Source organism: Clarias gariepinus, chromosome 7, assembly GCF_024256425.1.
Source record: "Clarias gariepinus isolate MV-2021 ecotype Netherlands chromosome 7, CGAR_prim_01v2, whole genome shotgun sequence".
Classification (NCBI taxonomy): domain Eukaryota; kingdom Metazoa; phylum Chordata; class Actinopteri; order Siluriformes; family Clariidae; genus Clarias; species Clarias gariepinus.
The window spans coordinates 18875138-19017747 of record NC_071106.1 but is presented as its reverse complement, the minus strand read 5'-3'; the positions used below and the strand labels follow the sequence as shown (position 1 = coordinate 19017747).

Genomic DNA, 142610 nt, shown 5'->3' with positions numbered 1-142610 from the left:
GTTATTAGCTTAAACGGGGGAGAAGTTGAGCACATCACACCTGTTCACTAAAGCAATCAGGGACTGACCCTGGCCATCTGATCAGAGCCAATCTACACCATTACTGACAGGTGAAGTGTCACTGCTAACGTTGATTATTTAAAGAGGACTGACAAGAAAAAGCATGGCTTAATAGTAAATGGTTTAATAGTAAGACCCTGTAGCGTTATTGTATAAAGACAATTACCAAAATTAGTTTTTGAAACCCATCATTTTGTTTTTCATAATACTAAAATCTAAGTATAATTCTTTAAACATTTCATGAAGTGTTTTAAAAGCTGCTGTGATGGTGCACATTTCCTTATAAAAGATTTATGAGAAAAACAGCAGTTTGATATACACTGTACAATAGGCTTTACCTCTACTAGTCTATATTAAACTGCTTTTTCATCTAAACACATTTATGGATGGTTATATATCAAGTTTGCAGGTGTGATGTCATGTGAATGTGTAATCAAGACCACATACTATAATGTTACCATCTCTGTCTTTTCTTTTTTGATAAATATACTGTATATGCTTTGTTATTTTTGTTTACATTCCAAAAATGTCAGTGATTGGATCTTGAGAGAGCTTTTGTTTTTGTGTTAATTTGTAACTTATTTGAAAAAGTAGCATTTTTGTTTTTCATAAAAGGTGTAAAGTTTATATAGAAAACAATCTAGCATGAACAACTTATATCCAATGATGCTTAATTCATTTATTGTGACTGTACCACTCATGCACACTAGCGATACACAATGTAAGTTATATTTTGTGTCTAAGTAGATGCATTACAGTGGGCAGTGATAACCTACATATCGTTTGGAGACATTTACTGAATCTTGTTTCATATGAAGTTCAGTTTGATATTCTGCTTGCTTGTTTTGTTTAATGATTTAAATGTGGCCCCATTCTCCCCACTAAAGCAATAACCTGCAGACAATCAAACAGGGACAAAAGTGCAGTTTATCCACCTATACACAGCAGGAAACTCTGCTTTAAGCCTGTGTGTAAAGCAAAACTGATTTGATCTGTGTGTCATTTCATGCAAAATAAAGCTTACAGACTATAGGTTTAAGTTAACAGTAGCCCCTTACATCCAAGACATGTTGTAAATGAGCTACTTTTCTTTACCTGAGGGATTTAAAGACAGCTGTGTATTTTCATGATTAGAGACATGACTACTTAATATTAGGGAAATTGATCAGTAAATGGCTAAATGATTTAACCAAAACACTGTGATGAAGGAGCATGACAAAGGCACTTGCTACAAAAACAAACTACAAATATGAAGGTTACTTAACATAATTTAGAACATCACAAAACATTTATCACACATTTCCTAAATTACTCACTTAACTGGAATTTTATTTTTCACTTTAAAATTTTAATTACAGTGGATAGAGTAATAGAATAATGATTAAAATAAAATAAAAAAAAAATCACAGTACAGCACAGACAAACAAATGTTTTTGAGGCAATATGTGAAAGATAACTGACATAACATCAATATCCAGATAAACATAAAACACTAGCTATGTGCAGTGCTTAGGTTGGGCATAACTGTGCCATCTGTACCCATACATCATTGGCACTGCCCTTTAGGCCTCTACCAGTCAGGTACATGATTGGTTTCAGGCTCCCAAGTGCCAATTAGGAGAACGGCCCGATATCAGTCACGAAATGCATAGAGAAAGACATAGTGCCCAACTTGACAGGTATATAATTTTCTTAACAACTATTCTATTTTGCTTCAGACTGCCATATAGCAATGTTCATACTGATTTCACCATGACTGACTTTGCTTCAAACCTACATTATAATTTTAGCTGTAGAGATTCTCCTCTTTTTAACATTTAAGTGTAATAGAGAGCATGTAGGGTTATAAGTATATACCAGAACAGATCATGCATATTGTCCTCACTACCATTTCTATTGTACACACAATACTATCCCTTAGGCAGCCTTGGTGCGAAAATGATTTGCAGTTTATAATGTTCCCCACATCTGCTGAATCATAGGAATGCTTGTTTTTACAATCACAACATGATTATACTGGGCTACAATACATCATACATTCGTAATTCATTTTGATCAGAAACATAGTACTGTCCGTAAATGTCAAGAATCTTACATAATAGGCACAAAACAATAAATCAGCTGGCTACTATAGAATAAATACTAAAGAATTAAACTGTAGTGTGGATTAGATATGGAAAGAAATAGTGTGGTTGGTGCAAAAACATTGAAAAGCTCCAGCCTACAATAATCAAATATGTCTTATGTGCAACGGTCTGGCTATTCTTTCTATTGACTAAGGAATGTGGTACACTAAATGGGAAGTTTGTTCAACATTTTTATAGTCCAAGATCTCGGTCCTCATTTACTACACTACATAAATCTTAGTGTTGCACTGCTGTTAAAACATATACCTACACTGCCATCAAAATCTAAGTTTAGATGTTTTTCTATTAAAATGTTTCCTACATGATTTAATCTCGCTGTTAATAATCTAGCTAAAAAAGCTGAGGTGACATCAGAGGGCAGGTACCTGGGTGAAACATGGCAGTAGTCATAATGATGCTACCATGTGATGAAGACTTTCCAGCAGAGCTTTAAAAAGCAGGAGGGAAAAAGCCAACAATGTGAGCACATGGACAAAAATGGAAGCTTCCCTGTGTGACATTCCACTAAGAAAGGCACTAAAACCACTACTCTTCAAGAAATGCACAGGATGAATGGAACCAGCAGCAGCATGAGGAGCTCTCAGTCAGTGTAAGGAGTCATGTCTCATGTCACATGCACCAAAGAACATCTTCCCACTCCTCTTTCCAGAATGCTGATTTAAAGCATGCAAGCATATTCTACATTACAGACCACAGGAGCAACAGCAATCATGACTGACGTGTTACACTATCTGTTCAGATACTGTCAAAAATACAATTACAGGAGTGCTCCTAAGATGGAATTTAAGTTTACATGCAAAGAGAAGCATTGGCATACACGCAGCCATATCCAAAATTGATGATCTCTGGGGCCCAATGCTAGTCTTAGCATTTAGTATCCAAGTTCTCTACAGCATACAGCAACCCCTCCTTAATGTCAGTGTCTAATCTCAAGACAGTCTCAGGCACAGACCTGGGCCAGCTGCACAAGACATTGACATGAACAAACCTCACACTGTTCTTAAACGAAAGAGTATACTAAGACGTTTCAGTGAAGATCGGCACAACTGATTATTAAAATTTTGCAATTAAAAAAAGCCTACCATAGCAAAAAAATAAACAAACAAAAAACTAAATGTTAGTTCAGAGCGCAGGTGGTAACCCTTTTGAAATCTGAGGTTTGGAAACACAGCTTCTGTGCTCTAGCCCAAGCGTGCAGCTGCGCCTCTGAACCAAAGCAGTCTTTAAGAAGTGGTGGGGAAGGAGGGGAAGGGGTTCCCAATAGGAGGAGAGGGAGGGATGAGGGTTTTTCTGCAGGTGGGCTTTACAGGAAAAGGAGGTCATAGAGGGGGCTAGATGTTCTGGCAACACTGCATTTTTGGCTTGTTCTCAGTGGGCTGCACCTGGATGGACACCACGTTGTTGCTGGGCGATATGTCGTTGTCTCGGCGGTCTGACATCTGTTTCTGGGACACGATGCGGTAGATTTCTGTAAAATAACAATCAGCATGTAAGGTACAGGATCACAATGCCTGTCAACGAATGTAATTATTTTAGTACAACAACTAGAATTGTTTTGGGGAAATTTTATTTGTTTAACTTATAGAGGTTCAACTCATTGTGTGCAAGGAGACAGTGGCTCTAAAATAGCACTTGTATGATGAGATGCCTCTAAAATAATCTGAATTCATTATACCTTCTTTATACAGCCTTAGCCATAAACATTGCGGTATGCCTGAGGTAATGTAATTACCATGTTATATCTGATGGCCTTTAAAAATTTAAACTCCTTTCAGCTTACATTGCAAAAAGGAAATAAGGCTCGGCTGACAAACAAAGCAGCAACAGAGGCAGGAAGCTTTTTTTATTACAGTCACGTCAAGCTGGAGGAACTCAATGGACCCACCCCAGCAAGGTCAGTCCTTTGATTAGTCATTCATAAGGGAATGGCCTTCGACCAAAAACCAATCAGCCTTTAGCCTACACACACACATTTTCTCAAGCTCATTTGCATGAAGTTCTTCTCCTCGACTTTTTCCCCTACTCTAGTTTCTGGCCACATATGATTTGGCATATCTGACAGCATATAAGTAACCAGACAAATCAGTTCCTGAACTCAGAGACAACTCACCAGTCAGGATGGTCTGGAAGGCTGTCTCCACATTAGTGGAATCCAAAGCTGATGTCTCTAGGAAAGACAATCCATTCTTCTCTGCAGAGACAAGGAACAATTTTAGTGAGATAGCATAATTTACCCAAATTTATTCACTTAAAAACACAAGACTCCTGGACATACAACTTTTACTACTGCCTTATTAACAACAATAATAATAAGCAGAAGAATCATTATTCTGAATAGAAAGGTTATATCCAATTGTGGTTCTGACCTGCAAATGCACGTGCCTCATCAGTGGGCACAGCCCGGAGATGGCGCAGGTCACTTTTGTTACCAACCAGCATTATAACAATGTTACTGTCTGCGTGGTCCCTTAGCTCCTTTAGCCAGCGCTCCACATTCTCATAGGTCAGATGCTTGGCAATGTCATACACCAGCAAAGCCCCCACAGCACCACGGTAATACCTTCAAACCAAAATAAAGAGCAATCTCTTAGCCAGAGATCTTCTTGGATCAGATCTCTTAGATCAGGATCTTAGCCAGTAGTAGTTCAGGGGTTTAAAGTGGACCACAACAATTTCAAAACACAGATTCTATAAAGGGTGTTCAAGGTGAAAAATATAAAGGTAAACAGTAGCAAAACCCGAGAGCTTGCAAATTTGAATGTGAGAAATTTTCATTGGTGAGGCATCGACCAATAAAATGACTTCATTTCCACCCCAGCCCCGCCCCTTACCCTCAAGTTCGCGTTTACAAGTGCACAAGTGAGTTTTGCTACAGCAATATCGCAAAATGAGTAGCAAAAGTCAGAGCGCTGGGATTTGAGGTTGTACTGTCAGATCTGAGAGGTTGTGAGTGCCGACTTGTGGTTGTACAGCGAAACTGAAGTAAAGCGCAAAAATAAATGTGTAGTACACAATTGTGCCTGTCATTTTGTTTATGTGAATGACACTTTACACATTTGTCACTATCAATCTGCAACTTCGAATTCAAAACACAGGTGTTCTGAATATTGTCTATGTGTGCAAATCGATAGATGCAGCTTTTCACATCAGAGCTGTGAGTATAAATTTCAACTTACAAATACAAATATTAATTTTACAAGTTCTCACATTCAAATTTGCAAGCTCTCGGGTTTTGCTACTGTTTTACCTTCATAAAAAAACTTGGATTTGTAATAAAATTGCTGGTGAATAAAGATGTAAAACTGATTGACATTTACAGAAGATTAAAGGCCATTAAAGGAGCTCCTGGGAGGCCAGTGTTTCAGACATGAAGGAGACAGGTGTCATCGGCATACTGAGAAGACCTTCTACTTTGCTGGTATCAATGCACTAGTAAAATGTTGGGATAAGTGCATTATTGTAGCATGGGATTATATATAAAAAATAATAATTTAAAAAAGGGTTTTTTTTTTTGTTTTGTTTTTTTCCCATAAATGTATCCCAACATTCTGAACAATCAAAAATCCGGTTTGACCCATAAATTAATTTGTTTTTTTATGACGGAATTTCCATATATATCACAAAAAAAAGTCAGGCAAAAAAAAAAAAAAAAGACAAAAATCTACTTCGCACTGTAACAATGTACTAATTAGTGGTCCAACAGTACTTAAAACACTATAGCTGCTTCCTAAACATGAAGTCATCTGCCATGATAGAGGCTTTATAGCCATCACTATAAACTATTGATCAGTAGTCTAGACTAGTCTAGACAGTTGGGTCTGTCTAAGTATTGTTTTTCAGGAAAGCCCTGAACACTCAAGTACATGTACAGTATTTGCACTGCATTATAAGTAACTTTCAGATAAATACAGATTATGCTCATACCTAATACTCAGCTGATTAAAACATAATGACACAAATATTCTTATATGACTAAGTCAATGTCTAAGAACTAAAATAATAATCTGATGAAGCATCTGAGATGTAATAGTTGACATTTGCAGCTTATTCTGTAATGTGACATTGCCCTGAGCTTTCACAATGGCGGCGGTGTTTTCTTACGCTGAAGTGATGGCTCTGTAGCGCTCCTGCCCAGCCGTGTCCCATATCTGGGCTTTTACAGTCTTCCCATCCACCTGAATGCTGCGAGTAGCAAACTCCACTCCAATGGTGCTTTTGCTTTCCAGGTTAAACTCGTTGCGGGTAAAGCGGGACAGGAGGTTACTCTTCCCCACACCAGAATCTCCAATTAGAACCACTTCAAAGAAGAAGAAAAAATCAACTCCAGTCAACTCCAGATTAGCTATCACAATACCCCGTGCTGATTCAACTAAAATTGCGATTCTATAAGTATCACAATTTTAGAAATATCCAGATTCTATATTACATTTTTCCTAATTTTTAATACATAAAATCTGTATTACAGTAATCTGCTAGTGTGAAATAGTTTAAACCATTACGAGAGGCTGGGAGAAGTTGACTTAGGTGGCGGTTATACAACTTACTGGATGACAACAGCTATACAAGAAAGTAACAGAAGAATAAAAAGAAAAGCAAGGGAGAACAGTAGTTATAAAAAAAAAATATTAGATGTAAAATGTTAAATTACAAGATTGGGGTATTGGTGGAAGTTCAATGCTTAGTTATTGGAATAATAAAAAGTGCTGGAGACTCCCACTGTAACATCAAAACAGTAAAAAAAAAAAAAAAAAAAAGTACTACAGTAAAATAAAATGTGTTAATGTGTAATATGTAAAGCAGACTGTTGGATGTGACATGTGAGTGGTATTTAATGATTAACACTTCTCTAACCTTACTCTTTACTCAATCAAAATTTAAAATGGAAACAAATCGCCCCCCTGTTAAGGGACACAAGAATGACAATAATAAATTTTTATAGGAGACCTTTAATTATATAATATAGTGTATAATAAGAAGGTAAAACACGATACCAATGGCTAAAGTGTGAAAACACAAAGAAGTGAAACCTTGCAATAACTTCCCCCGGTATTAGGTTGAAGCAGCAGTCGGGCTGTTTATCTCTCTTCCTTGACTTTGTACTGACCGGGGCTTTGGCAAGTCAGATTAGCGTTAACTAGTTAGTAAATAAACACTGTCTTCCTGGTTAAAAAAAAAATCTGGTTGTGCGATTAAAAAAAACGTTTTCATTATTACGTTTTACACATTATTTGGTGTCATTATAATGTTCTTAACTGTGACTGACTGACTGGGTTTAACCGCGGCCTCGAAATCCTGTGTAAGGTATAAGGTGTGGTGCTCGGGACAGAAGTATCTAGATAAAACCTAAACACATTCGATGCTTTTTCACAGCGTCGCTAATGTGCATAGCGTTAGCTAACCAGAGTAATAAAATACACGTAGGTCTTTTTTTCTCTCTCTATTCATCACTCTAACGGTCACAGCCATTAGTGATTTGCGTGACGTATAACGTTTTTCGCTAACAATAAACAACATTTCTCGCTAATCCTGGCCTGTTAGCTAGCCAGCATAGGTGGAGACAACTAGCATGCTAAGCCCTATCTTATACTTCATGTCTCATCCAACATTAGCTTTTCCTTGTCTTGCTAACATTAGAAGAAGAAAAAAATCAAGACGACACCAACTAAAGCGGTTTTAATTAATATTCACCTTTAAACAGGTAGTCGTACTCGTCGTCTCTTGTTCCCATCTTGCTAGAAATGAAGGTTAATAAACAGTGGCAGGTAAACCCTTATCGAGCTCAACTGGAAACAGCCCACTCGGTCCTTTCCGCTGCTGCTGCACTGCAGTCAGACTGGGTGTAAATCGGAAGCCATGCTAACTATTTAGCAAGCGAGCGGCCTTCATTCGAGGGTTCAAAACAATTGATACGATTTCAGAATAAAAGTCACATTTTTCACAAGTTTTTTCCCTGCTTTTGACAAATGATGTGAGGAAGGCGTTGAAATACTGAATTAATTTATTTATATGTATCATTATTATACAATAGTTGGTACACTCTTACTTGCAGCAACTTATGTTGTAAAATACCTGTGTTGTAAAATCACCCGCTTTAGATACCGATTTTTTAAATATATATTTATATATGTTTTTATTTATTATTTGTGGGGAAATATCTTGTGGATTACCACAACAGAAAACATTCTATCATGAATGTTTATTTTAATAGGCAATGTTGGAAATGATAAAATGCTAGTTATTATGCTGTTAGGTTCAGCGTTTATCTCTCAGTGACAACTCAGTAGTAAAGGTAATGCAAATATATCTTAGCGTCGTTTTTATTAAATGATTTATTTAAGTATAATTTCTAGCCTTACGCTAACACTACTGTTGTCTCCATGTTTAATAGCTAAAAGTGGAGCACTTCTAGACAACTGGTTCCATGGTGTAATGGTTAGCACTCTGGACTCTGAATCCAGCGATCCGAGTTCAAATCTCGGTGGAACCTGAGAATAAGTTTTTTTTTTAATATATTAACATATATATATTTTTTTACTCATTAAGTTGTTGATTAAACTGTAAACTATCAACGATTAATAAATAACGGCTCAATCCAAAACACGCAACTGACACAATAGTAACACACAATTAGTGTAACAGATTAGTGTACTGTGTAGTTTGAAGGTTCTTCCCGTGCTTTATGGGTTTCTTAATGGGACTCCGGTTTCCTCTTCAGTCCATTTACCCTGAGACACCCCCCCCCGCCCTCCACGCAGGACATGGAAAACCAAGCAATAATGTAAATTAATTAATGTCTAATTTTGATATATCCGGTATGTAAAGTAGTGCACTGCTCATGACTTACCACAGGAGGACAGTATTTTTCAACTTTTTAAGAAAACACAGGGCCACCAACCAGGTATGCAGCCATATTGTTAAATATTAATTAAAAAAATATGTCACGCTCTAATATTCATTTGATCGCCTTTAGCTTTGATTACGGCCCACATTGTAGTGGTCAGTTCATGTGTGGGAATAATCCCCCAGAATTTCTCCAGAACCACTCTTTCACAATTTGAGTCTTGGAATATGGTTTTGACATCAGGGAGAAGTAAAACAATAGATGAGATAACCTGGCCATTCAGTACATTCAAAACATCAGCTGACTTAATTTTATTGCCACATAACGTTGCTGAGCCTAGACCTGACCAAGTGAAGCAACCCCAGATCATAACACTGCTTCTGCAAGGCCACTATACAGGGTGATTCTTACCCTGAAGTGCCCATCGCTCTGGATTAGTTTCTGATTAGTCTCCTTAACAAATGGTTTTCTATGGCCACACAGCTGTTTAATCCCAATCCTGTGAGGTTTTGCCAAATGCCTAAATATAAATGTAAATGTAGGTCTTGTTACATTGTGTGCATGGAAATGCTCTTATTTTTTTTATTTTTTTCACCATGCAACGTCACCAAGTGAAGGAAAATGTTTTTATTGTTTTTATTTTAATTAAATTGAATTTTAACAAACTATACAAACATCACTAAGCACAAATTTTTTAAATGGTTCATTCAGAATTGTGCTGCTTGAGTTTTAATTATTAAATGAAATTAAACTACGTAGATTAAAGTAATAGAAACACATACAGTACTGTGACAGGCTGGAAATTGCCTAAACATAATAACTGAAAAATTGGTTGTTTATGTAACAACCTCAGCAGAAACTTTATTTGGAGATCAATTCCTGAAGACCATTCCTACAAATACATAAAAATACAAGAAAGTCTGTCTCTTTATAAACAAAATATGAACAAATTACTATAACCTATTAACACTTCTTCATTTATATACTTACTTTACAAATTTTTTTTACACAAGAATTTGGCGCATTACAATAGCATGAGCGAATCTAAGAAGAAAATCCATAAAGTTATAATAAAGATACGTGAACGCTGGGTCTTTAGCGGGCGGCAGGTCGCGTGGACGTAGGGCTCGGGCTCGCGCTGCTCTTCCTCAGAGCCAGATGAGGTGTGACGTACACGCAGTTTTCTGGCAGTCACGTGATCGGCGCCAGCAGGTCCTGATAAGCGCGTGCGCGAGGCTCCAGCCCAGCGCATCCCAAAGCGGGCAGTGAGCGAGGATACGGAGACTGGCGTGTCGCAAAACACAGAGCTGGATACATAAATATACAAGGATTTGTTTTGTTTTGTTAGTAAGATGGAAGATAACAGATATATATCAACGTGAATAAAAGACGCGGCTGGGTTTCCACTGACTGACCATCAAAGCACAGCTCTGCTGAAAACGTAAGTGGACTCAGATGAGAAATATTTTTTTCTTTATTTGTCGTTGCATATAGGTGACATGTTTCCCAGGTTTACCCAGGTTTAATGATCGTAGCGGTTAAATGCCCGCGATATATGGCGGTCAGTGATGTGACACCCGTCCATGATGCGTGGATTTCGCTCGTGTATTGTGTTGACGTTCAGGTCAGACATCAGCCTTGAAGTCCCCTTTAACACTGGTGTGTGGATATTCTGTTTAAACTGGTGATCATAAAGCCTTTCCATTATTATGTAAGATCATATCTAAAACTATGGTCGATAGAAGCATGAATGTTGTGGCATTATGTAGATAAAATTATGAATACTATATTCATAATATATATATTCTTGAATTGTGAAATCGGAAGAAAAGTTATGCCATCTCCTGTCTCACCTGGCCCTCGTTATCGGTGACTGTAAGAGCACTGTGTTTATACTGTATTTGTTTTTTGGTCTCTTTTTTGGCCAGGAAGGCTTTAGTCCATTAGCCCTGGGGTATGTAAACATTCCCTTTGCTCTTTAAATGGCTGATTTTATGCACAGCCTGTTACTTTCTTATTGAACTGTAGTCTAACTAAACAAGATTTTTATTTATTTACATAACAATGGGATTAGAAGTTTCTAAATGTAATGATGTTGAAAAGACCACTTAGAAGGTTAAAATTTAAGTCTGATTTCTGATTAATTAGTTACGTGCGTAAACAGTACACAGGTTTTCATATGTATTGTTAAATGCATCAGTTATGATTATGCTCATTGAATACAGTCAGCTGTATTATTTTCAAGTTACTCCAATTCCCCTATACCCCTAACTCACCAGACACCCCACCCAGTGGAGTACAGTCATGCTACATAGCTTACATTGTTTTTCATTCAAGCTGATGAGATTTTTGTGTTCAAAGTGCCAGTGCACTGGAGTTGCATGAAGGCTGGTCTGAATCTTTGCCCTGCGCTTTCAATAATGTGTAGTCTAAAACCTTATCACATGCCTTGTTTGTGGTATGTTCACTTAAGGCATTTGCCCCAGCCCCCCCTCCCCCACGCCTATTTAAGACCAGCAGATGTGAGCGCCGAACTTTAAATCAGGTGTAAAACTGATGCTTTTTTAGTAGAAACACATTTTATTGTCATCCCTGTAACCCAGATCTGCCAGACAAAACATGTTTGGTTGGAAATAGCTCGGCTGCTTTCTTTCCTAAGTATGCAGATGTCTGCTTGTGTCTCTTAATGGTGCCGTGGAGTCAGATGTCCACCTCCGTAGCTTAAGCAGGACCAGATGCTTGGCCAAATGTGCTGTATGAGTTCCCGCTTCCTGCATTCTCCCCTTGGCCTCCCTATTTCTCCAAAGCTGTGTATTAGTAGGAACCTCCCTAGTGCAGGAGGCGCTGGCCCTGGGCCAGCAAACCCAGCTTTGAAACAGCTGTATGACATCAAGTTCATTGTTTTTGACAGTGTCTTGATTCGGCTCGTCCGTATTCTTCTCCGACTTTCAGGTTAGTGTAAAGATAAACAATAGTGGAAGATGGCATGTTATGTTATTCTTTGGCAGCTCCTTTATCTCCATCTTTTTTCATGATGCCATAATTTAAGGCCAATAAAGCTGGAGTGTCATTAATGTGCACTCCAATACTGTTCATATTGTGGTCTGAGTGTGCTTAAAAAGGTAGTATTACTCTTATTTGCCCCAAAATGACCATTTCACCTAGTTTACTGCTGTAAACTTGAACATTGTACAGTATTGTGATCCTAAACTGGTTTCCAAGGCTTTGTCAAAATTCAGTAGCGTGACTCATCCTAACCAAGTCAGTTTAAAGAGAAAAGAGAACTAAGTAATAGCTAGGGTCAGCTCTCCTGCTACACAGTTTTCTTAGAGGAAATCAGTCATCATTTGAGCAGACCAGTTCCCTGTTCTTTAAAAAGCTCCCCAAGACGGCAGATTGCACTTACGCATTCAGTGTTGTAGTTACGCAGGTTCTCCTTGGCAGGATTTCCGCCGTGTAGGAGTTTGTGATGAAACGCTCAGCTTCCAGTATGCTTCCGGACATTCCTCCAACTCAATGCCTCTGTGTGATGCTGCTGTGGTGTATCTCAATCGGGCAGCAACTTCCTGTCTGTACTTGCCCATTTTTGTCACAGCATGAGTCATTCGCAGGAATTTCTGGTACTTAAATGACATAAATACTGTTTACCTGAAGGTTTTTCTGGGCTTCCCTTTTTTCATGTCATTCACTTCTTTATATTACCATAACTGACACTGTCTTATAATTGGTTTCAAATTTAAACTAGATTTGATGTAAAATTATGCATTTACTTATTATGCTTTTTTAGAGGTAAAGCTTGTAATTGTCTTTGGACTTAAAATATAAATTATAAAGAATGCATTCTCCTACCATCAGTTCACATATAAGGTTAATTTCCTTTTTTAAATGTTGTATATAATTTATTTCTATTGACTTAACCTAAAACAATAAACATTTGCAGATTTTTTTTAACTATTTATTTTTTCCACCATTGTTGCCATGGTGAGGATTATGATTCTTCAGTTCAGACACCCAGTCCTGACGGATGGCATGGTTTTCGGTCCAAGACATTATGTCTCTATATGTAAACCAAAATCTCTCGCTTAACGTAACTGCTATATTTTTAACCTCACTATTTGCAGCGGAGTTTGCCGCATTCTGTGGTCTGAGATGTGCACGGATGTAGGTGGATCTGGGAACAGAGAGTTTTGTGAGTGGGTGGCTTCGTGTCGGTTTGCTCAGAGAGAACGTCAGAAATGCTGTTGCTTTGCTGTTGCGGATTTAACTCAGAGCAATTTGGTTTAAAGATTCACAATAGAACAGGATCAAAATAAATTGGAACGCACATTGATTGCTAAACGAGGCAGCGGGAGCACGTGTTCTAGACATGTCTTTAGCCTTGAGCTAGATTAGGGTTATATAGGGTACATGTTTAATCCCTGAGTCTTATTCTGCTCATTTTATTTAGTTATTGTCGTACAAATCCTCAAAATTGCATGGAAGGAGATGCTTCTGCACCCTCTTCAGCTAACCAGTTTAATAAAACAAAGTATTGGAAGCAGAACTTTTTCTTTTATTATTTTTACAGAGGGCCTAGTCAATAGGTCAGGTTTTTTCCTGAGCTCTTAAGCTCTGTCCCGTGACACTGCTGGCCCATAATGCAAACCACAAAGCCATTACCTCCAAAGCTCTTGACTGACTGACACCCTACAGAGAGCAAGAGAAAGTGCTCATCTGCAGTGTCAGTGCTGATGATGATGCTCAGCAGCCTGTAAACTGAGCCTGCACAAAGCCCTGACTATAACCTATTACTGTTACCATATGAAGTCAGAGACATTAAGATGTATTGGATATCATGAGACAGCACTGCAGCTAAAAACCCTCTTATTTCTGGCTCGTGACAGAGTGAAATATTATTCGTAAGGGTATTTGTAATAGGTACTCTACTCAACAGCCTGTAGAAACAAGACCCGGAATTTAATGTGTGTAATAACATTAGTATTATGGCAATTAAAATTAATGATGTTTAGGGATCTTTAGGGATGACGATAGGTCTTTGTGGAATGCCCTGGTCACACCCGCTCATGATCCATGATTATTCGCCAAGCAAGCAGAGACTACAAAATGTATGACTATAGTTCTAAACATCTGTGAGTTGTGTGTGTGTGTCGAGCCACACATAGTGCCTGGGTACACTCTCATCGCTATTTATGGCAACATGAAACAGCGATAGAGAGAATCAGTCACACTCAGCCAGCTTCACAGGGCTGTTCTCTGCACGAGTGAAGGCACTTGCACATGTGTGCTGTAAATTCCTCTCTCTTGCCCAATTTTTGCGAAGTCCAGAGGTGCATGTGGCATCCTTAATAGAAATGTTTGTAGTTGTTTCGGAGTTCCAGTGTCCCAACAAAGCAGTTTCATGCACGATATTTATACGTGTGACACATTCATTTAATATCTCCTTGAACAAACGCCTTTAAAGAGGTGCAGCTTATACAGTCAAAAATATGCTGTTATGCACAGCAGGAATGACTGGTAATTATAACCATATGGTCTCTGGCGTATTTATTACAAAGATTGTGGCATATGAAACAGCTTGTGTGTGTGTGTCTGAGTGTAACAGAATGGTATGTTAGATGTTTGAATCCTTTTCCAAGCTTGACGATGACAGTCATGGATGCAGATCAGAGAAAGTTGCTGCGTGAGTTCTGTGACTTCATTCTAAATGTGTTTTTTTTTTATGTGCAAAACATTATTTGCCTCTGTAAAACCCACAGGTCAGCTTTTTTTAAATGCCTTCCAGTGAAACATAGGTGATCTCCTGGAACGCATTTTGTACGGTAAATCCTGCTCAGTATGGATTGACCGCTTAGTCATTCTTAGTCATAGTTTTGCGCAAAAACATCACATTTGTTACGAAAGTCTGCAGTGTTGAGGCACTGTCTGCTGCTGTAATGTTTTATTTCTCCATCTGGCATATGTAGTTCCTGCTAGTTAAGTTTCACATAACTTTCTGAAGTAAGCAACATCCTGTAACGTAGTCCCTGCCTGCCCTACTTTTTCTCATGTGTGTGGTTACCCCATCTCTCACTGTCTCCCTCTCTCCCCTCTCAACTCTTTCCAGCTGTACTATTCTCTCTCTATGGGGAAGCTAGAAGATGGAGGACAAAAGCCCACGTGTAGCGGACTACTTTGTAGTGGCAGGTCTCACTGATTCCTCTGAGCCTTTCGAAGAGGATATAGCATGCGATGAAAGCTGCCAGAGAAGCTCAGGCCAAGCCGAGGCACCAATCACAGATGTAGCGGTGGTGTTTCGCTCTCAGGGCGAGGAGGTGCCACAGGGTTACACCTGCATCGAGTGCACTCCCTCGGGCCTTCCTGCTGAACTGAATGGAGGCAGCATCATGGGCCCACAGATTTTCCTGTGCTACAGGCGAGGACGAGACAAGCCGCCTCTCACTGACCTTGGGTGAGTCACATCTGTTTACCCTTTCCCATTACAATGAGCTCCAAATTACAGGAGTCGATCGTAATAGGCATATTATAGGAGTCAGGGAAATGGATAATAACAGCGTCTTAGTACAGAAATGTTTCCTTCGGCAATTACTGCTAGGGTAAATAACTATTAGGCCTGTCCTGAAATCTCTGACAATCTCAATATTTTGGAAATAAGAGCTTAGTCATTTATACAGTCAAAGAATGGTTCTTTGTACCACTGAATAGGCATTATGTGATTTATCTGTTTAGCATTGAACAACATGATAAAATAATAAAACACACTGGGTGCATTGCTTTTATAAGGCTTCAGTAAATTAACAAAAGCATGAAAAAAGTGAAAAGTTTAGTGAACACTTACACAGGAAAAATCCCCAGTGTTGAAATAGCATCCATTATGTTAAGTTAACACCGTACAGTATTTATATTGGTCAAGATGGAGTCCACTTTACACTGAAAGTATTGAATCAACACTGGAGGTTTTATTGTGTAGCTGCCTTTTTGCTTTTTTTTTTTTTATTTACCCTAAACAGTTTACTCAAATTCCTTAAGTAAGTATTGGGAAGGGTTCACATGACAATTTCCCAAGTTTCCACATAGCTTTTATACTGTAAAATCCCACAAAAGTAAAAGCATAATTTAGATAATCTGCACCTCATAAGGATTATTTTCTCATAATCTCCCTAGCGTCCTCTATGAGTGGAGGGAGAAGTTGAAGCCGGGATGTCACATCATCCAAACCACACCTTTCGGTCGCCCTGCCAACATCAGCAGCTCTTCCTCACAGAGAATCTACATCACATACCGCCGTGCGCCTGAATGCCATTCTCATGCCACGTTGGCCGTCACAGACATTTGTCTTGTTGTTCCTGGCAAAGGAGAAACACCACCTTACGCCTTCTGCAAAGTGGACAAAAACCTAAACAGCAGCATGGTTAGTGGCCTCACCTTTATCCCTGAGTGTGTGATTGGATACACACAAATATGTGTACAGCTTGACTGGGTTGTGTTGTAGACTAAGTTAATGCCGTTAAAGCTGCTGCAGGATTAGCTCTCTGCACCTTTAGTAGTTCTTCAGTATTGTTAATTCCTACACACAGTAACGTATTGGTTTTTTTTTATCTGTTCTGTTTGCCTTTTCAGTGGGGCTCCTCTATGTACCTGTGCTACAAAAAGTCTTTGGCCAAAACAAACACTATTGCATTCAAAGCAGGTTTGTTGTACAAAATGTTCTCAATTCATCTGTTGTGTTTAGCAATAGTTTAGCGCCAGATGAGGGGAAAAAATATTTTGTTTAGTAAGCATCAGTCAAAAACAGCACAGTGCAGCAGTTTGATATGATATCTTTGGAAAGATGGAGGAGGCTGGGGTGGTGTACATGATGTAAGTGATAGTCTTCCAGGGGGCAATGGGGATATGAACTCATAAAGCTGTTTTATGCCAGAACATGTTCTGCTCATGGGGATAGTGTTGTTGTGTTATAGTTGGACAACACGGCGCAGTAGGATGGGAATCAGTTTCTAGTTCCAACCCATTGGCTTTAATAAGTCTTCCACATGGAAGACAAGACTAGACACTTCCAGCCTGGGTGGTATTGATCATTTGTGCTTGGGGAAGCAGACTTTTCGTTAGACGAGCTGAGACTGATCCTTGTTTTTTGTTTAGGCCTGCTGTCACGGTACCCAGAAGAGGACTATGAGTCGTTCCCTTTGCCCGAGTCAGTGCCCCTCTTCTGTCTGCCAATGGGAGCATCCATAGAGTGCTGGCCCTCCCGGACGAAATACTCTCTCCCTGTATTCTCAACATTCGTTCTCACTGGATCTTCTGGAGAGAAGGTGAATGCACAAATATATAAAACTACATGTATATGCTGTTCTGTACTAAAAAATAGTAAAGATAGCAAAAAAATAGTAAAGATAACTTGCTTGTAAGGGAATTTGATGAGTAACAGACTGATGTTAGGAGCAATCAGGAAAATTAACATCTCAAAATTGAGCTAGTCAATAGAATGAATACTCTTTTCAAACTTTGTTTAGGCTGTAGTGTTTGCATGATTAGTATAGGAAAATATTTTAATACATTATCCTTTTTTAAGAAAGAAAAATTAATATTTTATATTATGGGAAATATTAGTGTGCAATGTTTTAATCAATTTCTCAGTCCAAGGTATTTCTCAATTAGGCTTGAAATCTGTAAACTTTGTTTTTACATAACATACGTCTTAGACTTCCTTAATGAATTGGTAAATAGGTTTATTGTTAATTTTTCAGTAAATTGAAACTATCAAGATTATTTTCGATTGATTATCTCTCTTTTCCACACATGCTACGGATGTTGTAGATAAATGTTGAGTTGAAAAGTTTTTTGGCAACATTGTATGCAAAAGTGAATTTGGAGCAGTTAGTACTTCAGTAAACTCCTCTTGCTCCTTTTACATGCACACTAGTCCCTAGCCTATTCATGTTTCTCTATTCTGTAATTTATTCATTTAGGTGGCAACTTCAAAGAAGCAAAACTACCCCCGTTATTGGGAGCTTCTATGAATAGAAAAACAAAAAAGAGAGAGAGAAAAAAAGAAACAAAAAAATCAAAGTTCCATTTCTCAAGTGACCGAGACTAAGTTTTGAATTTTCATGCCTTAAACATCATTTTGGAGTCAGTAGAAATAGATTAAAACCCTTCATCTCATGCACTCATTAATTTGGTGTGACATTTGGCCCAGAGGAGATAGCTGTGCACTTGGTCTACTCAGTAAAGCGCACAGTTTGGTAAGCTAACTTAATTGGCATTGCAGGTTTATGGTGCAGCGATCCAGTTTTACGAGGTATACCCAGAAGAGCGTTTGACTGACAGACAACGCACACAACTGGGCTTACAAGCCAGTGGTCCAAGTGCTGAGGACTCAATGATGGTCCACACCAACAAAAGCATCTGCCTTCTTTCTCGCTGGCCCTTTTTTGACGCTTTCCGCACATTCCTCACCTTCCTCTACCGCTACTCAATTTCTGGGCCACACACATTGCCTATTGAGAAGTGAGTATATTGCCAAATTTTTCCATATGTGGTCTGTTTTTGTTTCATTCATTACAGTGATATTGTTTGTGAAACTTGACATAATTAATATAAATAGGAGTCAATCATTTTGTTTGAGGTATTATTACTTAGTCATTTCATCAGTTTTGAGCTCTGCCACCCAGTGAGTCTAACATTATCATTGGGTAATATTTTAAGGTACATTTTGGTTCATAATCAAACTGTTTAACTGAAACTGATCTACATAATAATCATTAGTCCATGATTTTATTGGCCCATATAATGTTATTTTTCACCATATTGGTTTTCCCCTCCATTTTGAGAAAACCTTTTAACCTTCAACAAATTTAGCTCTGATGATATGCAGACTTATCTCACCAAAAGTTATTGGAGCGTTTTATAATATTCAAATGCGTCAGTTTCTAATTAACTTTGATGGTTGAAAATGTCCTTGAAAATGTTCAAATTGTGTTTATTGAGGCATAAAAACACAAAATAAATTATTATTTTACTGCACTTTACCAAAAAATAAGAAAATAAGAAATAAAAAATAGAGGTAAACAGCAGTCCTGATCGAATGTAACGTAGTAATACTACTCCAAATGGTGAAAAGGGGGAAAAAAAGTCATCATATCTCTGCATATCCCTTTTGCTGTATGGACACAAAATTTGAAAGCCATGTTAAAGGCCATGTCCTGAGGGAGGACAAAACTTTCAAACTGGTCATTTGACCAGTGATTTAGTGATTTATATTTATTTATTTATTATGCTTAGTAGCTCATTATATTTCTCCCAATCCTTATTGCAGGCATATCTCTCATTTTATGCACAAAGTTCCTTTCCCATCTTCTCAAAGACCACGAATTCTGGTCCAGGTGAGTTTAATTTGGGTTTCTATATGATGCTTCCTGACTTATATGTTTGTATGTATCTACAGTTTCTCAGAAGTGATGGTTAATCGAACTTCAACAGTATTTATATAAGAATGTGTGTTTGCTTGTTCCATAGTTATCTCCACATGATAGTCTCATGCTGAGCCAGCCTGTCTCCTCCCCTCTGTCTCTGAGGTAGCTCACACACACGCGGTCTCCTGGGGTCACTGGAATTGATTTTATTTTAACTTGAATTCTAATAGAATTCCACAAGATGTATAATTTTTAAACACTTTAGATAAATTGTTAGAATTAGGAAACATATAAGTATTACATATAAGTACTTTTAAATGGCATCATATTAGGCATCATATTAGGCATCATATTAGGCATGTAGTCACTAGACTAGACTAGAATTTCTGTCTTGTCACGATTAAGCAGTAGGAACTCAATTAGCATCCAGTCTCTTATGTCTTTCACACATTGAAGTCATCTTTATTAAGCTATTTTTATATAAAAGTGTGTCATCAGCATAACAGTAAAAACTAATACCATACAAATTATGTTGCCCATGTAAAGAAAACAAAGCAGTGGGCCTAAAACCGAACACTGTGGAACACCAATCTTCACTTGAGAACATGCAGAATAGTCACCCTCTAAATCTACGAACTGGTTGATATGGTTGATATTGGCCTGTAATTGGATCTGTCAGGGGTTGAGGTCATTTTCTGTTTTTGTGGTTTATATCATACAATGGACAGCTCCTTTGAGTATTTGACTTGTCTTGTGGCCTGTATAAACCAATTAATCATTACATTAACACCATGTAACAATAACACATTGTCATTGTTCATCATTCATCATTATCAGTTATATACCAGTAAAGTGGTGACAGGATCATGTAAAATATGATATATGTCACTTGATATGTGCTCTAGATAAACTAATCCAAGGCTCACCGATTCCAGCATGTGCCAAAAGTCAGCTAGTCGATTCCAATGCCACAGAGATCCAATATAGTACAAATCTTATTGCTGGCCAAAATAGAAAGGCACCACTCAATGCACCACAGCCTCCGAAAATGGGGCCCAGCAGGTAAAGAGGCCAAGACTGCCAACCTATCTTCCAAACTCCCCAGATTCCAATCCAGATAAACACCCATGGTATTGTGGACAAGCAAGCACCCGAAGGCTTCACTGCAAACGTCCCGATGCCATACACAACAGCACCCCACCAGAGGTCTTGTGAAATCATGCCCCAAGTGGTCAGAGCTACCCAGGCAGGGAACCTATACAATGCTGGGCATAATATTTTGTGTTGTAATGTTATGGCTGATCGGTGTAAAGTTATAGGCTAACTGATATATTTGCACTCAGATACCACCAATATTAAAGTAAATTTAACACACAAATGCTGATCGGTGAAGGCAAGGTCATGTGTAACTGACAAGCTGAAGCATATTTCTTGGCACATGAATCTGTTCTTCCCTTTTTGTGTTTTCCATCAGTGGTGGAAGTCTCTCCACATTGCTGCTAAACCTGGGTCCTAAAAATGCAGTGAGTCTGCTGGTTCTAGCTGTAACTGAACACAAGATTTTGGTGCATTCGTTGCGGCCAGCTGTTCTAACCAGTGTTACTGAGGCCCTGGTGTCGGTGAGTGCTGCCTGAAAGGCTTCTTCAGTCATTATACAAAGTTATAAAATTTTGCCTGTACATATACATTTGCCATTGATTACTCTCTGTTAACCACTTAACAATTCACTGAAACTGTTTTACTTGCAGATGATCTTTCCCTTCCACTGGCCATGCCCATACATTCCCCTGTGCCCGCTGGCACTTGCCGATGTACTCAGTGCTCCATGCCCCTTCATAGTTGGTGTGGACTCACGCTATTTTGACTTGTATGAGCCACCGGCTGACATTAGCTGTGTGGACCTGGACACCAACACCATCTCGCAGTGAGTGACCTTTTGACATGTGCATAGTTTTGAACCCCTTAGAGAGCTTCTCTTAAAGAATTATCTGTTAAGCTCAACTGACCTCCTCAACTCTTCTATAAAAATACCAGTCCTGTTTTTTCCCTCATAATATTACGTTTGCTGGCTTTCATTTATGACAAGGAGTTCTTGAGGAGATTTTTAAAAATGATAATGCAAGACACTGCTGGTCATTACATTAGTGTTCACTGAGCAGCATTCTTTAAAAGATAAGACATCCAGTCGCACATCTGGTAACCACATGTTCCTGTTTGTGAGCCAGGTGGAGAATGCTGAAGAGTTTAAGGAGATCATGGAGGTCATGTAGCTGTCAGATATATTTCTTAACTCTCCTGTCTGTAGATTTGGCTCTATCTTCTGCTTTTTGTATGGTTTACCTGTTTTGTCCTCCCTTTAATGATAAACTTCTGTGTTTGTTGTTTCAGCAAAGAAGATCGCCGAGCCCTGACATGGAAGATCCTGCCAAGGAAAGCTTGCAAACGTCTAATCAACACCCTCAGCAATCTCCATCAGCAGCTCGTGCAGGGTGAGTCCTGAGTCAGTGTGGTGTCTGCAAAGTGAAGATTTTTTTTTTTTTTTTTTTTCCTTTTCTCTCAGTTTCCATTCAGGGACATTTTTACTGTACTTAAACAGCCTGTCTGAGTGGGTATAGCAGGTTATGCCATGTCCTTTTTCAAGTGTCACTAAATCATCCGGTTCTTCATTAACAGATGACAAGAAAAAAGGGTAACAGTACTGATCCTTAAAAAGCTTTGAGTTTTAGAGTCAGAGTTCAGTGCTTTGTACCAACAGGGTAAATATGTGTATATCTGTTTAGAGTTTTGATGGTGGTAACTGATAGTTCTGTTAAGGTTATTAGTCTTAAGTCTTTTCACTAATATACAGTACATTATGTGAAGTATGATATATGTCACTTGATATGTGTTCTAGATAAACTAATCCATGCTTTGATGACCTTAAAGACTATAGTAAAAACAATAAATGTTTAGTTATACAAGGAATGACATGTACTTTTTAAAGTTCTGATATGACTGGAATTAAGTAAATCTTGTTTTATGTGTAAAATATTAATGTTTAAAGCTACTGTATCTTTATTCAAGCAAATGCCCCTTACATTATCACTAAATATTAAAACATGAGATGGAAATGGAGCCTATTTGACCTTTTTTATGTAAACTGTGTATATTTTCTGCAGATTATATGATGAGTCGTGAGGAAGGCCAGATAGACGTGACCATGAGCGAGCGTGACCCTGGCAGCGGGGGGAAGAGTCTCCAGTCACTGGAGCTAGAGATCCAAGAAGCCTTCCTGCGTTTCATGGCAGCCATTCTTAAGGGTTACCGCTCCTACTTGCTGCCTATTACTCAGGCTCCTTCGGAAAAAGCGACTGACGCCAGCTCTCTCTTTGACCTGCAAGGTAGGCATCTCATCCAACCAATAATTAGATTTGGTTAAACACCCAACGCCACAGATCAGGGTGAAATAAATCCGGTAACAGATGAACTGTTCACTAATAGAACTCTTGAGCTGTACAGCTCCACTGAATTTTGAAATGTTGAACTGTTAAAACTTGCTTCGAAAGGTCAAGCCTGAAACAAGACTTTGGATCACGTGTTCATATACATAGTGTGTATATTGTGCAACCCCATGATTTGTTCACAAAAAGAGGAAAAAGTCTCTATTTTACAAATTATTTATAAAAATCTGTGTAGAAGCAGTGGTAAAAATTAACTGCTACTTGTCCTTTAACAAGAGAACACTCTGTGACATCGTACAGCGTCAGGCTTTACCATGACCATCCTGGCCCCCAGACCATTTTTAAAGCATGTATGTATTGTGACACATGACCTCCATCACTTATTTGGATTAACTTCCATGCACACACATTCACCTGCCATCAGTATGATCAAACATGGTCTAACGTGGGAGAGGTTTTGCATGTATTCTTACATACAGTGTAAGAGACAGTGAGGAGAGAGGCCTGTAATTTTCATCATAGGTATACCTTTACTATGTGAGACAAAAGAAAAAAAAAATCCAGAAAATCACATTGTAGGATTTGTTACAATGCAAATTATGATGGAAAATTAGTATTTGGTCAATAACAAAATTTCATCTCAATACTTTATGTACTCTTTGAGTTGGCAATGACAGAGGTGAAACGTTTTCTGTAAGTTTTCGGGGTTTTCACACACTGTTGCTGGTGTTTTGGCCCATTCCTTCATGCAGATCTCCTCTGGAGTAGTGATGTTTTGGGGCTGTCGCTGGGGAACACAAACTTTCAACTCCCTCCTAAGGTTTTTTATAGGGTTGAGATCTGGAGACTGGCTAGGCCATTCCAGGACCTTGAAATGCTCCTTATGAAGCCACTCATTTATTGCCTGTGTGGTGTGTTAGGGATCAGTGTCATGCTGAATTACCCAGCCACGTTTCTTTAATGCCCTTTCTGATGGAAGGAGGTTTTCATTTTAAATCTCACGATACATGGCCCCATTCATTCATTCCTTTACACGGATGAGTCGTCCTGGTCCCTTTGCAGAAAAACAGCCCCAAGGCATGATGTTTCCACACCCATGCTCCACAGTAGGTATGGTGTTCTTTGAATGCATTCTTCTCCTCCAAACACGACAAGTTGAGTTTTAACCAAAAAGTTCTATTTTGGTTTCATCTGACTATATGACTTCAGACGGGCCTGAACATGTATTGGCTTAAGCAATGGGACACATCTGGCACTACAGGATTTGTGTGTTACTGGTGGTAGCTTTTGTTACTTTGGTCCCAGCTCTCTGCATGTCATTTACTAGGTCCCCCATGTGGTTCTGGGATTTTTGCTCACAGTTCTTCTGATCATTTTGACCCCCCCGGGGGTGAGATCTTGCATGGAGCCCCAGATCGAGAGAGATTATCAGTGGACTTGTATGTCTTCCATTTTCTAATAATTGCTCTTACAGTTGATTTCTTCACCAAGCTGCTTACCTATTGCAGATTCAGTCTTCTCAGCCAGTCTTCTCTACAATTTTGTTTCTGGTGTCCTTTGATAGCTCTTTGGTTTTGGCCATAGTGGAGTTTGGAGTGTGACTGTTTGAGGTTGTGGACAGGTGTCTTTTATACTGATAACGAGTTCAAACAGATGCCATTAATACAGGTAACGAGTGGAGAACAGAGGAGCCTCTTAAAGAAGACGTTACAGGTCTGTGAGAGCCAGAAATCTTGCTTGTTTTTAGGTGACAAAATACTTATTTTACAGAGGAATTTACCAATAAATTCATTAAAAATCCTACAATGTGATTTTCTGGATTTTTTCTGGTTTCTCTTATTTTGTCTCTTATAGTTGAGGTATACCTACAGTATGATGAAAATTACAGGCCTCTCTCATCTTTTTAAGTGAATGGCTGACTAAATACTTTTTTGCCCCACTGTATACTGTAAAAATGCAAAAATTTGAGATGATAACCAAACAGTTATACAGTATGATAGGTGGATTTTTATATCACAATAAAATCAAAAGGGGTAAGCAGTACATTTATTGCTATGCCTATAAGTGCAAAAGGTTTAATGGTTCCTTTTCTCTGCAGGGTTCCTGAAGAGTCGTGATCGCTCCCATCAAAAGTTTTACTCTCTCATGACCAAGACTCAGATGTTCATCCGCTTTATTGAGGAGTGCTCCTTTGTCAGCGATAAGGATGCAAGCTTGGCGTTTTTTGATGACTGTGTAGACAAGGTAAAAAAATATCCTAAATTCATACTTTTTGCATTAGCTTTTTTACACTAAAAAATAAAAACTTCCATGTTTGCTGTTAAGGGGAAAAGTGACTAGATTTCGGCTAGCTCTTCTTTTGCTTCTATCAAGTGTTTAAAGAGTATTTTAGAGAACATTCCAGGCATTATTCCAGGGATTAAGAGTTTAAAAAAGTAAACCTGTTTATAAAAAAAAATAAACTATATATATATATATATATATATATATATATATATATAGATTTGCAAGAACATTAAGGTTAACATCTCATCAGGAATTAGGCCAATTTGCCCAGTAATTCGAGAGCAATATTCTCTGTAACTCATGGAGTTTTCCTTTTTTCTCTAATCATTCTGCCCCTGTGCCTATTTTTCTTTCTCTTTCTTTTATCTCAATCCTGCCTTTATTGCTTGCATGGAAAGCTCTTTGGCACAGAAAAGGGAGGAAAGGTAAGCAGCTAGCTTTTTTATAGTTTTTCATGAAGAGTAAAAAGTGTTTTTACTTCCTGAGAATTGTATTCTACTATTCTGTACATTGCATTTTTTCATTTCATTTATTAGCTCTGGCTAATCTTCAATAGAATCGATGTCTTTAAGTAGAAAGAATTTGGACAAAATATAACAGTCCTCAAATACAGATCTTACAATGATATACATATAAAGATAGTCAAAGTCTCACACAAAGTCAACAGAAAAGAGCCTGGATGAATGCCACACTCGATCCCTGAGAGATGGTGGGATGAGGTGAGCAGTGCTATATATATATATATATATATATATATATATATATATATATATACACAGTGGAACCTTGGATTACGAGCATAATTCATTTCGGAAGCGGGCTCGTATTACAGAACACTCATAAACCAAATATCTCTAATGACACTTGATTGAGCAACACACTAACGGAATCACTGTAAAAATAAAACAAATTAACCTGCACTTTACCTTTGAATGAAAAGAATAGCGACAGAGCAGTGTTTCTGTGTAGATCAGAGAGAAAGAGTGTGTGTGTGTCTGTGAAGGCGAAAGAAGGAGGGGTCTGTGTGTGTGTGTGTGTGTGTGTGTGTGTGTGTGTGTGTGTGTGTGTTGATTATACCAGTAAGAGAGGCGCACAAAGACTCAGCAGGGGAGATGATTACCCGCAATTCCGCAGCACATGAGAGAGAAAAAACGTTGACTCAGTTGTAATCACGTGACGCTCAGCGTCAGAACAAGAAGCACATGCGTGACACATGGTACTCGGTACTCGTAAACCAAGACATGTTCGTTTTTCAAGTCAAAATTTATTAAAAGTCATTACTCGTCTTGCGGAACGCTCGCAAATCGCATTACTCGCAATCCGAGGTTTCACTGTATATATAGACCATGTAGTTAGGAGAAAATGTCATTTACTCATATGAGGATGTTTAGCTCGAGATTAATATAATACCCATTTTATTAACTTACATTGGACTTGGAGCAGCAAGAATCTTTCTTCAGAGATATATATAAGCATATTTGGCAATATCCTTTCCTTAATTTGTTAGTCAGCGCAGACAGATTTTTAGTCCGAGTCTGTTATTCGTGTATGACTTTGTGCTAATGGCATGTGTTATTCAAGCCCCATTAGGGTGCAGTACATCACAGATTAGTTTCTGTGTTATTGCCAAGACACTACGAATCTGCCTCATATGCTTCATCATCTCCACCCATTTCTCCCGATCCCATATAGTCGTGTTTTAATGACGTGTTGTGTCTTACCAAATCTCCCTTCATGAAAAACACAGACTTTTAAATGGTTTTTTAATATGTGCTCTGATTGGCGTGAGAAGAGCTATACAACTTATTTGTCATTCACAGTGAAGCTTGAGTTTTTCTTTTTTGTTCTCCATCATCCAATAAAGAGCTGGTGGAGGCTTCGCTCCAGATCACACTGTTCATTAGAGCCATAAACAGTGGAAGTCATTCCCTGCCATGTCTCGTCCTTTGCCATTTAAAGCCTGCCAAGGACAGTGCTTTAGCGCTGCACTGATAATGGAAGTGACCGTGTGAGCTGATTTTAAAGTGGGGCGAATGCGGCTTGAGAACATTGTCTGGTGTTGCATGGAGAACAGAATGCTAGTTGAGCACTGTTTAAATCGAATTACTGAGGCGGAATACAGATTCCTAGAGGGAGCTTGTAGAGCCCAGCACATACAAATAATACTGCTAAAGCCTGGGCAGATGTCATAATGACCTTCTATGATTGTAGAGGTTCAAAAATAATCTCTGTTCTGCAAGCAAACTCAATCAGTGCTATGGGGTGTCAGCTCTTCCTGCCAAGAAACAGTACTTACTTTTGTTCCCTTGCTGTTGTAACCCGAGTAGCTGATTTTTTTTTTCTCTCACTAATTGACAAAATGAGTGCCTCAGCTCTCTTTCTGTGGGTGTTGCTTCTAGATGGATGTAGGTCAGTGCTTTATGTATGGTGGGGTCTGCATGGGCATGCAGAAAGAGATGCCTGGAAGTAAAAATGTGCCATGGCACTTCTGAGCTCCTGGAGCTCAATGCCAGTCCACTGCACAGTAATGTCCATGTACCCCCTGAGCAACAGCATTTAGTCCAGGTCACTGCACTCAAGGTGTGTGTGTGCGCGCGCGTGCGCACGTGTGTGTGTGTGTGTAGTGGCAATTGATATGAGCCAAAAGGCCTAAAGCGGCCTTGGTGCAGAAAAGAAACCAGTGTTAAATACAAGTATTAAGCTTATTTGAAACTGGAAGTCTCCCTTTTAGTTGTATGTTCAATGCTCTATCCTTCGGTTCTCAAAATGGAGGAAATCCCTTGCCTCGACACTAGTGTTGTTTACAGTGAGTTTATAATGAGTGTGCTTTAATCCCAGGTGGACAGTGAGAGACTGGAAGACAGCAGGCTTATTGAGCTGGACAAATCACAACGGAGTGAGCACACAGTATTCATCACACCTCCAGAGCTTCCACCTGTGCCTGAGGGAGAGGAGCCCTCCATACTTTATAGGTACCCCACAAAACACACACACATACACACACACCATGTATTGACATCATTACAAAATAAAGTCATGATGACTAGTTCCCAGCAACAGAAGGAAAAAAACAGTACTCCTTAGCTATTTAAAAGGGGATGTAAAGCCCACATTACAAATCTCCGTGGATTCCAATGTCTACAAATCTCCTCATGCACCATACAGAATTCTAGATTGCTAGCAAAGCATATGATCAAATCAACAGCTTTAGAGGTTTATGTATTAAATGTGCCGGTTTTCAGCCTCTCGTTTCGAGCTTCTGCATATTCAGTCTGAAATATTTCTCTTGCACTGTGGCAAATGCCATGTTTTGCAATTAGTCTGTGCTTGCTTAGTGCGTTTGTGCATACGTGCCAAGAATTCGGAGTCAGAATAATTGAAATACAAACGCTCCCCTGCACTGCTGCACCAGCCGAATCTAATAAATCCGCTGTAATCAGTGTAAGACTAAACACGGATGAAAGTGCTGCACTACAGACTCATTACCTGTGTGTGTTTTTTTTTTCTAGCTACAGTGGCTTTCCCGTGCTGAACGCTGAACTCTGTGAACCCCAGGAGGGCCCTGGCATCCCTATGGTAACCACAAACTCCAGACACACCAGCCCTGGAAGCCCAGCCGCCATTTTCCGTCGATCCAAACAAGTAATTGTCACTTATCCATCTCATTCTTTCCAGATCAAAAAGCATGGTTGTTGCTGCCACTTTTTTTTTTTTTTACTTTTAGTCGCCCAGTCACACACTCTCTCACTCTCTGATCCTTTTCCTTTTATCAGGAGATTAAATCAGCCCAGCGCATGGCCAAGACCTATTCATCCATACCTCACATGTGGTCCAAGTGTCTGCTGCGCCACTGTCATGGCCTGTGGTTCATCTGCCTGCCAGCCTATGTAGCAGCATGCCACTCTAAGGTGCGGGCACTCCGAGCTGCTTACGATGTCCTTAGGATGATGCAGGACAAGAAGCTGCAGCCACCTGATGAGGTAGACAGAAAGGATAGACACAGTCATTTCTGGCAAAGATTATGGTTATTTCTATGTTTATAACAGCATGACTCATAAATCAAAATCACCCCTGTAATGCAAAGATACCAGACTTGGATATTTCACTTGTTTTCTTCTGCTGTTCTTATGGCAGGCTGACATATAAGACAGATTTGTATACACCAAATAAACAAGCAAATAATATGTATATTGCAATGTGTAATGTACAGTATAATGTGCTATATACACTGACCGGATGAATATATAAGAGTGATGACAAGATCATGGGAGACCAAAGACTAGACTGTCTGGACCGATCCTACAGAAAAGCCAATATAGGACAAATAGCTCAATTCTGGTCATGAACACCCAGTGTGTTACAGCCTGCCACGTGTGGGGCTTAGTAGGAAAAGTGTTCAAGTTTGTTGATCCGGTCTCCAAATTTCCCAGACCTCAATCTGACCGAGCATCCATGAACAAACAAGTCCAATCAATGACGCCCCATCTCGCAATCCACAGCACCCAAGGCGTCCGCTGTTAATGGCTAACGTCCCAATACCAGACATGACAGCACTTCCCCAGAGGTCTTTTGCAGAGACATGCCCTGAGGGGTACAAGGGAGACCTACACAATACTGCACACAATGTTTTGAATTTTAATGTTATGGCCGATTGGTGTATATAGCACATAAACTTACGTTTGTACAACACATAAACCAAACAAAATAAAGTACACATGGGGCAAAAATACACAAAAGAGTACTCCTATGCATTATGCATAATTTGTTTGCTATTATTCCCCTTTTCACTTTTGTGGGATAACCAGATATTAAAATGTTAAAATCTTATATAAACACACACATATATATATATATATATATATATATATATATATATATGTGTGTGTGTGTGTGTGTGTGTGTGTGTGTGCGCATGGTGTGAAAGCCAGGAAGAGATGGATGCCATGTAACCTCCAGTAACATGTTTTCTAACATCTGTCTGGCTTAAAATCTTTCCCTTTTTTTTACATAGTTTCTGTAAAAGAATTATTTAAGTTTTATTTAAATGTTTTGTTAAATGGTAAGTTACAGGTCAGGAACTTGCTTTGTACTGACCTGCTGTTGTCATGCGCTTCATAGTTTGTTCTTGTTTTTAGGTGTGTTACCGGATCCTGATGCAGCTCTGCGGGCAGTACGGGCAGCCGGTCCTGGCTGTTCGGGTGCTGTTCGAGATGAAGAAGGCCGGAGTTCAGCCCAATGCCATAACGTACGGATACTATAACAGAGTGAGTATTACATCTATACTTACTGAAAACAACTTGCAGTGAACAATGTAGTAGGAAGCATCCTGTTTAGAAAATGGATATAATCACTCTAGTTGTTTTCCTCATTATAAGAGATGTCTATTCTGCACAATATAGAAGATGTATATACAGATTATAGTGGGTTTCGGAGCACTCGTACTCAATTTTAATACCTAATCTAATTTCAGAGTTGGCATATAGTGCAAGACTGGTTGTTTGTTTCAGGTGCTTGTGTTTCATAAGATAAATGATCTTGCGGGTGGATACGTTCCCATGGGACAGCAAGCATTTCTGTGCACTGAAAAAACAAAAAGTCCCCAAAATATCCAGAAAATACATAAATAGACTCAAGTCTGGACAGCTAAGATTTTTTTGTTGTTGTTCTTTCACAGTAATTACAGCCAGTTGTTAAGAGAGAACACAATCTTCTTAACATAATGAAGGGGGTTACAAAGAAGAATTACTTCCTTAATCTTCTTGAGTTTGTGTATGTGTGTGTGAGTGTGTTAGTTTGTCCTTGTGAACGCTTTTGCTCATCTTCTCTCTCTAATTGTGTTCTTGCTTGCTCAGGCAGTGTTGGAGAGCACATGGCCTTCCTCCACTAGAGGGGGCTATTTCCTGTGGGGTAAACTGCGCAATGTTGTTCGGGGAGTGGTGCAGTTCAAACAAGTGTGGAGGAGACAGGCTAGTCATGCCAAAGATCCACATCTCTCAGGTACAATTAATTAATTATGATGCAATGTTTATAATCTTTGACGAATTAATATTTGCACATGTTAAAAAATTTAACTGTGTTCCATAAAGATAAAAAGATTTTTTTAATAATACAAACTCATATTTATATATACACACAGAGTTCATTAGTATGAAGTGCTAAATAAGGACAAATAAACTTTTTTTAAGTGGCATGAAGTGTGAGCTAGGACTGCGTTTCTTCATTATTGGCCTAAAGCATCATTTTCTGAGATGTGCGGCTAGATCAGGGATTTTCTCTACACTTCATGAATCATCCTGATGCTTACTGTACTTTACTTCTAGAAAGTTGTCTTGGGTAAAGACCCAGTGAATAGATAGATCCATATGTCTTAGTAAATTGTTGCTTTTGTTTTTGTGTTGTTCTTTTTCGAACCAGATCAAATAATATGAGTTGACAACATAGACAACCTTTAAAAACACTGCTCAGGACTGTTGGAGTTTTTAAACTTGATTACAACTAAACTATTGTTTTATTCCTTACTTAACAAATGTCCATTAAACCCCTTCAATCATTCCTTACAGAAATAAACTGGTTAACCTTTACAGTTATAGAATTATAAGTCATTTTAGGGCATAACTTTAATTATTTTAAATAATAAGTTATTTTAAAAGCATTTCCATGCATTCATAATGTTCGCCACTCTTGATTTCGGGTTGAGTTTGAAACGGAGAGCATTAAACAACATCGAGGCTGAAGCTTGTTAGATAAAACACACCACAGTGTCAGTGAATTAGCAGGGCACTTGAATTCAATCTAATTCCTCAAGAAACCCATATTTTTTTCCACAGACTCTACTAAGCTGCCAGTCCATGCAGCGAGGCATTAATGAGTCCAATTAAGATAGAACAGATAGAAGCTTCCCTCGCTGTCACACTTCAGCCTGCTCTTGATCTGATCCCCAACATTCTTACAGTGTCACCTGCACCAGCTCATTACCACAGATGTAGTAATAGATCCGAATTCAAATGTATCCAATTAGAGGTCTCATCATCCATGTGATTCAGCTCCGTCTCCAGGGATTAAAGATCAGGCAGCCGCACTCGGCTACATAAGATGCTGTAATTGATTATACTGTTAATGATCTTTGTATTTCTGTGGGTTTGTATGTCTGACCAAAATGTTGCCTGTTGCTTTGGTGTGCAGACGCCAGTGATCTGGACAGCGTAAGCCACGGCAGTCTGGACAGCACTAATGACTCAGCAGAGCGTGCCTCTATCGATACTGACTTCACCAAAATGGATTCCAGTGACGATGGATCCAGCACAGGTGCCCTGTCTGCCCTCACTCTGGGTCATACTGTACATTGTGTTTTGTCTTTTCCGTAGGTCCTTTTTAATCCTAGTGCAAAAAATTCACACTCGTTCATCAGAGTCCTCTCTCTCATTTGATCCACTGCAAAAGAGATTAATTCTCACTGTGGAAATAAAGAGAGCACTTTTCTATTTTCACTCTCTTATTACTCCTGGAATGTGGCAAAAATGTTGTAACACTCAGCATGAGATGTCATCACACGAGGAAAGAGAAAAAAGGGAAAAGGAGAGGCATAGCTGAATGGTAAAAGAATATTTTAGATGTAAATATGGTAATGCTGCTCACAGGGGGTGAGACTTTGTATGCAGTCTCTTAGCAAAAATCTGGCAAAAAAAAAGTAATAGTAACTAAAATAATGCAAGGTAAATAGCTGTGCATGTTTTATATTCTTCATGGATAGGAGATAGTGATTCTGTAGCTCTGTTGTAGGTGTGCTTGTAGTACAGTTCTGTGGCGCAGTAGCTGTGTTGTGATGTCTTGCCTGTGTCGAGGCTGGATATAGCTCAGGAGCTGCAGTGTTCAGCAGTGTAGGTGCACACTAAGTCACAGTGGCTTGCATAACCTACTAAATCAGTCATTTTAAAACTCTGCCATGTTTGTCTTTTTTCACTTTGAGTTATTTACAAGTAGCTGGAAATTTGAGAACACCCTGATTGATAAACCTGTGCAGCGTTAGTTGGCATTAAATTTCCTTTTCTACCTCTCTTTAACCGGAACGTGACAGTGGTGTAATAAATAAGCCTGTAGGGTGTAGCCGAAAATTACATTTGTGTTCAACAACAACAAAATCCTTTTTGTCTTCCACTGAGTGCTTCACAGCGCCTCTTATGTCCTGTATACACTCTGTTGCAGGTGGACAATCAGATCAAGGTTATGACTCTGCGGGACGGATGGGGGGAGGAGAAGAGCAGGACGGCTCTCCTCACATGAAGGAGAGAGACATCATTCCTCGTGAGTCGTGGCTTATGTTTTTTCTGTAGTGCATTTGTCAGCTATAAGACTCCACCAAGTGGTGTAATGGGACATTGCAAGTTATTATATAACAATAAAAATGCTCTCATGTTGAAGGTCAAAGCTGGCACCATAATGAGGCACAAATATGAGTTGTCTTTCTGGTGGCATGCTCATTGTTAGTGTGTTTTATTTTTGTTCATACTTTTGTTGTTGTTGTTTTTTTCAGTGTCCAAGACAGGAACATCTATCAAAAAGGACTCATCTGCTGCACTGAGAACCCTTCATCCCTCAGATGTAAGAGATGCTGCAGCTGTACCTAAACGTCCCAACTCATTGGACATCTTTGGAAAAAATCCTGTGAGGCCCTGTACGTTACAGCTGACTTCTGATCAGCCTCTGACCAACTCGAAAGATTGTAAACCTAAGCAAGATTATCTGGATGAAGAGGAGGTAGACGAAGCAAAAGGCACAACATACCCACTCAAAGCTGCTGCAGAGAGGAGCACAAGTTGCACAGTTGCCCTGGAGACAAGCATAAGCAATGCACGCTGCAGTGTGGCACGTAGTGTGAGCTTTAGCAGCACTCAAGGCCGTATGCCACCACGAACAGGGATCGAGTCTGGCTTTGATCCGTTGTCCCTTATGGCAGCTGAGAGCCAGGACGGCAAGTCGGGTGAGCCAGGAGAGATGGACGATGCCCCTGGAACACGGCGTCACCTGGCTAAGGAGATCCAGCTACACATGGAGAACCTTAGCAGCCCTGTGAGTCAGCGTTCTCTCAGCACAGATCTACGCAGCATTCAGAGCCCCTCACCGCAGAGCTCACCCCGGCAGACTGCTATGCCAGGTTCACCAAGCACCCCGTTGCAGCCCCAGCCCCGGAGCAGATTATTCTCTTCACCCTCACTACCACTGGGATGCCCACGGAAAGGCAAGGAAGCACGGCCCACCTCATTAGTATCACCCTCCTCTCCCACCCCTTCTGCCTCCTCTTTCTCCATGGAATCTCTGCTCACACCCACACTAGACATCTTTAGGAGCAGCTTCATGTCAGCAGGCAAGGGCGTGGCTGAGAAAGCCAGTCGTCTCTATTCGAGGCTCTCCTCTCAAACTTCTATTGCACAAGTGAGTTCAAATGTTAATGCAGTTTCCTTCTATTCAACACTTTTGCTGTAAAACCTTGGTGCAGAAAGTACTCATGCCGATTTAGGACTGATATTTAGGACTACAGGCTGTTGGCACCCATAAATAATAATACAAAATAACTAGAAACAGCTATTGCTTGTTTGTTTTAATTAGCACAAGTAAAGAAAAGTGAAAAGTGACTATTTCCTGACCATCCTAATGATTCTTGTGCTTTTATTCTAGGACCTGAACTCTGATCGGGTCAGCGTGTCTTCACTGGGCTCAGGAGAGCCTGACTGCTCCTCTCTGTTCGAGGGTGAACTTTGTCCTGACCCAGAAGGTCTTTCCTCCCCCCAGAGAGACTCCTCTCTCAGCGTCACTCCCTTTAAGAGGAGTCCAAACAGGAACAGTCGCTGCTTAGAGAGTCCTTCGGCCCCTCCAAGGCTTTTCCGCCAGGCCTCTCTCCTTGGTGAGTGAGCATGTGCGAGTGTGTGTGTGTGTGTGCATGTGAAAATCTAATACATTCCCCTCAACCAGAATCCCTATTTATGGCTTTTTGCAGTGTGTATTTACAAATTCAAATAAAACATGGGTGCAAATGTATTGCTGGAAACAGCACCAGCGACAGATTCTAGGAAACAGGACCATCCGGAGTGCAACAGGATGATTCCTTTATTTCAAAAATACATTAACAGGCATTTTAATGTGGCAAATAAAAATTTTAATTAGGATCACTGGGTACGCAAACAAGTCTAAGCTAGGAACTGTTTAATTTAAAACCACTAGTACAATGCTGGTAAAATCAGCTCGACACAGCACTGATTTTAAGCGCAAAACTTTGGGTCTGACAGCAATATCAATTTTTGAGTAAAAAAAAATTTTTTTTTTAAACTTTACATAATGCAATAACCCCATTTTCACTTAGTCTGCATACAGTCATACATATATAATATCCACCCTCTCTGACATGGCTTCCAAATTTGCTTCCAATAAGCACCACAAGTAATAAAGAAAACTGTTTTATGACACAATTTCCAAAATGTAAAATATTAAAGAATCAGTCATATCATTAAAGTACACTTTATGGGAAATAGCTTGGATACAACTTATCACAAAATAAGAATGTTGATTTCATTTAGCCTAATAAAGCCACGTCCAAACCCCTGGACCATTCCACCTCTTCCCAATCCCTCTGCTCTTCTAAATTGGTTAATGATTTAAATATAAAATATGTATTCCCACCATTTTGAAACAAAAATTTATAACTTAATTGCACTTTGTTTTAATTTTATTTATCATAATACAAATTACTCAATGGCATTGACAGAAAGCAGCCTCTCGGAATCTCCGCATGTGGAACTTGAGTTCACCTAAAATTCTCATGAAATATTCATTACTACCCGTATGTATGATGAGTCTACAGACAGGCATCTGATGACTCAGTGAGTGAAATATAGTTGATCAAGCATACAGGTCCTTGAGTTTGCATATGCCTCAAACAATATTAAATACATTTATGCATGTCTTCTGTTTGGCACATTGAGCATCATGTTTAGCTAGCCTCTTTGCTGTTTTGTTCTTGTAGAGTGTAAGTGCGGCAAGATAAATGATTTGTTTCTGCCCCAGTGGCTGCTGAATTAGGTCAGCAGACAAGCCTCTCAGTGTCTCTGGCACAGAGTGGAGACCTTGATTGGAACTCTTCAATCAGGCAACTGGCCTAAAGTGCTCCCTAATCATCACGCAGATGTGACACGCACATACCCTACGCCTCTGTAGAACCTTTCTGCCTATTATCAGCTCAAGGGAGTGTGCTTATCTAGTGCCAAGCCCTATCAGATTCAGCATTCATAAAGCCAGTTATCAGCATTCATCACTATACCTCATTGGATAGTTCTCTCAGAACATGCTGAAAGAGATGTCATTTTTTTCGGACTGAATCTTTTTACACCTCACTGATTAATGTGTGTCTCTTTTATGACTAGGATCATCACTGGCAGTGGTGAAAGCCCCACAAATCCCAGATGTATGTCCTGATGCCAACCTCACACCATCCCAGCAGAATTATGACATAGAGGTAAGATCTGTTGTATTGTCATTTATTTGATTGGTGGCCTGGAAAATCCTCCAACATGATCAGATATTTGCTGTTTTCCAGAATTTAGTTATTGTGACAGCTGATATGTTGTTCTGCCTCACATTTAATGATGATCTTAGAACTTATCGATTGGTTTATCATATAGACTGGCGAATGTATCAAACCATTAAATGGAACTATTCCTCAAAAATAGATTAACCAAAATATTGAGCGTCATTAACAGCAGGGCTGCATGTTTTAAACTATATACTTAAGTAAAATATTTCATGCTAATATACATGGATGAGTTGGTACCCTTCTATTAAAATAAACACAAAACCCACAAACTACTTGTTAACAGTTTAACTGTAATTTATTATTATTATTATTCTGTTGAATCACAATTTGAATGAAATGTTTTTTGTTTTTTTTTAGATTTTGTTTCTTTTACTATTATTGCTTTTTACTTTTGTCAGTTTCAAGGTATTTAAATGACCATAGTGAGTTTTTATTTCTTTAATGGAACAATCAAGTTGCTATTGTTGAATTTCAAGAACTTTAGATATGAGTGTGATTTATGTTAATGAGCTTTTTGTTATTAGATAGATGACATTATAAATGATGGAATTTATGGTTCATGTGCTTGCAGTTGCGCATGTCCAGTTGCTCACGCTGCAACACTTGCGAGTGTCTGGCATATGATGAGGAGATCATGGCTGGCTGGACAGCTGATGATTCCAATTTGAATAGCACTTGCCCTTTCTGTGGCTCAGCCTTCTTGCCCTTGCTTAATGTCGACATCCAAGACCTGACGAGGCAGGACAGGTAAGCAACTCTCACCCTGTGCTTTTCACCAATTCGTTCGGTGCTATTGTGTATCACATGTATCAGGTAATATAGGCTGTTCCCTGTATTCATGTAAGCACATGGGAAAAGTCATAAACAGAGGTTTGTATGCTTGTGTACTGTTTTCAGAATTCCTTTTCAAGACCTTCCTAGTTCTTATACGGAAACAAAAGATGCTTCATGTATGGATGAAGAGCCAAGCAGTAAATCATCAGATAATGCCTCCAACACTGCTAGCAGTAGCACAGTAAGTTCCTCATTGGATTCATCTTCCTTTGTCACGAATGTTTATTCAATCTTGATCATGTTCAAAAAGTTTAAATATTTCTCTGGTGCTTTCTCCCTGCCTGTGCCATAGGCACCAATCACCGTTCCCTACTTGAGTCCTCTGGTGCTGTGGAAGGAGCTGGAGAGCCTCTTGGAGAACGAAGGCGAACATGTTATCTCCTCACCAGCCATTGTGGACCACCACCCCATTGTCTTCTGGAATCTGGTTTGGTTTTTCCGCAGGCTGGAGCTGCCCAGCAGCCTGCCAGCCCTCATCCTTAGCTCCAAGCACTGCAGCCAGAGCATGCAGGTATGCAATTTGTTTCCATTTCATTTTATCGGTGTCCAAGTTTGTAAGGACATGCTCATATTAACTAGTGTAACATTTCATAATCTATTTATTCAGAAAAGCTTTTATTTACACTGTCTGGCCAAAAAAAACATCACACCTCCAATATTCATTTCATCATCTTTAGCTTTGATTAGAGCACACAATGTGGTGGCCAGTTCATGTATAAAAATGCTTCCTCGTCCTTCCACAACCACTTTTTCACACTTTAAGGTCTGGAATATGTCTGTACCATCAGGGAGGAAAAACGTGATAACTTGGTCATTCAGTACATTCTGGACATTAGCTGACATAATTTTATTGCCACACAACATTGCTGAACCTGACCTGAAGCAACCTCACATCATAACACTGTCTCCAGAGGCTTATACACTGGGTGCTTTGCTTCCCTGCGCCCATCAATCTGGAATAGGGTAAATCTGGATGCATCAGGCCACATGACCTTTTCCATTGCTCCAAAGTCCACACTTTTTGCTCCCTAGCAAGTTAGTTTTTTTTTTTATTATTAGTCTCATTAGCAAGTGGTTTTCTTATGGCCGCACAGCTGTTTAGTTCTCAGCACATTATGTGTGTGAAAATGCTTTGATTTTCGATACTAAATATAGCTTTATTTTTACTGTTGATTTTTTCCCCCATACAACTTTATGAAGTGTTTAAGTGATCTTTTTTTTTTTTACCCTACATTACTTTTACAAAGTCGATGGTTTAGCGCTGTTCCGGGTTTTCATAATGTTTTGAAGGATTCTTAACTAAGATCCAGTCTTTTTTTTTTTTTTTAATAGTTGTTTTCTTTGCTTGATGCAGCCCAGTAAAAAAGTAACTTTTCTCTAATTGTGACTTTTTTTGGACAGGTAGTGTATCTAAACAAATCTGTCATACTATTGTTTTGTAGACTGATCCACAGCCTCTCCAGAGCAACTCCTCAGAGGACAGTAAGAATGTGTTAGTCCAGATTTTGTGGGACAATCCCAAACTGCACCAGGACCCCATCCCTCCCTGCTATGTGCTGTGGAAGACATACTGTAAGAACTTTTTCTTTTACATCTCAGATTAATATGTGTTTGTAATGGACCCATGTCTAATGTCAGGTTGGCAAGGTGGCATGTGAAAGCTGCACTATATGTCCATATGGTCTTATTCTCTCTAATCCTAGTTTTACTTGTGCAGGTTCAAACTCTAATGCTTGCGTCCCCACTATGCTGGAGGAGGAACAGCCTGTGACCCTGGAGCTTGTCCAAAGTGTTGTCAGGAGCATTCAGAAGAACGATGTCTTCCAGCCAATGAGCCAAATACTTCAGCTGCTTGGTACCAGGCTGGGATTCATCAGGCAGCGGTAATTATTAAAAAGCATGGTTTCCATTGCCTACCACTCAGGTTGTAATACAATATGCCTAATCCTGCATCATTCTGGTTTACAGGAGCCTGTATAGAGATATCTTATTCTTGACATTGGTAGCACTGGGCAAGAACAATATCAACATTGGTAAGTCATACGATTCATACTATATGATTAAAATAGTTTGGTGCCCTTGTTGTTGCATGATACTTCTTGTTCCACTTTGTACTTTTTTTGAGTTTTCAATCAGAGAATCTTACCATCCTGTGCTGTTTGCCTTCTCAGACGCTTTTGACCGTGAGTATAAGTTGGCGTATGATCGACTGACCCCCAGCCAGGTCAAACTGACACACAACTGTGACCGGCCACCTGGCGCTGGAGTCATGGAGTGTAGGAGGACTTTTGGGCTGCCGAGTCTGTGATTTCTCTCATCCTGCGGTTTTCCCACTACTTCTATCTTTCCGTCCTTCACTTGGTGGAAGAGATGTGAAGTCTGAGACAGCCAAAGAAGAAGAATTCACCACTACCAAAGCTACCTCTGGCTCTGAGCAGGGCCATGTAGACACTTAGAGGCATTTCCAAGCTCTCTGGTAAATCCAATGTGTGTGGCCTGTTCCCATTCAATGTATACCACCATTTAAACACTATGTTATATATTGTAAATGCTTCTGTTTACATCATGTTATCTCCTAAACTTCAACATCCTGCACATTTAATTTTGGATTCTCAAGACTCATTTAAACATTTAGCCTCACTCAGGTAATATTTACTACAGAGGCCATTGTAGATTAGGCGCAATATCATCTAGTGCTCAGGTCATAACATCACTCATCACCATTAAATGACATAGAGGGGATTGCAGAGTGGTTTTGGGACCAGTAGCAGTATGTATTGTATTGTCTTGTTTAGGACCCTTAGTAGAAAAGCACAATGAACAAACCCCGATGAGACTTTGAAGTTTTCTCACATTCCTCTCAGTATTCTAGAGGCACTTGTAAATGAACACAAAAGAAAGTCACCTTTTTGTACATAGCTAATTATTCTATTATTTAGAATATTTGTATTATAAAGGTATATTTTAAGACTTGTATTTGCTATGACTAAGTTGTCTTCATATGAAAAGACTGTATCAAACAGTGTATTCGTTTTAATTTGCAAGCGTGTTGTTTATGAACATGGTCCTGGAGACCATTATGGTGATATCTGTGAAGCGTGTTGTCTTTTTGAATAGGTGAGGTACAGAACTGGACCAAATTGGATGTTAAATCATGAATTACATGACTGTTTATGAGAAGTGACAAAAATGTGACTGTGACAAAGCCTTTATCAAAGGTCAAATAAGCTGCAGAACTGGATAAAGACCAACTAAAAATGCCTAGAATACATTTAAACTTTCCTCTTAGATGTTAGGGACGTACCAACACTATAAATACAGGTTGAAATGAACAATTTCTTTGCCCCATAAACTGATGATTTTTTATTTATTTTTTTGCTTTTAATTAAAAGATAATATGAACAGTTTGTTAGTTCAGGTCCTATCAGTCGGGTTCTGTGTTTTCAATGTTTGTTTTCTTTTTTTTTTTATGTCTTTATGTAAAATATGAACTTACACGAACGTTCAATCCACATGTACAAATTTTGAAAAATGTTTACAAAAGCACAGTGTTCTGCTCTTTGAGTGTTTTAGTTTAATATTTTAACATTTACTTAATATATTAACTATTGATGGTACAGTTTGAAATGGTATATTATTATGGTACTTGGGATGAAATTTACAGATCTAAAGAGCACATGAGCATTTAAGTCTGTTATATCTGAGTGAATTTTAATGAAAACTGCAGTAAATATATAGGAACATAGCTTAATCTTACTTAATTTGCTTTGGTAATACTAATTGGGGATTACAGTTTAAGGTACAACAACAGTACAGCAACAGCTGCATGGTGGTGTAGTGGTTAGCACTGTCACCTTGCACCTCCAGGGTCCGGGTTCGATTCCCGGCCAGGCTCGATTCCCTTCTCTGTGCGCATGGAGTTTGCATGTTCTCCCCGTGTTTGGTGGGTTTCTTCCCACAGTCCAAAGATATGCAGGTTAGGCTAATTGGCATTCCATAGTGTGTGTGTGTGCCCTGCGATGGATTGGCATCCTGTCCAGGGTGTACCCTGCCTTGTGCCCTAAGCTTCCTGGGATAGGCTCCAGGCCCCTGCGACCCTGAATACAGGATAAAGTGGTATAAAAAAAGAGGGAGTGAGAGTTTAAGGTACACTTTGCATTTCATTGTATACCCACACAGTATGAACTGTAACATATTATGTATGCATTACAAATGATGTGCGATGATTATGGCTCTAGCTATATTGAACAGTAACATTCCAAAGAATTATAGTCTACTCATTTTGACCAGATGCTGTGCAAATTTATTTATAAAAAGTTGATGCCCTGACACTGCCATTTATTTAGCCTGTTTTGTATATCCTAAATCCTTATCTGACTGCATCACTAAACTCTAAACTGGTGTTTTGAGTGGCAAGCTAATAAATTATATTTCAGTTTATGTAATAATTTTAACATTGTTGCAAGTTGGTTTATGAAATGATTTTTTTTTTGTAAGCTAAAGTACTGTTGTGGCCCAATGCGTTTTACACATATCATTTCTTGTGTCTATTCCTGTTTATATTGTATAGTCATTATTTCGCTAGATCTTGTTTGGATCTGCAAAAGTTGTTTATTATCTGTAAATAAACTCACTCAAATGGTCAGTTTTGACTTTGAAATATATTTATTAGAAATGGAGAGAGCTGAACACTGAGGAAGAAAGTGATGAATGTGATACTTCTTGAACACTGTTTATCAGTGTTAATCCAAACATCTTTTATGACAAAAAAAAAAAGAACAAAGAAAAATGCACCATTTTTTAAAAATGTAAGTTTTACTCCCATAGCAGAATATTGGGTGGTTTCTCCTCACTTATTTATACAAAGACTAATACACAATACTATTTTTTGCACATAGCTATTTTAAACATGAAAAATGGGAAAAAGTACAAATGATGATGTTACCGTTTTACAAAAATAATTTAATTGCAGGATGAGTGTAAATGATGTACTTTAAACAATATGTTGAATTTCATTATTTTTTCCAAAGCAGTACTGCATTTGGAAATGTGTATTTGCATGGTACTAAAATAACAAAGACATGAGATATGGGAAGTCAATGCAAAAATAAATAAATAAATAAATAAATAAATAAATAAATCCAGGACTGCTAGTTTTCACAGGTGCTTCTAAAGGGTCTGAGACAAATGTGTCTGCATACATATACTACACAAAATCATGTGAACACATTGCTTGTCAGCTAGGGATGAGCATGATGTGGCAAATACTTCAATTTCATTCTGCATACTTAAACACATAATCCAAAAACCAAACCGCTTCTTAATTACATTTGAAGATCAGTATGACTATATGCTTTGGTATAAAATAATAAAGGACATTTGACTGTTTACAATATATTTTACTGTAGGCTGGCTTATGGAACAAAAAATATACATGACTATTGTACATTACAGACATCTTCACTGGAAATTGTGTACAGAAAATTTAGAGAGCATGACTGAAAGGGGTAAACCAGCTACTATAAAAATGCATAAAATGCCACCATGTGGTGAATTGCACAGTGGCTTACCATAGGCATCTTACTAGTTTCTGAGTAAAAATCATACATTCAACTATGAATGTCTTTGAGTTAGTTGTACTGCTGATGTGAATGTATTGTTAGTTTCCAGAGAGCAATAATACAAAGATGGCTAAAGCAGTTTTACCTAAGGAGCGGTGTTAAAAAAAGAGATATGCATGTACAGTAACTGTGTTATAAACCCCTGATAACCAAAGAATAACACTGGTCTCAAATTGATGTATGAAACAATATTTGGAATAGGAAATCCTACAGTTGTCTTTCCCTAAAACAGTCTTGCTGAGTTTGCCTCTAAATAATGAAAAGAAAAAATCACTGAGTATGGGAAGCCATCCCATTGCAGGACACCAGCACACACAAATAATAACACACCAAATCACACATTGTGGGCAACATGCAAACTCCACACAAGGTGTCCAAGCAGTTCCCATCTTTTCAGGTGGTTAGTAGGGAGAGATGAAATAAAACAGGAAAAAATGACTGATTATACCCTGGAATGTTTAACAATTTAGTAGACACTAGGAATTTAAGGTGTTGCTCAAATTGACACGGGACAGACAATAATGCGGTCCTCCAGCATTACACTGAGCACAAGGAACACAAAGTAGAGCATGAACATGGTGAAGCCCAGCATTTTATTCATCCTCCATTTACAGACTGCGATGGAGATGATGACAAAAAGGAGCATGAGGATGAGCAGCACGATGGCGCAGAAAAGTCCATTGCTGCTGACAGCCACAGGTGCCAGCCCATGGACGAATGAATACATTAACCAGGGCACAGGCAGCCTGCAGAGACATTAAAATGAAATTCAAATATGCATAAAAAAAAAAAAAAATCTACATTTAAATTCTGTTGGTAAACTTCCACATCAAAAGAGCAGAATGATGGATCTTATGACATTATTCATATAGTTTCTTCTGTCACACTGACATTTTACTTGTTACTGAAGTCACTATTTTCATTGTTCTTGTCCAATTTTAAATAACAAGCCACAAATGCATTATTGGTATCATGAAGTTGATCAATTTACTGTCCTATATGACCAAGATGTAGCAATATGTCACCAGCTTAACCACAAGGTCTTGTTGAAGAAAAAAGATTTGTCTTTGTTTTGATCTTACAGCATACAGTACTGCTAATTAAGGTCTATAGAGATAATGAGCTGTCCATGGGGCTTTGCTTGTCAGGATGATGAGCTGTCCAGCTCAAAGACAGCTGAAGGGAAAAAGATTTATCTCTCTTCTGGTGGCTGTGGCTCTGACTTAACTCATAACCTAGAAATTAAGGAATGGCTCTTTCTTTAGTCGTAACTATTTTCAGGCACAATATTAAGTCCGTGTTGTGATTTTAATGCGCCAGGTCTGACTGTGAATTACTATTAAAGATCATTATATTAAAACATTGCATTGTTGTTGCACTCTATAGTTTTAAATATGTTCCACTTATATAAGGTCTGCAAATTAGTATTAAAATATAAAACATTTAGAAGATAATTTTAGTTGTACTTGGGTTTCTATTTGTCTTGTTTCAGTAAAACTGTTAACTAATATAATAGAAACTTTTTTTTGCCACCGTGTTGTAAGTGTTATTTCTATTCGAGATTGGGATTTAAACTCACTGAGCACTTCATTAAGTACACCTGTTCAACTGCTTGTTAATGCAAATATATAAAAAGCCAATTACATGGCAGAGAAGTGAATTCATGCATGTAGACATGGTCAAGATAACTGAAATTCAAACCGAGCATCAGAATGTATTGTTGCTCACCATGTCCGTACCTTCATTATTTTGTTGGTGACAAACACCATGGTCAGATGTGCACTGTCTAAGCACTGAACAAATATGATGGCATGCTAGGAAAATCTTAAAATATTATACTGCATACAGTATGTCAACATTTTAGCTGCTCTACTGATTGATCTACTGAGCATTGGATTAATAAAAATGTTGATGTTGATTCTTCTGTGAAGGAGCTGCTTATCACATTTCAACCTGGTAAGGGACATGCTGTGCCAAACCTACTAATGTTAGCACATCTGCCTTACTGATTGGCTGCAAATGAACCTTCAAAATTTATCCTGTGTACCATGGATGCTCTTTGAACCTGGTGCCCAAGATACCATGGAAAGGTATGAAACTAGCATAAAAGTGAAAGGTCCAACTAACATGATGCATTTATATCACTACAGCCCACTTAACCAATGGCAAAAATCTTTTTTTTTTTGGTAATTTCTTAATGCATCCATAGGTAACCACGTCAGTGAGTAATTTGAAATAGCATTTTCTCAAAAGGGCAAGAAACTGACCCATTGTTTAGATATTTTAAAGACCTAATATTCATGTCTTCTAAACCAAATTTTTACTATTATATTACCTTTTCCACCATATGCAATGGATTTAGTGACTTACCCCACAGTAATGTCAAATATGTTGCTGCCTACAGAGCTGGAAACTGCCATGTCTCCCAGGCCTTTGCGAGCTACAATCACACTAGTGATTAGGTCAGGAATGGATGTACCCGCTGCCAGAATGGTGAGACCCATTATCTCTTCTGAAATGCCAATGGTTTCACCTACCTTTGAAAAAAAAAAGAAAACACTTTACCATGATGGATTCTTCATTATGGTTGATCCATGAGGTTACATCTGTCCTAAAAGGCAAATGTGTATAAACTGACCTGATGCGCCCACCACACCATGAGGTAGGAGAAAATAGCAATCCACACTATGGAACCCAGGAAGGTGATGGCAAAGTACTTCCTGGATGCCTGTAAAAACAATGAAACAAACTGATGAGAAAACAGGCCTATTGTGAAGGAGGTCTCAGTCCACTCTAAGATATTACTTGATTAATACTTGTCATTAATAGTTCATACGTTCATTAATATGAAAGGGCCTACATACTGAAAGGGCCTGCTTCTAGTATAAATTTGGTTTACTAATACTCATTAATTTCGCCATTCATTGACAAATTTGTCAATAATTGCTTTAACCTGTTCACGGTCACTGTGCTTTAAGTTGTTAATTTGCTTATGAATGATAAGCCCTTATTAGAAAATATCATGAATGCTTACAAACAAACCTTGTGTGAGCAGGATTGGTCAGTATTCTTTAAAAGTGAGAAAGTAGGATAAAAATTTTTCCACACAGCTCTAATTTTAAACTCTAACCAGGGACTGTTAACAAAGCTTCACAGAGTGTAAGACATTATATGGATTTACTGGATTTCTGACATCCGGTATGGTGAGCCACAGAAGAAATACAATGGGCAGAAGAAACAGGTACGTGGCTTGTTTCCTTCTGGTGTCTGGCCAGTCCAAGGACAGAGGCTCCTCATTTTCCTCTCCATCATCATCCTCTAAGCCATCTTCATCCTGATCTTCATCACTGTGCTCATCACTGTCCTCATCACTGTCCTCATCACTGTCCTCATCACTATCATCAGAGCCTTCTGATCCTTCTGAGCCCCCTCCCTCTCCTGCTACTGCCTCTTCTTCCTCCTACAGAAAGAAAAAGAGAGGAAACAGTACTGAAAGATTAGACGGCTAATACACACTCACCGTCCACTTTAAGATAGACATTGCTCATTTATGCAATCATCCGATTATTCAATACTGTGGCAACTGTACAATGCAGAAAAGCATGAAATTACTGTACAGGTCAAGAGCAACGTCAAATGTCAGAACGAAAAAAAGGGATCTCTGCGACCTTAAACTTGACAAGGCTTTTGGAATTAGATGGGCTGTTTTGAGTATTTTGGAAATAGGGGATCTGTGATTTCCATACATAACAGTCTCTTAAAGTTTAAGTCTGATAAAACTTTAGTGGTGTAGTGGATAGTGCTAGCACTAGGTTAGCACTGTCGCCTTGCACCTCCAGGGTCCGGGTTCGATTCCTGGCCAGGCTCAATCCCCGTCTCTGTGTGCATGGAGTTTGCATGCTATCCCCGAGCTTGGTGGGTTTCCTCCGGGTTCTCCGGTTTCCTCCCACAGTCCCATATGCAGTTTAGGCTAATTGGCATTTCCAAAATGCCCGTAGTGTATGAATGAGAGTGTGAGTATGTGTATGTGTGTGTGCCCTGCGATGGATTGGCACCCTGCCCAGAGTGTACCCCGCCTCGTGCCCTAAGTCTCCTGGTATGGGCTCCAGGCCCCCTGTGAACCTGAATCATTTTGATTCACACACATTTTTCACATTTCAGACACAATTTTCTTTTAAATCTATAGCTATAGCTTCTAAAAGCGCTATACAAATAAAAATGAATTGAATTGAATTGAATTGAATTGAATTGAATTAAATTAAATTGATATAGCTCAAACCCAACTGGTCATTCTTCTCTGATATGTCTCATCAACAAGGTGTTTCACAGTGATTGCAGACGCATTGTTCTGTTTTTCTACATCATCCAGTGTAAACTCTATAGACGGTTTTGTGTAAAAATACCTGGGGGTCTGCAATTTCTCAAATACTCAAAATAGTCCGTCTGCCACCAACAACCATGCACATAAGATCACAAAGATTTTTTCCTATTCTTACATTTGATTTGATCCACAGCTGAAGCTCTTGATCTTTATCTGCATAATTTTGTGCATTGTGATGCTGCCACATGCTTTAATTATTAGATAACTGCATAAATCTGCCCAGGTGTACAGATGTTTCTATTAAACTGGATGGTGAGTGCATATTATTTAATATCTTTGCTTCCTCCTAGTTGGTTTGCCCACCTTCTGTCCCTCTGGCTTTTCCTTGGTGTCTGCCTTTTTAGAAGAAGGTGCACCTGCTGGCTCTTTGGATTCCTCTCGTTCCTCTATCTTACAATCTTCACCTGTAAAATATTAATTTAACATAAATCAATTAAAACAAGCAGCCTGTGATTAATACATTTAACTTATGACAGAACTGAATGACTCACAAGTCTAGTTATGTTTTTAAAATAAGCAATAAAAATAAAATAACATCATTTTATTTGGCACTTTAAATAATTTGCTGTGCACCTTATAACTTAAGTCTTGAAAAAATATCATTAACTATGATTTATAAGATCTATAACTAATGTGTAAAGATCTTCTGTGTTCGTATCAAACAGACAAGGATGACAAAACCGAAGCTACTGTCTGAATCCTCCCTGGCCACCTTTCATCCGGGACCCAGCTGGTGTGCTGCTGTTTCTGCAAATGCCACATTAATCAGCAGTGTAAATAAGCAGCTGAGCTCTCGTGCTAGATGAGCCAATGAAATTCAAACCTGTAAGTAAACCTCTTTGCAACCATGATAACACACTGTGTACTAAGACACTGGGATGACATGATGGAATACCGGAGCTCACCTTTGCCTGATTTTTCCTTCTCTTTGCCCTCTACTCTCCCCCTGGCCATGCTGTTCAAAATCTGAGCCTTGTCTTTAAACTTCACTGCAAACCAAAAGAAGTAAAATATACAGTCAGGTCTAGACATAAAGTCACCCTTTAGTAAAGTTATACAAAAAAGCTGATTGAAACAGCATCGATAATGTTATGCGTAACCTTTCTGTTCTGTTCCAATTTGTACTAATCTACAGCAGAATATTAACCCAGGATTTTTATGTTTTATCGTAATACAATTGTAATTAATTTATCTCAGTAATGTCTAAATGAACAGAAATGTATAAATAGAGATAAAAGGGAGGGAAACGTAACAGCAAATATATACATAAATGCTACATGTTCGGATTTGAACACAATCGCACAAACAATACAGCAAAATTCAGTGCTTTATTTCACCTTGTCATTAATTAAACATAATGTCCGTAATATAAATATGATTGTTCATATCTTAGACTTTGGTATTGTCATTTATAACTAAACAATAGTTTATGAGCAAGAGAGCTGTAATAGCAAATATCAGCAAGCATGTGAATCTGCCATTGGCCAGCTAGGCATTGAGTGTTGTCATGCAGAACAGAGACTGACTGACATGCTGTAGCCACTGGCTAAATTAGTTTAATGTAATGAACTACTGCTAAAGTTGGACTTTTTTGTAGCAAACAAAGATAAGCAGAGTAATAAAAACAGTGAATGACACCTAAAGATCAACAATCTTGGAACACTTGTCTAATCAATGTAATGGTCCAGAACTAACTGCTTTATAATTGGTAAGTTGTGGCTGAACAGAACATATAGGGAAAGCATACTTTCATAGAAATTAGAAAATAATAATATTCCAATCAATTCAATGTTATTTATATAGCATGTTTAATAATGTTCATTGTCACAATGCAGATTGACAGAATCAAAAAAGATATTAGGTAAATGAGTATGAATTGTTTGAGGATGTATAAATAATATGTATAAATCGAAATTATCAGATTGTCCCAGACTGTAATACAGCAACTACAGTACAGTGAATATAAAAACCCAACATACCCTTTTAATATTATATGCTTTTGTGTTTTTTAAAAAAGAATCATGCTTAACAAACGTGACAAGTTCCCAAAAAAAGAAACATTTTAGCAAAAATAAGGGGGAAAAAATTTTTACTAACCTGGTTACAAAACCTTAACTTATACTTTGTTAAAGCACTTTTTACTTGTAATTCATCACTTCACTATTTAGTCTTTAAACATCTTTATTTCGCAAATGTATTCCACTCTTGCTTGCAAATATTACTAGATCTCGCTAGAATCAAGTTGTTAGATCTTATGTGCACAGTCCACTTCAAGTCATACCACATGTTTTGATCTACCGATTTAGATCTTTACGCTTTGAGTGGGCTATTTCAAAATGTTTATGTCCTTCTTCTAAAGCCATTGGATCTATGTTTTGGGTCATTTTGGTGCAGGAAGGTGACATTTTTACTGTATTACCTTAAGTTGTCTCAAAGAGCCCTGCAGATATTGTGCCAAAATAGAGGGGCCAACAGGCTCTACCTGCGTCTCATCAGATAATAATACCAATGGATGGGATAATTTAACTGCACTGGGATATTTTTCCATAAGAAACGGGTTCTGACTAGCCACCTTTGCTCATAGCCAAGACTAAAAAAAAGAGAGAACCTGTCAGATGCATGGAATGAGCAGCATGTGTCAGATATAAATGCAACTCCTTTTATGTTGCTGTAGGTCTTTTGTCAGCCTCTCTCTAAGAAGTTATTATCTTACCTTTATCTCTTGTTCTTGGTTATGTTGTGATACTTGCTCTTGATAGCCTTTACAGTGTTTTATGAAAATCCAACAAAAACAGCTAATCTTTACTTGGGGTTAATCAGAATCACTTTATTTACAACAGATTTATGATAATTATGTGTTTACACAAGTTTTAATGTGGGTGATTACTACTGAGCACAGTCACATTCACATTATAAAAAGGTGTACACACATTTGCAACCAGGATAGTATATGTTATTTCTTTTTCCCCTAAAAACTTTAATGTTCTTTTTTTTTTTATCAAAAAAGCCTATAATTAAAAAGGGATGAGTAGACTTTGTATATTTCCTGTATCTGTTTAAAACATACTGTATGTGTCAAAATTATTGGTGCATTATTTCCTTCTTACATAATATTTAAATAAGAAATAACATGATTGTTAACATGAATAAGATGTTAAAAAAATTAAAGGATTCTACCCATTTCCTTTGTTAAATCGCAACATGATTTTGAATTACAGTACGTTGTTAAGTCCTTGATTTGATTATGTGGAGCATCCACCTACAAGTTGAAGTGATGACCAATCGGATTTAAAACTTCAGCAGTGCTGGTCTATTAAATGTTAAACCTCTGTGATAGATTAATATGCAGTAAATGTTAATATTAGTATATAAGGAATAAAAGAAAACTAACTTGGTCTGTGAGTGTTTTGCAAGACGAGCAAAAATTTTAAATGAATTTTAACTTAAAAACGATTGAGGCTTCACACACATACACATACACACACACATGCACACATGCGCACAAACACAGACTAATGGAAACACTGCTTCTAACGGATTGCAGGAATTATTTCAAAGGAAAAGTGCAGGTTCATTGGTTTATTTTTACTTTATATTTTGTATGCATTAATTTTGTATGAATTTTTAGGCAGTAGAATGAATCTTCTGAGTTTCCATTATTTTTATGGGGGAAATTATTTTGATATACAAGCCGGAACTAACCATGCTCGCAATCCAAGGTTTAACTGTATATGGACGTTAAATACAGCTAGAAATTAAGTGAAACCATAAATTTCATTTGGCAAAGATGCAAAGATGAAGTTAATTAGAAGAATAAAGAGAGACACCCATCTTTACCCCTTGTTCAATGAGTCACCTGTTTACTTCATTATATACAGTACTTCCCGAAAGAGCTGTTTTTCTTTAAGTATTTCTTTAATTCTAAATTGTGTTTCACATTGCCCAATTTGAAAATAGTATGGGTTTGATAAATGCATTTGCTATGAAGTCTGAATAACCCTCATACTATTGAATATTTTTTAGAACTGGATTAGAGAAATTACTGACTGCAATTTGGAGTTTGTCTAATGTTTTCTAATGCAAAACCAGTAAATCACTAACTTAGGACATTTCAGGACCCTTTGCATAAATATGTTTGCCTAACAAGAGACTACATTATAATTTTTGCACTGTACATTTTACACAACATTTTATAAATGTAATAATACAAACAACAACAAAAACAAAACCAATGCATTGTTATGACTATTTTTAAACAATGAATGTCGGTGTAAAATAGAATATGTAGGCTGAAGAGAATTTAAGCAGAAAACCAAGAGCAACAAATAAATTAGAAGGATCCATTTGGAAAACTTGTAAACATATCTTGCAGTTCCAACAAAATTGTCCATGGGTAGCCAAACAGCAGCGATACGATTTTCTGAAAGCTGGAATTAAAATAATATAGTACGCTGCATCACCAGAAAAAGCATCAGGAAGGCTGCACCAGTAATTTTAACTTATAAACACATTGTCACTATAATAAAAGCATGCATCATTGCCTAATGTGTCTTTGATCAGATTATCTATGTTGTTTATTTTTAAAAAGACTTTTTGTTCATTTTGTAAAATATATCTGGACCTGACTGTAGAAGGCAGATATTTGAAAAATACTTCTTTTATGTATGCTGTGAAATGTAAACTATCTGGCTCTATTACAATGAATATCCAACTCACATATAAACTCATAAGCAGAAGTGCAATTAAAATACATTATTATTTCATTGTAACACCAACATAGGCACCACAGAACAAACATGCACAATAAAATGGGCATTGCAGCACACCCCAACAGCTTACCTTTACTTCCCAAAGAGCTGCTTGGCTTTGTACCCCCATTTATCACTGAGTCTAATAAGCAGAGATTCATATGAACGCTTTCAAAAAGAACACAACAGCACCTTTTAACAAATTTAAAAACCTTCCCAGCTACACATACAGTATAGTATGCAATGTCTGAATCAACTCACGTCTACCTATTTAAATCGGATAACATCTATTTCTGTTATTTTTTATTTCACGATGGTGCAATACTTGGAGAATTAAGAGCACACATGCATGAAAATATAACAAATGCATAAACCATGTGAGATAAAGCCCAACCTCTCATCTCTGAATAGGAGAAAGGATTATGAATGAATTATTCATCATTTCAAAATGATTATAACAGTGGTATTATTGCTTAACAATGCAGAAGTGTTCTCTAAATTAAGATTCAGGTTTAGTTATCCATGCTGGTCAGTGTTGTTATATAAATCTGATCAACGATACAGTACATGCCTTGCCTTTCCCCAGAACGGCCAAGAGAGACAAATGCTTCAGTACAAACCACATACTGTATGCATTAACAGAGATAACAATTACACAAAGTGGGTCATGTGAAGTGCTATGTAGCAGGTGTGCTGTATCTGTTGTGTATGAATAAGGGAGAGCACTGATAAGATAAAGGGATTGCGCTACTGGAGGCTGGCTCTCAGCCAGCTTTTATGAGCTCTATCAAAAGCAGCTTAATATGCTGGAGCAGCCCAGTGCTGGTAGCTTGAACAAGGAGGACCAATGAGACTGCAGCTGCAACACTACTCCGTGAGGATGAGGTTAAGGTCATCGGATACAAAAGACTTTTAACGCCTCCTCTTCCCTTACCACTGACCCCTAGACATGCTTTTACTGAGATCAGCTGAAACGCACGCTGGATATTATATGCATAAAATTCCCCCAAATCCCCACATATAAGGGCAAGAGAAAGGTATATTGTATAACTACTTCCTTTAACCTCCATGTGCAGTGTTTTCTGTTATCACTTGTGAAGCATCTTCAATTTCAATGGTGGCTACTGCAGTGTAAACTTACAAGAATTGAGAAAAAAAACTACTGTGCTGCTGCTTTGAAAAGCTATGGGATATTTATGCAAAATTAAATGTCTAACCCTTGTGAAATTACTTCGCACTTTTTTAAGATTTCTGATTATTTTTACTCATAAACTTGCCTAATTAGTATATAAAATGACACATAAATAAGCAATGACGAGCACATTTAGGCATCTCTGTTTAATGTTATGACAAGATAAAATGCCACCAAACAACGACTATTCTTAGGAGTCATTTCCATCCTTGCCTACCTACCCGAAACACTCTTCATTTCAAAGACTGAGAGAGGCATTTACCTGCTTAGTCTCAATCTGGACTTAGTGCTGCCTTCATTTGAATGCTTTGCTAATCCCTTTTCCTCAGTGAAGGACACAGGAACTCCCTTGTATATTCTACTCCCTTAGCATAATTTACCGTTCCTCTACAGAAATAGTTACTGTGATCAAAAATCCTTTTAGTTATTTTATTAGAGATTTAATTGCTAAATGTACAGCAAGCGAACAAAATCCGAAAATAAATGTAATCATCAGTTGCTGATTTCCAACAATTCTTCTCTTGATTGAACAATGTTAAAAAGACTGATATTTCTTACCAATGAATTTGCTCATTAACTCAGAACCACATTCTTTACATTATATATAAATGACCTCAGCTCTGGTACTTTTTGAAAATCTATTTTTTTAAATCTAAAAGACTATTTTAATAGGCTTGAAATTTACATTTATATCTTGATTTTTCCAAAATCCTCTCCTATCTGTCCTCTTAAAAACCTCACATGACCATGAATCATGATTCGCAGCTTTACTGGCTACACTGTTATTTAAAAGGCCACATGACTTCAACAATTTATGCAAAGTGGCTTCCTTTTATAAAGGGATGTATCACTGAAGTGCTCTTACCCTCACCCAAAGGGTCCAGTGTGTGAATCATGAGCTGGAAAATGGTGTTCCTCATGGTGCTGTTATGCAAAGATGCTGAACTACCCCCTCGTTGTAGTGTGGGCCTCAGCTGAAGGTAAGCATATAGACATACATTTAATTTCACACAGACAGATAAGGGTAAAGACAGGTTACCACTTATTCTCATAATGTCAAGATTTTTGTTTTTTAAAAAAGCATACTTAAAAAGCACTGTTGGAAAACAGTTGGAGAGCATGCTTAAAAATCCCTTGTTTACATGAAAAAATTATGTGAAACTCATATCTAACATAGATTATCCATCCATCCATCCATCTAGGAACCTCTGTAGTCCAACTAGGGACAGTGTAGGCCAAGGGTGAACATTGTATTTATCTCTTTTTTACAACTGTGGCAGGACCTGGGGTCAAAGATTACTCTTATTCTGTGCATTCTTCCCAATTAAAAATTATGTTTCTTTTGAATATGGAAATCTATTTTGCTTTTATTCATTTTTGAAATTGTTTAATTACCTTTAATAGATTCTTGTCTTCAGGCTCAGGAGTAGAATTAGTTTCAACTGGTGTCCCATTTTCCTGTAAAATCCAACAATTTAAAGCATTACAGAAGTCCAATATCAAAGAAATAGAATAATTTCTTCTTTTACATTTACATTCATATTTTAAAAAAATATGTTTGTAATAAAATTAAATGATAATGAACGGTTACGTTCACAAGTCCTAATATGCTGAATTAAGCTTAGAAGAGAAATTGGTAATGTGATTTAAACTCCTAAAATTCAAGAGAGCATAATTTACTGCTAACCCTGCATTAACAGGGTTAACAGGTACAATATCATTATTGCCAGAAAAAAATGAAGAGAATCTCAAATATTTCCTAGTATGTGATCAAGGTCAACCCCTTCTGTATCATCTAATTTAGTGGACTCATGTATTAATATAATCACAATAACAAATCTAAAAAAAATATGGAACTGTCCAAACATAAGTTCAGATCCTCAAAAAAATGAATCCAGTGTTGAAACAGATATACACTAATATTAGCCATGCAACTTGGCAGTCCCTCCTGATCATTTTGCTTTAGTGCTTCACTACCCTTTGACCTCAATTATAGTTATAGTTGAGGTTCCCTGTCTGCAAAGTCTTAATTATGTTTACAAGCAGTTTTCAGCTCCTTGGTGGCCCCCTACATCCTGTGCCCTATTCCCTGGACTATCCATATTATGCAAAATTAAGATTGGATTATTCATATTAACAATTTGTCTGCATGTAGTACAGATTTTCCAAAATATGCTCCCAAATACCACATGAACGTTTAATAATAATTTAATGAAACATTTGATTAAGGTACCGTATTAAAGATGCATTAGGAATAGTTAGTCTTTTTGATATTAAGTTTTAATCATTTAAATGTTTAGGTTCTTTTTACTCCTAAAGCCCACTGTCACCCATGATCACTAAACTCTGCCCTCTAAGCATCTAGTGTGATGAAAAACCATTACTTTTATATATTGTAGGATATATTTGTCGTGAGCAAATTACAATACTTTTACAAAACATACTATTAAGAAAAGCCTTTATATCTTTAGGTGCTAGCCAGTATTTGTCATATATACACTTAACAGTAATACACTTTACATTAACCCAGCACCTTATCCATTGATGCACCTTGGCCCCTGTATTTAAAATACATTTCGTTATCAGATTTTTATATTGTACTTTAGCTGATACTTATGAAATACAAAAAAATATTTTAGTCATGAATATAAAATAATAATAAAATAAAATGGAATTACTATAACTATTACTATAGGTAAAGTATAAATATTACTATAATTATTATAATTTTATAGTACATGCTTTCTATTCCTTAACTGTTGTTATTATTACATTGTTGATACTGTTAGTAGTGCATCCACTAACAATCATCCTGACCGGAGCTTTAAAATTATAAGCATACTAGCTGTGCCCACCGACTTCATTCGCATGAAAAAAAGCCAAATCACAAGCCGAAATAGGTACTCAAAATCCGGAATTGCAAGCCAAGTCAAATAATAAGTAGGTATAAAGGCAGCTATTAAAAAATTTACAGCACCATTGAGATGAACTATGATTTTTTAATGGCATTTTCCATTTAAATTTAAAGTAGCATAAATTCTATTCTCATGGCCCAATTGTGATTAAACAAAGCCTCTATGTTACTTCAAGCTCAGCCAAATACACCTCTGAAACCCCATTAAAAGTAGTTTTGACGTGATGCGTAATTATCAGGTTCTTTGTTGTTATTTGAACAAAGAAAAAAGCATGATCACTGTTATGGTAAAGCTTTTTGTGAAGAGTCATTGTATCAGAGTTTATTTAAGAAGTCTCAAGTGCCTGCACTTTTAAGCCTCAGGCAATTATACAGTACATAATAGCTTGTATTTTGCATTTTTGTGTGTGTTAATATAGACAATGACATCTATCTGTGTAGGAAATAATGCACAATGTGATTTGCTGTTATGAGAAATTAATACACGCCTGGGTGGTGTGCTCTGTCGGTCCAGACATGTAAAACAAAAATGTAAAGTTTAACCAAATCAAGAATTATATCTTGAATTTTGTTAAATAGCAACAGTTTTAATCCATTCACTATTACTCTTAGATGCAAAGTGATCTCCAAGTTCCTGTAAATGAGTTCTTACTATTAGAAATATTGTGTGTTAGATTGAACACATTAATATAAATCCAATGTTCGACCTACAACTGGCAATACTACCCAAGCTGTGTTTCAGAAAATTAATCAACATATTCCATCAAATATTTAGCAGTGCTTTGTATAAAGTAATAACAATTAATAATTATTCATGGTTGAACATTAACTTTCGATTTGTAGAAGACTGCTGGACGTGGCATGAAATCAGCCCATGGTAATTATTTTCCTATAACAGCATGCCCTGCAGTGTTATCTCCCTTAATTAATTATCAGTATTAAATGTGTGCCACTGGGTGGAGTTCTACTCAGATACAAGAGGCTGACAAACTTCTTAAGCCTTCTTAGATCCTTTTAACTCTATATCAGCTCCAATCACACTTAACTAATTTAAACATGCTATATGTTACACAGTTTGGGCAGCAGACCACAGCCTGATAGGATTAGGGTTAACAGTGAGAATGTCTTTATTTCAGCTAGCAGAGGAAAATACTTAAAAAGGATGAAAGAATTGACACCCAGGATGCACCACTGGTTTTCATTTATCGGGTCTAATTAACTAAATATACTTTATGGGCATGTGAATGTGCAGCTATCGTAGCAAAGACTCTACTCAAATAACTCCAAAAAGTTCTGAAGAAAATTGAGTACGATAAATATTTAAAACTCAAACAAAAGGTATTAAGCCGTATGCTGCTTTGAAATAAACATTGTTAAGTTTAAGTTTGAACATTATTTAAGGTGAATCTTTTCTGTACACCTTCTAACCCTCATCTCAGGTGTGTATATGTGTGTGTATGTAAAAACATTATGGTAGATTAGTGTGAGTGCTGATCTCTTCTAAGAGAAACCACCAATAATCACATTGTCTAAGCTGGGAGAGAAAGTAAGGTTGGAGGAGAGGAGCTTGTAAAAATATATCTATTATACATTTGAACTAACATTATTTGATTAATATTTATTGAACTGTCACTGTTAATCTGTGTGAGCTACATCACAAATGGCAGGACAGCTCATTAGTAAGGTTTCGCTTACACAGGAGATCCTTTTTTGTCTCATCAAAGGCTGTCGAATGTGTGTGTGTGTGTGTGTGTGTGTGTGTGTGTGTGCGTGTGTGTGTGTGTGTGTGTGTGTGAGATGAATAAACATAGGACAATCAAATTCTACTGTTGTCTGTGCATGACAATGTTATAATACCCTCTCATAATACCTATGATACAGAATTAAGCAAAAAGATGTTTGCATATCTTTGGAATGCATTTAGAATGTCTCGCTCGGTGTTAATAAAGGCCCTTAAGGTAAGCTCATGTGTGTGGCATAAAACAAACCTAATCCTGTTTTATGGCTCACTGACTCTAACTAGATTAGATCACTCGAATACACCGACTAAGCAGGCCTGTCTAATGATATTCTAAAGTATAAAGTGACTGTCTTAATGTACCCCCAAAAACAACGAACACACACCTTCTCAGGCTCCTCTACTGGGATGACTTTGACGATGTTCTTGTGCCTGAGGAGCTGCGACTTGAATGCTCGCTCAATCTGAACGTTGTATTTCATGAAGTAGACATAGATTGCATAACTAGCCACCAGCATTACGCTCTCCCACCACACGATGGTATTGTCCAAGAAAAAGATGATGAGCATGATCAGATCTAAGATGTAAAAGGACACGTCTCTGAAGAGAGGCCACCAGGTGAGGTAGAGCATCTCCCGTGAGAACAAAGCACACATTCCGATTACAAAAAGGATGTTAAATACAGCTGAGCCTACGATAGTTCCTATGCCCACATTGCTGTGTGAGATAAAGACACCAATCAGGGAAGTAAAGAGTTCAGGAGCAGAGCCACCAGCCGCCATGAATGTTGCACCCGCAACGTCATCTGAAATCTCCAGCTTTTTAGTGATGACACCAAGAGTAGGGACAAAGAACTCATCACACACAATGGCCAAAGAAACAAACATGTATATCATCCCAAAGACGTGCAGTAACACCCAGCCTCTCCGTCGTTCTTCAATTGAGAAGATGTCCTGAGGATATTCACCCTTTACGGGAGGGGGCTCTGCAGGGCCAGGGATGCTGATTGTAGGTGTAGGGTGAGTGGGTTCAGGTGCTGGTGTAGGAACTGGAGTGGGCTTCGGAAGGTCTGGATCTACATAGACGCAGCGGACAATTGTCTTGTTTGTGGTGGTCGCTGGGCGTACCGCTGTTGTTTCTGTTTTCTCTGGTCTCAGAGGGGTGGCGGATGCAGTTGTGTCTGACTTATGCTCTGTTTGCAACGATATACCTTCTCCCACAGCAGTGGTGGTCAGCTTAGCTGGTGCTACGGCTTTCCCTGCTAGTCCTTTAGTAGCATTTTCAAGGTCAACTTTGGGATTTTCTCCAATCTGAGGTTCGGTCCAGGGTCCTGGTAATCTGGTTCTAACTGTTAGTTGGTATATACAACAAAGCAAAACCCCAGACAGAAGAAATATAATACGGGTCAACTGAAGTCTCTTTCTCCGAGTTAGATACATTTTGCACTGGTTTTTCTAATGGAGGTGCTCTTGTCCTATATAGTATATCCCAGAGTGTCCCACCAGGTTATGATGGGGTGTAAAGGGAACAGTCACGATGTGAAGCATCTCATTGTCTCAGGATTGGAGGATTCATCTCCCAGGTCTCTTGCTGCAAACAACAGACATAAACTTTAAGCAACAGGTTTTAAATTAAAATTTTATTTGTCATGTACACAAAAATAAACACTATCATATGCAGTAAAATGTTTAAACTGCTGTTCATGACCTAAAAAAGGGAAGGAAAAATAAGATACATTTTTATAATAATGCAATATTCTGTTTACTATAGTTTTGCTTGCATGTCTGTTAGTATTTTACCCCAGTCACAAACAGTCTAGGAATGCAACATTACTCGCTCACTCATTGTCTATGCCGATTTATCCTGTATAAAGTGCAAGGGAGAGGGCACGAGGTGGGGTTCACCCTGGGAGGGCGCCAATCCATCACAGGGCACACATACACACTCCAGGCAATTTGGGAATAGTAATTATCCTAATCTACATGTCTTTGGATTGTGGAAGAAAAATGGAGTACACCCAGCAAGCAGAATGGAGAACATGCAAACTGCATGCACACAAAGACAAGAGGTGGGAATCGACCCCAGAACCTGGAGGTGCAAGGCAACATGGATAACTAAAAAGCCATTGTGATATGACAAAAGAATTAACTAAAGCAATAATGTCTGCAACAATTTATAAAGGAAACAAGACGAAGGTAACCATAAAACAGAATTTTCCTCTATTAAGCGAGTGAAGTGACCTCTAAAGTGACAAATCTAAATCAAGTTCAATGATGATCCTCAGGTAGGAGGATCTCTACCGTATAGGATCTCGATCACATATCCCCTGTTGTTGTTGTTGTTGTTTTTATTTGTTTCTTTTATATGTTACTCGGAGTCTCAGGTTGTCGGTGATGTTAGAGAGGTGTGTGTGTGTGTGTGTGAGAGAGAGAGAGAGGTGTGTGTGAGAGAGAGGTGTACTTACGGAGCCGCGCGCGGTGCTGCTGATGGACAGACAGCTGGGCTGAACGCAGAGCTCCGGCTCCGCTCACACACTCGCACAGTGCGCACAGCAGCTCAGGTCAACTGGGACACACACACACACACACACACACACAGCAGGACAGCTCACCACCGTGGATCAGCATAATACCTAATACCTGAAGTCTTTTTAAGAAGATTATATGCACTGTCTCTCTACACTCTCATTACTCCACGTCTTCAAACCGTTTTTATCCCAATTATTCCGATCCCTTTTCTCTATTAAATAAACAACTGTTGGAAACAAACAAAAGAGACTGGGAAAAAGAAAAAAAAAAACAATAAAGAAAGCTGTTTACATTTTGTGGAATTAAATACCAATTAATGCTATAGTTTCGTTATTAAAAGAGGACTGACATTTTGGTCAGTAATAGAGACTGTGTAGGTGGGTTTTCCCTTCAGCTGCAACAAGTGCTTCATCTCTCTCTCTCTCTGTCTCTCTCTGTCTGTCTCGCTCTGTCTCTCTCTCTCGCTCTGTCTCTGTCCGTCCTCGGAACGGAATGTCAGCTTGCCCTTGTCCCTACCCGGTCCCATTAAGCGGTGCACTCTCATTCTCTTAGCTGCTTTTGTTTTTCTGGTTTCAGAATGGGTAAAGTTTCTTTTTAATCATATTTATTATTTATTTTATTGCCAAAATAGTTGTATTAAGTGTTAAAATTATTTCATTTCGATTGTTCTTAGATTCGAGCACGGTTTCCTCGCAGTAAATGCTCAGGCGTCGTAATGTTGCTTGCTAGCTAGATAGCTCGTTGATGTATTTAACCGACTAATACTATGACATTGGACAATTCTTCGTATTTAATAACAAAGCGGATTATATTCTATGTTTAGTGTGGTAGAGATGCGTTGTGAATATGCATTGAATTAATATGAGTTTAATCTGAGACAGTAGTGTTGAGTTCGAAGTCAAAGCAGCCTATTTGCCTCATCTGTGTGCTGCTGTATTTACTGTAGTGATGCAAAGTAAGTTGATGATGAAAACCTGATAAATAAAGTATCTAAAATTCTCTGTGAGAATAAAAGGGAAGCGTAACGCCATGTATTGTACTGTAATATATTTATTCCAATAAAAAAATGTTACATTTCCTTTAGTGTAATTTTTCTTTTGCAGTAAAATCATTCTTTCTGTCTTTCTATTCTATACCATTCTTTTCTTTAGGTCATGCACTATCGTATAAGAATTTTAATGCATATCATACTGTGTATGGTCGTGTATGTGACAAATAAAATTTTAATTTAACAGGACATAAGAGATACACGTTAGACATAATCAGTTTCTGATTTAAATTCTCACAGGTAAGATGTGGGAGCTTCCAGAACGTCTTTAGAGAGTGAATAAAGATACCTTTGCCATCATGCCAACTGTGGTTCTTATGGACGCTTCACTGTCCATGACACGGCCTGTGTCACTGGAAGGCAGTGAGGAGTTTCAGAGGAAGAATTTGGCTGTCCATGGACTAACCATGCTATTTGAACACATGGCCACAAATTACAAGTTGGAGTTCACTGCACTTGTTGCCTTTTCATCTCTTTGGGAGCTTATGGTGCCATTCACCAGGGACTACAACACTCTACAGGTATGGACTATTCTGGTGCAACATGATTACTGCTGATATCATTTTTATTTAAGCAATTTGAAATATTGAGTGTTTCATTTTTAGATTGAAAGTAGTTATTTTTTAAACTAAAAAAAAATAGCAAACTTACATGTTCATAAGATTTTTGTTGTTAAACATTTCACTAATTTTGCACTTTGCACAGGAGGCCTTGAACAATCTGGAGGACTATGATAAAACCTGCCTGGAGTCAGCGCTGCAAGGAGTCAGTAACATTGTGCAGCAGGAGTGGGGCTACACCTGTCCCTGCCAGGTACTGTGTTCCGTATTCTGTTATGCACAGGCGTAAGCACCATTTTCCCAAAAATATTCTCAATAATATGTGGTGTTTGAGGATGGAGGTGAAGACCACTTTCTAATAACGCAATACAATATAAAAATCTGCCTTTAGTGTTCATATGGGCTGAAATCAGAATAGAAATGTTTCATGCTCCGTGGGATATGGATGATCAGTCAAAATAATTTGATATTGATTTGCAACGACACTTTTATTATCGGCTAGCAGCAAGGTGCCTTACTGTTGTAGATTTGTGTTCGACTCTGCTGAGTAGTTCTCTAATATTTTCTTTTGTTTACTTCAGAGGTTTTTGACATGTCTTGATATGATGCATAATATATTTCAGATTGACATTACTACTCAAGAAACTTGCTGTTAATGGTGTTTTGCTGGTTGTTTTGCTGATTTTTCTGTCGGCCTGTAGGTGGTGTTGGTGACAGATGGAGCGCTGGGTATCGGTCGTGGTTCTCTGCGCCACTCGCTGGCCACACTGAAGCATCGGGGAGAGGAAAAGAAATTTCCATTACCTTTCCCTTTCCCCTCCAAACTGTACATTGTGTGTATCGCCAGTGCAGAGGAGGTACTGTTTTAAGAATGAGGGAAAAAATGCTCTATACTAACCCTAATCTTAAGCCTAATCCTAACTACTAATCGTTAATTAGTATATAGTATAAAATGATGTATTTGAAGTCTGACAGTTTTACATTTAAAATCTTTACTGACATTAATCACGGTCACAGCTTCTCTGTGCTTTATTTACACACACTTAACAGCAGAAGCATCCAGCATTTGAAAGGGTTTTGCTTGTCCATTTTCAACTATTTTTACTATCGCTACCTTGGACTTTAATTACCTTTCTAAAAGATCCAAGAACACACCAGTATATGAAATCCTCATATAACAATAATTTGGCCATAATTCTATTGCAGCTCCAAGCCACTGATGCCATGGACAATATGGAGCAGCTTCTCACGTTAAGTGGTGGAGAAGGACAGATTTTTACTATGGATGGACCACTTTGTCTGAAAAGTGTTCAAACAATGTTTGGGTGGGTATAAATACTGCTCCATCCATATAACTGCTATACTATGTGCTTTTTTGCACGTCATGTACCAGAGACCGAATAGGAATACCATGTTCTAAGTCTGGAAACATGTTATTGGCAGGAAGTTGATTGACCAGGCATACATCCCTTTTCATGCTGTGTTGCGCTGTGGAAACCTAGCTTCTGATGTGCAGGTGTTTCCAAGGCCAGAGCCTGTGCTGTTGGATGAGGAGCTTGACCCGATACCAAAAACAGTGCAAACAGGTACCGTTTGCAATTTTCTGCAATCTTATATACATATACATGGACATTGGAAATGTAACACTGGTTTTGTGATGTGAAGGATTACTAGGGGAGGGTTTTTTGGAACTAGGAGAGGTTCCCCATGTATTTCTTCTAGTAGAAAAGTTGTCACCTTCATGGTTGACCTACAGAAATTAGGTAATAGCTGACTTGTGCTAAAGGAGGCTTCACTACACATTGTGGCACTGGCGATCATTTTAAAATTAGTGTTTTTATTTAACTTTAAAAAAATGTTTTCTTGCAAAATTCTAAAATACACATGTTGGATGGATAAATAGATTGATCAAAGCAGGTTAAGTTGAACTGTGCATAACACCAATTAACCTTTATATAGGAATATTTTTGCAGTGCTATCCTGCACACATACATTATACACGGGCTAAGTTTAAATTAATAAGAATGTTAAATTACATGTATGGTTTGTGTTCCAGAATTGGAGATTATAGGTTTTATTGAGATTGGTGATATTGCGAGTCCTCCAGTCCTGTCCAGACACCTGGTCCTACCCATAGCTGTTAACAAAGGTTCCCACTCCACATCTGATTCTTTGTTATTCACGCTCATTGTATTTTATGGCAAAATGCTGATTTCTGCTTTTGTGTTTGCTCTCAGAGGCGGATGAAGTGGGGGCGGGGGCCGCTGATGAAATAGAAGAGGATGCATCAACCAATCAGATGGCAGGAAAGAGCCCGAATTTTTGTGTCCTTCTGCATGGTAGTCTAAAAGTGGAAGGCATGGTGGCCCTTGTACAGCTGGGGTAAGAAGCTGTTGAATAAGATAATCAAGCCATGGTTTAGCATATTTTATGTATACTATTGTATAGTCCCTTGTGTCCATCTCTAATCATGAAACTCCTCTGTTAGGCCTGATTGGTTTGGGATGCTCTACTCACAGGCAGATAGTAAGAAAAAGTCAAATCTGATGATGTCGATTTTCGAGCCTGGCCCAGAGCCTCTACCGTGGCTAGGGAAAATCTCTCAGCTTGGACCCATTTCAGGTAGAATACAGATATTCTGAATTTAATATTTAACCAAACAAAAGTTTTAATTCAAGGTAGATACACAGGGAAGAAGGAAAAATTTGTTGGATTTTAATGTCTATTACAAAATAATTAGTTTTTGTTATTATTGTCTTGTATAATTGCACAACAGTGAATATGATTGTTACTAACTATAGTCTACTATAAAATACAAGGGCTATACTGAAAGTAATGCTTAAGTGGCCATAACATTTTAGTAACTGAAATGTAGGTTGTTCAAATTGCACATGCTGGTAGAGTAATTTATATTACTTTCGGTACAGCCCTAACATAATGACCATTTATAGATTTCAATATGCTTGTTTTCCAAACTATAAATGTCACTGTTATGTTTTAAATTAAAATCCTTTGACTGTGTAGATGCACCAGAAAATCCTTATGGGGAGGATGACAGCAAAAGCCCTTTTCCTGTCTTACCAAAAAACAAACGCAGTTATGCCCAAAATGTCACAGTCTGGATCAAAGCCAGTGGACTGCAGGTATGATATTCAACCCATGAGTCCTGTCAAGATAATGTTACTGGTGACTGGTATGGCACAAGCCTTATGGAGTAGGGACATGTGATTTAGGGGCCCAGTTCACAACACCTGACTAGAGAATATAGCTCACAATTTAAAAGTAAATGTATTTTCCTTACAGACAGATGTACAGAAAATACTTCGAAATGCAAGAAAGCTTCCAGAGAAAACTCAGACCTTCTACAAGGTAACATACTGTTTTGGGAACCATGCTTTAACTGTTTAGGCTAAATACTGGAAAGTCTTATTTTGTAATAAGTAGTTTTATAATTTAATAACAAAGCTTTTCTGTGTGTTTAAGGAGCTAAACCGACTGCGAAAAGCTGCACTAGGATTTGGTTTCTGGGACCTGTTAAAAGGTGTGGCGGAGCTGTTAGAAAGGGAGTGCACCTTACTGCCTGACTCCGCCCATCCGGATGCTGCCTTCCAACTGTCCTATGCTGCTCAACAACTCAAATTGGCTAGTAGTGGAGACCCCAAATATGCAGCTTTTGATCATGTAATAACACCCATGCTCACTGACTTCTCCGGGGGAGGAAGTGGGACTGACAGGATGTAGGCGAAAAAAAACAATAGCTCCTGCATAAAACCCCTTAACTTTGTCACTGGAACCTGCTTTGCTCCTTGCTGTGTTTCCACCTATGAAGAGGTAAACAATATTGGAGTATGGTCCTGGATTGCTTGATTTTAACAAGTTGAATCTTCAGAATGGATAAGGAGCTATGAATTTTGTACCACAGGAAATGCTCATTAAAGGCCTGCCCTTTTTTTTTTTTTTACATGGATGTATCCTTGAAAGAAACCTGTTCATCAAGAACCCATTCTCAATAAGTATTTGGTTTTTGTGTACATAGCATTTTCTATAATTGACACAAAAGAAATAAAAGTGCATCACACATTTGTAATGTAGTTGATCATAATCATTCATCTGATAGTTTAGCATAATTTTAAACAATCATTCGTTGCCTGGTATTCAGTGTTTTCATGAAGTAACATAACAGATTTTTGCCCACTTTGTGGGTTTCTACTGCTTTGTTAAACTTTTACAGTCCCTGAGGTTGTTGGTCCCTATAACAGGTTGTCTGCTATTCTGCAGAGATAAACATACATAACCGTTCCAGGAAATGACTGATGGGGGAGTGTTATTACATTTTCAACCCCAAAATTCACTAAACATACATAACTAAACAAAATGGAAATAACGGCTAGATTTTTTAAATACTTTGATCCTTATTAAATAAACCGATTTGTTACATAGTTGGGTCAAGTTCTGATTGATTTTGAAAGTTACTCTGTAAATTATTTCTTTTTAATTCAGCAGAGGAATAGACAATTCTGCTTCTAGATATAGCCTTCTCTAGATAGAGAGCAGAAAACAATAGACTGATGTGGTCCTGCTAAAGGCAGCACATTTCATTTCTTCCATGAGCATCTCAATTGGCTTTTCTCTTTTTCATTCGGAAACGTCTTCTCCTCTGCTTGTAAAGATGACGGAAGTTGCTGAAAAGTCCTGTAAAGCATGCAATAGTAGATTACAGGTCAGTGCTTGTGCACAGAAATAAGACCATGTTGCAGTTAACTGCACAAGAATGGCACATGTCAAAGCAGTGCAATTCTCAAAGTGGAAAGACTCACCCAAAAACATGACTAGCAAGTAGAGCTGCAGGATGTAGGAGAAGCTGAGGGAGGAGCCAAGGACCTCAGGCAGAGGGATGCTTAGGAATTTTGTGTCATTGAAGATGGGGATAGACTGGATGACTGCCACAGCTGATGGACAAACAAGACACAAACAAAACCTTACACAAGTCTGAAACATACTGCCTGATCAGATTGTTAGCGAACACTTTAAACATCAACATATCTTATCTAGAATAAAGTGATTAAAGAAAAAGTAAAGTAACTATTACTATTCTCACCTTCAGCAAGAACACCAAGTGGGTACAGTGGAATCCAAATAGTATACCGTAGCCAAGTCAGTATTTCCCATTCAGTGTCAATGCATGTCAACATATAAAAGGGGTACCTAAAGTAAAAAAAAAAAAGTATTTCAAAAGAAGTATATATCTGCATTTTCACTAGAATCACTTTCAGAACTTCCGTATTCTATTTTCAAAAGATAAATTGTTTCTAACACCACTGTATTTATGGCCTTTTTTTCTACAGATTAAAAATATATGCTAATATTGGTACTGAGCTGTCAGAGCCACAGAGTTTCATGTGACTTCCTTAAAACTAGCAGCTTGGTTAAGCTGAAAAATTTCATCACATGCTTCAACATTGGTAAATACACTATATAGTGAAAAGTATGTGGACACTTGACTATCACACCGATATGTGCTTTTGAACATATCATTCCCTCTTTGCTGGACAACCTCCACTTGTCTGTGCAGGCTTTTTAATAGGTTTTGAAATGTTAGGATTTTCCTTTTCAGACATGACCATTAGTAAGGTCACGCCTTGGGTGTAATCGCCATTCCCGCTCATCCCAAACATGTTCAGTGTGTGGTTGAGGTCAAGGCTCTGGGTAGGACATTAAAGTTCTTCTACTCAACATTGGCAACCACGTCTTTATAGACCTTGCTTTGTGCACAGAGACACTGTTATGCTGGAACAGGTTTGGGCACCTTAGTTCTAGTGAAGACAACTGTAATGCTACAGGATACAAAAACAACCTGACAGTTGTGTATTTTCATTTTCCAATATGTTGGGGGAAGACCCACATATGAATGTGATGGTTGTTGTCCATAAACTTTTGGCTATATAGTGTATTCCTTTGCAAGTGGGTAATTCATTAGGTAAGCTCACCTAAATATCTCAATAGCACTCCAAAGATAGAAGACAAAGAAAACAACAGGTTTGTTCTGCATTTCCTCAAGGCTCCCGAAGATGACAAATAGAACAAAGTTCCTCCCCATCACCTTTAAAAGTTTAGGAAGACAAATTAAAACTGTTCGATTTTTCAGGTAACTTTAACATTGCATATTTGCTGAACACATCCTTATTTGTACTCGAATCATATGATTGGATACTCAAAATAGGAAAAAAAAATACATGGAGAAACAATTATTTGAAAGAAAAGCAATAAAAATTCATAACTTGCATTATGGCCCTATACCATCACAAAATTCTGTCATGAAAACAATGTCACAATCAAGTGATGAGCATATAAACATATTTGCCTGTTTTATAGATCATAAAACATGAGCAAGCTGAGAGTGAATTACAAAATGAGCCAAAAGGCCAGATAATATTAAAGTATTAAACTAAACTGTATTATTAACTTTAAAATGGCACAAGTGAATCATTGTTCTGTCTTGCTCAAAAGCTGACAGTGACGCATTTCACATAGTGCACTTTTATTTATTTAAATGTGCAAAAAAAACAATGCTGGTACCATTGCTGGTTTCATTTGGTGAGCCAATGTGATTAAAGTTTTATACAAAATAACTTTGTGTTCAAGATTATCAAAATGGATCCACCACAGTCTGGTACAGTAGAGTAACAAATATTGAATAGAAAGTTCCCCTTTTTTTTTTTATTAAGAAACATGCAGAATGTCAGGCATGCTGCAAAAACAGAACTTGTACAAAGTGTAAGCACAGGGACTCTTATCAGTCATTATTTAAATTTGGGTGTAAATGTTGCATATGCAAACTGTCTGTGCGCGTGCAAGTGTGTGAGTGACAATCATCACACGCACTCACTCATAAATTGCCAGATGTTTACACATCACAGTCACAATCACAAAATTAACAGATTGATTAACACAGAAGCAAACAGACGTGGCCTTTACCATGTTTGGTATTATTACCATGTCATTGGCTGGCTAGTAAAATTTGCTGTGAATAACAGAAGCAGGCGAGCTAAACACTTCCTGCTTACCCAGCTCAGTTGCGAAAGGGAACTTTAATCAAGATGAAAGACACCACAGTTTGCAGGAAATTCTGAATGTGATAAAATTCTATTTTAAAAATCTCTCTGTCACTTGCTTAATCACAGTACGTTTGACAGGATCTACACCTCTCACCTGAATAAAGGCAGGCATCACACCAGTCCTGACTAACCCCAAAGCAGGGTTAATAACCTCAGCAATGGCTAGCATCTGACAGAAGTACATCACATCAGCAATGGTGTGAAAGGTATCATAGAAAGAATCTATATAAAAAAAACAACAACAATGTAACTAATTAGACCATCATTAGAAAAAGAAAATCCTCTATTATGCCTCCATACCTACAAACATTTCATTATACTGTATCTAGTCAAAACATTGTCAAAATACAAGTTTACAGCAAACACCGTGATAAGTATGGCTACTGTATTTTGCATGACAGAAGGCTCATAGCCTTAACAAAAGCTGACATATGGGACAAATACAACCTCTGGCTTTAATTCAATTTCTTCCTCTACAGGAACTGGGAAAAATATGATACTGATTTAAATGTTACAATGTAATTGTTTGAATGTTTGTTGTATTTTTTACAAATCCAAAATGACCAATTAAACAAAAATGATTTGTATTATATCTTTCATTTTTTAATTTGCTACAAAGTAAAATATTAAAATTAAATCTTGATGAACGGCATCCAAGTGTGGTGATTCCATACATTTTGGAGTAGACAGAGTAGAGTTGTCTACAATAGATATGGATAGTGTAGCCTCTGTTTACTTAAATAAATAATTCCTCACCTTCTCTAAGTATAAATAGGCGAACAGTCATGTTAACAAAGATCCAAGAGAATCCAAGGAACTGGACCAGGTTGTACATGAAAAGATATCCTTTTTTCAGGCCTAAGTAAGCTGTTTGAAACCAAAAAAAAGTTTAAATAATTCATTATCTGGTTTTCACTTTTTCTTTTTCACCCGCTTTATTTTTGAAAAATTTAAAATCTTCAGCACTCAAAGTTCACTTACGGTCCTTTGGAATCCTGGACTCAATGGTTACCTTATTTATTTTTTCTTCCTGTGCAAGGTAGATGCAAACAAAGAGGTAAACAAGGGTCAGTGAGAGCCACAATGTCTTTATGTCATGGGTGACAGAAACAGGTGAATATATTTTTTTTTATGAATTTCCAGTCATAAGAAACACTTCCTATAATTTAGAAGTCCCACTTACCTTTTGCCTCAACTCCATCTCAGCATCAGACTCATCCAACCAGCGGTCAAAGTCAGGGGCTAAAAACACTGGCTTCTTCTCCTGCATCGTGAGCCGATCCCACCAGCAGTGCTTCTGCTTTCTCACCGTGATATTTACCTGACGCTGGGTGGATTTGTGTTTTATCTACACAAATGTGCATAAAAAAATTAAACAACATAAGAAAGAGAAAAAAGTTATTCTTCAGAAAAGCCTTCAGAAATCACTAAAAGCAGGTGCGTGGCAAATCTCACTGATATAAATGAGCAAGCACATAATTCTTATCCTGTATATGTACAAGCAATAAAACACTATAAATCTTCTGAAGATGAAAAAGTTTCATCACTGACTGTATGATCTAAAAGCCTCACCTTTAGTAAAGTCATCTTCAACACATACATACGATGAGAGTTTACAAGCATTTAAACCTAGTCGAACATTTCTTTGATCAGTAACATTGAAAAACATTTAAAGAACAGGCATCCAACATCAGCATACCTCAGCTTTCACTGGTTTTAAGAATTCCAAGCTGAATTCATATTCATTTTCTCCCTTTGCTCCATGACCCTGACCTGGTAAAAAATAATAAAGTGAGACAGTTTAAAAGAACGCTGCATTAAGTATTAATAGCCACTGCAGATGGTTAAAAGACCTACCTCTGAACTGAAGGGTGTTCCCTTGTACACTTATGTCAAGGTTCTGCAAAAACCACACACAAACAATTTTTTCATTTCCTAAAAATAAACCAGATATGACATTTGTGCTATGGAAAATAAAATAAAACTAATATACATTGTTTTAACATATGACCAGTGTTTGAAGAACGGCAGCCAACCCTGGAAACAAATGATCTGTTGTGAGAACTAAAGGTAGTGTAGCATCAAATGACAGGCAGTTGACATGAACGATTTGCATCAAAGTGGTATTCACAACAGGTTACTACCAGTTTCATGGAAACACAACAATTGCACTACTGTGTTAAAGTCGTCCATGCCTACGTTTATAGGGCAATGACCATGCATGAGCAGAGTGTAAAAATGTTTGTCAGACATACAATCCATTCTTAGAACTGAGCAACAGTAATGGGGGAAGAGTGGAAGTAACGAAAGGAAACACCTAGCTGTGTACAAGCCACATGTTGTGTCATCCAGTACCTGAGTAAAAGGTTTGTAAATAAAACATGAGGGGTACAGATGGCTCTGGAGGAGGAAGTCATGGATCTATATGTACAAATATAAACTCCACCTTAATATCATATGGTTATGTTCTGTGTGCTAACAGATAGACAAATACCTTCAAGTTCAAAAGTTAGGAGTCTCTCTTTTAATTCTATGTTTTGTTGTGTAAAAACTTATTTAAAAAAATAGTAGCAGGTCTCAGTATTAGGCAAATACATCCTCAGATGAACAAACTTTTTCACCGTGCTATAATTTAGCTAACTAATATGAAGTCAAAAAGAAAGAAATGTGGACATGATTCAATAGCTTGTAGATCAATCTTTAGCAGCAATAACTTAAAGTAATCCTTTTCTTTGTGACTATCAGTTCCTTACATCATTGTAAAAGAACTTTGACTAAGTTTTAGCTGTTGTACAGATGGCTTGACATTTGCCTCTATAGTCTGGTATACAGAGGAGTTCATAGTCAACTCAATGGTCGACTCACAGGTCTTGTGGCTGCAAAACAAGCGCAAATCATCACCCGTCCACCTCCATGATTGACAGTGGGTATGAGGTGTTTCTGCTGAAATGCTGTTTGGGTTTCGCCGAACATGGTGCTGGACATTAAGAACAAGCAATTCCACTTTTGTCTCATTTGACCATAGGACATTGTTTCAGAAGTCTTGTGGTTTGTTCAGATGCAAATTTGCAATCCACAGTCATACTTCCAGGTCCTTTCAGACAGGAGAGACTTTTTCCTAGCAATTGTTCCAAACAAGCTGTACTTGTTCAGTCTTCTTCTAATTGTGCTGTCATGGCCATCAGCATTTTATAGAGGTCTGCACACCTGCCGATGATCAATTAATCATGGGCTGATGCAGCACCTGGCTGCAACTTACATTCTTAAATCTTGTGTAAGCAGAAAGGGTTAGTATTAAGCAGTAACGTTTCTTTTTGGGTTCATTTTTTTTTTTGTTAATACTGTAACGGGACAGTGAAAAAGTTATTTGTTGCTCGTTTGAGGTTGTATTTGTCTAATACTAAAACCCGCTACGATCAGATGGTTTTTAATCGTGGTTTAACACTCACACAAAAAAGGAATTAAAAGGGAATAACAGCTTTTAAACATGACTGCAGACAGATAAATTTCTTTGTCTGGATCTCAGACAGGTGTGATCCTTTTGAAACCTTTTGGTTTGTTTTTTGTATGCAGCCTTTAATCTTCAATTCCAGAGTCAGGTTTCAATTCGACAGGTGCTCATTAGTAACCTGATCATTACATTTGTTTGCATTTTCCGGTGTGTATTGTGCTTATATTAAACAGTATATAATGACTGCTGGCAGAAATGCTAGCTCGTTTAGCTTACCAGCTAATTGTCAAAAAGACCTGTCAGATATAGAGTACAACGTTACTAGCATGACAAAAAAGGTGCCTGCCTAAAAACTACACAAATATCAAAAACACGTTTATCTTCTGCAAGTTTAGGGGAAATGTAACATAGGATTGTTAACAAACAATTAAGCATGCTGCTACAAGATCGACAAGTAAAGCAGGAGCTAGCTCTCTGTTGAAACGACAGCTAGCTACTGCTATTTCGCGCTAATTAATTGAAGAAGCACTGTTACCTTTGCATCGCTTATCTCCACCCGCAGGTAAATTTCGCCGTGCCTCTGGGCCCAAAACACGTGCGGTGTGAGAGTCTGCATCGTGAGATGTTTTGTCACTTCTGCTGCTGAAACATGGGCTGAACAAATGCAGCCCCCCAACACATCAGGAACAGACTGGCGGAACGCGCATAATCAGTTTCGCCCAGAATATTCGGCGGCGAGTGGTGCGCGTGCGCGCGGCTATACAGTACGGCCGCGGGGGCGCGCTTTTTCAACGTCTAGGTAGAAAGGAAATAAAATGTACTATAGACTACCACTCACCTTGAACAGTTTCCTTAAAGCTATTTAGTTGTTTGTATGAATATGCACAGGTGGTATGGAAAATATATATGGCAGGACATTAGCACCGATGAGTATTTAAAAAATATATATATAAAGAGAGAAATGTGTCCTAATTTACATTAATGCACCATCCTGCCAATAGGGGCGCTGTTACCAATGCAGTTACTGCTGTTACCAATGTCACTGAACTGCAGTGTTGACGGAAGTGAAAGAAAGAGAGCAACAGAATTTCGAAAAACCCTTTCCAGCATGAATCTAGTTTTTAATTTGACTTAAAGCGCCACACGTTGACAAACAAATCGCCCGCCTATGACGTTGAGAGAAAATCTGTTATTTTAAAACAAATTTCGGGTAACTAGCTCGTGCAATGCAGCCCACCTGTGAGTGCGCTAGCGGTAGCACAGCGCAGAATCTGAGTTCTACTGGTTCCAGATTTCGCGTTCTCCTGGGTGTAACCGGTAGTGTTGCAGCACTAAAGGTCCCTTTGTTAGTATCTCAACTTCTTGAAATCCGGGGGGTAAGTTGTTAAGTCAGTATTTTTAGTATTAAAGACACGTCTGGGCTTTTAGGTTGAGCGTAGAAATGAGGGTTGTCTCTGTTGTCATTGTGTTGTACTGAGTTGTCCAGCAGATGGCAGTCTTTCTGTTCTGTTAGGTTTTAGTGTTGCTAGGACGCTGCACTGAGCATGTAGAGAACTATAGAGATTCACATCCAGTCCAGAGCGACTTACATTTTTATCTCATTATACATCTAAGCAGTTGAGGGTTAAGGGCCTTGCTCAAGGGCCCAGCAGTGGCAAAATCATGGTCATAGGGATTGAACCTGGGACCTTCTGAACCGTAGTCCAACTCCTTGATGAGATTGTACACAAGTCATAATTTCAAGCCCAAATTTTATTCCTTACTAACGGATGTTTACTAGAAGATAAATGATTGGTGACTGTAAATTTCCCCTGATCGCAATTAACACAATTTTAAACCAACAGGTGAGGCCTGTCCTGGCATTGCTTAAATACAGGAATGCAGCCAGGATGGGACACCAGTACCAAAACAACGTGCATGTGCACACACTCTCACACACAGATTTACACACACACAGAAGGAATTTAGCATAACTAATTACCCAGCTTGTTTTTTTGGAGATCCTAGATCACCCTAGACCTGTTTTTTCTTTTCTTTTTTTTAGAGTCCAAGCACTATGACATCCACCCTATGTCGTCATAGTGTGTAAGGGGCCCTCTTGTTCTTCTAAGGATTTTTTTCAGCATTCTAGGCTTTTTGAGGGTTTTAACATGCTTAAAAATTCATGAAAATCGACACAGGTTGGAATCTGCTGGCATTAGATCTGCCACCTGATGCCTGAGAGTTTGGGTCCCAAGATTTTACTGCAAAATTTTATCTCACACAGAATTTTGCTGCATAGCTCATACACACTTGCACATATGCACATAGAACCTGGTACGCATTTAGATCTCATTTAGCTAAAGAACTTTCACATTGCATGTCATGGGATCTACTCAACAGGAAGTTAGTTATTTTAGGTCATTCGCAAAATACACCCAATGGATTTTAATGTACCCCTCCTAGGGAATTTATACGATTGCCATCAAACCAGGTCTATGTGATCTCAATACATTGAGGATGCAAAATTGCAGAGGGATTCTTGATATCTCTTAACAGGTCAGCCATGACGATGCCTTATGCTGAAAAGTGGTTAATAACTTTCTGTGCTACATTATTTTGAGTGACATTATAGTGTGATACTTTTTCCAGCATCTGGGGCCTTTTGGAGGTCTAAACATCAAATTCCTCCTTTTCTAAAATTTGTCATAATAGTGTTGGTATGTCCCCTCTAAATGCATGTTCCCAGTGTGCCCACTGTCTTTCTGGTGCACCTGGGTGGCGATGGCACCGAGTCTTGGGCCCACTTATCACTGCTTGCAACTATGTTTTTCAGTTGAAATTAAGTCAAAAGCTATACTAAATATCTATACAAATCTACAAACCCGATTTCAAAAAAGTTGGAACACCGTACAAAGCTGACATATAAAATGTTTAAACTGAGAAAATGTATAATTTTAAGGAAAAAATAAGTTGATTTTAAATTTCATGGCATCAACACATCTCAAAAAAGTTGGGACAAGGTCATGTTTACCACTGTGTGGAATCCTCTCTTCTTTTTATAACAGTCTGCAAACGCCTAGGGGAATAGGTATGTTGTCCCATTCTGGTCTAATACTGCCTTCTAGTTGTTCAACTGTCTTAGGTCTTCTTTGTCGCATCTTCCTCTTTATGATGAACCAAATGTTTTCTATGGATGAAAGATCTGGACTGTAAGCCGGCCATTTCAGTATCCGGATCCTTCTCCTACACAGCCATGATGTTTTAATTGATGCAGTATGTGGTCTGGCATTGTCATGTTGGAAAATACAAGGTCTTCCCTAAAAGAGACGACCTCTGGATGGCAGCACATGTTGTTCTAAAACTTGGATAAATCTTTCAGCATCGATTGTGCCTTTCCAGATGTGTAAGCTGCCCATGCCACACACACTCATGTAACTCCATACCATCAGAGATGCAGGCTTCAGAACTTAGCACTGATAACAACTTGGGTGGTCCTTGTCCTCTTTAGTCCAAGTGACATGGCGTCCCAGTTTCCCAAAAGGAACTTCAAATTTTGATTCGCCTGACCACAGAACAGTTTTTCACTTTGCCACAGTCCATTTTAAATTAGCCTTGGCCCAGAAAAAAACGCCTGCGCTTCTGGATCATGTTTAGATACAATATGGAGTGTTTTTTGACCTATAGAGTTTTAGCAATGGCGAATGGCACAGCGGATTGTGTTCACCGACAATTTTTTTTGTGCCAAGTATTCATGACAAGTATTCCTGATCCCATGTTGTGATTTCCATTACAGTAGCATTCCTGTATGTGATGCAATGCCGTCTAACGGCCCGAAGATCACAGGCATCCAGTATGGTCTTCCGGCCTTGACCCACAGAGATTGTTCCAGATTCTCAGAATCTTTGGATGATATTATGCACTGTAGATGATGACTTTAAATTTTTTCTCTGACAAACTCCTTTCTGATATTGTGCCAATATTTTTAGCCACAGCATTGGGGAAATTGGTGATCCACTGCCCATCTTGACTTCTGAGAGACACTGCCACTCTGAGAGGCTCTTTTTATACCCAATCATGTTGATAATTGCCAATTGATCCAAAATGAGCCAATGTTTGACATGACATTTTAAAATGTCTCATTTTCAACACTTAGTATGTTATCTATATTCTATTCTGAATAAAATATTGAAATTTGTAACTTCCATTTCATTGCATTCTGTTTTTATTTACAATTTGTACAGTGTCCCAACTTTTTTGGAATCGGGTTTGTATATTTTTTATTATTGAAAAAAGTTATATACTGTACTTTTAAATAATATTTAAAACTACCCCTTCTCCTTAAAGATTGATGTACGGGTAGTCACCACCCAACACGCCACCCATTTTTATAAAGTGGATGAGATTCCTGTCCATGTCTACACAGACAAGGATGAGTGGGAGGTAAGAACGCTTGGTACTCTTATAAGCATTACTGCAAATCATAAATAGATAACAGTGCATTCAATTTTACCATATTTTTTTAGATGTGGAAAACACGCACTGACCCTGTGCTACACATAGAGCTGAGACGGTGGGCCGACCTGCTAGTCATTGCACCATTAGATGCAAACACACTTGGCAAGATAGCCAGTGGGATTTGTGACAATCTTCTGGTGAGACTATGTTTTTTAATATGTAGAAATATACAGTACATCCATAATTTTTGTCAAATATTAAAAAAAAAAACCTAAGTATTGGTAGTTGATCTAGTGTGTAGTGACAAGCTTTGAAAATCTGTGAGCTTTTTGTTCTGAATCCACAATGGTTTGGTTATTTTGCGCTTTGCAGGTTTTTTTTTTAAGATGTTTGTGGCATTCTAGATCATTAGAACCCAACTTACTCAAGTCTAGAATTACTCTAATACTGTAAAAATAAATGAATTAATTACTTCTTCAAACATTACATTGCAAAATAATTGTCATTCATAATATATTTTTAAATTTCATGTCATTGGTCCTACTCTACAGCCCTGTTGTTGCCTTTCAACTATATCGTATTATTGAGGGATGTACACATGAGATTTTGTTGACCTGCATAAGTTGGGTAAAAATGAGTAAATTTCCATGTTAAATATCAAAAGACAACACGTTTGGCAGAAAGTGGACACAGAAGCATACGATACACACAATCTTCACCTAACTGAAATTACAGAAATATATATTTCACCATCAGAACATCACTTATTGAGGAATGCTCATTACTTAAATAAATCATTGATGTTTTGGATTAAAGTTTCTGCCAAATTAATATGTATATGTTTGTCTCTGTCAGACATGCATTGTAAGAGCGTGGGATATGAGTCGTCCTCTACTCTTTTGTCCTGCCATGAACACGGCCATGTGGCAGCATCCGATCACGGCCCAGCAAGTAGCTACACTTCAGGGCTTTGGCTATGTGGAGATTCCCTGCATTTCTAAGAAGTTGGTCTGTGGAGATGAAGGTATGACAGCATTACATGACTACACTTTATTTATGTTTAAAGAGTATTCCTTAATTAATTCCATGCTCATTTCTTTGTACCTTAGACTAAAGTTTGTGTCCAATTGCAGGCAAAGGTGCAATGGCAGAGGTGTCAACTATTGTGGATGCAATTCAACAGTATCTTCCAAGACCATCTATTTAAATCATGAAAAATTTTACATATATTAATATAAATCAAATTGCAGATATAATGTTAAAACAAGCAAGGAAAGTTTGTAATTTTACTGATGAAAGATGTAATAATTGTTTCCATAACTTCCATATTTTATATACATAACTTTCCTTGGAATGTTTTGTATTGTTGTATATTGTTGGAATGCAATGTATTGTTTTCTTTTCCCCAAACTTATTACCCATCTCTATTTTTATTTTCTAGTCATGTCCTTAGGTTAAGTGTATGTTTTTGATTTCTTCCCTTTTCCCACACATTCATACCATGCGGGCAGTACTAAGTACCCCTTTTTGCTTTAATAGGATATAAGAATGTAAGTTGCAGCCAGGTGCTGCTAATCTTCAACTTCATCATCAGCAGGTGTGCAGACATCTATAAAAACAGATATTTGGGCAGCCTGGTGCAGTCAGGTGTGTGTTAAGTCAATGCCAAGAGGAAAAGGCATAAGCGATGGTCTTAAAGAAGCTGTTGCTGCACATCAACCTGGAAAGGGTTGTAAACCAATTTCCAAACAATTTGGAGTTTAACATTCTACGGTGAAAAAGATTATTCAGAAGTGAAAAGCATTCAGGACAGTTGCCAATTTTCCCAAGACAGAACAAATAGAAGAAGACTTTACCGCTTGTCTGGAAAACTCTTCTGTCAAAAACAAGCAAACAAGACTGATGTTCACACTGAACAAACAACAAGAACTGCGTCTAAACAAACCACAAGGTGTCTGGAACAATGTCCTATGGACAGATGAGACCAAAGTGGAGGTGTTTGGCCTTAATGCCTAGTGCAAGTTTAGTAAAAAGGAAACTGCATTTCAGCGGAAACACCTCATACCCACTGGCACCAATGGCGGCGGAGTGGTGATGGTGCGGGTTTGTTTGTTGCAAAGACAAATGAATTAAAACGATGTAAGAGACTGATGACGTCATACAGGAAACAATTACTTCAAGTTATTGCAGCTAAAGGTGGATCTACAAGCTACTGAATGGAATTATACATTTACATTTAGGCATTTGGCAGACGCTCTTATCCAGAGCGACTTACAAAAAGTGCTTTAATGTTTACATCATTGGATACATACTTACACTGGGTTAACTAGGTTAATAACTAAGTGCCATTAGTCCAACACAACTGGGAAGAGGGTTTTTTTTTTGGGTGGGGGGGTGGAAAACAGATGCGTCTTGAGTCGTCATTTAAAGATAGTAGAATAGAATTATAGTTGAATAAATATTGCCACACTAAAAAAAAAGTTATATATTGTTTGTCTGAGGTTGCATTTTGCCTATACATGTATTAGCCTTTATTAGCCTAATACTAAGACCCGCAACTGATTTTTTGCAGATGATTATTTTTTTAAGCAAAAAAATTTGCTCTGTTGCAAAGCCACAAAATGTAATGAAAAAACAAATCCTCTTCTTTAAATTGAGAATGAATTTACACAAATTGGGTAAAGAACTTATCTTATAGTTATTAAAGTTGTTTAAAAACTCCCATGTTATACTGAATGCTTCGTTTTCATCCTGGCTCCGTTGAGAGTATATGTGCGTATTTGCAGTATCATACCTTCAGTTCTCTTCTTTTTGAAATATGTCAAAAGCTGTGCTTGAACTGTTCTCTTATATATTGCAAAAATGTGAACAGGGCAAAAAATATAGATTGATATTTATAAAATATATATAAATTATATAGAGTTTTAACATTTCATTTTTATAACAAATATTACATTAAACAGCAATATTAATCTGACGGAGATGGTAAGGGGGATGGTGGTTTTACAGAGGGATGTTTCTTGTAATTTTTTTTCTACATGGGGGATGCCATCCTCCCTCAAATCGAGCCCTGTTTGTACAGTAAGTCAAAGCAAATATTTTGTCCATGAAATTTCTGTGTTGGAAGGAGGAAAAAATGGGCAAGCGTAAGGATGTGAGTGACATTAACAAGCACCACATTGTGATATCAAGACTACTGGATCAGAGCAACTCCAAAACTGCACCTCTTGTGGGATGTTTCTGGCAAAAGTAGTCCAAGGACAGAGTGTCAGTAAAACGGTGAATGGGTGATGGGCAGCCAAGGCTCATTGATGTACTTTGGGAGTGAAGGCTGGCCCATATAGTCTGATTCAATAGAAGAGTTACACATCTCACACTGTGAGATGTGTAACTCTTCTATTGAACTTAAACATCTCACACTGTTCTACTGGAACCAGCATTGAATTTTTCAAAACACACAAAGCATCACTGTGTGTTCACACCCTCAAAGGTCTAGTGGAGTCCATGCCTCGACAGGTTAGGTTTTGGGCAGCAAAAGAGGCAGCTACTTAATATCAGGTGGGTGGTCATAATGTTATGGCTGATTAGTGTGTATGTATGTATGTATGTATGTGTGTGTGTGTGTGTATATATATATATATATATATATATAGAGAGAGAGAGAGAGAGAGAGAAAAGAAAATACTTCATTTAAATCTGCTAAATAAATGCAAAACAGTGTACAATATATTACATAGGTGTACAACAAGACCAAGCCAATCTCAAGATCCAACTGACCAACAGTTTCATTTCCACATATAATTTATACCCTCCTGTTATCGTTGGCTGAACCACTAGTCAATACCATTACTGTATTTCTTATGTCACAGCTGCAAGTAAAAATAAATATAATGAAATGATTGTATAAAATACACATCACATATGTGATTATAGTCCACCAATAGTAATCAAATAGAAGTTTTGTTTAGTAGCTACAGTACATTGTGTATGTTTCATATTTATTTGTATTCATTCTATTTCACTCTGGTATCTGACTTGTGTCATCAAATGTAAATGATTCATTGAACTTATGACCCGTTGCATCTGGCTACTTTTCATTACGACAGCTATAACATATCCACTATTTTATTTATTTGCTCCTTACACCATAAATCAATGTCTGTGATTAAAGAAACCTTGTTTTAGTTGGAGAGAAATGTTTAAAAGTAAATATAAACTGCCATTAAAAATGAATGTCTGAGTACAAATGCCATGATTTTATGTGCACGAAAGACAATAATTTATGTGTAAATAATTATTTCCACACTTTCATTTTGTTTCATTATTACATTTATTTTACTCAGTGCATAATATTTGAATGTTAAATGCTTCCAGTTGGAAAGACTTTTTAAGGCAAGTAGAGTTTAATTCAGAACACAGTGTGTGAGGGAGGACTAAACTGATTCCCTGTACTAAAAAATATTTACTTGATGAATAACACAATGACAGATAAGTATTTCTCAACAACAATATGCCGATATGATAAATGTTTTTCATAAAAATATGGCCAAAGGCAGAGGAGGTTGGATATTACTTTACAGACACAGATGACTATGTCTGTAGGATTAACACAAGACATTCCATAAAATATATTGGGAAAAGCATGAGCAAAAGAAAAAAAATACACTGCATATGTTGCAGGCAGAACTGCCCAATATCATATTTACAGTAGTTTTAAAAAATAAATCAGGTTCATTTGGAATAAAACTATAATATGCATTTATAGATTTGGGACAAAAATTTAAAACAAATGTATGTATATTTAGCAACAACTCAAATAAGAGCTGCAACTATTACCCAAACACCACAAATTTTGTCATTCACACACAAATGTCACTACTGAATGCGCTGCTTGATATGAAAGTGAAATGTGCTGTAAAAATGTGTTCTCCATAATATAGTAAGTAATTGCATCAGATATGTTCTCCTTTTCTTGATTTCCCATATTTTTGTCATGCTTTGGACACCTTCCTCAGTTATTTCGCTTCAACCCTTCCCGAAAGCAGCTCAAAAGGATTTAAGGTCGTGTAAGTGCACTGGTCATTCCAGTACAAACAGCACCGCAATCTTCCTCTCCAAATATCTCTTGCGCAGTTTTGAGGTGTGTTTGGGATCGTTGAAAAATCAAATATTAGCTAGAGGGCCTTTAATAAGTGAAGGTGCATCCAAAATGTCCACAGTTAGTGTACAAAGCCTGTTCAAATGTGTGGGTTACACAAAGAGATCATTTAATGGCACAAATACAAATATTACATATACATTGTCAAATATTGGACGTATTTTGTATTTCAAATTTTTATTTATTGACCTGTAAATAGAGAGTATAATAAACCTGTGTTTAAATATTATAACTCTAACAGTAGTACCAGTGGCAGATGTCTGTTGAATAACCTGATTTTACCTTTTAGTGAACATGAATGCCACTGAACTTTTTGTGAAGCTGCTTTGAATTCCGTTTGCATCTTAGGCTGTGAGTGCTTAGATTTATCCAGAACTATTCTTGAAATTGTATCAGTTTCCACGTAGATAACCTTTTGCATAGGAACTTTGATACCTAAACTGATTTGTTTAAATAGTCTATCTTTTATGCTTACTTATCTGTACATAAGTCATCTTTGAAAACATTGTAAATGGCAGAATTTTTAAAAGCTCACCTTTTCCCTGATTGACGAATTACAAATCTGTACCCCAACAATTTAGTATTATAATATGTAAAAATGAATGGTAAGATAATCTTTTAAATGATCTTTTATTATATAATCACCGAAAACAAGGACTTCAAACTTACTCAAAAGTACTTAAAAACTTCTGGATAAAAATCCTGTTAAATGTACATTCTCAATTTCTTACTAAAGCTAAAGTACACAAACATTCCAAGGAATACAAACAAATATCACCAACGTTTCTGCATGTTAAATCATTATTTGCTTTTATCTGCTGACACTGTTTTAGTCAGCCACTGCTGGGCCAGGGAATTTTGAGCAAACATTAACTAAAGCTAACTAACAACATCTATAATCTATGATAATCTTAGACAGACTGATAACTAGTGGTATAAACTAGTCTGCATGCTATTCTAATGCAAATGGGTAAGGTACAGAAAATATATTAAAATACAAAAATATATTGAAAAAAATATTGCAGTTACAGTATTTGAAGCAAAACATAGGCCTCATTTGTTTTAGTATTTCATTTTCTTTAATAAAACATTTTACAAATAAATACAAGACTCATTCAGACAGTTTTTTTTTATCATATACACTTTATGGAGTTAAAAATCTGAATTAAAAACTGAAGTAAGATTGTAATTTTCAATTTTTCTATTACTTTACACATAAAGAAAAAAGAAAGAAATGTATCTTTTTTTTTTATGTGATTAAAAAAAATATATTCTGAGTATATTATTATTTTAAAAATAAATATTTCAACATACAATTTAGGATTAAACAGCTACATATAACCACATTGTATTTAATGCTTAACCAAAGACCCACAAGAACAACTACAAAAGTCAGCCCACAGCATCACACCCATACATTAAAGCAAATGAATGCAAATAAATGATATCTACTTAAATAAATGAGCTGTATTTTTAAGTCTGAAAGATCTAAAGTAATACTCGCTGTGCTCTATCTCCTTTGGGTTTGGCTCTATTAGCTCTTTTTGTTGACTGTTGTAATAACGTGATGTTTTTCAATTTTATATGTCTTGATCTTTCAGGTGGATATGTTCATTTGCCACACATTTTAAGTATCGTCTTTTTGGCACTTTGTGTTGATTCAAGCTATGCTTTCGCTGATAATCATCATTCAGTAAACAATGACCATGGAGTTTTACAATGATCTTATTACTTAAATGATATCACTAAAGCATTGTATCCCATAATTTTACAACTGGTGCCTGGCCATAAAAAACCCATGGATGTATTATTGTTGGGTGTGGATGTCCATTGCTTTTGTAGAACAGTTGGGATAGAATGGACTGGACTGGAATTTGGCTGGAATATCTAATAAAAATCCTTTAGGGGTAATCCTTAAGATTTTATGTGTGGGACTATCAAAATAAAGCTTTGTATCTCCAGAAAAAGATAATTTCACACCAAACCTATTCTTGTGGAAATAACTTCTTGAGTTATGGTCCTGAGTGATCTCATTGCGAGACTAGATAAGCTGCACATTGTTGCTTATTTCCTTTTTATGATGAAAAGGAAGTGTGAGTTGGAGGCTCGCAGGCTTTCAGTTCTGCTTGAGTGATGTGAAGTGTGAATGCTTGATCTGAGGTGTGAATGGCAACTTGACCAGTCAGGCTTGCACCAAGACTACTAGAGGTGTTACACTCCTTCAGTCATGCAGCATATTTATAACTGTTCTCTATTGTGTTGTACAAAAACAGTACAAAAGACTGGAGGTGAATTTGACTCTGCTGTTTCCTTCCACCTCCCATTAGACCAAGTTTGTCACATCTGATTTGTTTAGCAAAGCAGCTGTGATGTTTTTATTAGATGAAGGTACGTGCTGTCTTGTGTATGGTTGCCTTGTCTAAGAGTGCAACTTGTTCTCTTGCTATTGGCTGCTGAGCAGTTAGTCTGGAAAAGAGACTCTCAAGCAGGGAGGGAAACATTAATCAAGCAGAGGGAGTGACATCACAGGACCAGAGAGAGTATGTAGGGATGCAGGTTTATATATATATATATATATATATATATATATATATATATATATATATATATATATATATATATATATATAAAAGAGTATTTAGAGATGCAGGTGTATATATATATATATATATATATATATATATATATATATATATATATATATTACCTCTATATATTTATTTTATTTATTTATTTATTATTATTTTTTTTTTGGGGAAGGGGGGTGACTATTGACTGGTGAGTATTCTTTAACAGTCAGCTGTACAAAGAATTGCACAATGGTGCAATCCCTCAGATTCTTTTGAGAACATGGGAAAATTGCAACTTAATCAACCCAATGATAAAAAAAAAAAAAAAAGAAACACTAAAGCTATAGTGGATATAGCGCTATATCGTTTTTCATTCATGAAGGGAGTCCAAGTGATTGGTCCCCATCAGATTCTGAGGTTTTTGAGGTACCACCATGGTTGAGTGAACACTTCTGATATTTCCTTTTGTTGTCCTTTGGGGATATAGGGAGCTCCCCTCACAACACCCTCCCCACACCTGTGCTGTTCCCCAAAGTAGATTACAGGTATCACTGACTTGGCTGATGTAACTCTGTGTCTTAGTGAACTCAGCAAACACTGACACTGGCACATGTACTGTTGAGGTTTTATTAAATAGAACTGTACCAGTATAGTGGGATGCAGAAGAAGGGAGATGGGCATTACAAGCAAGAACATTTGAATTTAAAGTATGCCACCATTTCAAACATCAACACTGATGGTAGGAATTTCAATGATGTTTCACTTTAAAATGAGTCTACTTATACATATAATCAGTAGCTTCCGTTTGAATTACAAATACATTGCCTGTTGCTTTGAAGATGGTTATTGGTGTGAACATGCATACAATTTTTTTTTTTTACTATAAATGAGTTTTTTTTACATTTCCAATTATCACATCGCTCCAAATCTACTGTCTAAAGACTTGTTAACCACATACAGGGCTGAGTATGTACTGTAAATAACAAGCACTCAAGCCCACTTTAACCCCCTAATGCTGCTAAAGGTACTGTACACTTTTACAGCTTAGTAGTATAATTAAGACTGATACAGTGTTCAGTGGAAGGTTGCACTGTTTACTGCTTCATGTTTGAACCCTCAAATTTATTTTTGTTGCACTTTTTTTTAAATTATACTTGTTTTTATAATTTACTATATAATAACCGAGTTGCCTAAGCATGAAACTTAGCACTGCAGACTTTGTGCAAGAATAGATTTATCCTCTGTATTCAATAATCCAGTACATAAACCATATTTTGTACATGTACTTTACCTCCAGACATGTTATGCAATTCATGCAGTTCTGGACTGATCAGGTTGGCTTATATACCGAAATGTTAAGTATTTCTTTTTATACAGTAAACAGGTTAAATGCAGTTGTTTATTTGAGTGTCTGTTGTTGGCACTTAATGACTGGCTGTAATATTCTGATGCCATGGCAACAAACAGTGTAAGGTGGCATGTTTTCTTCCTATGAGAGATCATTTTCTGAAACTCAGATTAGGAGCAAAAAACAAAAACCCAGGGGGTGACATGGACGCCAACAGCTTGTCTAGACCGTGCAGGAGTAATCTCAAAGGATGAACAATTAGGCAGTGCTAACACATGCACTTCCACCTGAGGCAATGCCTGCAAAAATGGAGGCATATATACAGTAAGAACCTGCTTTTACATAAACATTTGATGATATTAGGGTATTTTATTTAGTAGACTCTTGGCGACCGGGTAGTTTTTTTTAATTTATTTAACATTATAACACTTATCAAAGCAGCTTACAATTAGTTAGCATTTTTTGATATAATAGTCCACAACACATGATTTGACTCTCTCTCTCTCTCTCTCTCTCATAAACACACACCAATAAATTTCGTATTTACCTTTGTGTATAGGCAAACCTTACAAGGCTTTTATGTGACATAAAATGTTGATGGCAGACATTAAACCCCATATAGGGGCTGGGATTGCAACAGAGTCTGCTAATATATTATCTATTTCTGACTACACTGACTATTTGTAGTCAACCATCAACTAGGACAGGGTGTCAGAATTTGATAAACAGAAGACAATATTTTAATTTAAAAAGCATTACGGTTAAATCTGTTACAGTTTTACAGAAATGCTCTACAGTTGTAGTACTGGCCTGGTGATATTGATAGTAATGAGCAGAATAATACTCCATTTTTAGGTATTTCTGGGTAAAGTGATTTGATAAGTAATTGCTATTGCCTACATTGTATTATTTGATTTTTTTTTTTTTTTTTTTTTTTTACTCAAATACGCTAAAAAACAAAGATGACACAGACACTCAGGTATTTCTTGCATGAATTAATCTTGCCAAAGGTTCAGATCTGTAGACTTGCATATAACACTCATAAGAATCCAGACTGTTTAGAAAACGGACATGCTCAATAGTGTCTCTTAAATCCTTTTAAATGACTCTGTCATGCCCATAAACAACTACTTCTCGAAAAACACATACCCCAACCTTCCCAAATTCCTGGACATAGAACGAATAGAAGAAGAGTCTGTGGAGTTTGAGTGGATAATACATTTATAATTTTGGTTTCATGAGGAAACTACACGGTTCTGTTGAAATAAAATGGTATGAAATGGTCGGAAATGTTTCTTCCTTCTTTCAGCTAAACTGATCCAAAATTGCTGAAACTTTGTAAGAAATGAAAGATTCAATTCAAACGGGAAGGACTATTGCAAAATTAGGTTTATTGCATGCAAAACAGAGAAAACTGAGCTGAGCTGTTCTTGAGATTCGAATGAACTCATTTTCATTTTATTGCCCTAATATTTATACTTTCCTTACTGCCTTCAGAACGCCCAGCAACCAGCTGGTTCCATCCACACCCATAATATCTGACTTTAGTTTCCCATTATCATACCCCTTATTGTTTTTGTTATAAAGAGAGATTTTAGGTGGTTACTCGTGGCCCTTAGACAGAAATTATGTCATCCCTTTTTTCAACCCCATTCCATAGCACAAATTGGAACTATTATCTTCCATCTCACACATATATGTAAAATAAAATAAAAAAAATTATACTGTAGTTGCAAGCAACGATGAACGGGACCAACCACCTTGGGCCCATCATCGCCCCCAGGCACACTAGAAAGACAATGGGCACAGTGGGCACATCCATTTAAAGGGGACATACCAATACCATTTATGACATAATTTATGACATTCTCTTGAGATCACATAGGCACCCTTTGGTGGCAAACGGTCAAATTTCACTGGGTGCGTTTGTTCACAACCCAAAATAACTGACTTCCTGTTGAGTTAAGCCCAAGACATGCAATGCAGAATTTGTTTAGCTCAATGAGCTCTAAATGTCTACCGGATTTCGCATGTGTACCTGCAAATGTGTTTGAGCTTTGCAGCAAAATCTCATGTGAGGGCCACGTGCCACACCTGGGGCCCAGCTGCTCAGCCATCCAAATTCAATTCACTTGTATTTGAATAGCGCTTTTAACCATGGTCACTGTCGCAAAGCACCTTTACAGAAACAGAAGAAAATTATGGAAATGTGTATGAAATGTGAGAAAAGGTGTATGAATCAAAAAGATCAGATTGTCCCTGATGTGCAAGCTGAGAGAGATGGTGGCGAGGAAAAACTCCCAGACATGGCAATTTGAAGAAACCTTGAGAGAAACCAGACTTAACAGGGAACCCATCCTCATTTGAGTGATAACGGATTGCAGGAATTGTTGTGCAGTCATACTGTGTGTTAGGCAGCTGGAGGTTCAACATAACAGATGATGTCTTAAAGTTAATATGGAGTCTAGTTCATTTTTAGGAGGCTCAGGTAGACTGTAGAAAACTCCAGTCCTAAACATTTGAGCGATTGCAGAATCTAGTGAGGGCAGGACTGCCTTCAGGGTAAAGTGGAACCGTCCCCAGACATGAGGGCTCCCTGGGATGTGAAGCAACCAGTCACTTCACCGTTAATAAAATGAAAGCAAATTCCAACCTGTCTTCCAATTTTTATAATTTTTTGGGCATCTTACAACCCTCTAAAAGCCCTGGATGCAAGGAAAAAGAAAATCCTTAGAATAACATTAGGGGTTCTTTACACACTAAGACATCAACAATATCGGGCCTTAGCACTATTATTATTACATTATAGTGGTGGCAATGTCATAATAGCCACCACCTGTCATAGTGCTTGGGCCCTAATAATGAAATGCATGCAATACATGGAACGGATGTCACACACACACATGATTATATTTTCCCCAGAGGTAACTGTAACTTGGATATATCTCTTACCTAGAAAGGTACCTTGAAAGCTCATCTCGGAAAGGTAGTTATGGTCCAATCTTAAATATTTGTAATGGTAAACTAGATGTACATTTCTTTGCAAAAATATAAATAAAAAGGTATACACAATCAGTACAGTTTATGTTACCTTTTCTGCATAGTCCTAGATAGCATAAGCTATTTTTTACATTTTAGACGAATGAGGTTCAACTTATATATATATAAGTAATAAAAGGTGAACCTCATTCATGTTGTAAAAAACATATATATATATATATATATATATATATATATATATATATATGTGTGTGTGTGTGTGTGTGTGTGTGTGTGTGTTTATATGTTACTGTTGGGGAAAAAAAAAAATATATATATATATATATATATATATATATATATATATAAATTTCAACAGTTAGCAGTAAATCTATGACCTCATTAAAGTAAAATGAATTTGCAAACACTCGGGAATGTAAATAAGCGCTTTATATGTTTTTGTCTGTTAATATTTAAAAGACACACAAATACACATACACACACACACACACACACACAGACTCGTCGTTTGCTGCTCATTGCAATCAGTGCATTACTGCGCCAGTAACCTTTAGATCCTCCCCTCTTTTTCTGTCGTGCTGTAATTGGTTAACCGTGTGACAACAGCGTACATACTTTTGGACTGACGCCTAACATTACAAACTCTTGAGAAAAATAAGTCTGTGCGGTCTGAGCAGCCTCCAGCGTCTCTCCATCCGTCCCTTCGTGGTGTTCGAGCGCTTGGTGTGGACTCGCTGATGGCTAACCTCGGCTTTGGGCATGGCTAGTGTGACTGAACCGGGCGAGTAGGAGTTTCTCACCTCGGTGAGTTCTTGTTGATGGAGTGTGTTGTTTATGAGCACTTTGTACGGAGGATCGCGGAGAAAGCCTCGCAGTCATGTCGGTAAGTTTGTGTGTTTTGTGTTTTGTGTTGTGTGTTTGGGTTCTTGTTGGTTTGAGCTGCGCGTGAGGCTTTACCTGGACTCCGAGAGCACGTGAGGCTGCGCGTGAAGGCGAGACCACACTTCTATTCGACACACGGATGGAAATCTCACCAGTCTGAAGATGTTCAAGTTTTGGCGAGTGAAACAAAGAGGAGTCTGTGATTAATGTCACGGTGCAGGCTGAGAAGGGTTAAGGCGGCTTTTCGATGTTGACGGAAGTTTCCTTAGAGACTCGAGAATGAACTCGTGGGTTTGTACTGCGTGCTGCTGGCGCGTGCATGCAAACAGTCTACGCGTAAACATTAACGGGTATCATAGGTAACAGTTTTCTCCAGCGATGGGTGTAAACAGATCAACTAAAATGTTTTTCCCCCTCACATTCGCACGGTTTTCCATGATGAAAGTCTTAAAGGTTTCATCATGACTCTGGACTACCACCCTCATCACTGAGTGAAATACAGTGAAATACATTCACTACACACTGTGTTATTTATCACTTCAAATCAATAAACTCAAACATTTCACACAATAAAGCCTGTATCTACTCCTTTTCCTTAAATAAATAAGCAGATGTATTCATAATCGCCTCTTATAAATGATGAAACCTAATCTTTGAATCCAGGTATTGTACAGTATAGTCCTTTCTCTTAATTAATTAGATGCGTCCCATATAGGATTTATAAAAACACAATATAGCAGCAATGTGTCGACCATCAGGCAGTTTCAATAAGCGCATGAGCTGAATTTTTAGCTGATTGACTTACTTTAGGTCATCTCAAGCACAGACCTATTGATTGTATGTACCAGATTTACAATTTATCATGCAACCAAAAATATGCTTCTTGGAGGACCATAATTGTGAAACCATGCTGACAAAAAAAAAGAAAGAGTCTGAGTTTGGTTATTCTCGCTTTTCGTTGCATAAATATAAACTGGGGTGTTTGAGTGTTCATTTACTATTTGACGACGATGTGGGGAATCTTTGATGTTAACAGGGTGCCGCCCAGGGAGAGCCTGGTGAAACAGGTTTTAGCGACTGACACGTAGAGTCATATACCAGTGCGGTGTAAAAAGGGTGTTTCTCACAGTTTCTTAATGATGCCTCAAAACTGTAGCAATGAATATATTCGACTGCATTTGGGTAATAGACTATGTCAGGTTTTAGAGAACTATAACAGCTAAAATGACATATTTTGTACATGACTGCAAGTTATTTGCAAGCAATTTGATATGTGTATTAGGAAAAATATTCCAATGACTGATGTAATCCTGGTAGAGTCATGGGGCAGTTTGTAATATTACTGACTTGCTATGCATGCATATGATTGTGCCTCATAATAGGGTTTTATCTTATTTCCAAAAAATACTGGAGCTTTTTATTTTGAAGAACACTGAAGTCATTGTAATAATTGTGCATGTAAGAAATAGACACTGACCTTGACAAAGGCTAAATGTTTTTGATAAAGTCTTGAGTATTTAAAAAGTTTCTTTTTTTCCCCCTTTCAGTTTCCTTACTTTCATATTCTATTTTAATGTACCAATCATAGTTGTTTTTTGCCTTGTCAATTACATATTTATTCGTGTGAAAATGTAATATAATGGGATGTGATTTTAAGTTATGATTTAAGAAAGCATCTAAATTGTTTTTGTCTTTTATCAGATGTCATTTGGAACAAATATATAGCCTCAAAGACAGGAGAGGAGGATGAACAGTAAGGGGGTGCAGCCTTTCATGGATCCTTTACCTCAAGGCAAGAGAATAAGACTAGAGGGTACTATGAGTACTGTGGGGACGTCAGGGCTTTCAAAAGCCAACAACCCTCCCCATTATTCCCAAGACAAATCTTTACCCTACAGACACACCTATATGTCTTGCTCTCTCAGTGGACAAGAGCCTTTAGATCTTCTCTCGCAATGGAGTCCCCCTAGAATGTTTGTGAGAAATGGAGGGAGCCCTGTGGTTCCTTCTTCAGCCACAGAGGGGTCAATTACAAATCCAGTCATTTACAGGCCTGAAAATGTGAGCTTCCCTGAGGACACTGGTTCTCCAACTGTAGCAGAGCAAGTAGCTGTTAAGCAGAAGCTTGCCTTCTGTACTAGAAGTCCAAGTAAGCACAGCCCTAGTAGTGCAGGGTTAATATCCCCTGTTCCTTTGAGGAAAATCCCTATAGGATGCACAAGCTTATCCCCCTCAACAGCAGAAAAATCTGGTGGACTTGCTATTCCAAAACCTGTGTATGGACATAGTCCTTGCTGTGCTGGACAAAGGTGCACAATAGGTCACAGTTATACTATAGACCAAGGGCTGCAAAGGAGGCCCCCACAAATGTTTGAGGACGATCGGATGGCTTGTTATGGTTACTGGCCATGCATGCGTAAAAATGGGTCAGAAGCCTTGATGCCGCAAGGATTATTGCCATTTGAGCACTGCGGAGAAAGGATGCCATTAAAAGGCGTAACCACAGATGGCTGTCCTGGTCTTACCCCAAGCAAACCTCAACGAGTCTCTGCTTTTTCTGACCCACGCCAGAGCAATTATATGTATAAACATCTTCACCCGTTTGTTCCCTCTTCACCAGATCACTGTCAACGATTTCAGATGCCCAGACAGGCACATAAGGATCTGGTACCCGTATATGATCAAGTACCTGGGATGCAATATGAAACACACATGCAAATTTTTCCAGACTGTCCTCACACATCTAAGTATAGAGAGATACCTCAACACTCATTGCTTTATTGTCCAAAGAATAACATGGATGATTACAGAACTGAAAAACATCAGCCAACATCTGGGCAGCGCCCAATTCCTCAGCCTTTTTTTAAGGATTTCAGAAATCCTTTTACCATGGCCCCTTCTGCCCACCCATCTGCCAGGAATGTACCTGCCTATCCTGCTTATAGAACACACTTAAATACTAGACACATTAACCTGTTCAATAAGAGACCACTTTGTCCTCCTGTTATGCAGCACTTGGAACAACCACTGGATTTTTCCATGCGGCGAGAGCAGAGTACAAGCTCCAACCAGGAAGAAACTCCTCAAAGACAGTTTGGAATTAAAAGGACTTTCCATCAAACTGAACCACAATCCCACTACAGGGTTTTAAGTAATTTTCATCAGGAAAATCCATCCCTGGACATTGCATGTCAGGGACAAGACAGTGGTCATGTTAATAGTCATACTTATACGGGCTCTTCTACGTGCACTGGTGATATGTTTAATAAAAAGCAGAGTCTTTGTTTTTCAGACCAAACAAATAATGTTTCTGTCGTATCTAAAAAGCACAGGGTGGAAACTGACAATAGCTGTAAAAATGATTCTTTGGTTAAACATCAAATGATACACCAGCTAAAAGCAATTGAGTCTAAGCACCCTCCTTCTCCTCCACTGCCAATAATTAACAAAGTCTTTAGTCTGGCCCCTTACAAAGCCTACTTAGAAGCTACAGGTTCATTGACATCTGCACGAGATCCCAGTTGTCCAATAACGACACAAGACTCAGAGCCACCAAAAGATGAACCAAAAGCACAGAATGCAGATCCAAAAACTATCTTAGACAAAGTTGTCTTAAAATTGAAAGTAAAAACTGAGAAAATAGAGTCTGATGAAAGGGCAGATCAGTCAGAAAAAGAGAGCAACAGTCCTAGGATTAATCAGAACAACCATAATGTAAATGTTAAAAACGAACAAGGAAATTTAGAATCAACAGAGGGTGACACCAAATGCAACTTGGTTACAAAAAGTGGCTTTTATTCAAGTTCTAAGTTAGTCACACCTGAAATGCCAGAACACCCCATTGGATGCAGTAATGCGAATAAAGTGAAGGATGGACCTGCTATATCAGCTCAAAACGTTGATGAAAAATTTGTTTTTTCAGCCAGTTTGTCTGGCAAACGCTCATTTTCAACTGAGCCAAATCAAGCTCAATTTTCCCTTAATAAAATTCCTCCTCATTGCCTTAAACTAACTAGCTTTAAAATAAATTTGCCAGAAGCCTTTAAAACACCTGTGTCTTCAAGCCCTGAGGTTCTCCAGTCCTCTGTTGAGAATAAAACAGGCATAAGCAGCAGGCAAGCTCGGTATCAGTTCATGGAGCTTCACCAGTCACTCTGCCAACTTGTATCAGGCTGCATTTCTCAAACCTCACATTGTGAGCTCAGGAACTGGTTGTCCAGGTTGGATCTGGATGAGTCTGCTTCTCCTCCAGCTAAAACACAAAAAGTCTCATGTCTTCTGGGCTCCAAAGCTAGGGAGGTATGGATGAAAGATGAAGGCATGGTGAGGGCACTCCAGAAAGTCCTTTGTCACCTTGAGAACTATGTAAAAATTCAAGAGTGCCCATTTCCTCATGTCATCAGAGCAGGGGCAGTGTTCATCCCCATGCTGGTAGTTAAGGAGGTGCTATTTCCTCAGGTCCAGGGCACATTTATAGACCAGGTTCTACAAGAGCATCGAGTTGAGTTGCGGCCAACCACACTGTCAGAGGAGAGACAGCTGACTCAACTGCACAAGCGGGCTTTTTCTTCTAAACTACGGAGGCTCCTGTCCCTTAAACACCTGCCATGTATATATCCAGATGTCCTCAGTCTTCTCTACTATGCTGGTGTCTGTGAAGTTCTTGGTAAGTTAACAATCACTTTTTTTTTAAATAGTTCTGTTGGATTTGTACTTTTTAAAGGACTGCAGAGTTGTATGCATTTTACACCGATCTGAAAGATACAAATATAAGTCGAAGGCAGAGGGCGGGACTGCTGTTATAATTTCCCTTTTGTTTTTTTGACATGATAAATTAAGATTTCTTTAGACCTTTTAGAAATTTTTCCATCATGTATTTAGGGATTTTGTTTTTGTTAATTTCTCACGGGCAACACATGGCTTAGTGGTTAAGCTTTCCACCTTGATTCCTGGCCAGGTTAGAGTCCCGCCTCAGTGTATGGCGTTTGGTGGGGTTTCCTCTCCCAGTCTAAAGACATGCATATTAGGCTAATTGGCGTTCCCTAAATTGCCTGTTGCGTGTGAATGAGTGTGTGGGTGCCCTGTGATGGATTGGCAACCTGTCCAGGGTGTACCCTGCCTTGTGCCCAAAGTCTCCTGGGATAGAGACTGATGTTGGTGACCCGGAACAAAAATGTACAGTCTGCTATAGTCTAATAGAAATTCTGTGAATGGAAATGGTAATGAAAGCAACATTTTTAAGTTTATCAGTAACTCTGTTTTCAAGCTCTTATCTTTTCAACTTTGGTTAAAGATGACCTTGAGTTCCTGACCTGTCATTTGCATGCAGGTCAGTTATACACAGTGAGGTGACCTGAAAGATTGCTTTTAAAAAAGTTTTGCATTTGGTTACATCTTTTGTTTGAAATCTGTGGAACAAAGAGGATTATTCTACTGAGAGAGTCAGTTTCCTCATGCAGATCCAGGCGTATTTCGAATAAAAGAGGTTTCCACAGCCAAAAAAGTCATGAGTTTTTAATTTTTAAGTAAGTAATTAAGGAAATAAGTTTCATCACAAGACATTGTAATATGAATATCAGTGCAATTAAATATCTATCCAATAAGCTATGTATAGAGCTGGTGTCTGATAGGGAGTCGGAAAGACTGAGCAGACATGTACAAAGCAGCACCCTGTGGTTTAAAATCAGAACATCTTCAGTGGGACTGATGGTTTTGACAGTGATAGTCGAGAGTATTACAACATCATTCCAAAATAACTAATGAGTTAAAACACTTTTCCCCCAATTATGTACTGTGAAGACAATAGCATAGAATTAACATAGCCTTCATACTCATCAAGCCATGCAGCAAGTTTTTATGCTATGTGGGTGGGGAAATTGTCATCTCGTCATCAGGATGGAACGATTTCTTAACAGTATTCTAGTGATCAGTCAGAATGTGTTTGTATTGATTTGCATATCTTGAATCTAGAATCTATACTCATCCTTCTGTGGGCAGAAGTAGACCAAAACGCTGATGAGATAAGATGTAATATCAGATCAAATTGTATTTGTCACATACAGTCATACACAGTATGATATGAAGTGAAATGCTTAAATGACTGCCAGTGACCTTAAAATTTAAAAAAAGTAAAGGTTTATTATGAAATAAGTGAATTTTTCACAAATTAGAAATGTACAAAAATATGGAAAAAAAAACTTAAGCTGTAAAAAGAATAAGAATTTCACGTTATGTACAAATAATAGAATAGGAATAAGAATAAAATAGGAATATAAAAAAATATAATAAAATATAATAAAATCCAGAAGGGTTGAAGTGGAACCATGTCTAGTTATGGGCAAGACAACGTGCAGAATAACATGCAAAGGTCGCAGTTCAAAGGTCGCAGTTCTGTGGCGTGCAAAATGTTCAAGTCTGTCATATGTAGTGTGTGATGAGCAACGTGGTGGGTAGTGAGATTGTTTGTGAAAAAGCAGATCAGAGTGTTAAGTCCTCTGTGGTGTTGTAATTGAGAGACCGTATAGCCTTGAGGACTAAGCTCCTTCTCATGTCTCTCTGTGTTGGCCTTCAGGCAGCGGAAGCACTTTCTTGACTGCAACAGAGAGAACAGTCCATTTTTGGTGTGGCTGAGGTCCTTCACAATCTTCCTGGCCTTGATCCAGCACCACATGTTTTAGATTAAGTGTAGTTCAGGGAGCTTGTGGGAATGATGCGTTTAGCTAATTGCACCACCCTCTGTAGAGCTCAGCTGTCCTGCATGGTGCTCTTTTCGAACCAGGTTGTAATGTTTCCCGGGACCATGACGGGTACTGCGTGCTGTGAACATCGAAGTATCTGAAGCTGTCCACTCTATCCACTGGGCTCTATCCTTTGTCTTCCCGCTGTTCAGGAGGGGGTTGTTACTCTGCAAACAGTTCCCCAGATTCACAATCTCCTCCAGGTAGGTCGTCTCGTCGTTGTCAGAGATCAGGCCCACCACAACAATGTCGTCACAGCAAACTTGGTGGTGGAGTTGGTAGTAGCTACGCAGTCATACTTACGTGTACAAAGAGTACAGCAGGGGGCTTAGAACACAACCCAGGGGTACCGCCTGTGGTCTGCCAGTTAGGAATTTGGAGAACCACTGACATATGGATGGGCTGTCTCAGGTGCTCTAGCTTGGTGGTGGGTGTGGAGGGAATTATAGTGTTAAACGCTGAGCTGTAGTCGACAAAGAGCATTTCAACATAATTCCTCTTTTTTGTGCCCAAGTGAGTGATAGATGTATGAAGCTGCTGAGAGATGACATCGTATGTAAAGAGGTTCGGGCAGTATGCAAACTTCAGTGCCTTAATATTTCTGCATTAATTAGTGCCCTCCCAGTTTGTGAAAATGTCTTAAACTTGTGCCATATCCAGTGACCTCGGTGTCCGTGGCTGCTCAAATGACACACAGGTTGTGCGGTGCACCAGGGTAGCGTTGTCTTTTTGGAGCTTTTAACATGCTCAAAAAGGCACACAGGTTGTGTGGGGCAGCAAGGTGGCGATGGCACAGGTGCTTGGGCCCACTCATCGTTGCTTGCAACTATATTTATTCTTGTATTTTTGCCATAATTGTATAGGATTCTAGAACACATCTGGCTTATAAGGAGGTATTTGGGATTGTAGCAAATCCGTTTTTAAGCTGTGAAGATAGCTGATGAACAAATTTCTTCATATTTACCCATACAAATAACACCAGTTCTATAATGAACTCTCTGGTTCTGATGTTACTGCAGCTTCTTGATCGACCAAACCATAATTTTATAAACAATAAACATGCACATCTGTAAACCTTGGAGATTAAGCTCCCTACTCACTCTGGAACATTCCACCAAAATAGGCAACAAATTAAATATTTATTCAAAGTATGTTATATTACGATCATTTATAGTTATGCGAGCTTTTCTAATTAATACGTGTTCATCCTGTTGGATTTGTGTACACTAGCAATACCTGCTTACAAAGCAGTTAGAACCAGTTATACCAGAGTGTGTTTGAATCAATCAAGCAGATGTGAATGGTCAGAGAGGTTTTGTTCGGATTGTATGTGATATTTCCTAATTTGCTTATGTTGTTTAATTGTTAATTTATTATAGGAAATTACCATTATTCTCTTCAAACTTTGCTTTTGTAACAATGGATAATAAAATTTCGATTTTTTTTCTGTCAGGAGAAATGTAAATGAAGTTAATCACTGGAAATCGATCTATTTATTCTAAAGTGATCCAAAATAAGATTTGTGACACTGACATGTATTAGCCCCGAAATATAGTCTCCCATCATGTTTTTGTTGCACATTCCTTTGGTAGCGGCGTTTAATCCAGTATGCCGAAATATGCCACATATTGACACATTTTATCACATGATGCCTCAGTTTACCATTTTTCATTCTTGTCTTGATGCATTGTCCTTTTACATAGCAGAATGTGTCAGGAGAATGCAGTGCCTTGATGTTTTTCACTTGGGCAGAAAAGATAAAAATAGGTATTTTCCATTTACTTTAGGCATAAGCAATGCGGAATTAACAGTAAGTAAAAGCGTTTGTTAGAAATTTTTATTGTTGCATAGCTGCATGATTCAAGACAGTAGTTGAGGCTGAAACGTGAACGGAGGTTTATGTGCTTGGTATATGTTACTTTTTTTTTTTTTACAGTAAAATATAAACAGCCTTTGAACTGGGACTTGTAGGACATATGTGCAATGTTACATAAGACAAGTAATATATAGACTTAATAAACATGTCCTTTAACAAAGTAAATACTACAGTGTTTATGTGTTGAGGGTTTTTTTTACGAGATATTTATTTAACATTTAAGGAAGCGATAGAAAGAAAAGCAGATGTTGGTGAGGGAATGACTTTTTATAGCAGCTATGATGAAAGTAATATGCTAACAAAAAAGTCACCGTATCAATAAAAGTTTTAGTTTTCTTGTTTATTTATTAGGTTTTTTTTTTTTACAAAACCATGAGGACTGGCTAATAATGTTTGTTAAAAAAGGTTCCTAAATAAAATAGGCTAAATGACTTGAATTACTTATTTTTATCTTTTATTATTATTATTATTATTGTTATAATTATAATTTTTTTTAACTTTAATTTAAATGTTTCTTTTTTTTATTTCACATTTTATTTAGTTGTAAACCCTTTTTTTATTTTGCAGATTCTACTCCTACAGATGATGCACAAAAGGTACTTCTTTCTCTGTTGCCCCACTTTTCTTTCTGTTCACTCTTTTCTGTTCGTGAAGCTAAGCTTTTATTTCTTTGTCTCTCTTATCTCCGTGCTCTTGGCTGTCAGCACAGCTTTGAGTTCATTCTTTAAATGTCGAGGAGGCTGCAGGAAAGACAGGATCCCACTCGTGCACTGTTGCAGGTAGAGCCAGCGTCTGCGTAATGTTATATCGGATGCTGCGGCAAACTGCAGGAAATGATGTGGTTTGGGATCCCTGTCAAAACTGTTGCACACATCCCCTTAGCAAAGAAGCGTCTCGGGCATCCGTTGATAAAACAGCGCAGGTGTTTACTCAGCCTAGTTATCATGTACAGCTTCCTCCACCTTTTCACCTTTTTGAAATTTTTGTATAATATACAAAGTATAAATGTATTTGATTTTTCAGAAAGATGTTTTTGCCAGCTCTTTATACCATCAAAACTTTATACATATATACCATATTAGCCAGATTTTCTCTCATTGCATAAGTTTGTGGGGTTTTTTTTTCCTGACAAACAAAATTGCTCTTCAATTGCTTCAATTGCTCTTTTACTTGCTCATGTCTGTTTTCCACCTTTCTTTATTGTCATGCAATTATATTCTTAATCTTAAGACTCCATATTAGCCAAGCTGTGTCTACTTAGTTCCATACGGCCAAAACACAGTAGTGGTGCTGATTTTATTTCATTTTAATGTTATACAAATAATACAGAAAATGTATGTGCAAACTTAAGAAGCTACTTCTAAAGTTTATGCAACGAAAAAGTGACCAATCTTGCTTCCCTAAACATTTAAAGTTTCTAATTTCAGCCGTTTCCCCTAAAATGTCAATTTTCAGTGTTGTACTGTAATGCTTCAAACAATAATATTTATATTTCTTTGGGTATCGATACTAAAATTGATGTAAGCTTCTAGAGGTGTATGAAATATAAAAATTGTTGCATAAATTAAAGAATTCCAGGTAAAATTAAGGATTTTTTTTCCCCAAAAAAATCTGTAGTGTCTGTTACCATGTCACATTCATGTTGCAACATCTTAACAATTTAGCATTTTAGAATAATACACTTTTTCAAGTTTGTCTTTCCCTGTGAAATCTATATGGCCGAGTTTCATCCAAATGACAATTAAGGCCATTGAACAAATTGAAAAAAGATTCAAAAACGTTACGGACACTACATAAAAGGACATGAAATTGTATCTGATAAACATATATATACATATTTATAAAACAAAAAACACTTTTTGACCTAGGTGAGACACTTGCACCACACTTACACCACCAGTATAATTGATGTGCTCTTAAGAGCCTTAAGTGACAAAGAAGGTTGACTTGATTGCTAAGAGCATAAGATGATGGCCTGCTGTTTTGCTTGAGTGAAGAAAAATGACGCATTGTCCTTGTCTCTCTGTAGGAATAGAAGTGAACGCCACTTTTAAAAAAGAATGCTCTGATGAAGCTGAAAGTTCGTTTAACATGTTTGAGGTGCACTGCATGTCGCCAAAGCCACACACGCCAGATGCTGCGCCGTGCGTTGAGAATCCAAGGCGACCCTCTTACCAGAAAAGTCTTAGGAGCAAAGGGAGGGTTAAGGGGACCTGCAAGAGAAGGTTTTTAGGGGACAACACTTCCTCTGAAGGGGAACAACCTGCTGAGGAATCGGAAAGCTGGACTTTTACCAACTGTTTGGAGGAAGAAAGATGGGAAAATGTACCGGCAGCCTGCACCGACGTAGACGCTCACGTTGAAGTGAAGATTGAATCGGATGCCGAGCAAGAGCCCGACAATTCCTGGGGACGGCCCTTGACGTCAGACGATCTCTCATCGGAAAGCACGGACGAGGATACAGAGATGAGCTCGTTGTCATCGTATGCGAGGCACAGGCCCGGTAGCTCTAAGAAGCGCTCGGACATGGTTCTAAAGCTCAGGAAAGTCTATTACACCAAAGGCCGACAAGGCCAAGTGTCTCACTACCAGAGAGTTCCGAACCAGCCTGAGAAACACAGAGGGAGACACAGACACCGAAAAAAGAAACGTAGAAGCTCCAAGGCTGGTATTCGCTACAGAGTGAGGGGGTTCTCCTCAGAATCCCAGCACCGCGCTTATCTCTCTACTCAGCGTACTTCACATCATAGAATGAGATGGGTTCTGCGCTCGGCAGCACAGAACACTCAACAGGCCATGAGGAACAGCTACCCGGATCTAGTGGGCAAAAGGATCCGCCATCTGTATGAAGAAAACGATAAGACGGAGGTGTGGTACAAGGGGGTAGTGCTGCGAATCCACGAGTCTCACCCCAACCCGCTAAAGACTGTGTTTGAGGTCAAATATGACAGCGAGCCCGAGTGGCAATACTACCTGGAGCTGCTACTCGACTACAAGAAAGGGTGGCTTCAAATTGAGGACTGAAGCGACTGAAGTGTAAAGGGCTTTTCTTTCAACTGTGAACTTTTTCATTCTCGTTGCATTTGTACATTTTAAAATGTGAATATTTCAAGCATGCTTTTTAAAATTCTGAAAATCAGGTTTAAAGAAGGATAAAAAATATTTATAAAGAGTTGTGTAAAGTTTTAACAGCTGCTGTACCAGTTTTGGTCGTATATCTGTTTGAGATATTCCTAAACCCAAACATTTCAGGTGCTCCACATTCCAGGACTGTGAACTAGTACCAAATGTCTTCTGTGTTTACATTTTTTTAAATTGCGGTTCACTTTTCGTACTGTGTTTAAACCAGCCGTAGCTTGTGACAATCTAAGTGCCTTTCTGTTTATTGAACCTGCTGTTAAAAAACCAGATTCTTTCAATATTTGGAGAAACGAGGAATTAACAGCCGGGGTGGAAAGCAGCAGTAACTAGCAGTTTTTTAAACTAAACCTAGACCTGTGTTTTGATAATATTGGATCACCCCCCCCCCCCCCCCAACCGTCTATTAAAACTTCACTTTGCCTGTGAAATTGCTGCTGAAAAAAATGTCTTGTGTTTACTTTTTTACAATATTTACATGTAGCAATTTTTTTTTTTCTAAAACTTTATTTTTGTTCTTGAGGTTTCTGCATACATCTTAAATACCTGCTTTTGTGTTAATAACCTCCTTCATTGTATTTGCTAAGTAGTATATATATTGTTACAGCCCCCTCTAATGGTTAAATTAAAATCAGAAGTGTAAGCTACTGTATTATCTATGGTCATGTATCATCTTGAAGAAAACCCAGTAAAGCAGAACACCACCCAGAAAAAAAAAAAAAAAAACACATTTTGCAACATTTGCACTTTAATATTCATTTTCTCCAAAACAGACAACTAATTTATTTCACATTTTACACTATGTATTTAAGAAACCAAACATTTGAATAGCATAAAGATATGTAGAAAAGTATTAAAACTTTCTCTTTTTTTTGATGTCTGAACCAAATAAAAGTAGCTGCTTGTTTTGTTACTGTGGATATTACACCGGGATCTTGGCAGACGACGAGACGAGACTGAATATACCGAGATCGTTGAGACGCAACCGGTCTGACTGAAGCAGAAACGTTCATGGTGATGTGCAGGAAAGAAGCAGCCTTGAGACCACTGGATTTTTTTTTTTTTTTTTTTTTTTTTTTACAAACTCCACTTCCAAATATGAACGGAACCACAGGGACTGAGAAAAGCCGTGACTAAAAAGAAAAAACAAAAACTGTCAAGTAGTTAAATTAATGTTGATGTGGAAGACCCCTCATGGTTCTCGGCCATTTGTGTATTTCAGAAACACATGGAACACCTCTGCGAAGGAGTGCTTTACCAACACCACACACACTCTCATAGCCACACACAATTAGAGAATGCAGTCAGTTTTAATAACATTGTAATGCACTCCTCTTTAGTTCAGGCCATTTCTTAGATGAACTCTGAGCATGAGCCTCCACATCAGCTCACCTGCACTGGTGATGTGTCTGAATCCACCTGACCACCAGCTAGACACAGAACCAACCCTCAACAGCGCGCGCACACACACACAAAGCAACCAACACTGGCATGTCATTCTCATTGTAATCCTTAGATGTTAATCCAAACATACAACTCCAACTAGGACGACATGTAGGCTCAACCAGAATGCTCTGCTACCGAACTACCAAAGCTCTTAATAATGAAACTCATTTTAAAATGCATCTCAGGGTTTCAAAATGTAAAAAAGAAAAATGGCGCAACTTGTTAAGGGAAAAATTCAGCACTTGTACAATGAGAATCTTTTAACACACATGACCCCTGAGCTAAACGTGGTTAAAAGCACATGAAATTTCACAGCAAAACTAGAGATGACCAACTACCAGATCTGCACGGTTCAACACACACACACGCTTGACGTTAGCTCAATGCAGACAGCTTGTTTTCACTAATGCTATAAACTGAACTGTTTCATTCATACGTCAATGTGTTCAAATCTGCCTCATAAGTGCACCAAAGAGTTTTTATTTTTTGGGGGGGAAGAATAGGAACCTAACGAAAGAGATGCAGAGCATTTAAAAGGTTACATTCATGCAAACGTTTTATATATATATATATATATAGTTTGTGTGCATGTAACCTTATATACGTGTATATAAATATAATATATAAGGAGTGAATGTCACTCAGTTTGGCTCCCAAAAGTTATCACTTTAAAATGCGATCACAGTTCAAAATTTATTTATTGGGGGAGAAGAAAAAAGAAGAAAAACACAACAGGAAGAGCCCGGTTGAGCGCCATATTCTTTGTGGCTGGCATGTATTCCTACAGGTACTGTGTCTTACACCTCTCCATAAGAATTGTGTGAAAACCATAGCGTTCTACTTCTCATGCTCTTCATGACAGAGCACTCATGTTGCTTTTAGCTAGTTAGATTTGCAGCAAACTAAATGTTCCTCCTTGGCATACTGCTTTTTTTATTTTCATATTTTTTTTGGCAGAGTTCAGTCTTCAGTCTCCTACAGCCGCGCTCCGGTTTGACGGAGTGAAAACAAAGATGTAGAGATTTGGACTCCTGTTTTGGGTTAAGCATCCGACGTCTGAAACTCTTCGGAAGAGGAACAAACAAGGGTGGGAGAGTTACTCAATCTACACAGCAAATATACATCTGTTCTTTTTCTTAATTATTGAAAAGAATAAATATTTCCTTAAATTTAAAAAGTATGCAAACACGTGCCACTCCTGCTCTTTAACTCCCATGCATATGCGTTATGTACAAATTGAAAAATACCAATTTGATTTTTTTTTTTGTGTGTGTGTGTTTTTTTTTTGTTTGTTTTGTTTTCAGCAAACATTCAGCAACCCAGACATGGACCTGATCATGCAAGAGAACATGATCAGGACAATTAAAGCCATTATGGAAAGGGGAAAAAAAAAAAAAAGTCCACTGCCCTCACACAAACAAACAGGCCAAAGGAAAATAAAATAAACTGAAAACATCGATGATAAAGGAAATACATGATTGGGAAAAAGTGTTACAACACCAGCCTGGAGTTATGTTTTTTTTTTTTTGTTTGTTTTTTTTAAACCATCCACTTGCTTTTCTTGAATCTCAGTCTTCACGCTTGTTCACCGCTAACAATACTGCTGTATATCGTTTTATTTTGAATATTCCTTTTTCATTTAAATAGAATTTACGGTCAGTAATAAAACTGAAAAGCCACCAGGGGAGGGGAAAAAAAAAGAAAAAGAAAAAAAGCAAGATGGGCAGGATGGTGGGATGGCGGCAGGGAAACAGGGCAGCAGCTTGAGGCTTGTGCTGCCCTGTTTCAGTTGCATCAGCGCTCTAGTTGGTGGAGGCATTCTCCAAGAGTCTGTAGTAGGAGGACACGGCCTCAATCCTCGATGTACTCCCACAGGTCTTTTTCATAGCCTTCGTGCACATGCTGCAGCAGAACTCTTCGTCGGCTCTCACAGTATCTGCACACAAGAGATAAAAGTTACGTAGAACACGGTGTGATGCACCATCATTCCATTTTAAAACATTTTTGCTCCACTGCCATTTAGTTCCCTACCATGGAGACAGAAGTCTTACTCGTGAGATGACTAACAGCCTGAAATTAGAACATCTATGAGTCTTCCAAAGAAGACATGTGTTGTCTGCGCACTGAACAAGCTACTTCTAAAAATGAAATGGCTAGAGCACATTTGCTTATCATATTAACGTTCCTGTGAAGGTTTGGTTAAATTCCCATGAATGGTTTAGGAGAAACTGCAGAAAAGAAGAAGAGCGTGATGACAACCGATGACGCAAGATGACAGATCCCTATGTATCGCCTGTGCAACACAAGCAAGTGACAGCCACTAACCACTTTTGGATTCACCTTATTGCAACTGGTACCTGTCTGGATACAACCCACATGTTACATTATCTGATGTGTTTTTTTTAAAGCATGTAAAATCAACAGGATATTTTAGGCCTATTCCAAATCCACTGTCAGTATATATAAAACTTTTGTGTTTAAATGATCCAATATTGACACAAATGTTTGCCAATATTACATCGATTTAAGGCATTTTTTTCCTGCTTAGGTATGTTCAAACTTTGGATTGTATGATATATAGTCATGCGTTAAAATTAATATTTAAATAAGGGATACTATGTTTTTTTTGTGTAAAAAAAAATGTCTGATCGTTGTGGGTCTCAATATTAGTACAACATCAGAAGAAAAACATCATAACATTTTTTATCCATGCCATTTATTTATTTAACAAATGTGAAGCCAAAATGGAAAAAAACAAAACCAAAAAAAAAAAAAAAAAAAAACATATAGGCAATGGCAAGTACCCCCCCTACTAGAGCTAGTTAGGGCTAATCATCAGCCCTTGATTAACTGATCATCAGCAGGTGTGCAGACCTCTATAACAGCAAAGGTTTTGTCAGTTTGCTGGTCTGGAGCATTCAGATGTGTATCAAGAGTGCAAGACCAAAGCAATGGTCTTAGAGAAGCAATTACTGCTGCACTTTAATCTGTAAAGGGTTATGAAACAATTTACAAACAATTTGAAGTTCAACATGTAACAGTGAGAAAGATTATTAACAAGTGAAAAGCATTCAAAACAGTTGCCAAGCTTCCCAGGAGTGGACGTTCCAGCACATTTACCTAAAGGTCAGCCCGTGCAATGCTACATCTCAGACCCTACAGGCCTCACTGAGCATGTTAAATGTTAATTTCCATGAGAGCACAATTAGAGGAAGACTGAACAAACAGCTTGTTTGAAAAGATTGACAGAAGGCTTCGTCAATTTAAAAAGAACAGGGAAGTATGATTGTGGTTCGCAAAACTGTATCTGAACAAACCACAAGACATCTGGAACAATGTCCTATGGACATACGAAAACCAAAGTGAAAATGTTTGCCCTTAATGGCCAATGCCATGTTTGGTGAAAACCAAACATCAATTCAGCAGAAACGCCTATAGCATGAAGGTGGGGAGGTAATTATTTAAATCTACATCAGATTACCTGTAAAATAAAACAATCAAGGGTTTAGAAAGTCCAGACCTCAACTCAACTGAAATGCTGTGCCTTAAGAGAGCGAGTGCCCAAAACCTCAATGAATTGAAGTAATGTTGTAAAGAAGAATGGGACAACATCCACAACAAGTGAGAGACTGCCTAAAGTCTAAAAAAAAAAAAAAGTATTACTTTAGGTTATTGCTAATAACTTTGCTAATAAAAGGTCTATCTACAAGCGAATGAATCATAGGGGGACTTTGTATTCCCCACTTTATTTAAGTTTTGTTAAATAAATAACAGCACAGTGTAAACAGTGTAAACAGTGATACACTTGTATACAAGGTTGGGTTTGCCTAAGACTAAAATAATATATACACAAATATTTTATAAACTTATATTAGGGGACAGTAAGAAAAAAACTAAAAATCTTAAATTTTAAGCAACAGTGGACAAGCTAGAGTGGGTGGGTCACAAACCAGGTCCATCAATCTTCTGAATACAGCTAACAATAGCTTTTCAAGTCTAACTGGACGTTGCATTTTAGTCACTTAATAGAACAATTGTGCCATTTAAAAAAAAAAAGTGCAGAACATGTTATTTCAAAAAGGGTAAAAAATATAATCACTTTCTTTTGCTTTAATTGTGCACAAAATAATTTCAGAAAAAACACAAAAGGTTCAACCTACTCCAGGGCTACCGCACTTGTGCACTCAGAAAACCATTAATGCATCGAGTTCCAGCAAAAAGGGTACATGTGACAAATCAAGAAAATGCCAAATTTATGTAAAATTTTTATGAAGCAATGACGCAACAATGCAAATACCTCCCTTTCTAAATCAGAACAAATCACACAATGCCAGTTGTCATAAATCCAAGGTTTCTGTGCCTAGCTTTTTAACAGAACATTTTTTAATATGGTTTGGATTCCATAAAATCAGCTGTATTATTAGACTTGCCTGTATTTGTCCTGTACTTTCTGCTTGATATCCTGCAGTGAATCTTGGGAAATGTCTCGCTCTAGGTATCCAGACAACACCTCGGTGGCATTCTCTAGATCAGCCTGGTTGTTCTAATAATACAAAACAAACAAAAAAAAAAAAGTACAGATCACACACTCATACACACTTCTTTCTATCAGCTGTGTTGCTGCTCAGTTAGAAAAAAAATCAAGGCAGTATGTCACAACCTCATAAGATCTTGGATTTACCTCAAAAATAATGGACTGGTTGTTCTTTTTGAGGTAGAAGGCGAAGACGTAGGTGAACATGAGCGTGGAGCGGCACTGGCACAGCACATCCACAGCCTTCTTTAGGAATTGCACCTCAATCCATGACATGTTATGCTGCTGCATTTCTTCCATCTTCTGCTTGACCTGTGCGTACAGCTTGTGCTCGAAGCGCAGGCTCTGCATGTGGTTCATGTAGCGGTTGCAGTAGAAGAGGTACCTCTGCAGGGCTGCCCTGGAGCGCTGAAAAGTGCACATAACATGTAAAGTTGTACACATTACCAGAATGGGGTTAGATGCAAAAGCACTGACACAAAAACTGTGCATTAGGTCTGCAAGGGTGGCTTACTAAAAGATTTGCTCCAACTGTAACTGTATCCCTTGGTACAACTTTCCCTACCTCTTGTGCATCCCTTGCTGCCCTGGCATCATCTTCATTGTAGCGATTGCAATTGTACCTGGAATGACAGCAAATGTGTTTTTCCTGTATCAGGACCTTTGTTTGTTTGTACTACTGAAAAGAGTGTTTAATAAATTATTTACACAGATCGAGTATTCTGGGTAACGTAATTCTCAAGAGCTGCAAGTCCATACAATAATAGCGAACTTACCAGGCTGATCCGTGGGGTTCCCATGGGCCTAAGCATACCCAGCAGAACTCGGCTTTGCAGTTCTGGTTCCGGCACACCATGTGGTTGCAGCCGCCATCCTTCTCTATGGTCACATGGCATTTAGGACATTCCTGCAGCACAAGAGAAACATTATCTGATATATCCGCAGTGCAATGAAGAGACTAAAAACTTCAAAAGCATCATTCCACACCACTGACCTTAGTGTTTGCTGCAATCCAATTAGACGTTTCACTGTCGTCGTCACACTTTTTAATCCATTTTCTCAACCACTGAAAGGGTTTTTAAAAAAATAGTCATTATGCGATACATGTATTAACAAATAACTAATCCATACAAATGCAACAAAGATCTAGTAAACAGGTGCTACATAGAAGGAGTTAATCATGATCTCATGCAAAGAAGTGAAAAATCTACGTCAAAAAGACGCAAAGGGACAAGATGCTTTCCTTTGTTTTTTGCCAAGGTTCCCCCTGCAATAACAAAGCATGTCTCTAGAGATGCTCATAGCACAGACAGAGAGGTAGTGCCTGCTTTGCCATTCTTCTCTAAAGGAAAAGCAAAGCTTTACACATCTAGATCAGCATTTTCTATTCTTGCAACATATGCAGTTTTTCAAGATCCTTAAAACCACCTTCAGGATCAAAGAAGTGAACAATAAGATGACCATTCAGTTCGATTATATGGCCAGCTTGTTGCACGCATGACAAACTATCAGTGAGAAATATTTAGATAGAAAATATACAGTATGATACAGATGTAATTACACCCCAGTGCGATATGTCAATTGATTCAAAACTGTATCAACTCTCAACAACAGCATTATTTATAAGCTGATAAGTAGGGATGCACCGAAATTTCGGCCGCCGAAAATTTTCGGCCGAAATAGCATTATCGGTTTCGGCCGAAACGTTAGAAAGCGCCGAAAATAAAAGCCGAAATTGTCGCCACGCCTCTCCCATCCTCCCGCCTCGTTCGCGCTGTCATTACGCATCAAACACGGAGTATGTCGGCGGTTTGGAAGCACTTCAAAGTTTCAGATGAGGACAGCAAAGTTGCAATATGCAACATTTTTTTTATACAAACAAAAAGAAAATATTTTAAACATGTTTTTTAATGAAGCCATTTTCGGTTTCGGTATCGGTTTTCGGCCAAGTGCATCCAAAAATTTCGGTTTCGTTTTCGGCCCAGAATTTTCATTTCGGTGCATCCCTACTGATAAGAATAAATAATTAAGAACAAATACTACTTCAGCAAGTCTATATTGAAAGAACAAGACATTACAAGTAATCTAAGCGGTTTCTTTTTAATTATACCAATTACCCTATTAGTTAGGTTAGAAGTAATGCAATTACAGTAAGGTGATAGCATTTTGAATCATTTAAGTGGTATTACACAGGGGTGTACATACTTCTGTTGATACTGTATAATAGTAAAATTACAGCAAATAGTAAAAGTCACATAATAAAACACCTTAAAAATGAAAAATCTGATATGTATAATTTAAGATATCATTATTTAATATTTAATATTGTGGTTATGTCTTGGTGTACCTTTAAGCAATAGAAAGAGTTCTGGGATTTTGTCATACCTTACACTTTACTGGGTCATGCCAGTTCTCTCCACAGTTGAAGCTGCATTAGGAAACAAAGTAAAAACACATTAGAAGGACTAGTCATAATACAGCACAGTCTTCATTACCACCTCATCGTTCATAATTAAACATATCCTTTGCAGACTGAGTTCCAATCTCAGACTTAATCTTATATATGCATTTCTAGGGTATAATGTAGAAATTTGCATCTAAAGCATTTAATAGCTAGCACAATTTAGTAATTTAATTTTTTTTTTTATGTAAATCCATCTGTATGTTTGCATGCACAAAAATGTAGCATATTGTGCTATGCTGGTTTGGGCCTCTTTTATTTTAATCATTTTTGCCTCAATGATACTAGTGTACATTAACAAATTAAACACACACACTTAGATGGTCTTAGATGTGATTCACACACCATGATGTTAGCTTGCCCTACCCTACGTGCCCAGGTAATTCATTTCCCACTGTTATCTTTCTGATAATCTTTCTGACATAAACAAGCATGTCAATTTTAGGCTGATTGAAAACAACAACTAAAAGGCCTCATGAAGTGGTGAGAGCTGAACCAGTTTTTGATAAATAAATAAAAAACTTAAAACAACGAGTATTCTTCTGCATTGAATGTTAAACGATACTCCTTCAAACAACTGTCCAACTCAAACAGTGAAAATTAATCTTTTTAGAAATCAAGCCAAGCTTTTCAATTCATCTTGCTTGGGACTTATTGATTATTTATCATCATTTCAGGAAACTAATCTACAGATTGCATAACTTTTTGCTCAATTTACACTAATTAGGTGATATTTGCAAATAAGTTGTGTCTTTTCTTTCTGAATGTTAAGAAAAGATTCTTGGATAGGAGCTTTGTTCTTTCTTCTTTTGTAAATGTAAGCAATGTCACTACCCTTGCAGTGTAATTTAATCAAAATGCTTTCATGGAAATCTCTTTTCAACTCTGGGGCTGGTGAGATGCAAAATTGACTCTGGGCTATGCGTATGAGACAGCATAATAAACAGATTTTATATAACACTGTACAAAGCAATGTTATTTTGTTAATTAGAAAGTAGAGTATGATTACCTAAAACAATTCCAGCCACAACTAAGCAAAGATAAATAATTAAAATAATGAAAGGATGGTCAGGTTAATTACAAATTACAAAAAGCAACAATAAAACAAAGGCATTTCATGGACATTTTTGATGAACAGAGCAAAATGGTCTGATTTGATGAAAAGAGATAGAATTCTTATTATGAGCACTACCACTACAAAAGTTTAAACAAGCATAAAAAATAAACTTAGCGCTTGTGGCAAGTGCGGGGCTTAAATGAGTGTTCCACAAGTGCTGCACGCAATCACCTCCTATTTAAAGATATGCAGAGCAAAAAAGGAAGATGCAAGAAAGATTGTAGGCATACAGAACAGACAAAGACTTACTGCTAAGTTTCGCATTTGACCTGAACGCAATTGCGTTATCGTTCGCAGCAATTTAAAGACTCAGTGATTTTGTTTGTCAAAGTAATTGAACTTAAATTGACTGCAAGATACTTTTATATAGCATCTCCCACCAAACAGGCCAAATGAATGCGTCACTGTACTGCAGACAACGATACAGATGGTGTTCAAATACAGGACCAACGAAATGTGCCAGTAAATGACTACTAAAGTTAAGAAAGAATCCTCTTTGTATCCGCACTATTACACAATATGCAAATCTGTAAAACATAAAAAGGCAACTTAAATCAGTGATGTCAGCAGTAATCTGTGAAGAAGTGGAGAAAGGTCACAGCAGGTAAACCTATTTACTTCAGCATGCTGTTCTAGTTAGAGAGATTAAGGAGGAAAGCTGTGATGAGTGGACACGGTGACTAAATTTGAGGGGGGGGGGATCTCAAAGTTCTGGTCAGTCAGGTGCTTCCCCTGATATAAAAGATTCTATTATTTAGTCTAATATGTGCGGCTCAGAGGCCTCTTATCTTACCAGAACTGCCGGCCACACTTGCAGCGAACAGGTTTGGCATCAGGGTACTGGACTTTGACTACGTGATGGCAGTCAGGAGCTGGACACCATTTTAACAGTCGATTGCACTGCAGAAAAAGTAAAAGGAGAGGGTCAAGATTTGCACAAAATAGGACAACTCCTGAACAAAGACAAATCCATGCATGCAACCATATGAAAAATACTACTTTGTATAACTATTCAAACAATTCGTTTAAAATAACCACTTAAAGGCTTCTTTATTCTGACGTTAACCTCAGCAAACTCTAGATAAAACCAGGACAACATTTGAAGCACTTACCTCTACAAAACTATTGGTTATTAAATGTTGGTACTTCAGTTTCACTTTCGAATCTGTTATCAGTCGCCTGGGGGCAAAAAAAACATTTAGAAAATAGTATATTGTAGTGCCATATTATATCAGGCTGTTTAGAAAAAGAAATTTTTTTTTTTTTTTAAACCAAGAATTATGTGGTTGACATCTTTGTCGCTTTCTTACTTTAATTAAGTCTGCTCTTAACTGAGGTTACAATTTGCATGGCTACATCTGAAAATATCTTGTCAAGCACAGATAACTGATGCTAAAATTTGTTCCTTGTATTTAAATTTGTATCCTTGGTGTACTGGCAAGAGCATAAAGTGTTAATTTGTGACCATCTGTAAATAAATGAATGAATGAATGAATGAATGAATGAATTAATTAATTAAACTATATAATGGGGTCTAGACAGTTACTTCCAAAAGTATCGGAATAGCAAGGTAAATCCTGTTCTGTTTGTGGTTCACTGTCAAGACATTTAAGTAAAAATTTTTGTCAGAAAAATAAGACAATTTTTGACTAGTTATCGCTCGCTGTGTTTTCAGACTGGTGTAAGCGTGTGTTATGTGTGGGTTTGAGACTAATTTGCTCACAAAATAAAATCTGAAAGAGGCAGATTTGAGGCTTTTAACATGTGCGATTTTTGATAATGTAATGGCATAAAATGTGTTTCTGTTGTTCTCAGTAAAGATTCATTTATAACTGAGGCTGATTGTTTATATTTACGGGTCCTTCTCAAAAAAAATTGCATATTATGATAAAGGTAATTCTTTTCTGTAGTGTACTGATAAACATTAGACTTTCATATATTTTAGATTCATTACGCACAACTGAAGTAGTTCAAGTCTTTATTGTTTTAATATTGATGATTTTGGCATACAGCTTATGAAAACCCAAAATTCCTCTCAAAAAATTAGCATATCATGAAAAGGTTCTCTAAACGAGCTATTAACCTAATCATCTGAATCAACTAATTAACTTTAAACACCTGCAAAAGATTCCTGAGGCTTTTAGAAACTCTCAGCCTGGTTCATTACTCAAAACCGCAATCATAGGTAAGACTGCCGACCTGACTGCGGTCCAGAAGGCCATCATTGACACCCTTAAGCAAGAGGGTAAGACACAGAAAGAAATTTCTGAACAAATAGGCTGTTCTCAGAGTGCTGTATCAAGGCACCTCAGTAGGAAGTCTGTGAGGGAAAAAGTGTGGCAGAAAACGCTGCACAACGAGAAGAGGTGACCGGACCCTGAGGAAGATTGTGGAGAAGGATTTATTCCAGACCTTGGGGGACCTGCAGAAGAAGTGGACTGAGTCTGGAGTAGAAACATCCAGAGCCACTGTGTACAGGCGTGTGCAGGAAATGGGCTAAAGGTGCCGCATTCCCCAGGTCAAGCAACTTTTGAACCAGAAACAGCGGCAGAAGCGTCTGACCTGGGCTACAGAGAAGCAGCACTGGACTGTTGCTCAGTGGTCCAAATTATTTTTTCGGATGAAAGCAAATTTTGCATGTCATTCGGAAATCAAGGTGCCAGAGTCTGGAAGAAGACTGGGGAGAGGGAAATGCCAAATGCCTGAAGTCCAGTGTCAAGTACTCACAGTCAGTGATTGTCTGGGGTGCCATGTCAGCTGCTGGTGTTGGTCCACTGCGTTTTATCAAGGGCAGGGTCAATGCAGCTAGCTATCAGGAGATTTTGGAGCACTTCATGCTTCCATCTGCTGAAAAGCTTTATGGAGATGAAGATTTCATTTTTCAGCACGACCTGGCACCTGCTCACAGTGCCAAAACCACTGGTAAATGGTTTACTGATCATGGTATTACTGTGCTCAATTGGCCTGCCAACTCTCCTGACCTGAACCCCATAGAGAATCTGTGGGATATTGTGAGGAGAAAGTTGAAAGACACAAGACCCAACACTCTGGATGAGCTTAAGGCCGTTTACGAAGCCTACTGGGCCTCCATAACACCTCAGCAGTGCCACAGGCTGATTGCCTTCATGCCACGCCGCATTGAAGCAGTCATTTCTGCAAAAGGATTACCGACCAAGTATTGAGTGCATAACTGAACATAATTATTTGACGGTTGACTTTTTTTGTATTAAAAACACTTTTCTTTTATTGGTCGGATGAAATATGCTAATTTTTTGAGAAGGACCTGTATTTATGAACTTACATTTAGGCATTTGGCAGGCCCCTTTTTCCAAAAAGACTTAAGTTTTTCATCTCATTATACATTGAGGGTTAAGGGCCTTGCTCAAGGGGCCAACAGTGGCAACTTGGTGGTCGTGGGGTTAGAACCTGGGACCTTCCGAACCATAGTGCAATGCCTTAAACACTGAGCTACCCCTGACTGAAACCCAATAAATTCGGGTCACTGGCTTGTCACAAGGTGACCAGGTTATCTCTATTGCAAATGTAAAAATAGTAATACATAAAAGATTTTGAAGTCAGTGTAGCGATACCTGAAACACCACACAAAAGAATTACGATCACCCCACAGGCCACATTGGAGGCAGATAAAAGCCACTTGGAATTAGAAATATAAACCTGCATATTGATGATTCAACAAAAATAAATAAGTAAATGGAATTGAACAATGTGGCTTGTTATGTGAACGTGCCCTTACAGTTTTTTTTTCCTTTGAGTGTGTGACCGAGTGGGGTGATTGCATTTTCCATTCAGTATCGTCCTAATGAACTGAAAAAGCATGCTCAATTGGTTTAAGACTGGGGAACTGACTTGTCCACTCTAAAACCTTTCCCCCTGATAAAATCTGGTTGTGTTGCCAGTGTATTTTTGGTCACTGTATTGCCATATGATTAAATTTCCCCCACTTACTTTGAAAGCATTTCTCTATAAACTGTCAGACACTTTGTTTCTGTAGACTTTAAATGTATGTATTTATTCAATTTATTTATCTGTGCATTCAAATCTGCCTGTCCAATTCTTCCTGTTGATATGTGTTTTGTATCTTGTGGTGTGGCTTAGTGAAGCCGTCTTTAAATTGGGGATTGTGAGATCTTCACCCCTGCCTTGCAAAAAACACGTTTGTGTTTTGACTCAACCCCAATCAACTTCAGTGTATAGCAGAGAGGAGGAATGAGTGGGACCATATATATATATATATGTGTTATAATATTTCAAAACACTCGTAAACCAAAGCAAATTTTCCCATAAGAAATAATGGAAACTCAAATTATTTATTCCATAGCCCCCAAAAATAAATTAAATACATAAAAAGTAAAAATAAAACAAATTAAACTGCACTTTATCTTTAAAGTGTATAAATAAAGTGTTTCAGTTTATGCACGCGGGCGCTGTGTGTTTGTGTGTGTTTGTGTGTAAAGCTAAAATAAGAGGAAAGGAGGAATTAGACCACCCGCTCTTTTCGTCTTACACAGTAACCCTTCTTCCTCTCTTATTTGCGTTTTTCACACACACAAACACGGAAAGACTGTTTTATCAGAAAAATTAACAAGAAATATCGTTAATGACACTCACATGAGCACATACTAACGGTATCTGCTGTAAAGTAAAAATAAAACAAATTAACCTGCACTTTACCTTTGAAAAGAATCACGACAGAGCAGTGTTTCTGTGTAGAGCAGAGTGTGTGTGTGTGTGCTTGTAAGAAAGCAAAGGGGTGAAGGTGCACGGTGTCTAATGAATGAAGGGGCTCAGGTTTACTAGCAGTAGTATCCATCACTGACACAGAAAGAGTTGTAGAAATAGTGAAAAGGTTAAAGCTAAAAATAAGCTGATCAGCTTTAACGTAATCAGTGATATTATTCCAAGTTGAAGCCTACATACCTGTCTGCATGTCTTTCTGTACGTCAGACCTGTCTGCCTAACTTATTAATACAAAGAAATAAAATTATTTTGCGCCTTGTTTTATGCCAAGGTGTACTTTTTTTATTGTCAGCCAAATACATTCCCTGTTCTGTAATCCGAAAGTGAATCACAGATGAGAAATCGAAAAAGTAAATCGGATAAAGATGAAGTTTTGTCTTAAAACGACTTGTAAAAAAAGCGCGTAAAAAAACAATCACTTAAAATACCACTCCAGTACTGTTATTAAAGTTGTGAAAATATTAAATAATCCCAGTAAAAATATTAAGTTTAGCTTTTCTAACTAATATCTATTGGTGCAGGTGTTTGCATACAGCAAGTAGCTTATTTCAAAGTAGATTATTAAATCTGGCACTTAACTGTTTATAATATCGCTTTTACTCAGCATCTTGAATTGAACGCTTAAAACTGATCTCTCAGTCATAGTGGTGCTTTACCATTACTGCTTGTTATTAGTTCCATGTTTTTTTAGTCTACTTTTCCTTTTTTTGGAGTAAGTCATGCTGTGTCTGGCTTTTGTGTTTGGTAAATTTTTTGTTTGCATCATAGAGAATTCCAGGATCCACTCATTGAAACATAAGGCATTAAAATATAATTAAAAATGAATAAAGTTCCAGGTGTAAAAATGTTAAACCTTTAAATCTGACGAGTATTAGAATATGGAAAAAAGGCCAAATCGACATATCAAAAATAGATATATATATATTTTTTTTAAATACCACTTTTATTTACTCCTCTTACACACACTTCAGATTTGACATGTACACTAATAACACCTGTACTGCAAGATCAAAATGAAGGTTAAGACAATTACTGAGAGCTTTCCACCAAGGTGGAACAACAGATTATCCTCTGTGCTTATATTCACACTGAGCACTTTGATTCTCCCAAACAGCTTTAGATCATGACTACTTCCAAAGATTTCACATGAAACTCTCTGACCTCACAACTCCGATATACATACACAAACAGCTTAAGCACTTACATAACTGTGTTGTCATCAACCAGGATATCACAACTATGTGCAGGACAGGAAATAGTCTGCAACAAGAATATGGATACAAGGAGTTGAAAAAAACAACAACAACAGAGAAATAACTAGTGAACAAGAAGGTTTTCCTAAATATGACTGAACAGAATACAACTCTATATATATATATATATATATATATATATATAAAATTGTTAAATAATCCATTCTGTACATTTTATTGTTTACGTGGCCCTAACACCTTTTATTTAACAAATTATCTAATTAAAGAAGTTAAAGTGGGTGTGTGCTAGGAGAAGGGTAAACACCGACATATCCAGGACATGAGATACTCCGAGGCTAGCAGTGGAAACCAGATAAAAACTGAGATAAGAATAGTGCTGCACAGTTAATCTTTAAGTTGATAAATAAATATGGGCAAACACCCTTTTAAATGAGATAATTTGTCCAGTTAGGTGGTATTAGCCTCGATAAATTCATTTCAATAAAAAAAAAATACTTTCATAATTAATTAATAAATTGTTTAATAAATTTTGCAGTTTATCACAATATGGGTTGAAATAACTTTGATGTGATTTTTGATCAAATTGTGCAGCTCTAGAGAAACAAGGAGAGAAGGTACCTGGCCCATTCCTTCCTCTATGATTTTGGTGGTTAAATAGTCGCCCCAGCACTGCATGCAGAACTTGTGGCCGCATTCCAAACCAGTGAAGTACTGTGAGAAAGAATTATAAAATCAATACAAAAACTCTCAACACAAACACAGCGGTTTATAATATTAACCATTTACAAGTAGTAAGTGACTATTTTGTAAATTAGCAAAGCAATACTGTCTCATACTGAATTACCATTAGCTCTATGACAAGTCATATACACCCTTCTTAAGCATGAGCATTCTGTCAGTATGTGGTTTCAGTGGACTACATCAGTTATCCAAGCACTTTAACAACCTGACAGGAAACGCAAACACTCTGGAATAGCATTTCAAATATGAAATGTATGCACCTTCTCAGCATCAACATCGACTAAAATAAAAGTTTACATGGCTTTGAAAGGAATATTTGAAGAAAAAGATAGTACAGAGGTATGGATATGAAAGCACCAGGGATAGGAACAACCAGGAATCACCCAATACGATATAATCTCGATATAGGCGCCATTCTGTTAACACCACAATTTATTTTATCTTTTTTCGATTTGGTTAAAATTCTAAACAACCTTTACAAATAACTGACTCCTACAAGACAGGATGCTGTGCTGCCTACCAGTTCTCCCTTGCAGTTCTTAAAATGTGCTTCCAGAGGATTGGTATGGTCGACACTGTAACCATAAACTGTAACCTATCCTGGTCACCTCCTGGTCACTGTAAGTTGAACTGGTAGCCAGGTATACTGGACTAATGTCCCAGCATAAACAATGCTGCAATGTTAGTAAGCAAGTAATTAAGTCATGCTCTTAGAAAACATCAGCTACATTTAGCAGCTATCAGCTGCTCCATATCCAGTGCTTGATAAGGAAGATAAACCTGAAGAGGTGAACAGATAACATCAAACTTCATGCTTGAAAAGAACTTATTCGCATGGCAGCCTTGATAGAAACTTCTCAAATGATAAAAATCACAAATCTTGTGGGTTTCTTACCACAGAGCTATAAAACCTCAGCGCTGAAATCTTTAACCTTTTTGGTCAATAGATGTTTATTACTTTAATGTATTATTTTACTTTTACAACTGTATTTCACTACTTTATTCTTTCTAGGATAGAAGCTCATTAGCCGAGACCTGCATGGCAGCCGCTACAGATAACCTAAGGCTAATGATAAAATAAACTTTTTTAATTTTTTTATTCAACATAGAAAATGTCTCCTTGAGGACATTTTCTTTTGAGGGGTGCTCATTTAATATTTATGTAAGAGGAGTCAGCACTTTGTAAAACACTTCGCAAAAGTCAGCTAAAGTCCCTTCAACAGGATTCAGGACAGGAGTTTGACAAAATTTAAAATGCCTTTAAAAATAAATAAAAAAATATTTAAAACATTCAAGCAAACTTCTAGAATATTAGAAGAAAAAAACCTATTCAGAATGTGCTGTTACGAGGTGTGTGTGTGTGTGTTGGCTAGTTGGGGGTTGGAGTAGGTTGACTATTATCGTCAAATTGTCCATAGTACATGTTTGCATGTGTGCGCATGTCTGTGTGCCCGCACTTCTCCCCAGCAATAGGTTGGACCCCGCTTCCAGGGTGTTCCCTGTGATACGCTTCAGCCCCTCCCCTAAAATATTGGGTGTGAAATGAACTATACTAGCAAAAAGCAACGCACAAAATTAGACAATTGTGGAAATCTGCAGTGATTCAAGACCTCACATTATACATCATTATTCAGATTAGATGAAGCACCTTGATGATAAAAAGAAACAACTGAAAGTAGTAGCCCTTTTCACACTTTTTGTTTAATGCAGGACTGCTGTGCCTTAATTACACCTTGCTGACCTGTATTGAGCGAACCAAGACAAAAGAGACCTGTTGGGGTTGACATTTTGAGATGTTTGACGTTTGTAATCTTCCATTGGGAGACATGAGACCATTAAACAGTAAGGAACTAACCATACACAAAAGCAATGCAAAAGCACCTCAGAAATCAGTCCACCCACCGATATTGGTTTGAAAGCAACAGTATGTGGACATTTCTGATGCATATGTCTTACGTCACACTAGACACCAATGCTGTTAAGTTACGCATTGTGCCTCTTGTGAAATTATGCTCTTTAAAAGCACAGACAGAGGGAGCATTACACCAGATTGGTGGGTTCAGTGTAAATTACCAAACATAAGTAAAGGCGGTCACGTTGAGGGGATTCTTAACAGCTTTATAATTTAACCTCATTGTGAAAGTGACTACTAACTGTCTGACCCCTACAAGCTTTAGTCATGATCTAATCGTGTCTGCCAGCTTAAATTTGTGCAGCAAAGTTGATACATAAACATGTGCGTACACCCACACAAACATTTAACTCTATCAGATCCGCTGCAAACACGATGACATGTATGATCCTCCACCCTGCTGCCTGGCACATAAGTTGAGTAATCCAGAAAATAAACAAGTGCCATTAACTAACTAAAAAGCCCATCTTAGTTTATGTGAAGCCAAATAGAAACGAAAACATATAAACACCAAACCAAGGTCAGAAATGTACCAGTGCAGTCTGGTTTAAACACTGCATTTTATTACAGTGGCAAGAAAAAGTATGTAAACCTTTTGGAATTTCATGTTTTTCTGCATTAATTTGTCATAAAATGTAAACTGATCTTGATCCAAGTCAAGAGTATTGACAAATGTTAAAAGTATGTAAATCCTTAAGTTAATGACCTCAAAAAAGCTAAATGGAGTCCGGTGTTAGCATACCTGTAGTCTTGGTAAGAAAATGAGTTCGGATGGGTGGACTAGAGCTACTTTGACTGATAAAAATGACTTTTAAGTTTGCTTAGCACAAGAAGAATACACTTATGTGAGCCATGCCTCTCCAAAAAGAGCTTTCAGAGAATCTATGATCAATTGTTGATTTACCAGACTTTCTTACTCCATACTTATTATTTAACAAGTAAAACTTGCCTGTCTACAGTTGGCAAAATGGAAACACTATGGGATGGTGCTACTTTACTAAAAAGTCAGGGCCTGGCCAGCTTGCAGTCATAGAGGAGAAAATAAATCATATCAAAAGTTCTTCAGGAAAACGTGAAAATGTCTGTACATCAGCTGAAACTCTGTAGAAGTTGGGTGATGCAACCGATAATCACCCAAAACATAGAAGCAAGTCCACAACAGAATGGCTTCAGAAAAACAAAACCTGTCTTTTGGGGTGGCCAAGTCAGAGCCCAGACCTCAATAGAGATTCTATGGAAGCTCAAGCAGTTCTGCCAGGAAGAATGGGCTAAAATTCCTCTTGAATGATGTGCAGGTCTGAGCCACAGCTACAGGAAATGCCTGGTTGAGGTTATTGCTGCCAAGGGGGTTGACTGGCTGTCCACCATTTATTAATTCCAAAGGTTCACTTACTTTTTCCCGATTACCATTGCGAATGTTGAATGAGTGTGTTTCATAAAGACATGAGAGATCTGAATTTTTTTTTAAGGATACATACTTTTTCTTGCCACTCTATCAGGGTGCCAAATTACAACGGCAACATGAACACAGAAAAAAAAAAAAGAAAGAAAAAAAAAAAAACTATGCCTCTGCACCACTGGGCAGCACTCACCGAATTAGGATAGTTGAGATAGCAGATCTGACATGGCATATCCTGAGCTGACGATCGTGTGTTCATGAGGCGCGTCCTTGATTTTTTACTAGGGTTTATGACATGACACTCAGAAAACAGCTTATCCAGGTTACCATCAAAATACCTGTAAAATACAAACTGGTTGTCCTTATCCAGACTTGACTATTCATCACTTTAAAAAAAATAAGCACACAAAAAACTTTAGTGACAGAAATGACCGAAAGCTTTTACCTTTCCATAAGCTTTTCCTTGTCCCAGTTGAAATGACTAAGCAGTATTCTTGTAATTGTTGCAGGATTCTGCAAAAACAGAATTTTTCATTAGAACATGTTACACTTTGTTTAGTCTGTCTAACAAGCAAAACCATAACGAAATAATTGACCTGGATAGTATAAATAAAGGGACTGTCAATGAACTGCATTTTAATAAATTTTGATTAGCAGTTCTTTTCCCTTAAATCGAGGGGAAAGGCTCAGATCAAAATTAGGTTTCTCACCACGTGAGGATTTACTTCTAATTGCAGTCTGCGTGCTAAACAGTTTTAAAAAGATCATTAGGGAAGAGGTGTTTTAAATATTACCTTCAATGCGTAAATTTTTTTTCATAGCTCAGTTTATTTCTAGTAAAAAGGTAACATTCAAAGTCACCAAATACAGTTTTATCACAAATACTGATCTTTTAAAACAAGAGGTATGGTCTCTGCCCAAGTTGATTAAGCTTGCAGGTCACACTTCATAAGATGATCCTGACATGAACTACATACTATAAATAGATGGGCGGATGAACCTCTTCATTCCAGCATCTCTGACATGTGAATCTGTGTTTTCAAAACCGTACAAGAAAAGAACAAAAATGACATGCCACAGTGGCTGATGAAGCTAACGTAATTAATAATCCCTTAAAACCCAAGTGGCACAGATCTGTGCCAGCAACACAGCATAGGTCAATGAGGATTTCAAAAAAATGTACGTGTGCTTAAATGGAAGCCTTGCTGATGTGTGTTAATGGAAAGGCTTTAGACATCAAACTGTATTTGGGTTTTAGTAACCACTAAAAGAATATGGGAATGACGTCGCAAAAATGTAGACCTCTCAAAACTAAGCATACTTTTATAACTTTTTTTAAAGTCATAAAAACAACCGAAAACAACTAAAAACATGTGATCAAGTGGATCTGTGCTATTTCTTTGCCTATGTGACCTATTTTCTATTTTTTTCCTAAGTCATGTTTGTGTAGTTGGTTAAAATGAAATACAATTCTGTTCATCACATGAACGCCTAGGTTGTGCTAAAAAAAAAAAAAGGATGTCACACTATACTTACGCAATCCTGAGCCCTACAATTGTTTATTAAAAATAACTAAAATAAAAAAATGCTCAGAGTTTTAACGACTACAGGCTGCAATCATGTCATTTGTGTGTGATCAAAATCGTTCACACAGTATTAATCATCATAAACCTAACATACAGTATTTAATAATGGGATTGACTTCTGACCTGACCATACTGCTTGGCAAAAACTCCTCACATTACCTCTCATATTTGTGCAGTTACTACATTATATGGGCCTCTTACGCACGAAAGTTATCATAATGAGTTGTAATTCTTAACTGAATTGATCTAATATTAATCTGAGTGAGCAGTTTAATCCATTTATGAACCATAACAGCCATGATAAAGCACCAGTTCCGCCATGTTGTTGTCGCGACGAAGCACAACCTGCTAGCAAGCTAGCCATGTAGCTGACTTTACAACTGATATTTATTTCAGTCCAGACAACAGCACTGTGACCCCAAACAACTACGTAAAAACAACCACTGAAAACAGTCTACACTGTCACATTACAGTGCCCTGACAAATATTATTGTGGTTGAAACTTTGAAACGTAACGCACTCTCAGAAGAAAGTGTTTGTATTAGCATGTAGGCATGTAGCCAGCTAGCTAATGAAGTACTTTATTAGCTTAGTGATGCAGAGAGGAGTTGTGTAAGCGTAAAAAACAGATAGATAATGTATTAAAGGTAAGCTTAAACGCTTTGCATAGGAGGAACATGTACAATTAAATACGTTTTTTGTTACAAGGTTGACTGAAATGATATAAAATCAGCCAGGCTAGGCTAGCTGTCCAATGAGTTGTCATGGTTCTGTTTTATTAGTTAAGGTTAGTTAGTTTTCTCACCTCTCCACACTGAATGTTTAAATACTAGTATAACTAGCTAGTTTAGACTGATCGTTAACGCTGTAGGATCAGCGGATAAACCTGTAAACCCAGTGTGTAACACCTAGAGAAACGGCTAACGTTTAAACCGTTAAAACACCGTCGTTTTCAGTATGAACGACTAAACTCAATCCAAAGCCTTGCACAGCCACACTAGGTTTGAACAACATTTACCTGGATGACCTCATTGACCTCCCTGATGCACTCGACCATATGCTGGAGGATCTGCTCAGCAGTGAGAACTTCAAAGCGGTAGTCCTCCTCGTCTTGTCCCGGGCCGAGGCCGCTGCCACCGGTGTCCCCGCACTCGTCTCGCTCGCCGCCGGCTACGACAGGATCGACCAGCTCCACGTCGCCGAGCTCCAGGGTGTCGTCCTCGGCTTCATCTTCAGCGCTGTCCTCGCTGCACTCCTCTTCCTCATCGTCGTATTCATAATTGTAACCCTCGTCCGAGTCCATTACTACTAGATCGGCGTCGGGTCCTGACAAGCCAGGATATACGTGTGTCTGATTGTGAAGAAAAAAAAGACACTCACACAAACAGAGAAAAAGCTTTCAACCTGGGGGGAAAAATAAACGATTCAACCTTTTAGCATTCTTGATTTTTTTTAGCTGCAGATAAAATAACAACAGATCGGACGCTGCTGGTGGAGCCAACAAAGAGACGTACTGCGTCATCAACCGACTGCGACTTACGTCATGCGCGTGCCAAAAAAGTTGGCCGTGTATGTATTTATTTCTTATATTTAAGTATGTTTTAGAAACAACACGGCGCCTAATGTGTAATATGTAAGACACATTATAACAATAAATAACCGTGGTTAAAAGGAATCTCCAACTATAAGAGGTCACGTGTGTTTAACGAACGTTCTGATGGCAAGCAGTTACGGAAATGCTCACTCAGTGCCTCAGTGTTAGGAGCCCATGACAGTCTGGGCCAGGGCCATTTATATATGATGTAATATTTATTTAGAGTTAATAGTCTGGGTGAACGGCAATGCACTCGCCCTTACATGCTTATGAGTGTGTCTGAAACCTGAATTATAATGCCTGCTACAGTATATACACAGAAAAGCATCGAATCATGGTTTCCTCAAAAATAGAGACAAAATAGAGCAAATATTCCTCGACGATGTTACCACTTTAAACCTTATAAGTTATGAGGCGCTGTCACCTGGATTATTACTCTGTCCTACATATCCCACAATCCTAGGCGTCATGCAGGGTGAAAAATGCAGCGGAAAAACACCAGAAGGAGGGTGGGCATCTTACAGCCAACTGAATTTGTGTAGCTTAGAATTGTATTTTTTATGGTTTAGGGCGGTACCCCGTCAAGGCATATTTGCTTTACTTTCCCTAACATCACATTATTTTATCTGCTTTGGTGACCGTTAGTGTATTTCGGTAACCTAGCAACGTGCTTCTCAAAACATCCTCGCACTGACCTAGCCACAAACCCCGCCTCACCGAACGGAACTTACATCACACACCGATGCAGCTCTGTAAAGACTACAAAACGGGGCGGTGCAAGCGAATGTGACGTCATTTCTGGTTCCATCGTGAAACTTTATTGGATAAAGTGTCTCTTCAGGAGTAACTATGATGAGAACGTTGTTTTCCGGCCACCAAACATTTTTATTCGTTGTCATGTGTTTGGAAAGCTGTTTTTACAGACGAAAATGGAACTCCCACTGTATATACTAATTGGCGTTGTACATGTTCTTTGCACAATGACAAAAATAGTTCAATCTAATCTAAAATAACTACTAATCCTGAGGATTTGTAAGATATATTTCTTCATAGCATGACAGATTTTTTAGTAAAATCTTTTAAGTTAGCTGGGCCCTCGGGTTTCTAACAAATATTAATTTATTCATTTTAACAGCTGTATCCACGTCAAGAACAATGGCTCCATATTATTTTCCAATAATAACCTGGCTTAAATCGAGACATACCCAGAACAGGATGCCAAGTCATCACAGGGCACCATGCACACCTACATTTGCCTATGGGTAATGTAGAGTTGTTAATCCACCCTACTAACATCTTTGGGAGGTAGGAAAACTTAGAAAACCCTGAGTAAATCCTATATTCACAGGCCTAACAAATATGCAATATTTTGAAGTACATTACCACGGTTACTCTTTATATTTCTATTGCATAGAAAAGTGGTTAGCACTGAAGCCTTGCATCTCCAGGGTCCAGGTTGGATTCCCGGCCAAGTGCGATTCCTGCCTCTGTTTGCATGGAATTTGCATGTTCTCCCCATGCTTTGTGAGTTTTCTCCGGGTAGTCTGGTTTTCTCCCACAGTCCAAAAACATGCAGATTAGGGGAATTGGCATTCCCAAATCGGACATAGTTTGTGAACGAGTGTGTCTGTGTGTTCCCTGTGATGGATTGGCACCCCGTCCAGGGTGTACCCCGCCTCATGCCCTTAGTCTTTTGAGATAGATCCTGTATACAGAATAAACCAGTGTAGACAAGGAGGGAGTGCGGACTGTCTTATCACATTGTTGTAGCTAGTCCAAATAAAAGATTAAATTTTACTCAAGATACTAGAAGCATGGGGTGGACCCTTGATTTGCTGTGCGACCATGCTGCCTTTACAAATATTTAAACAGAAAAATAAACAGGCAAAAAAAAAAAAAAAACACTTTTAGAAAAAAATGGAGACTTCTTGTATATGATGCCCAGGCCTGAGGACTAAAACTGCATTTTTACCCTACATATTTTGAGCAAATGTTAATATTATACATACTGTAAGCAGGTCCCCAGAGCATCAGATCAATCTGTATTCAGTACATTTCTCAATTATCTCCTTGCTGTGCCAAACCTATTAAAAAAGGAATATGTTTCCCAGATTACTAAGTAAAAGTGGTATCTGGTACTAATACAAATAATAAATGTCAGTGATTTCTTCAGTCACTTAGATCACTTATGATCATGCTTGGGTTTGGTTTTTTCTGTTTTATTTTGTACATAATAAAAATAACTAATCAATTACAGATCAATGTATTTACTAGAATTTAGCAAAAAAAACCTTACCATCTACTGTATACTATTTTATTGTGTATACAGGGTCGCAGGGTGCTGGAGCCTATCCCAGGAGATGTAGGACATGAGGAGGGGGTACATGTGGTGCCAATCGCATGGCACACAGACATACAAACTCTCACACTTGCATTCATACTATAAGCAATTCGGGGGCACATAGCCCTTTTTTCAGAGCATTTTAGATATTAATTATTTTGCAGCTTTTTTTGTGGTTTAGGATTGTGTAGTATAGATTGTAGGGTAGAATATCCTTGATGTATGTGAAAACCCAAATACACAGTTTGAAGTTTAAAGCCTTCCCGTTAACACACACTCGCATTGACCTATGCTGTGTTGCCGGCACACATCTGTCCCATTTGGGTTTTAAGGGTTTTAATTAAGCTAATTTGCATGTCTTTGGACTGTGGGGTGCCAATCCATCACAGGGTACACACATGCTCATTTATACGCAACAGGTAATTTAAGAACGCCACTGGTCCTAATCTGCATGTCTTTGGACAGTGGGAGGAAACCAGATCACCCAAAGGAACCCAACCAAGCAAACAGACCAGAGGTGGAAATCGAACCTGGATGCCGAAGCGACAGTGCTAAGCTCTATGCCACAGTGCCCCCTTTCTATCACTTTGAAGATAAATTCCAGTTTGATTCTGATTCTTACCGCTCATGAATGGTTTGCATTTTGTACATTTTGGCAACAAAAAACACCAGAGAGTTATGCGTTCCAGTCATTTTGGGTTACTTGAAAAAGGGTGAAAAAAAAAGAGAAAATGTTCTGTGTTGTTTAACATTAATATCAGTAAATTAAAGCGTAATTTCTGTGCTCTTTAGCTTTCGATCTCAAACCTAAGTGTCTTTAGTGTATAGCAAAAAGGGAAATAATTGGCTTTGATGTTCCGATACTGCCTTTTGTAGCATGTCTAAAGTGACAAGTTCGCGTTTTATACCGGTAGAGGGAGCCTGAAACCCACGTTTAAATCTCAAAATTAACGTTTATTTATCTCTATATACATAATTATAATGTTTATATTTGTCCTACAATTCCTGTTAAGCATGCAGCTATTTTAGGTATTCAGCACTGGTAAGAACTTGGGAGTCGGAACCTAAATACTTAGCTCTGTTCCTTACCGGAAGAATTTAATGGCGGTCCGTATTTTCCCGTTGCCTTGGCAGACAGAAACCAACTGGGTGTAATTGTGGTGCGTTGAGTCGAGTAATGATGGACGTTCAGGAGAAGGGTAAGCTAGTTCACTGTTTTTCTTTATTCCTTTATAAATCTTAAGAAAAAAATAAGGTAGCTTTATTCCCAAAATGCTTGCTTTTACATTAGAACCCCCCCAAAAAAAATATTTAACGTTGCTAACTACCTGATTAGCGAGATGCTAAATAGTTAAATAGCCAGCAGGTTATATTTTTAACATTCACCCTTTTCAATAAGCATATATTAAGGTTAAATGAACAAAGTTGTTTTTTATTTGTCATATTTTTAAGATCTGATCACTAAAGAGGAGAATATTGTTGAGATGAGAGACTTGGATGATGAAGAATTTTCTATCTCAGTGTGAGTCTGTCACTCAAATACCATTATTGCTATAAAGATGATACAGATGAAAAAAGGTTTAATTATGTAACCAACTATGTATATTACATAATTTTCTTTTAAGATCATCAAAGGCGGATGCGTTGTTTGATGCTGTAATTGGGAACATTGAGGCTATCATAATGGGTAAGTCCTACAGATTTGATTACACCAACCATAATTATATTCTTTGCAGAGAATATGCTGCTTTCTGTATGCGAAAACTATTAACATTCAAATCTTTTTTACAGAAGACGATTTTTTGAATCTTCAGCGATCCTTCATGGAGAAGTATTACCTAGAGTTTGATGACACAGAGGAGAACAAGCTTATTTATACACCAATTTTTAATGAATATGTAAGCTGTTTAATGTAAACTTGTTAATTAATTCTCTGGAGTCAGTTCTCGTAATTAAGGAGCTCATTGTTGATTGAGCAGATTGAGCTCTTGGAGAAGTATCTGGAACAACAGCTGATAGAGAGGATTCCTGCGTTTAACATGAATGACTTTACTCGTTCTCTTCAGTAAGTTGTTTCTTTTCCAATTTGAGACCACTTTCCCTTTACTCATAAACTTCTAATTTGATAGTATATCAAATTAGAAGTTTATGAGTAAAGAATATAGACCTATATAAACTATATATTAGAATATAGACTTCTAATTTGCAGGGCATGACATGGTGTGATTTAATTAAAAAATTAGCTGCAATGATAGACATTTTTCACACATCTTTGTTGCATAAAAAAATAATGTTCTTTGTTTATTTATTTACTGTCTAAGGCAACACAAAGAAGATGTCTCAGGGGATGTATTTGACATACTCCTCACCTTTACAGACTTCATGGCCTTTAAAGAGATGTTCCTTGATTATAGAGCCGTAAGTATTTGCTTATTTATGAAATTCAGATGCATTTTTGCTGTTCGTTCTCCTCTGTCTTTCTTCAAGACTTTTCATCCTGCACATGTGCTGCTCACTTCACTGTTTTATCCCCACCCCCACATACCCCACACATACCCCACACATACCCCACACATACCCCACACATACCCCCCACACACCATGCTGTGTTAATTTCTAAAGACTTGTGCTTGAAAAACAAAGAGAGAAATGGAAAAGTAATTGGACCTTTTTAAAAATGCCCCTGTTCCTGAGACTGTCCCAGGAGCTTGTTGGAGAACAAACTGAAACTCGGGTTTTGAATTCTCTGCATAATTGTTAAAAGGCTCAGCCACATGAGCAATGCTCAGACTTTTCGAACATGAGCATTAGCTTAAAGTCATACCACCAAGTCTCAACAGATTTAAGTTTAGACTTTGACTAGATCACATAAAGACCAATTATGGTCTTAAGTTGTTCGGGTCCTGAAGACCTACTACCACCATCACACTACTACCACCATGTTTGGCTGTTGGTATGATGTTCTTTTCATAAAACACTGTGTTAGATGTTGTCAGATGTAATGGGATGCACACCTGGAAAAAGTTAAATTTTTGTTTTATTAGTTCAAAGAATATTTATCCAAAAATTATCTTTTTTAAATTTGTAAAAACTTTTTCACAAGGGGCAAGGTAGGTTTGGACACATTTTTTTCTTCTTTAATAAATGAAATTATTTTTTAAAGCTACTTTTTGTATTTATTCAGGTTATCTTATGAAAATATCTGGATAATATAATGATAAATATAAAGACTACATCATTCTGATGTTTGTTTATTGGGCATATGTATTGATAGTTTCACAATATATGCAATAAAAGATCACTGAAATTGTTTACAGACACATAACAGTAGCTGTAATACAACAGCAAATGAGATGTTCAAGATGTTTATGACCATAATTAACATGAACCATTTAAAAGCTATTCAACATATCTGCCCAAGATATGGCATTTATAAAACATTTGACCTCCTTTCGTTTTTTGTGCAGGATCGAGAAGGAAGAGTGCTGGATCCAAGTACTGACCTGGTGGTGAAATCATTGAGATCACCAGCTTCCACAGCAATCCCTTCTGCGACAGGATCAGACATTCTCTAAACCAAGAAACGCTAAAGTCTCTTCTATTACAGAGAAAAAACCTGACTTCATCATGTCCGTAAGCCTGTTCAGCTTTGTAGTCTTTTTTTTTTGGCTGCCATATTAGTTTAACGAATGGGATCACGAGTTTGTTCTGGTTTAATATTTAAACTTGATGTTAAAACGTCCTGCTTTCTAGTGCAGTTTTGTCGCACAGTATTCTGACGGTTTACTCAAAGATTTAGATTTTTTCTCTCCACAATCCTACTACATAACAGGTAAATTTGGTAACTGCTGTAAAAAGAGTAAAGCCGCCGTTGTTGGTGTGTGTTCTGCTGTCTGATCGAAAAGCACCATGTAACATGCCTGTATTAAAAAAGTTTATTATAAAGGTACAATGAAACGTTTTATAACTTTTATAGAACATGTACTTTTGCAGCTCTTCAAAAAAGTGGATTTCTACTCAAATTAATATCTATTTCAAACTCCTGCAAGGTATAAATATTTTTGTTTGTTACAGTATGTTGTGTATGTGTGTGTATAAAGACTGAATGTATTTTATGTTTTTGTATGTAAATATCATGGTATTCTGAATAAGCTTATGACTGTAATTTTACTTGCATCAAATATGAAAAAAACATGAAAACATTTATAGACTGGTATTGTAAAACACAGAACTTCTGAACCTTAAATATTACATACATGTTTAATCTGGTGTAATAAAAACAAAGTCATCCTGTATAACTTTACAATCATACAAAATAGGTTTGCATGTAAACCAGAGGTTCTGGACAGGGATGAGGTGAAGCCTCATTTGAGTGTCGAGGCTTCCCAGCCAATAGTTTCATCACAAGGTTCATTCCATAAAGTTTCATTCAAGGCTGATTGTACTGCCATCTAGTGGACAAATCTTGTGTAGAAACTGGATTGTAACATTGCAAACCAGAACATGGTGTGCATGTTTGTGCACGTTACATTTTTATTTTATATATTATGGCAAGCCGTTTAGGAAAATATTCATGAGAGAATTAAATGAAAAGTCTATATATATTTAATGAAAAGTCTGTATATATTGAATGGATTCTGAATATATGGTATGAAACTCGATATATATTGAATGGATTCTGAATATATTGAATGAAAAGTCTGAATATATTGAATGAAAAGTCTGAATATATTGATTGGATTCTGAATATATTGAATGAAAAGTCTGAATATATTGATTGAAACATGACGTCATCGAAACACAGCGCCATCTTTAGGAGGAATGAACGAGTCTGCGAGAAACTTGGTTGCTGCGATTCTGAGAAATGAAGAGATGGTCAACACGTTAGTGAGTGCGTGTACGGCCCAAAGTGGTGCCGTAAGCCTAAATATTATAATATATATCGAGTTTCATTCAATATATTCAGACTTTTCATTCAATATATATGGAGTTTTCATTAAATTCTCTCATGAATATTTTCCTAAGCGGCTTGTCATTATATATATATATATATATATATATATATATATATATATATATATAAGAAGTACATGTAAAATTCATTATGAAATGCAAAAATAATCGGAATTAATCCATTTAAAAACAAAAATCTCCAATATAATGATTCAGTCACTTGAGGCTCGGTTGGTCGTTGATCACGTGACTCTCAGGGACCTGACACGCGCCTCAAAGCGAGCCCTCAATTGGACACGCCCCCTTCTGCTCGATACAAGCTTCGGAGCTTCTGTGTCACAGTAACGTCACTACTGTACACTTCAAAAGACAATATATGTATAAATAATATGATCAAGTAAAACATATTCAATATAGAAAAAGTTCTCTAAAATAAAATTTTGAAATTATATTTATAGCCTGGATTTGGATGCTTTACACATTTCAAGCTTTAGAATTGCTTGTCCTATTGACAGTCATTTTTAAAATCCCTTTTCAATAGAATAAAAGCATGATATTAGGCTAACTATAATCTTGTAATAGGAAATGCTAGATTTATTTGACTATATTGAAGATGTGGTGACTTGTGTGAGATGTGGTAAGATTTCATTTTTGCTGTGTAATAGAACAACCGTTCTATCCAGTGCCAGTACAGTTCATCATGATATCCTTCAGGTCCCTGTAAGAATTCAGTGAGTCCCATGTCGGACCATAAGCACAGACACGGCATGTCTCTACACAGGAACGGTAGTCATGGCTGCGTTTCCTCCATCACCCTTCCATTCCATGTAAGCGAAGGCAGTGCTGGCACCATAAGCTATTGTCACTAAAATGCCAAAAAACTGGGAGAAAAAAAAAAAGATCTGAATCAAACCCATGACCAGGCTTGAAATTGTAGATGATAAACAGTACAAATACTTTGAAAAGCAGTTCCTTTGTTTAAATGCCATAGTCATCTATAATGTAAGTTTTTACATTATTGACCTTTTGATCACGATTGTGATGACAGGTCTATTTGGCAACAGGAAATTGTGCCCATGTCATGTGTTTCTCAGTTCTTTGCATGGACTTTGACCAGGCTTGGTATATAAGCTCAACTTTTTAAAGTGCCATAAACTCATATGCACTGCTCCATAAACCTTCCCTGTTGTTGGAGGCCCTTGTTTTACAATCCTTGGTGCTTTTTACACAACGTAGGCACTGATTTGCTCATAAACAATAGCAATCATTTAATTAGTAATTGATGTTTCAGTAACAATAAATTACACTTCACTGTCTGTATAGACAGTAACAACAAGTAAAATCAAGTAACAAAAAGTAAAATCAAAATGTTTGTATCTGGTCACTTCAAAGGCCAAACTCTATGATACTGTATACATCACTCCCATACTCATCAAACCCTTCAGTGACCTTCCAGCTATGTAAATGGAGAGATCAAGAGATCACTCCCAATAGGATAGAAATGCCTTATCATGGGACAAATGTGACTCAGAATTAGTTTGTATTGACTTTGGGGAAAATGTAGCTGACATTAATAGCCTTCACTTACCGCAGATGCTGCCATGTGATCAAAGTGATAACCCTTTATAAATGCAGTGACTGAAACTGCATTTGCCAGAAAGGCTGTGAAATATAGGATACATGCAACAGCATAAAACACCAGCAGCTGAAAAAAAAGTAAAAAACAAAACAGAAGAACATGTTATATTATGCATGAGTAACTGTTTTATCTTACTGTGTTTGATAATACATAATAATGTACTGCGGTATACTACACTGCCTGGACAAAAGGGTGTTTGTTTTAGATGGGTCAAATCACTTGAACTCTTGGTTAGGTTGCATTTAAAATATCAATAGTAGAAATCAGAGCTTTGTGATGAGTGAAAGAAAGAGCATTTACACACACACAATGTAACTTTAACTCTCGGGATTGGGACTAAACAATCGTGGGTTGCTTTACTCAGTCAGGTCTACGTTCGGTTCATGTTATAAAGTCAATAAAAAGAAGTCAGCTGACAAGCTGACACTGAATTACCATTTTATCAAATATCAATTTCATGACTCAAATTTTGAAAGCATGATAAACCATTTTCACACGTGATCTGGCCACCACATCACCCAGCGTAATTAAAGCTAAAGATCAAATGTAACTTTTTGAGAGGGGCCGGGCAGTGAGTATCCCTGGAAAACATTCACTTACTGCTAGAGGCCAGGATACGAAGGGCACATTTTGCCTCATATCGAAAGTAAGCATGATGAAGAGCACAATGGTGAGGATCCACAGTGTTATGCTCACAAACAACACCCAGCCATAGGCAGGCACTGCCCAGTAGGCAGCACTGGAGATAAGTGCCCACACCAGCAAGCCAAAAACCTACAGGGATATAATAATAAAAATAACTGAACACTGTATTCTGTTAAAGATAGGAATTAGAAAAAGAAAACGTGATAGAGAAAACTTAAAAGAAAAAAATAGATTCATTTCAAAACAAGCATAATCACCCTAAACAGTTCCAGAGAAAAATTATTATTTTTCTTATTTATTTTTTTAATGCGTAACCAGTTCACTTACTCACTACTCAATCACTCACTCACTACCTTTAACTGCTTTATCCTGATCAGAGTTAGGTTGAGTCAGAAATACAACCTGAATGGTATACCAGTCTATTTCTGGACACAATGCACACAATGCACCCACTCCTTGAATCCTACTCCTATTGGCTATTCCTATAATTTATCTATACATATAATAAAACTGTAAAGTTGGTATATCAGTACATTGAAGATATTTGCAAAAAAATAATTTGGGGGGACGTAAGATAAGAAATAGAACACATCAAGATGATTTGGGGAATTTTTTCTGTCAGTTTGTTTGTCTGTTTGTGCACACATCACGTCAAAACTACTGAACAAGTTTTAATGGGGTTTTCAGAGGTGTATTTGGGTGACCTTAAGGTAACATATAGCTTTTATTTCATTTTATCAGCCCATGGGAAGAGAAGATATGCTACTTTGAAATTTAAATAGAAAGCCCTCTTATATCATAAAAAAGTTTACCTTGAAAACATTATTAGTTTATCCCAAAATTCAACAGGTGGCGCTGTGCATTTTTAAATACACGCTTATGAGTGTGCAGTTGAAATCTACTTATAAATAATAAAGGTGAACACTTCACAGTGACACATGTCACATGAGTGTTAATTCCAAAATTCAATAGATGGCGTTGTAAATGTGTGGCATGTTTTTGATAGGAAGAAGGAAACCAGAGAACCCAGAGGAAACACACACAAAAATGGGGGAAACAAATGAAACGCCAAACCTAAACAAGTTTCAAGTAGGAATAAATTCCTATACAAAATTAATCACTTTCTGCACATCTCTTTTAAAACGGGGCAATGGCAGAAAATTTTTTGCACATAGTATTATCTGTCACATTATAAATTACATTCCAATGTAAAATTATTCTCTTTTGTTGAAATGTTAAAAAATACATGCATATGGTTCTGTGGTAAAGTGTTTAGTTTTATTTGTAGGCTACTTTAGACTCTAAGCAGCAAAACCATCATACAGCATGTAAAGAAATCAAGTGTTATTTTATTTTATTTTTAAAACTTTTATTTTATTTTATTTAAAAGTAAAAGTGGGGGAAGTGGAATGCTGGACCAGGACCCCCCAAAAAATAGTTTCTGTTAAGAATTAACCAAAATAATAAAAAAAATAATAATGGTTAAAAATATAAGAATTAGAAACAGATACTACTACTTTTTTTTTTTACCTATTAGAGCACAACCTACAGTACTTCAGCAGTAATTCTGTCCACAAAATCCTAAACTGTTCAGCATTATGTATTTTAAAGCCTGATAAATGGTTCTAGGCCAGAGATAAATGAATGAATTTAGTTTTTTAAAATAAGAGTAAATGTGAGTTAAAGTCTCACGTCAACTGATATTTAATATTATAACCCTAATAACATGATTATTGCGGCCACTATTATTTTCTATTCTATATCTGATTAGATGTTTCCAATAACACAGTTTAGTACAATGCATATCTTTGAGCCAAATCAATTATTAATTTATAAAAGGGTCTCAGCTTGCTGTTGGTGGCATGAGCCTACCAACCGGCATATTGAAAGGGCATGACACCTGAGATCTGGCATACAGATGTCATGCCTCTCAATATGCTGACTATAAACAGTCCCGAGGATTGGAATTTAAGGACATGCACAATAACAATATGAAAAATATAATAAAGGTAATAATAATAATAATAATAATAATCATCATTACCAATATTGTAGTTGTGAATTATACAGCATTATTTAAAAAGGACAAACAAGAGCCAGCACACAATTGTACACAAGGAGGAAAATAGATGAAGTAATTTGAAGTTTGCTTTGGGATAAACAAACAACACTTGTTATCATTCAAGTTTCACATTCAGCTGAAAGAATCTGCAAGAAGAATATAAACAGTAAAAAAGCCACACCGTTTCACTTTTATTATTACTATACCCTGTATAGAGTCATTTCATATCTTTTGCACAACTGGGTTACAGATAACTGCAGTGTAACCAGTGTAGACAAAGGCTGGAAATTATTATAAAGGGTGTGACACAAGACCTGAGTAGAAAAACCTGATTGTCTCAACAGAAAACAGTTTTTAACCTTGTGTTAAACACTAGACATCGTTAAAGGTCTTAATTATAACATAACACATTTTTTATACTATTATTATTCCATAAATTAAAAATTATGGCTTACCATGTTTATGAAGCAAATTCCAACTAAATTTTTTTTAAACCTGATTTAAAAGAATAGGACAAATGACATATGGAGTGCGTGGATAACGTGAATTTCTCATCGAATCCTTGTAAGTCTTGCTGAGACATTATTAAGATTAACCATGCATGGCCAAAGCAGGTGGCAGACAGGCAGGAGAAAGTGTAAATGAGAGGATTGAAAGGGTGTAGGATTACAAAACGCTTTATATTAAAGAAAAAGGTAAGAAAGTTACACATTAGATTATTAACAGTCTCTTTTTTTTACTTACAATCTCCACCAGCAAAAGTATCCCAGGCACGCTCTTAATGAAGTTCAAGTCAATAGATGCATTCATGATGTGTGTGGGACCTGTCTCAAGCTGAGGCGAGCTGGTTTGAGTGTTCACCTTCCCAGGAAAGTCTGCCATTCCTTTGTATTCCTGTTCCAGAAGCCTTGTGATCAGGCTGTGTACCCTTTCACAAAAGACAAATGTTAGAAGAGGATAAACTAAACAGAGGAAGGTTCACTGATCCAGCCAGTGCAGGATCTTCCTAGCAACTCTATCCAAATAGACAGGTGCCTTATGACACCTCTCTCTCTCTCTCTCTCTCTCTCTTTCTTTTATACACGCTTTATCTCTCTGTCAAACTCAATTTCTCTCATGCTTTTACGATCTCTATCTCTCTCTCTCTCTCTCTCTTTGACACGCACACACACACACACACACACACACACACACACATGCTCTGTCACACTCTACTTTTAATCTGTTAAAGCGTTTTTTTGTGTAAAAGCGTTTACTTGTGTACATAGGGCTTGACAAGAGTTAATAAATAACTATCACATGACCTAAATAAATACCTGACAGTGTTGCCCAACCAGTCAAAGAATAAAGGATTGAGTTTAGTTAGTTTAAAAAGGACTATTTGTGAATACACACACCCTTGATAAATAAAAATAGAACACCAAAGTCTGTAAAAAGTTGGTAGCTGTTGGACTGCCATTTCAAACTTACCAAGGCTGCAGTCCAATCTGAAATGTGAAAAATGTTTTGCAGCCAACCCAAATCGTTAATTACATGATAAACGCATGAGTCGAAGATAAAGAATGAAGAATATCATGTTGTTTAAATTCCATGGCCTTGTTTTATCATTTTTGGTTACTTTTTAAATGTAAATACATCATTAAAAATATTTATGGGAATTTTAATCCTAATTACAAAATTGAAAGAAAAGAAAAATTGAAAGAAAAAGAAAATTAAAAAAAACTTTTATTATTATTATTTTTTAATAACACCCTGTGACCCACCTGCTGTACCCTTACTAGGGTCCGCTCACTAGGGGGAGCCGACACTTTTGAAATTAATTTGAGTGTGTTTAATTCAAATACCATGCTGTTAACATACACACACCACTTTGGTAGGCAAACCTGTTCAACTGCCTGGCAATGTAAATATTTAATCAGCCAAGTATCTATAAGCCATAGACTTATATTCGATCCATGGAGTAAGTCCAGGTAAATTGGGGCACTTCATGTGAACTTCAAGTCGAATTTCCATTCTCAGCTTTAGTTGATAACTGATTATAGAAAAAAACATTAAAAAAAAAAAAGTTTTGCCAAATATTAAAAACAGTTAAATTGTGATTTTTTCCCCCTTTTTTATATATTTTTAAGAAAACTTTAATTACATTTTATTTTGACAGATTTTGATTGTTGAATCTGTAGAACAGCAGGCTAGACAAATAGTCTAAAATTTACAATCAACTGTTTTTGTTATATTTTAAAATCTAACTAATGTAAAAATAAATACATTAATAAATAAATGTCTGTAGCAGTACAGGACAAAATGATTAGTATCTTTGGTACCCATAAAGAAACTCACAGCCGTATTTTGTGTACCAGAGTCCATTTCTATGCATTTTCTTAAATAAATAAAGCCAGAAGCAATTAAACATCTGTACATAAAACATTTTTTTTTTGTTATCAAACCCATGATTGTAAACCTTCCACTTGAGCATTTTTCCATTTGTGGGTTATAATACCCTACACTAGACTGTATACCCTAATACCTAAGACTATATGTAGCTTATATCCTAATTCCCTAGACTAGACTGTTGGCGTTCCTGAATTGACCGTAGTGTGTCAATGGGTCTGTGAGTGTGTGTGCCCTGCGATAAATTGGGTGTACCCCACCTCATATCCTAAGTACAGCCCTCCCACCACCCCGCGACCCTTTATACAGGATAAAGCAGTATAGATAATGATTAAGTGAGTATTATAAAGTGCACCCTTGACTTCCAGATTCTAGTGATAGCAGCAGCAAGAGAAAAAGGCAAAGTTTGGAGTTGGAGGTAATATTACTGGTGTCCATTGATGTCTATCAATGATCAATTTATATTACTTGACTCAGCACAGCTTTTGCAATCACAAGTAAAAAATATTCTTTAACATAGTCCTAGTCAACATGTAAATGGGTATTCTTTTTAAAAGGGAGGTTTTCCTCTGTCATTCTTACAAAAATATTTGGCCACATCACCAACATACTGTGACAACCCTAACTATGAAGCCATTACATATGTATGACTGCAATAGACCTCCAGGGGTGGACCAGTGCGTGTTCGGTGTCACCCCCTCTGATGGTGTCATCAGGTACAGACCGCGCCCCCTGAACCACTGTAATCATGCTGCTGTACTTAAGTGAACAGTAGCTAAGTGCACATTTGGTTTATTATGATCCACCATGCCTACTTTGAACAAAAGTTGTAGAATCTTTACCTAGAATAATCAAAGCCACATTAAGGTGATTTCTATAATAAATAAATGTAAATTCTATTAATTCTATAAACATGCAATAAATGTCAGGGGTAGCTCAGTGGTTAAGGCCTTGGACTACGGTTTGGAAGATCACAGGTTCAAACCCCACAACCACCAAGTTTCCACTGTTGGGCCCTTGAGCAAGGCCCTTAACGCTTAGATGTGTAATGAGATGCTCTGGATAAGAGTGTCTGCCAAATGCCTAAATGTTTAGGTGTGCCTTTGACATTTGGCAACCAATGCCATTACCATTTTGCAATTTGGAGAGAACTGTTCATGGGCCTTCATTACATGCAGTAGCTGGGTCATGTAAACGTGGTAAAGCTGTGCCAGAACTAGGTTGTAATAATTTTTCTATCTGGGAGGGCATAATGTTTTGCATTTTAATGTTATAACTGATTTAGACTGATTCTGTTGCTGCATTACTGCCCTATTACTTCTGCTCTATTATCTAAGATCTTTATCCAATAACTGCATCTGTTTTATACACATTTTATGTATGTACTAGGTAATCCTAGCTATGTACTCTAAACCTGCAGTTCCCAAGAAATTTTGGTAATTTTAAACAGTCCTTTTTTATTCCATTATTTTCCATTCATAAACGTGATAAGTTATAAGTGATATAAATAAATGCTTGGGCCTTTAAAAAACTAAATCTTAAAAATCTTAAGTCTTCACTATTTTTACAGTGGGTCTAGAGAATCACTCACTTTAAAATAATCACATTTTGTTGCTTTGCAGTCTAAAATAAAGAGAGATTTTTCAGAAGACACAGTTTTTTCGTTTTATCCAGCTGTATTTACTCAGTGCAACATTTTAAATCCGAATGAAAGATATAACACCAACATGTCAGAAAAAAATAGAAAAAGAAAAAACAGAATCATTGATTTGGAAAAGGATCACCCCACTCTTTCTAACAATTTAATTGCAGATGCATTCAGGTGAAGCTAATCATCTTCTTAATTGAACATAAAGCCTTTGCTGGTCCCTGGTATTGCACCTGAAGCAAACAAACAACTGGGTGGCAAGGCCTTGTCAAAAAATCTCTGGGATTCAGCTGTGCACAGTCACAGGTCATGAGATACAAAAGAAATTCGAAGGCTTTATCACTTCTTAGAAGAACAATTAAGTCTATTATTAAGAAATGGAAGGTATTTGTTACAGATCCTTCCTGGCCCAGCACGTCGCCACAAACGACAAATGTTGTCAGGAGGAAACTGGTCAGAGAGGAATTTATGACGAATGATGTGAGCATGTGACAACAATAGAATACATTCTTATATGGAAGACTTGCAAGAAAAAAAAAGACACTCCTTAAGGAAGGCCAAGTGCAGGCATGGCTGAGCTTTGCAAAAGCGCAGGTGGTTTTATTTGCAAACAACACCAAATGATATGTGTGGCACAAAGCCAATACAGCTCACCATCCAAACAACATCATTCCTACAGTTAAGCATGGAGGTGATGATATCCTGTTATTCAGTGCAACACCAACTTGTCGGGAAAAAAAACAGACTCACTAATTTGGAAGAGGATCCCCCCACTCCGAAACATGACTTGTAAACTCAATGGCACACTAAACTTTGCACATCTAGATTTGAAATATTTGTCCACTTTTCACTGTTTGTAACTGCAAGAACTGGAGCACTTGTCAGGATAGAAGGAAAATGGATGGTGCAAAATATTGTCAAATTCAAGAGGAAAATCTGCTGCCCTCTGCCAGGAAGTTGTCAATGAGAAGAGATTTTACCTTCCAACATGAAAAAGAATCAGAGTACACAGTGGTTGAAGGGGAAAAAAAGGTGAATATCTTTGCATGGCAAGTCCATGGGTAGGCAAGTTCGTTCCTAGAGAGCTTCAGCTCCAAAAACTCACCCGCCTGTAATCGTAAAGACCTTGTTTAGCTTTTTCCGGTGTGTTTGATTAGGGTTAGAGCTGAACTCTGCATGATTGCGGCTCTCTAGGACCAAACTTGCCTATTCCTGGCCTAGTCAGAGCCCAGACTTAAACCCCATTGAAAATCAATGGAATGGCTTGAAGACTGCAGTCAACAAACAGACACTATCAAATGTAACAGTGAACAGTTACAAACAGTGAACAGTGGACAAATATTTTAAATCTAGATGTGCAAAGTTTAGTGTGCCATTGAGTTTACAAGTCATGTTTCGGAGTGGGGGGGATCCTTTTCCAAATCAGTGAGTCTGTTTTTTTCCCCAACATGTTGGTGTTGCACTGAATAAATACAGCTGGATAAAACAAAAACTGTATCTGTTTTTGTTTCAGGTGGCAAAGCAACAAAATGTGATTATTTTAAACAGGGTGATGCCCACTGTAAAGGTTTCTTACCACTTTTACTAGTCAAGAGCGCCCTCTGTTGATTCGACAGTTAATCATTCCTCTCAGAATATGAGGGATATGAATGTACAAATATACTAAATACAAGGATTCTAGAGAAGCCTGAAGTGGACCTGGGAATTAGGATATTTTCTTGTCAGTGTTCTTGACACTGTAAAATGGAATATTGGAATAATTGTGATTAGTTAAATGCGATTTTGCTTCTGAAAAAAAGCAAGAAGGCAGAAATTCTAAAGAAAAAGGGGGGGGGGGGGGAGTCAAGCTTACAATCTTGATAGTTTCTAAGCATTTGTTTGTGTTCGTTCGTAAATAGTTTTTATTGATTGTCATTTTGTGCGACTGTTTATTTATATCTGTAAACAGGGTGAAAAATATAGATTTTGTCAAACCATATACCATTTTTAGTATGTATATAGGTGAATATGAGAGTAAGACAGGGGTGCAATTTGGCATGAGGAATATTTTATTTGCTATTATCTTCTTGTTTTTCTGGCTTTCTCATGTAAAGGCCAGTATGGAAAAGCCTTTCTTATGTATCTAGTGT

At 37.6% G+C, this 142610-nt stretch overlaps 11 protein-coding genes and 1 non-coding gene across 22 annotated transcripts in view; 7 read left to right on the top strand and 5 right to left on the bottom strand.

The window, feature by feature from the left end:
• The window catches only part of megf11 (multiple EGF-like-domains 11), an 85894-nt gene extending 84681 nt beyond the window's left edge, over positions 1–1213 (top strand). Inside the window, exon 25 of the mRNA XM_053499990.1 lies at positions 1–1213. This exon is cut by the window's left edge and continues 652 nt beyond it. The gene's annotated coding sequence lies outside the window, so the exon portion shown is untranslated.
• Positions 1214–1368: 155 nt separating this feature from the next.
• rab11a (RAB11a, member RAS oncogene family) lies at positions 1369–8066 on the bottom strand. Its single transcript, XM_053499989.1, has 5 exons — positions 7896–8066; positions 6309–6504; positions 4574–4767; positions 4318–4398; positions 1369–3675 (listed from the first exon to the last, which is right to left on the bottom strand). The coding sequence occupies exons 1-5, from the start codon at positions 7933–7935 to the stop codon at positions 3539–3541; spliced, it is 648 nt and encodes a 215-aa protein (XP_053355964.1). The 5' UTR covers positions 7936–8066; the 3' UTR covers positions 1369–3538.
• Positions 8067–8622: 556 nt separating this feature from the next.
• On the top strand, positions 8623–8694 carry trnaq-cug (transfer RNA glutamine (anticodon CUG)). Its single transcript has one exon. It is a non-coding gene; the product is annotated as a tRNA-Gln (tRNA).
• A 1597-nt stretch (positions 8695–10291) lies between these two features.
• On the top strand, positions 10292–42246 carry dennd4a (DENN/MADD domain containing 4A). Of its 2 annotated transcripts, XM_053500094.1 has the most exons (31): positions 10292–10489; positions 15152–15496; positions 16210–16456; positions 16666–16735; positions 17188–17357; positions 18317–18555; positions 19364–19430; positions 19564–19622; positions 20935–21079; positions 21209–21384; positions 21849–21949; positions 22619–22840; positions 24999–25144; positions 25585–25611; positions 28025–28158; positions 28696–28828; positions 28960–29166; positions 30322–30450; positions 31039–31183; positions 32369–32491; positions 33389–33487; positions 33717–34615; positions 34859–35084; positions 36598–36689; positions 37339–37514; positions 37665–37782; positions 37894–38112; positions 39044–39173; positions 39319–39484; positions 39570–39634; positions 39773–42246. In XM_053500094.1, the coding sequence occupies exons 2-31, from the start codon at positions 15186–15188 to the stop codon at positions 39907–39909; spliced, it is 5178 nt and encodes a 1725-aa protein (XP_053356069.1). In that variant the 5' UTR covers positions 10292–10489; positions 15152–15185; the 3' UTR covers positions 39910–42246. The 2 variants fall into 2 exon arrangements, with proteins under 2 accessions (XP_053356069.1, XP_053356070.1); XM_053500095.1 differs by lacking the exon at positions 25585–25611 and having other exon boundaries at positions 10293–10489.
• A 1363-nt stretch (positions 42247–43609) lies between these two features.
• Positions 43610–60765, bottom strand: slc24a1 (solute carrier family 24 member 1). 8 transcript variants are annotated; one of them, XM_053499755.1, is made up of 11 exons: positions 60660–60765; positions 58582–59785; positions 54939–55001; positions 54409–54517; positions 52443–52493; positions 48509–48592; positions 47907–48007; positions 46404–46682; positions 45861–45950; positions 45593–45759; positions 43610–43968 (listed from the first exon to the last, which is right to left on the bottom strand). In XM_053499755.1, exons 2-11 carry the CDS (start codon positions 59632–59634, stop codon positions 43719–43721), a joined length of 2247 nt encoding a protein of 748 aa, XP_053355730.1. In that variant the 5' UTR covers positions 59635–59785; positions 60660–60765; the 3' UTR covers positions 43610–43718. The 8 variants fall into 8 exon arrangements, with proteins under 8 accessions (XP_053355730.1, XP_053355731.1, XP_053355734.1 ...); XM_053499756.1 differs by having other exon boundaries at positions 54415–54517; XM_053499759.1 differs by lacking the exon at positions 48509–48592.
• A 439-nt stretch (positions 60766–61204) lies between these two features.
• Positions 61205–66072, top strand: ints14 (integrator complex subunit 14). The gene is made up of 12 exons (XM_053500489.1): positions 61205–61304; positions 62012–62292; positions 62477–62584; positions 63033–63188; positions 63538–63656; positions 63775–63917; positions 64388–64480; positions 64569–64713; positions 64820–64953; positions 65356–65474; positions 65635–65700; positions 65815–66072. Exons 2-12 carry the CDS (start codon positions 62071–62073, stop codon positions 66070–66072), a joined length of 1563 nt encoding a protein of 520 aa, XP_053356464.1. The 5' UTR covers positions 61205–61304; positions 62012–62070.
• Positions 66073–66394: 322 nt separating this feature from the next.
• hacd3 (3-hydroxyacyl-CoA dehydratase 3) lies at positions 66395–73643 on the bottom strand. Its single transcript, XM_053500490.1, has 11 exons — positions 73433–73643; positions 71304–71346; positions 71146–71219; positions 70630–70794; positions 70428–70476; positions 70203–70313; positions 69541–69668; positions 68319–68431; positions 67430–67536; positions 67149–67280; positions 66395–67023 (listed from the first exon to the last, which is right to left on the bottom strand). The coding sequence occupies exons 1-11, from the start codon at positions 73511–73513 to the stop codon at positions 66947–66949; spliced, it is 1080 nt and encodes a 359-aa protein (XP_053356465.1). The 5' UTR covers positions 73514–73643; the 3' UTR covers positions 66395–66946.
• A 302-nt stretch (positions 73644–73945) lies between these two features.
• ppcdc (phosphopantothenoylcysteine decarboxylase) lies at positions 73946–78656 on the top strand. The gene is made up of 5 exons (XM_053500491.1): positions 73946–74273; positions 77224–77319; positions 77403–77531; positions 78190–78358; positions 78468–78656. The coding sequence occupies exons 1-5, from the start codon at positions 74124–74126 to the stop codon at positions 78539–78541; spliced, it is 618 nt and encodes a 205-aa protein (XP_053356466.1). The 5' UTR covers positions 73946–74123; the 3' UTR covers positions 78542–78656.
• Positions 78657–90045: 11389 nt separating this feature from the next.
• c7h15orf39 (chromosome 7 C15orf39 homolog) lies at positions 90046–102690 on the top strand. 3 transcript variants are annotated; one of them, XM_053500012.1, is made up of 4 exons: positions 90046–90214; positions 91994–94958; positions 99473–99501; positions 100935–102690. In XM_053500012.1, exons 2-4 carry the CDS (start codon positions 92039–92041, stop codon positions 100938–100940), a joined length of 2955 nt encoding a protein of 984 aa, XP_053355987.1. In that variant the 5' UTR covers positions 90046–90214; positions 91994–92038; the 3' UTR covers positions 100941–102690. The 3 variants fall into 3 exon arrangements, with proteins under 3 accessions (XP_053355987.1, XP_053355984.1, XP_053355988.1); XM_053500009.1 differs by having other exon boundaries at positions 90046–90293; XM_053500013.1 differs by having other exon boundaries at positions 90049–90293.
• A 2400-nt stretch (positions 102691–105090) lies between these two features.
• arih1 (ariadne ubiquitin-conjugating enzyme E2 binding protein homolog 1 (Drosophila)) lies at positions 105091–124750 on the bottom strand. The gene is made up of 14 exons (XM_053500014.1): positions 124230–124750; positions 122071–122138; positions 121819–121963; positions 118192–118284; positions 117564–117619; positions 112714–112780; positions 112395–112501; positions 110409–110451; positions 109018–109089; positions 108800–108930; positions 108589–108646; positions 108171–108431; positions 107920–108032; positions 105091–105425 (listed from the first exon to the last, which is right to left on the bottom strand). Exons 1-14 carry the CDS (start codon positions 124512–124514, stop codon positions 105341–105343), a joined length of 1584 nt encoding a protein of 527 aa, XP_053355989.1. The 5' UTR covers positions 124515–124750; the 3' UTR covers positions 105091–105340.
• A 3445-nt stretch (positions 124751–128195) lies between these two features.
• On the top strand, positions 128196–131868 carry arl2bp (ADP-ribosylation factor-like 2 binding protein). The gene is made up of 7 exons (XM_053500639.1): positions 128196–128345; positions 128599–128668; positions 128772–128833; positions 128938–129044; positions 129126–129211; positions 129468–129564; positions 130614–131868. The coding sequence occupies exons 1-7, from the start codon at positions 128324–128326 to the stop codon at positions 130719–130721; spliced, it is 552 nt and encodes a 183-aa protein (XP_053356614.1). The 5' UTR covers positions 128196–128323; the 3' UTR covers positions 130722–131868.
• Positions 131869–132226: 358 nt separating this feature from the next.
• Positions 132227–137521, bottom strand: pllp (plasmolipin). Its single transcript, XM_053500718.1, has 4 exons — positions 137190–137521; positions 134339–134512; positions 133688–133804; positions 132227–132980 (listed from the first exon to the last, which is right to left on the bottom strand). Exons 1-4 carry the CDS (start codon positions 137325–137327, stop codon positions 132873–132875), a joined length of 537 nt encoding a protein of 178 aa, XP_053356693.1. The 5' UTR covers positions 137328–137521; the 3' UTR covers positions 132227–132872.
• Positions 137522–142610: the final 5089 nt, after the last annotated feature.

What these genes read in the sequence shown, in the direction of transcription:
- rab11a (XM_053499989.1), bottom strand. Translation starts at nt 7,935, where the DNA reads ATGGGAACAAGAGACGACGAGTACGACTACCTGTTTAAAG. An exon ending in GTACGACTACCTGTTTAAAG is followed by an intron (nt 6,505 to 7,895) that starts GTGAATATTAAT and finishes TCTTCTTTGAAG; the next exon opens with TGGTTCTAATTGGAGATTCT. An exon ending in CTTCCAGACCATCCTGACTG is followed by an intron (nt 3,676 to 4,317) that starts GTGAGTTGTCTC and finishes GTTATTTTACAG; the next exon opens with AAATCTACCGCATCGTGTCC.
- dennd4a (XM_053500094.1), top strand. Translation starts at nt 15,186, where the DNA reads ATGGAGGACAAAAGCCCACGTGTAGCGGACTACTTTGTAGTGGCAGGT. An exon ending in GACCACGAATTCTGGTCCAG is followed by an intron (nt 19,431 to 19,563) that starts GTGAGTTTAATT and finishes CTTGTTCCATAG; the next exon opens with TTATCTCCACATGATAGTCT. An exon ending in AGCTGCAGCCACCTGATGAG is followed by an intron (nt 29,167 to 30,321) that starts GTAGACAGAAAG and finishes TCTTGTTTTTAG; the next exon opens with GTGTGTTACCGGATCCTGAT.
- slc24a1 (XM_053499755.1), bottom strand. Translation starts at nt 59,634, where the DNA reads ATGTATCTAACTCGGAGAAAGAGACTTCAGTTGACCCGTATTATATTT. An exon ending in AAAAGCCAGAGGGACAGAAG is followed by an intron (nt 46,683 to 47,906) that starts GTGGGCAAACCA and finishes TTCTTTCTGTAG; the next exon opens with GAGGAAGAAGAGGCAGTAGC. An exon ending in TACCGGATGTCAGAAATCCA is followed by an intron (nt 45,951 to 46,403) that starts GTAAATCCATAT and finishes TTGTTTTTACAG; the next exon opens with GCATCCAGGAAGTACTTTGC.
- ints14 (XM_053500489.1), top strand. Translation starts at nt 62,071, where the DNA reads ATGCCAACTGTGGTTCTTATGGACGCTTCACTGTCCATGACACGGCCT. An exon ending in ACCCATAGCTGTTAACAAAG is followed by an intron (nt 64,481 to 64,568) that starts GTTCCCACTCCA and finishes GTTTGCTCTCAG; the next exon opens with AGGCGGATGAAGTGGGGGCG. An exon ending in AAACTCAGACCTTCTACAAG is followed by an intron (nt 65,701 to 65,814) that starts GTAACATACTGT and finishes TGTGTGTTTAAG; the next exon opens with GAGCTAAACCGACTGCGAAA.
- hacd3 (XM_053500490.1), bottom strand. Translation starts at nt 73,513, where the DNA reads ATGCAGACTCTCACACCGCACGTGTTTTGGGCCCAGAGGCACGGCGAA. An exon ending in GAACACCCTTCAGTTCAGAG is followed by an intron (nt 71,220 to 71,303) that starts GTAGGTCTTTTA and finishes ATTTTTTACCAG; the next exon opens with GTCAGGGTCATGGAGCAAAG. An exon ending in AGATGGAGTTGAGGCAAAAG is followed by an intron (nt 70,477 to 70,629) that starts GTAAGTGGGACT and finishes TACCTTGCACAG; the next exon opens with GAAGAAAAAATAAATAAGGT.
- ppcdc (XM_053500491.1), top strand. Translation starts at nt 74,124, where the DNA reads ATGCAGCCCACCTGTGAGTGCGCTAGCGGTAGCACAGCGCAGAATCTG. An exon ending in CAGACAAGGATGAGTGGGAG is followed by an intron (nt 77,320 to 77,402) that starts GTAAGAACGCTT and finishes ATATTTTTTTAG; the next exon opens with ATGTGGAAAACACGCACTGA. An exon ending in GTTGGTCTGTGGAGATGAAG is followed by an intron (nt 78,359 to 78,467) that starts GTATGACAGCAT and finishes GTCCAATTGCAG; the next exon opens with GCAAAGGTGCAATGGCAGAG.
- c7h15orf39 (XM_053500012.1), top strand. Translation starts at nt 92,039, where the DNA reads ATGAACAGTAAGGGGGTGCAGCCTTTCATGGATCCTTTACCTCAAGGC. An exon ending in TGGTGTCTGTGAAGTTCTTG is followed by an intron (nt 94,959 to 99,472) that starts GTAAGTTAACAA and finishes TTTATTTTGCAG; the next exon opens with ATTCTACTCCTACAGATGAT.
- arih1 (XM_053500014.1), bottom strand. Translation starts at nt 124,514, where the DNA reads ATGGACTCGGACGAGGGTTACAATTATGAATACGACGATGAGGAAGAG. An exon ending in GAACCCCACGGATCAGCCTG is followed by an intron (nt 108,647 to 108,799) that starts GTAAGTTCGCTA and finishes CTGTCATTCCAG; the next exon opens with GTACAATTGCAATCGCTACA. An exon ending in AAAGTACAGGACAAATACAG is followed by an intron (nt 105,426 to 107,919) that starts GCAAGTCTAATA and finishes TCTTGTGTGCAG; the next exon opens with ATACTGTGAGAGCCGACGAA.
- arl2bp (XM_053500639.1), top strand. Translation starts at nt 128,324, where the DNA reads ATGATGGACGTTCAGGAGAAGG. An exon ending in GATGGACGTTCAGGAGAAGG is followed by an intron (nt 128,346 to 128,598) that starts GTAAGCTAGTTC and finishes CATATTTTTAAG; the next exon opens with ATCTGATCACTAAAGAGGAG. An exon ending in GAAGAATTTTCTATCTCAGT is followed by an intron (nt 128,669 to 128,771) that starts GTGAGTCTGTCA and finishes TTTTCTTTTAAG; the next exon opens with ATCATCAAAGGCGGATGCGT.
- pllp (XM_053500718.1), bottom strand. Translation starts at nt 137,327, where the DNA reads ATGGCAGACTTTCCTGGGAAGGTGAACACTCAAACCAGCTCGCCTCAG. An exon ending in TACTTTTGCTGGTGGAGATT is followed by an intron (nt 134,513 to 137,189) that starts GTAAGTAAAAAA and finishes ATATCCCTGTAG; the next exon opens with GTTTTTGGCTTGCTGGTGTG. An exon ending in ATCACATGGCAGCATCTGCG is followed by an intron (nt 132,981 to 133,687) that starts GTAAGTGAAGGC and finishes TTTTTCTCCCAG; the next exon opens with TTTTTTGGCATTTTAGTGAC.